The 112,256-nt window shown below is 38.2% G+C and overlaps 11 protein-coding genes and 3 pseudogenes across 20 annotated transcripts; 11 read left to right on the forward strand and 3 right to left on the reverse strand.

Moving 5' to 3' along the window:
• Nucleotides 1-7,320: 7,320 nt before the first annotated feature.
• LOC126603380 (leucine-rich repeat extensin-like protein 4) lies at nucleotides 7,321-10,635 on the forward strand. 2 transcript variants are annotated; one of them, XM_050270204.1, is made up of 2 exons: nucleotides 7,321-9,154; nucleotides 9,221-10,635. In XM_050270204.1, the coding sequence occupies exons 1-2, from the start codon at nucleotides 7,714-7,716 to the stop codon at nucleotides 10,033-10,035; spliced, it is 2,256 nt and encodes a 751-aa protein (XP_050126161.1). In that variant the 5' UTR covers nucleotides 7,321-7,713; the 3' UTR covers nucleotides 10,036-10,635. The 2 variants fall into 2 exon arrangements, with proteins under 2 accessions (XP_050126161.1, XP_050126160.1); XM_050270203.1 differs by having other exon boundaries at nucleotides 7,321-10,635.
• An 8,319-nt stretch (nucleotides 10,636-18,954) lies between these two features.
• Nucleotides 18,955-24,607, forward strand: LOC126603345 (uncharacterized). Of its 3 annotated transcripts, none has more exons than XM_050270155.1 (13): nucleotides 18,958-19,240; nucleotides 21,585-21,878; nucleotides 22,024-22,097; nucleotides 22,376-22,535; nucleotides 22,651-22,675; nucleotides 22,781-22,867; nucleotides 22,995-23,166; nucleotides 23,249-23,322; nucleotides 23,490-23,559; nucleotides 23,642-23,713; nucleotides 23,789-23,922; nucleotides 24,001-24,074; nucleotides 24,183-24,607. In XM_050270155.1, exons 2-13 carry the CDS (start codon nucleotides 21,683-21,685, stop codon nucleotides 24,239-24,241), a joined length of 1,197 nt encoding a protein of 398 aa, XP_050126112.1. In that variant the 5' UTR covers nucleotides 18,958-19,240; nucleotides 21,585-21,682; the 3' UTR covers nucleotides 24,242-24,607. The 3 variants fall into 3 exon arrangements, 2 of the variants coding, with proteins under 2 accessions (XP_050126112.1, XP_050126113.1); XM_050270156.1 differs by lacking the exon at nucleotides 18,958-19,240 and adding an exon at nucleotides 20,818-21,261; XR_007616247.1 differs by lacking the exon at nucleotides 24,183-24,607 and having other exon boundaries at nucleotides 18,955-19,240; nucleotides 23,794-23,922.
• Nucleotides 24,608-25,261: 654 nt separating this feature from the next.
• On the reverse strand, nucleotides 25,262-31,936 carry LOC126603344 (probable ADP-ribosylation factor GTPase-activating protein AGD14). Of its 2 annotated transcripts, XR_007616246.1 has the most exons (14): nucleotides 31,656-31,936; nucleotides 31,157-31,263; nucleotides 30,656-30,717; nucleotides 30,345-30,432; nucleotides 30,174-30,235; nucleotides 30,003-30,099; nucleotides 29,387-29,842; nucleotides 28,114-28,737; nucleotides 27,542-27,643; nucleotides 27,353-27,433; nucleotides 26,467-26,737; nucleotides 26,179-26,224; nucleotides 25,543-25,891; nucleotides 25,262-25,512 (listed from the first exon to the last, which is right to left on the reverse strand). XR_007616246.1 is itself a non-coding variant. In XM_050270154.1 (13 exons), exons 2-13 carry the CDS (start codon nucleotides 31,250-31,252, stop codon nucleotides 25,753-25,755), a joined length of 2,124 nt encoding a protein of 707 aa, XP_050126111.1. In that variant the 5' UTR covers nucleotides 31,253-31,263; nucleotides 31,656-31,936; the 3' UTR covers nucleotides 25,262-25,752. The 2 variants fall into 2 exon arrangements, 1 of the variants encoding a protein (XP_050126111.1); XM_050270154.1 differs by having other exon boundaries at nucleotides 25,262-25,891.
• Nucleotides 31,937-38,133: 6,197 nt separating this feature from the next.
• LOC126602703 (uncharacterized) lies at nucleotides 38,134-39,110 on the reverse strand (annotated as a pseudogene).
• A 4,480-nt stretch (nucleotides 39,111-43,590) lies between these two features.
• On the forward strand, nucleotides 43,591-45,429 carry LOC126604856 (protein SODIUM POTASSIUM ROOT DEFECTIVE 2-like). The gene is made up of 3 exons (XM_050272170.1): nucleotides 43,591-44,600; nucleotides 44,740-44,815; nucleotides 45,042-45,429. The coding sequence occupies exons 1-3, from the start codon at nucleotides 44,397-44,399 to the stop codon at nucleotides 45,167-45,169; spliced, it is 408 nt and encodes a 135-aa protein (XP_050128127.1). The 5' UTR covers nucleotides 43,591-44,396; the 3' UTR covers nucleotides 45,170-45,429.
• A 7,887-nt stretch (nucleotides 45,430-53,316) lies between these two features.
• Nucleotides 53,317-55,668, forward strand: LOC126605324 (uncharacterized). Its single transcript, XM_050272691.1, has 2 exons — nucleotides 53,317-53,780; nucleotides 55,409-55,668. The coding sequence occupies exons 1-2, from the start codon at nucleotides 53,425-53,427 to the stop codon at nucleotides 55,476-55,478; spliced, it is 426 nt and encodes a 141-aa protein (XP_050128648.1). The 5' UTR covers nucleotides 53,317-53,424; the 3' UTR covers nucleotides 55,479-55,668.
• A 2,954-nt stretch (nucleotides 55,669-58,622) lies between these two features.
• Nucleotides 58,623-63,362, forward strand: LOC126603563 (VIN3-like protein 1). Of its 4 annotated transcripts, none has more exons than XM_050270453.1 (5): nucleotides 58,623-58,827; nucleotides 59,420-59,477; nucleotides 60,380-61,013; nucleotides 61,353-61,663; nucleotides 61,768-63,362. In XM_050270453.1, exons 2-5 carry the CDS (start codon nucleotides 59,447-59,449, stop codon nucleotides 62,958-62,960), a joined length of 2,169 nt encoding a protein of 722 aa, XP_050126410.1. In that variant the 5' UTR covers nucleotides 58,623-58,827; nucleotides 59,420-59,446; the 3' UTR covers nucleotides 62,961-63,362. The 4 variants fall into 4 exon arrangements, with proteins under 4 accessions (XP_050126410.1, XP_050126409.1, XP_050126411.1 ...); XM_050270452.1 differs by having other exon boundaries at nucleotides 58,624-58,827; nucleotides 59,289-59,477; XM_050270454.1 differs by lacking the exon at nucleotides 59,420-59,477 and having other exon boundaries at nucleotides 58,626-58,827.
• An 817-nt stretch (nucleotides 63,363-64,179) lies between these two features.
• On the forward strand, nucleotides 64,180-69,100 carry LOC126603564 (fe-S cluster assembly factor HCF101, chloroplastic). Its single transcript, XM_050270456.1, has 16 exons — nucleotides 64,180-64,346; nucleotides 64,485-64,631; nucleotides 65,106-65,254; nucleotides 65,344-65,394; nucleotides 65,640-65,795; nucleotides 66,210-66,353; nucleotides 66,434-66,576; nucleotides 66,667-66,736; nucleotides 66,868-66,963; nucleotides 67,115-67,204; nucleotides 67,334-67,387; nucleotides 67,469-67,592; nucleotides 67,747-67,871; nucleotides 68,280-68,402; nucleotides 68,776-68,844; nucleotides 68,933-69,100. The coding sequence occupies exons 1-16, from the start codon at nucleotides 64,277-64,279 to the stop codon at nucleotides 68,936-68,938; spliced, it is 1,617 nt and encodes a 538-aa protein (XP_050126413.1). The 5' UTR covers nucleotides 64,180-64,276; the 3' UTR covers nucleotides 68,939-69,100.
• A 3,796-nt stretch (nucleotides 69,101-72,896) lies between these two features.
• LOC126606110 (small nucleolar RNA Z107/R87) lies at nucleotides 72,897-72,991 on the reverse strand (annotated as a pseudogene).
• Nucleotides 72,992-76,820: 3,829 nt separating this feature from the next.
• On the forward strand, nucleotides 76,821-78,679 carry LOC126601135 (strigolactone esterase D14-like). Its single transcript, XM_050267796.1, has 2 exons — nucleotides 76,821-77,313; nucleotides 77,965-78,679. Exons 1-2 carry the CDS (start codon nucleotides 76,916-76,918, stop codon nucleotides 78,422-78,424), a joined length of 858 nt encoding a protein of 285 aa, XP_050123753.1. The 5' UTR covers nucleotides 76,821-76,915; the 3' UTR covers nucleotides 78,425-78,679.
• Nucleotides 78,680-80,032: 1,353 nt separating this feature from the next.
• On the forward strand, nucleotides 80,033-83,963 carry LOC126604749 (3-hydroxyisobutyryl-CoA hydrolase-like protein 3, mitochondrial). 2 transcript variants are annotated; one of them, XM_050272053.1, is made up of 10 exons: nucleotides 80,033-80,443; nucleotides 80,681-80,782; nucleotides 80,960-81,024; nucleotides 81,874-82,008; nucleotides 82,083-82,179; nucleotides 82,438-82,567; nucleotides 82,708-82,886; nucleotides 83,051-83,178; nucleotides 83,259-83,405; nucleotides 83,673-83,963. In XM_050272053.1, exons 1-10 carry the CDS (start codon nucleotides 80,206-80,208, stop codon nucleotides 83,772-83,774), a joined length of 1,323 nt encoding a protein of 440 aa, XP_050128010.1. In that variant the 5' UTR covers nucleotides 80,033-80,205; the 3' UTR covers nucleotides 83,775-83,963. The 2 variants fall into 2 exon arrangements, with proteins under 2 accessions (XP_050128010.1, XP_050128011.1); XM_050272054.1 differs by having other exon boundaries at nucleotides 80,036-80,443; nucleotides 83,304-83,405.
• A 429-nt stretch (nucleotides 83,964-84,392) lies between these two features.
• Nucleotides 84,393-87,348, forward strand: LOC126604750 (nudix hydrolase 20, chloroplastic-like). 2 transcript variants are annotated; one of them, XM_050272056.1, is made up of 9 exons: nucleotides 84,393-84,815; nucleotides 84,928-84,992; nucleotides 85,069-85,258; nucleotides 85,385-85,465; nucleotides 85,902-86,027; nucleotides 86,353-86,432; nucleotides 86,511-86,626; nucleotides 86,815-86,935; nucleotides 87,104-87,348. In XM_050272056.1, exons 1-9 carry the CDS (start codon nucleotides 84,528-84,530, stop codon nucleotides 87,156-87,158), a joined length of 1,122 nt encoding a protein of 373 aa, XP_050128013.1. In that variant the 5' UTR covers nucleotides 84,393-84,527; the 3' UTR covers nucleotides 87,159-87,348. The 2 variants fall into 2 exon arrangements, with proteins under 2 accessions (XP_050128013.1, XP_050128012.1); XM_050272055.1 differs by having other exon boundaries at nucleotides 84,395-84,815; nucleotides 87,109-87,348.
• A 299-nt stretch (nucleotides 87,349-87,647) lies between these two features.
• LOC126602704 (3-hydroxyisobutyryl-CoA hydrolase-like protein 3, mitochondrial) lies at nucleotides 87,648-88,969 on the forward strand (annotated as a pseudogene).
• Nucleotides 88,970-98,872: 9,903 nt separating this feature from the next.
• On the forward strand, nucleotides 98,873-99,506 carry LOC126604756 (small polypeptide DEVIL 10-like). Its single transcript, XM_050272063.1, has one exon. It carries the CDS (start codon nucleotides 98,955-98,957, stop codon nucleotides 99,135-99,137), a length of 183 nt encoding a protein of 60 aa, XP_050128020.1. The 5' UTR covers nucleotides 98,873-98,954; the 3' UTR covers nucleotides 99,138-99,506.
• Nucleotides 99,507-112,256: the final 12,750 nt, after the last annotated feature.

Raw genomic sequence — 112,256 nt, forward strand, 5'->3', positions numbered from 1 at the left:
TATTATTGAATCACTATCTGCACGCTCAAATAGATATCGTTTAGATATTCGTACTACCACCATAGATTTGTGGTTTGATATACGCACCATATATACAAGCACGTTCAAATTATAATACATATGAACACCGTCACATGATATTATTATTTTATTCAAATTATAATATATAAATTTTATTTATTAATGTATTGTAAAAAATAAAGCATATCAATATTATCGCATATTACAACGTAAAATGGTACAAAAAGTGACTAGTGTTCCATACACATTCAAATTCAAAACTCAAACCTTATTAACGGTGGGTCATATCATATTATATGAGAATTGTTGGCCAAATATAATTAAATAAAATAAAATGCTTGTTTTTTGTTGAGAGAAAAATATAACATGCTTTACATTCACACCAATTGATTAATTTGGCCCCATGCAGAAATACATATTAACAGGCTTTCATTCATACGCATTATTACATGTTGGCATCATATTTGCTTAGGAATTCATGTGAATACTTGTTTAATCTTGACCACTCATTTGGGACGACAGGTTGTTTGATTGGAGGCAGCTTCAAACTGACTGCTTAATTGGTTGACAATTATGCAAAATCATTTAATTTAAGTGGATGAATAACAATTTGTTAGTAATTAATTAAGCCAAACGAAGATTATGGTGTTTAGGTTATTAAAAAAAATATGAGGACGACGAAGATGACAACGATGACGGTGAAGAATTAACGTTTTCGCTAGAGTGTGTGAACATTTTTAGGGTTGAATATTAAACTTGTGTCGTTCATATAATATTATTAGCGAAAACTTTAGACTTTGTTAAGTTAAAATGGTTGACAAAATGCTTCAAACCCTAAAGAATGAAACAAAAAACAAAGTATGATCGGGTTGACGATGCAAACAAATGTGCAATCCCATCACATGAAATCTAAAACAAAGAGATGAAAAGAAAAGGTCTAATTTTGAATCGTTCTCGTTTAAATTAATTAATTAATTAGTTTGTTTAAATCTTAGATTAATACGAGTAAGCTAAAATGAGTTAGTAAATTAATCCACCTAATATCGCCTGGACTGGATCGGTGTTGCTGCCGCTACAATTTAATCTTAGAACCTTTTTTTTTTTTTGGAGTGAAATCTTAGAACAAATTAAATTATATGATATGCACAACATTTTGAGACAAAGTGGAACCCTACCTACTCCAAAAACCAATCATCAAATACCCATCACAGGTCTCATGTTCACACATTATTTCACAACCGCAACTGAAATTACTCAACCTTAAGAATAAGTAACAAAAAGTTCAATTTTTTTCTCGGCAAATAAAAAAAACTTCCATTATGTTTTGGTACCAGATTAACAAAATAAATTAGAAGCATGGCCACTTGATATGAAACGTTGAATGTGCGGCCAGTTAGAATTAAAGAAAAGAGTAAATCTCAATTTACTACCCTCAAGTTTTGTGGTTTTTAACATTTAGTACATGAAATTTTTTTTGTCTCAGAGTCATACATAAAATGTTAATTTTGGGACAGACTCATATATTTGTTAGTCTGGTTGTTAAGTTTCCGGTTAACTGATGACGTGGCACCCATGTGAACAATGATTGGGCGCCACGTGGAAATTAAAAATTCAAAAAAAATTTCTTGCCCAAATTTAAAATATTAAAATAATTAATTAAAAAAAAAACCTAGAACTTCCTTCGTCTTCCCCACCCGACACCCCTCCATTCCCTCCACCCCCTCCACGGCTCCACCCCTCCACCCCTCACCCACCGACACCCTTCCCTTTTCCTGATACCCACCCCTACCACCTAGCATTTTCCTTCAGGTTTTGGGGGAAGGGAAGGGGCTGGGTTTTTGGGAAATGAGAAAATGCTTGGTGGTAGAGGTGGGTATCAGGGAAGGGGAAGGGTGTCCGTAGGTGAAGATGAATGGGGTGCAGGGTGGGGAAGAGGAAGGTGGTTCTGGGTTTTTTTTTTTTTTAATTTTTTAATTTTGTTTTAAATACTTTTTTTTAATTAAGTATTTTAATATTTGGGCGAGAATTTTGTTTTTTTTTTTAATTTTAAATTTTCACGTTGACCCCTTAATGACACATGGCATCTAGTTATTGTCCACATGAGCACCACATCATCATTTAACGGGAGACTTAACAGTCAGACTAACGGATGTATGAGACTGTTCCAAAATTAACATTTTAGGTATGACTCTGGGACGAAAAAAATTTCATATACTAAATATTGAAAACCACAAAACTTAAGGGTAGTAAAATCTCTTAACGTATGCACCGGTGTATGGTAAAAAATGGTTTTTAAAATCATGAACAAAAGCAATAAAAAATTTAAAAAAATAAATTAAAAAAAAAAACTACATAAAACGCTAAACACGGCGGTGCCAAAAATTAAATAAGCACCGGGTCCATTGGGCGGAGGGGAAAAAAACGCTAAAAAGGTGGTTGGGCCTTTTTGCTTGGGTTGCTTTATGGAAAAAATTAAATAAAAAAAAAAGTGTGAGGTGCAGTATGGTCTTTTCACCCAGTTCCGAACTGGAGCGCTTTTGCGGTGGGCGTAGACGCGTACCTGGACGCGGTGCACCACACGAACGTGGGACTCTTATCAACGCCGACGATCCAGCCGAGCAAGACGTGACGCGTGGCCCCCAGGAACACACAGTTGCCTTGGGCGTGGTGAATGTGTCGCTATCTGGAAATTTTTTGAATCCTCTTTGATAGGCCCCACCAACGTGCTGGAGAGGGCTAACCGGAAGAACATCACTGATGATTTTTCACCATCATTGGTGATCGTGCATCAGCATCAGCTGTGATAAGGACGCGTAGCATCGTGACATTCATGCATTGCATTTGCATGGCATGGGATTTATCTTTATTTCGTTAAATTTCAGATATACCCTTCGCCGTGATGCTAAACTAAAAGTAACGTATATTTTTAATTATTATTATTTTTTTTTTCGCTTGGAGTCATAACTCCTTTGTATTACATTAGTCTAAATATCTTATTTTCTGCTGGTCACTATTTTTTTTTTTTCCGTCAAACAATAGAATTGTTAGAATAAAAAGCTAATGAGATTTGAATTCACACTGTAAAATAAGAACAACACTTATCTATACCATTGTAGCAGAACGTCAATTGCCACCATTTATATTGCATCAATTTTTACCTAAATGAAACATAGCAAGTGTTGCATTAGAGTTGGAACTTAAACCACTAATGACACACCCCGACCGAGATCAAGGCATGCTGGCCGTCACGTAAGGGTGACGTAGCCATGTGCACAGTGCGGAAATGATAAAGATAAGAGTTAAACGAATAAACAAAAAACGAAAGCCACTAATGTGCACTAATAAACAGGAAGTGTTAAGAATGAGATACAAGTGTAAATACTCCTAATCAGAGCATAGAAAGTCTAGGTGCCATCCAGTAGGACGAATACTAATTATACAGTACCATAAAATGTCCAACAATTATTTATATATGTCAGAACTGTCAGAATCCTCGTACGCCACCAACATCAGTATACCTAAAACCTGGAGAGGCGCAAAACAAAAAACCTGAGTGGGCAAAAACAAATGTTTTACAAAACCATTTCATTTCTCAATAGTTCTAACCCATCTCCGTAAAACATATATAATTTTTCCCAGAAATAGAATATAAGCATATGCAAATATATATACACACACGTAAATATATCAATTCAATTCATGTTTCACATATTCATAATCATTAGTACGCCATGCCAAGATATAACAGAGTAAGTAATTCATGTGAGAATAACTTCATGGAAAATAACATATTAGTCGAAACCTCTGCATAAATCTATACAGCTGAATTCATAGCTCATTAGTCAATCTAGCCGGAGTTACTACTATGATCTATACGACACTACACTGCACATAAGTTAGAACCACTAAAAAGGGGTCTGTACGACAAGACTGGGTGTAATATAATTATACTTGATACTATTCTCTCATGATAGCTGGGCGATAAATCGCTAGTCACCTACGAGTCGGAACCACCTATGATGGTTTGTACGATAGGACTGTGCACCTAAATTGGATCCAATATGAGCATATGATGCGGGAGGTGACATTATAATAACAGGCATGTGTCATAATCTCTGGCTAATCATTAACATCCTAGGTGCATGTTTATGAGCTCAAAGCTTCTCAATTAATCATCACCTTAATCACATTCATAATTCATAACTCGCATGGGCTTACCTGAGCGTCCACAGCACCACAATAATATATATGCATGATATACTAATTCATATACGAAATATAAATTTAGATGCATGGCATTCAAAGCATACTTTCATTTAAACGCATTTTCTGGGAAAATATCAAGTATATAAATATATACTGAAAACCAAAAGCTCACTCACTAGTATGTCGAAGGGTCGTAGCCTCCGAGTCGCCCTTGACTGCACTAGTCCTCGGGATAAGCCTCCCCTATATGCGAAATAACTATAAAAATGTTATTTAAAGCACATAGATAAAACTAGCTAATAAATTCTCATACAATGCTCAAATAGGGTGTTTGAATATACCAACGTGATCTACACAACCTTACGAACATCCTCATATTTTTAGAAAAAATTTCCGACCACCCACATGCCGTCATGCGACGGCCAAGGCACTGCCAGACGTGCCGCCCACGCGCAGGCACGTGCCAGGCACACTGAAGGTAACCGTGACGCCGTTAGGAATATTATGTTAAAACTAACCAACACCGTTAGAAATATTCCGTCATCCCTAACCTCAGAACTCCGGCACCGGAAACTGGGAATTTCTTTAAACCTTGATATCTCACTCGTTTTTCAACCAAAATTCATGAAACCAGTACCAAATTGAACCTCTTAACTTGTAGAACATTTCCTTACCTGTTTAAAGCTCCAAAGATCACAGAATCTCGCTAGAGAAATTTGAGGAAAACCGACCAAACTTGAAACTGATGATCCCGACGTCCAAATCGCTTGGTTTTTCTTCTCTGAGCTTCGTAAGGGCCTTCTAAAGCTCCTTGTGAGCTTAAAATCCACTGAAACCTTCACATTTACGTGTGCATGAACAGTGCACCAAATCAGAGGTTAAAGTTATTGGGGTTTTTGAGGTTTTCAGGTCCTAAAAATGGTACGAATGGACTCAGGAGCTTGTAGGGAACAAGAACCTTACCTTTTTAACGTGGATCCATGCGTGAATGGTGAACTTGACGTTCGTCCTTACAAGGTTGACGGAAACAGGAGAAAATCGAGAGGGAGGAGAGAGAGAATGTACGGGAAGAAAAGAGAGAGAGAGAAGGGGAGTGAAAGTGTGTATTTGTGTTCCACGTGGGTCACCAACCAACCAAAGAAAATAACATCTAAGTCCCAAAGCATAACACACACACTACAATTTCAACGTCCAAGGATAAAACTGTCATTTTACATCGTCGATAGTAATAATTCGGGACGGGCTAGGACAACTAATAAACAATTTGTTGTCATAACTAGTTTGTTTTAATTATGTACTTTATTCGTAGACTTTTTTTCGCTATCTTCTATTTATTTTTGTTCATATTTAACATAGACATGTATTTATTTTCTTTTGCAGTTGAGGTCACGCGGAAAATACTCCTTCTTCATCAAACCAAAGACGAAAATATAATGCCACTATGACATTACAATATGAACTATGAAAAAAAACTAACAAAATGCAGTTGGTAGGAAGAAAAACTAACAAAATGAGATTGTTGTAAAAAATTAGTTATGATAGAAAAGCTAAAAAAAGAAAAGCAATGGTTAACCGCTATTTTCTACTTAACCAAGTGTAAAAACGTCAAATCAAGTTAAGTGTAAAAACGCCAAATCATTATCCATAAAACTAAAAAAGAAAAGCATTGGTTAAGTGTTATTTTCTACTTAACCAAGTTAAGTGCATAAAACAACAAAAAAGCATTGGTTAAGTGATATTGACTATTACATTCTGACCTAAAAGTATTAAGTACTGTTTTTGTAACGTTAATACTATCTGCACTTTTATAAGGAGAACAATAATTTAATGATTCACATAAAATTACGCAACAATTTAAAGAATTGCACTTCATTTAACTGAAATTTTTCCCTAAGAATATACACACAAAAAATGACAAATGAAAATTGTGAAAGTGATTTGTTGATTTTATAGCCAACTACAAACTTTTGTGGCCGCTTGATTAAGAGACAAGGATCCAGTGCGCTCCTCCAAATTTTCCAATGTCGTCCCGCTCCCGCTCCCGAACGGTCACCCCCAACCCCCCGTGATGAGGAGAAACTCGAAAATGAAAACGCTCACGCGGATAGTTACGTAATTTCACACACGTCACTGGAAGTTCATCTACTTTTCCAAGGGACTCGTCTGTTCGTCCGTTTTGACAAAAACAACCTCCACCCCCACCTTCACAATAAGTGGAGTCATTCAAATCCCTTCCCCCACCAATTGCTCCAAATTTTTAACATCTCGTGATATAGATGCCAAATTATGATTCTTGTCCCTCCAATTTTATGAAGTTTCATTTTAGTCCATGTAGTTTCACTTGTTTACCCCGCACGTGTATTGTTTACATGCTAATTTGGTTCATTAAATTGCAAATTGTAAGCTTATGCAAGGTTCTGTAGCATTCTAGCGTGGCATGACTCTCGTCACGATCTCACATGGTGGCATCCAACAAAACTTACGGATAGCACTAATCGAATGACGTGAAGCATATGCGAGCGTTATCATTCATATTGAAGTCTATATGTCGTTGTCGTTGCTATTATTAAAGAAGTTAAAATTTTCATTTCAAAGCAATCGATAATCCACAGTCATGCAACGTTACTAAACTATTCACAGTTTCAAGGGCAACAACTGGAATTATATTATAATAAGTAAAGTGAAACTTCCCTAAAAGTATAGGAATCAAAATCAAACTTTGGGTATGGCCATTACAAGCTACCAACTCCCCCCCCTAACAACTTCAATTTGTATAAGATTAGAATAATTATTGTCCACATTATTAATAAAGGAAAACTAATGAAAATGACTTGAAAATTTTAAGTTTTAACTATAAGGACAAAATAAAATAAATAGTACCATGCTTAACTTTTTAATGTAAAAATATAATTTTTTTATTAAAATAAACAATACCAAAAACTTTTCGTTAAAATTCTTTGCTAATAAACCAGCCAAATGAACATGTTTGCAATTATTTTGTAATGGGGTCTATGACTTTATTCCAAAACTTTAGCTTGCATAGAGAGTTGAATAATGGGAATGGGATTCTTGAAAAAAGAATAAAAAGGAGCCAAATTGATGGAGAGAGAGAGAGAGAGAGAGAGAGTTAGTGAGAGAAAGAAGGAGAGAGAGTTTCTGGTGGGCTTTGAGCTGTGATTTAGCTGTCTTTTTGATGTGTAATCTCTCATTCTCTCTATCTCACTGGCGGTAGAGAAACTATACAAACAAACAAACACACTTCTCAAAAACTCCCTAGAAATCTGCCCCCATTCCTCCCTTCCCCTCTCCCCTTTTCTTCCTCCTCTCTCAGATCTCAAGGTGCTCCAAAACCTCATTTGCAATCTCACCTGAGAAATTAAGATATATAATAATATATATATTTGCTAATTTCCTCTTTCTTTGGGTTCTTAATCTCTCAAAGAAAATTTTGAAGTGGCATTTGGAGATTCAGATGTCTGGTGTGAGATGAAGAAGAAGACCACCACCCTCTTCCACCTCTCACTCCTCACTGCCCTTTTCCTTGCCGCGTCATCACTCTTCTCTGGTGCTGCTGCTCAGGAGCACCACCACCAGCACCGCCGCAGCAGCCACATTGTCAGCCATGGACCTCTCTCCGACGAGGAAGCCCTCTACATCAAGCACCGCCAGCTCCTCTACTACCGCGATGAGTTCGGTGACCGCGGCGAGCATGTGACGGTCGACCCCTCGCTGGTCTTCGAGAACGACCGCCTCCGGAACGCTTACATAGCTCTGCAGGCGTTGAAGCAGGCCATTCTCTCCGACCCGTTCAACATCACGGGCAATTGGGTCGGATCTAATGTCTGCAAGTACACCGGAGTTTTCTGCACCAAGGCGCTTGACAACAGAACGATCCGGACTGTGGCGGGGATCGACCTCAACCACGGCGACATTGCCGGGTACTTGCCGGAGGAGCTTGGGCTGCTCACGGATCTCGCATTGTTCCACATCAACTCCAACAGGTTCTGTGGAACTGTTCCTCACAAGTTCAACCGCCTCAAGCTGCTGTTCGAGCTCGATTTGAGCAACAATCGGTTCGCCGGAAAGTTCCCTCGGGTGGTTCTCCAGCTGCCGAAGCTGAAATTCTTGGATCTGAGGTTCAACGAGTTCGAAGGGACGGTGCCGAAGGAGCTGTTCGACAAGGACTTGGACGCCATTTTCATCAACCACAACCGGTTCCGGTTCGATCTGCCCGATAACTTCGGGAACTCGCCGGTCTCCGTCATCGTCCTCGCCAACAACAAGTTCCACGGCTGCGTTCCGGCTAGTTTGGGGAACATGTCAAACCTCAACGAGATTATCCTGATGAACAATGGATTCCGGTCGTGTTTGCCGCCGGAGATTGGGATGCTGAAGAACTTGACGGTGTTTGACGTCAGCTTCAACCAGTTTCTGGGGTCGCTACCGGAGACGATTGGAGGGATGGTGAGCTTGGAGCAGCTCAATGTGGCCCACAACTTGCTGTCGGGGAAGATTCCGGCGAGTATTTGTTCGCTGCCGAGTCTGCAGAACTTCACTTACTCGTATAACTTCTTCACGGGTGAGCCGCCGGCGTGTCTGGGACTGGCGGGCTTTGACGACAAGAGGAATTGCTTGCCGAATAGGCCAGCGCAGCGAACGGCAGCGCAGTGTAAGTCGTTCTTGTCGAAGCCTGTGGATTGTAGTTCTTTTAGATGTAAGCCTTTTGTTCCGTCTTTGCCTACTCCTCCTCCGCCTTCGCCTCCACTTCCTATGCCTTCACCGCCGCCTATTGTAATTCCTTCGCCTCCCCCTCCGGTTGTTTTACCCCAATCTCCACCACCGGTTTACTCTCCACCTCCACCACCACCCCCGCCCCCACCACCACCTCCACCTCCACCTCCGCCTCCACCCCCACCATCACCATCACCTCCCCCTCCACCCCCACCATCACCATCGCCTCCCCCTCCACCTCCTCCCCCACCCCCACCATCACCTCCTCCCCCACCAGTCTATTCACCACCCCCTCCGGTTTACTCGCCACCCCCACCATCACCACCGCCGCCAACACCATCACCACCACCTCCAACTCCACCAACGGTGTCGCCACCCTATTGCGTGCGGCCCCCACCACCTCCGCCACCAAATTCACCCCCACCACCGGTTCCATTGAGCTCTCCACCTCCACCTTCTCCTTATATGTACTATTCACCCCCACCTCCACATTCGCCTCCACCTCCACATTCACCACCACCCCCACCGCATTCACCGCCACCACCAATATATGTCTATCCATCACCGCCACCTCCTGGACATTCCCCACCTCCCCCAGTCCTCTCACCACCGCCGCCACCACCACTTTGTATAGAACCACCCCCTCCACCTTCCCCGCCACCATGTATTGATTATTCACCTCCCCCTCCACCTCCTCCCATTGTTTATTTGCCGCCACCTTCACCCTCACCCCCACCACCACCTCCTATCTATTCTTCTCCACCTCCACCAGTGTACCAGTCCCCTCCCCCACCATCCCCTTCACCGCCTCCCCCTGTAGTCCAATACCAATCACCACCACCACCGCCAACGCCGGTTCATTATAGTTCTCCCCCACCACCACCATCCCCATCACCCCCAATTCCATGTGAAACCCCGCCACCTCATCCATCACCACCACCACCAGTTCACTACAATTCTCCACCACCGCCAATTGGTTATGAAAGCCCGCCGCCTCCCACTCCTGTATATGAGGGCCCATTGCCACCCATCTTTGGAGTTTCATACGCGTCTCCTCCGCCACCACCCTTCTATTGATTCTTTTGAGAATTTTCTCCTCCTCTAACCTTTCCCGGAGCACAATCACCAAAAACTCAGCAGTCCTTGTTCAGAGTCACGGCTCCTTTTCCCTCCCCCACACCAACATTTCTTTCTCTTACGAGCAATTCTCATCGCTCGTGTAATAAGCATAAAAATTTGCGATTGATGCAATTGTTGGAGTCAATCACCATATTGGCAACGGCAAACAAATGTCTGAAGAAACAGAGAAGAAGAGGTGAAAGCATAGAGATGTAATATCAGTATAGAGAGAGAGAGAGAGATAGAGAGAGGGGTAAGAGGAGAAAGAAAGTCTCTCCATATTTATTTGAAATTGTTATGGATATCCATTTGATGAGTTGTGGAAAATAAAATTGGCAGAGAAAGTAGGTTGCAGAGAATGTGTATGTATAGGTGATGCATTTCGGAGATCATAATTCAGGCTACAAACACAGCAGCACCACCTCCTTCCGCCGCTGCTGGGTTTGTGGTGGGTTTTATTGTTCCTGTCTCTATTTTTTTGTTTTTTTTTTCATATCATACTTTTGTTTCTTCTCAATTTCCAAATTTTATAGTATATTCCTGAACATTTTACTTGTATTATTTAAGTTTCAGAGTTCGCATCTTCCGGGTTCTCTTCCGATTTCTATTAGCTTATGTTTGTGTTATGAGATTGAAATCTGCATGCTATGTTATTTGTTCTTCACTTTCAGTCTCCATTTGCTTGATGGAATGCAAGTCAGAAAATGGCTCTGTACTTGGTTTTCGATGATCGTTCGATCATATATGCTCATACAGGGGCAGGATTCCGTTATGCAAGATCAGTTACGGCTGGCCGACCGATAAGGCGGTAAAACACCACCGGTCGACCAGCCGGCTGATCCAACAAAACGAGAATGTGAGATGATGAATTGCTGAATAGTGCCCCCGAAAGTCTTATTGATTTGGTGCTCCATTCAATTTCTCATCTCATCTTTTTTGTTAGATTAATATTTTGTTTGGGATTGTTATCATCATCTTTCACGTGCACTTCCCTAATATCGTATCAAATTTGAATTTTGAAATTTCGAATTTGAAACCTCCCTGATTGCTTCTCGCTCACACGTCCTCAATTCCTGCGTTGGAATTTGAAACATTTTATGCTTTTGATCATGAAAAAAGCCTTGAAATGGCCCAATGGGTTATCTTTTGGCTCCTGAAATCATTCGTCATCACGAATAGGTGTTTGTCGGTGTTGACTCTTGTCGCTAATACTTCACTCTTTTTCTCTTTCAAAATATTTGCCGAATCCTCTTTTTCCTTTCCTCTTGTAACTTGTAACTTCACCTTTCATAGGCCCTTTTTAATTTTCTGACCGGATTTCTGTTTCTTCGGGATGGGGGGGGGGGGGGGGGTGGTTGGGAGGGTCTCCGTCCCGACCTGCTCGGTTGTCGTCGATCAAAGATTCAATAGAGAAATATTTTGGTGGAGAGGCATGATGAGTGGCAGACCTTCAATAACATTTGTTATGTTTGAGTGGACAATGCCTACCACACACTCTGTCATGTGGTAGGGAAGTCCAACCAAGTTCTTCTCGACTGCATCTTGGGCGAAGAGATTATTAAGTAAGGCTGCCAAATTGACATCCCTCTCACATGAGTAAAACCAACATGTAACTGGGTGAGACGAACATACTGAAACTTCCACATTTTTACGAGATGGATCAAACCAACCACGTGATCAGGCGATCTAACCTAAAATTTTTCTGTCAGGGTGAAATATATAATAATCATTCAGTATATCCAACGTGACCAACAAAATTGCGCATTATTAACAGCATATCCTACTTTAACACTTTTTTACCATGGTCCATGTAAGTTACTATCCAAGTGGAATCATCTTTTAAAAAAGATGTGATGCGGATTCACCATGTATTTACCTCATATGCCCAATGCTGTAATGCCACCATCCACACGCAGCATCTCTCTCTCGCTCACATCTTTAAGAGGAGGAACTTGATTGCGATGACCAAATGGCCAACTTTTCATGTGCTGCCCTCTAAACTTTAACTACATGCACTACCCAAATCGAGTGAGGAAGAAAAGAAAAAGAAGAGGGAGGAAGTGTAATTTTTTTTGCCACGTGGCAGACATTTGGCAGCCACGTGGCACAAATGTGGCAGCCACGTCAGCATTTAACAGATTAATGGATGTAAAATCTAATAGATGTATTATATTGAAATAAAATAGTACTTGAGATATGAAAGTGAAATATTTTAAAGTTGTTATATAAAGTTTTAATAGATCTCAAAACCTGAGGGGCTACTGTATAATTTACCCTTAGTTTTATTTGATTTATTCTATCTGATGATCATAAATTTAAGCAACTGGCATTCAACTTACTGCGTCTCGATTCCAAACCTAATAGATGTATATAGACTGCTTCGTTCCCCATGTCGTTTTCTCGTCGCCTGTGGAAAACAAGATGCAAAGATATCCAATCAAGGGATGGCGATGTGTCGTAGAAATGTGGCCTCATTCGATAAACGCCCACATGGGATGTTAGCACTTTTTCGCTATCATTTTTCTCATGAAAATTTTGATTAATTTAACAAGTTAGTTGACTTGCTATGGTTACCTGAGATAGGACATAACTGCCATTTAATGTTGGGCCTCTTTCGACAGCCTGTGATTAGGTCAAACATATAAATGGCGTCGGGTCATATAAAATTAAAATACAAAAAATTAAAGTCCGAAATTTACATTTGCAATTCAAAACAATCATCGTGTACTTGTTCATCTCCCGTTAGCTAAGAGTGTTGACTAAATGTTATTGAGCTAGTGTTATTTCTCTTCACTTAGTTAGAAGAGATTTGAAATTCAACTCGCATAAACAACGTTAAAAATCCATATTTACGACGAGTTTGATACATAATTACGATTAAGCCTCATATAACGGTGTTCTACTTTTTCTTTAAGCTTTTATCATTTTGTATTAATAATAAATCCATTAGTTTGATGATGCAAGAGCAACATCACATATGCATACAAACTAAAAGGATTTACAAATAAAAAGTAAAAGAGGAACATGGATGCCATTACCATATGAACATTATATTAGGTACACACACACACACACACTTATATATATAGTTTATTTTTTCTTCTTACTAATAAAAAAATCCAATGCTTTTAGGGTCTTTGGCAAACTATATGCATATTGAAGATGGCCGGCAAATTCTAAGCAGTTCGTGATGCGCATCATCTACTTAATTTAATGGATATTTTGATTAGTTTGGAACCACTTCTATAAAAAAGTCTCGCATTTTTAAAGAATTCTTTTTGTTCATCATCATTAAATGATGGTGATACTCACCATTTTATTTATCATTATTTGATAAGTTTAAATTTCAAATATGTAGTAGACTAACGCAAATCTCAAAATTTAAATTTATCAAATAGTAATAAATAGGGTGATAATCACTTAAAATGATGAACAAAAATACTCCCCTTAGACCATCTCCAACCCTGGGCTAAAAGCCAAATTACCCCCCAAATTACCCCCCCAGACACTCTCCAACCCATGCTAAAATTTTAGGCTAAATGTCAAATGCTATTTCTGGGCCAAATACCCCCCCCAGCTTTCCCCCCGGGCTAAATGCGAAATGTTTATCGGAATTTAAATTTTTTTAGATTAAAATGCTCATAAAATTAATTTACAATAATCTACATATTTATTTATTTTTTTTAAAATTGATTTAAGAAAAAAATTTAGGCTAATTCAATTCTTTAATAATTCTGGGCTAAAATTTTAGGGTAGAAGGGTTGGAGCAGAAAATATGTTTCTGAGCTAAAAGCTAAATTTTTCGGGCTAAAAAATTTGGCTTTTAGCGCAAGGGTTGGAGATGGTCTTAAGAAACTCAACGAATTATTTTTTATTAAAATTAGTTTTAGGAAGTTGGCTTATTAATGCAGCTTCGTACAAATATAACTGACTCAATAATTGAATGGTGCAGCCTATCATGTACCTCTTTTCACAAACAGTATGTAATAGCCTTGAGACATAGTACACCGTACACATCACATGACGTGACAGAAAATAATAATACTTATACATTTTGGTATAGATTCGATTTCCAACGATTTTTCACCTCTCTAACAACTAACTATTTAAACTATTGACACTATGATGCTACTAAGAATAATAATTTAAATTACACATTAATAGAACTCTTTGTCAATCAAAATAGGATGAAAAGACAATTTAATCTTCGATCACAATAAAAAAAGTAAGGTCATTAACATAATTTTACAAAACCAAACTTAGGGCTGGTTTGGTATTACTGTGCTTTGAAAAAAAACTGTTTCTGCTGTGCTGTGAAAATAAGCAGCTGTAAAATAAAGCAGTAGAGTGTTTGGTAAACTTTTTTATAAAAGTGCTTTTGAAAAGAAAAAAAAAGCAATATTATAGTGCTTGATAAACTTTTATGTAAAACAGACGTGAAAAAAGCCGGTTTTTCAAAGCTGGGTTTTGCAGCTTTATGTTTTTGGCTTTTTTTTCACCAAAAACTGTGAAAAAAAGCTGAAGCTGAATGTTTATCAAACACAAAAAAGCTCCAAGTTTTTTGTATACCCACTTTTTGTTCAGAATCACCTCAGTACCAAATCAGACCTTACCTGTTTTGGTTTAAGCCTCACCTATAGATGATTTTAACATCTCTAATTTAAAAAAATAAAAAATACACTTTTTTCCCTCTCTCTCCACTCCCACGTTCTCACTTCCTCTCTTCCTCTCTCCAATTTTACAAACAAGAACAAAAAAATTCTTACACAGTGTGTGGTCATATACAAGTATAAAAAATAAAAATCTGAAGTTGGCTTTTGCTTTGAGTTACGAAAACGGGCCTAAGTGATCCAATGGGCTGGGAACTTATCATAAAACCATGAAGCAATGGATGTGGGCCTAAAACAATTGTGATGGGAAAGCTTTGGGCTTCTTCGCACCGGCCTTCAAAATGTTTGAACTTCTTGATAAGGTTTAGCCAGAATATGGGCCTTAAATCGAAGCCCATCCAATTTCCACTAAAACCAGTTTAGCTTCTTCCCAACAATCTTTAGGCCGATTGCACAATTGAAGAAAAACGTTAAATCATGTCTCCTTTGATAACTACTTTCGTTTTTAGATTTCACTTGATAGGTTACAAGCATATAAAAAGTCTACGAGCGAAACATAAGCTAATAAATGTCGGAGAGAAGAAAGCAAAAGAAAAAATAAAAATTAAACTGAAAACGAAACAGTGATCAAATTAGTCGTAGTTATTTTCTTTTTGTTTTCTTACGTTAATTTTCGTGGCTTTTGGCAGTGTCCATCTCATCCTCTGGTCATTTCTGAGTCACATATCAGATGTGAAATGACCCATTCACTCCCTAAATTTCGATGTGCTGGTGAACATTTGACAACTTAAAGCCCAAAAGATACAATAAAAAACGAAAGTTAGAGAGAGCTGAATAGTTTAATGACGAATTAAACCATGCCTAATGACTATTCATGCGTAATCATGACCAGTGACTCATGTGAGTTGATAGCCATAAAATAAATTAAGTAAAGTGTAAACTTCATCTTGATTTAATACAAGAGGCTCCTTGATTGACGCTGATGGCCCATGTAACATCAATCTTTCAAATTTACCCATTTTAAGTGAAAAGAAAAAGTGAAAGTGACATGATTTATATTTATTTTATTTTTTTAACAAACTATATTATCAAATAAGCTAAGCCTCACAATAGGTTAGCAATAATATGGTTCAAATTCACTTTTGGCTAAAATCGAATCTAAGACCGCTCACTTACAAGTGAATAGGAATATTACTAGACCGTAATACTAACTGACAAAAGTAAAATTATATTGAGGTATATTCATTTGTATATGTTGAATGGGGGAGATTACCCACTAAGTCGATTTTTCTGGTTCTATCTTCTTGATTCCGTTTCTAATTATGCAAAATCAGACTATGGTAGAATTATTCGCTTTAGTTAAATTTTTAAAATTGACCTAGCACAAAATCAACTAAACAAAAAACCGTTAGCTGTTGGATTACCGAAAATGAAAATTTTGTGTTCAACTAAATAACATAGTTCATCTCTTTATTTTAAAACCTATAGATTACCATCACTTGCCGATTGTTTGCGAGTCGAACTCGCTCTCTTGTCACGCCTTTCACTCACTCGCTTGCAAGTAGATTCAATCTTTAAAAGACTTCAATTTTGAATTATTGTGCAACATTACAAGAAGAATTAGAAAGTAGGAATAGAATATTACTAGAACTTGAACTCCTCATACGCTCCTACTAGGAGAATGTATGGGTGGTCATATTTTATATCATATTTTGTAAAATTACATGATGTGAACGGTTGATGCTTTGATGGTTTGACTTTTTTTAATGATTTTCAAAAATAATCTAACTATCACTAGCCGCATCATAAAATCTATGAAATATGATTTTTAAAATGATGTATTTTTGTTCACCATCTTATATATCTCCATTGGATGAGATTAAATGTTAAAATTTATGTTTATTCTCTACACAGATCTTAACAGTTAAACTATTTAATAATGATAAATACTATCACCAAGTGTGGTGAGCAAAAAAAATTTCCTAAAAAATTATTTAAGTAGCATCATCCTTCGTAATGGACATATGTGATGGGGAGAAGGATTATTTCCCCTCCTAATCTCTCTTCATTTTCTTCCCTTCTATTTAAACTGTTAAGATTGAGTTACATTAACATCTTGTATTAATTTTATTAGAAAGAAATACAAAAAAAAAAAAAAAAAAAAACTGTGAGATGAGGAAATGAAAGGTAATAAAAATAAGAGCAGAGAGAATCTTACTATGTGCCTGAAGTTACAAGCACGTGCATGCACGGATCCATACGTAAACGTTGCGGGCAGAAAACTGCATGAAAGAATCCTTCTTTAATTTGTAACTTCCCCATTTCTTTCTCTTCATTCTTAAAAATCATTTTTGTTTTATTTATAATTTATATGGAGCTCCGCCGAATTGAAAAGTGAATTTTATAATATTTATCTATCATGAGCAAAATAAAGAATTTTTCCAATTTTATTAGATATTATCGACCTTCTGATTTGCAATTTTGATGTGTACATATTTGTTTACTAGATGTTCAATTTGACGATTGATGTCTTAATTTAGATTATTAGGAATAATTATGGTATTGGTGATCATCAAACCCTTGTATTGTGAGCTTACCTATTGATCTTAGAGAACATTTCTCAATTATACTCTGATCACCCACTAAACTCAAGCAGTCAACCTTAGTTTAATGAGAATTTTAACGAAAAACTTCTGATATTGTTCACTTTAATGAAAAACCACATTTTTACACTAAAAAGTCAATCATGATACTATTCACCTTACCCTTTATTTTGTCATTATCATTAAAACTCAAAGTTTTCAAGCAATTTTCATTAATTTTCCGTAATTTAATATAATCTTTTTAAGTTTAATATATTATATTCTTGAAGTTTTGGCCTTCAAAAGATTCTACACATCAATTTATCAATTATTTTTTGTGAAGTTAAACTTGTGACTAAATTAAGTGACGTCAAAATGACCTAAAAATACTTCTGACTTCAAATATGGGGGGTTGTGCATTGATTTTTTAAGTATATGAATATGCTTGAATTATCTGTAAATTGGCATGATAGATAATTTTTTTTTTCTCTTCAACTCATTTTGTTTCTGGTTTAAACCCTCTATCTCTCATTGTGTAGTTTAAAATAATAATATCATTTGTAATTTAAAAAAGAGGCATGTGATTTGTGTGACTAATATAATCAACAATATCACTGAATTTAATTAAATTACTGTCTGTTTTGTAGTGATTTTAAAGAAGAAGATTTATGAGATGGATTTCTATGCAATATATATACGCATAAACGAAAATAACATAGGGTTTCTTGTTGAATGCAAAGCTGGTATCATAATAGATCATAATTAACTTAAAAACATGATTATGTCAAGCATGTCTCGAATACTAATGTTGCCGTGAGGTTGTTGGGTTGTTTTGTCCACCATTAGTTTCCCAAAGTTTATCACGACTAATAATTTTCGAGGACGGAATCATGCTGTTAATTGGAGTTGTTTTCCCAATTTGATTAGGTAGTCGGGCCGAAAGCGTTCTATTAGGGATTTGGTTCCATCCCAATTACTTTTGAATCGGGAAATGTACGTTGCAAGAGCAGTACGATGACCAAGTTCTGATATTTATTATGATCTGCCTAATTCTCAGAGTTCGTTTTCTCTCTTTTAGCTGTAATCCTCTTATATCAATACAATACCGTTCCTTGTTAAAAAAGAAGAACTCATGTACTCTTAATCAAATTCCAATTGATACACAAGGATTGTTGTTGCGCTCTTACGTGTATCAACGAGCTAAAAAAGAAGTTAATTACTATGTTTAAGGAGCTAGGATAAAAGTAAAGTACTCTGAAAAGTAAGATGTGCCTTAAAATATGTAAACTTTTCGATTGATAAAATCTGTTTTACCCGCCGTCGACATAGTGGAGATCTATTATTGCTGCTCTGTGGACAAAACACATGGTCGAACCACGTTAGTTGTTGTATGTTTCTTTGTCTCTTTGTCAACCTTGCTTGTATTATTTTGTTGGGTTGTTTGTTTTCCGCATTATTAACCGGCTTCACATATTCAACAGTTAATCACTAAGAATGAGAGCATTCACCAAACGCTAATCACCAATCATTATAATTTGTGTCGTTTAGTTTAAATTTGGCAATTTGTTCTCTCTTTAATTTTGGTTTAATGAATATTTGGTTGATTAGGTTGAAACCGTAAAATAGTAAAATAAAACCTTGAAAGATACGACGAGAAGCGGAGACAGTAAGCTTACGGCGGGAAAAAGAAAGAATAAAGCAAGCCACCCAAAGCAAAGCAAAACCTCCTCAAAGCTCTCTCTCTCACTCTCTCTCTCTAAAACAAAATAAAACAGAGCTGCCTCTCTCTCTGTTTTGTCGTAATCTGAGACATAGAGAGAGAGAGTCTCAGACTCCCAGAGGTTTAGAGAGAGAGTCTCAGATTGTCAGAGGTTTAGAGAGAGAGAGAGAGAGAGAGAAGCTCTCGAAGCTCCCAACTCACTACTTGATTCCTCCATTTGTGCATTGCCCATTTGCCACTTCATCTCTCAGGTACTCTATCTTTCACTCACTAATCTTTAATTTCTACAATTTTTCTCGACATTTATTTATTATTATTTTAGATGGTAAAGATTCGATCTTTCTGTGTGTTGGAGTTGATATTAATCTGGGTTCTGTTGTTTCTTCTCAAAATCCAAAATTTTGATTCATATAATTGCAATAGAACTGAGAAGTGAGAACCCCTTTCAAGTTTTAAAACTGTTCCGAGGATCACAAGGCTCAAATGCTGGAATTTCTGTTTGGTTGGTGAGAAACCGAAGGAAAACAAAATCGAAGCATATACATATAATCATATAAATATTCACATTATCACGAATTTTTTGTCTTGTTTAATATTTTTCTCAAAGAGTAAAGTCAGTTTTTTTTTTTTTTTTTTTTAATATTTTTTTCTGGCACCTTTTTTCTACTTTGCCTTCTTGGGTTGTCTTCCTTTTGTGCTCTTTGGAGACAGGGTAAAGCAAAAAATATGCAGATTTATATTATATTAGTGATAAAGAGTCAAATTACAAGTTGACCCATCTAATTATCAAAACATAAATCTCCATAAGTAGCTATTTCTTTAGCATAAACTTGCCAAAAAACAAAAGAGTAAAGAATTTGAGGGTATAATCGTCCTAAGAGCAAAATTGCAGAATTCAGTGGGAAGATGTTCAGGCACGGAGCACCCTTGCAGACTTGCAGTTGAAGAAATGCTCTCCTACTTAATAATACTAGCATATTGGCACACATAAAGTGTGAATTTTTTATTTTTTTGAGATAGAAGGAGAGAGGAAGAGAGTGATAGAGAATGTAGGAGTTAGAATTTTTTTTTTAATTTTTTAATTTTAGAGATATGTTAGGATTATACGTAGGTGAGGCTTTGAAAAAAAAAACAGCAAAATTTGATTGTATGAAATTACATTTTTGCCCCATATTTCTTATTCATGTTCTGTTTTAATTAGAGGATTAATATGTTAGGATTATACGTAATTGAGGCTTTGAAAAAAAACAGCAAAATTTGATTGTATGAAATTACATTTTTACCCTATATTTCTTATTCATATTCTTTCTTAATTAGATGGTTAAACTGGTAATTTCATAAAGTTTTAATTGAAAATGAGTGTTTTATTAATTAGTAGAGATAAAAACAATAAATTAATAAAAATAAAAATAAAAATCTGAGAGCTTGGAGCTGTGGACTACCACGTTATCCTCCCCACGAAGTGGAGCAGATCAATCGAATTAGGATTCTTCTACTTTTTTCTTGCTTCATCAAATATGTGGACTTGTGGGTCCTACCATTGTGCTCTAAATCTAAGCCGTGTAAAATATTCACCGCCTACATTCCATAACTCTCAAGTAGATCCATTTGGCCTGCCTGCTTAATGCTTATTCTGCTGCATTTGATTCTAATCAAGCTCCATCGGTTAGGAGAGAATATGAAACCATTTTTCGGAACCATCGTTACACTGTCATGTAGAGTTATTAATTCATTCATTTTATAACATATATAAAGTCTTTGATAAATTAATTATGTCAGTTACTGTAACACTCAGATTATAACACTACGTGACAGTGTGACCGTTAGAATAAGAATTGTGGAAGAATATTCTTTAGCTCTCTATCATCAACTATGGTATTGGTGTTGTCGTGCAACGCCCGTCTCTGTCGTTGTAGCCCACTCAACCAAACTTCTGACCAAAAAAAAAACCCACTCAACCAAAAAGCATCCCAGTTATTGTGGTGATCTTGAGAATGTTTTGTTTCCAAGTGCAAGCCAAGTTAACCACCACCTCAAGGATAATGCTCTCTATCCCACTTTTCTCTGTTTTTTCTTTTGTTAACAAAATCGACACCTTTTCCATGAACTTTGACACTTTTGAGTGTTTTATTTACATAATTTGTGCCCAAAGTTCCTTCTTTTGGGCAGAAATTTGTGACAAACACAAGTATGGCATGGTAGTCTTTGCTTATTCTGGTACACCTTTCAGCGAAATATAGAAGATGGGTTTTGTCCAAAATTCCATTTTTAGGTAAAAGATTGCATTTTTTGGGAAAAAAAAGATTTTATTTTGGTGCACGTCTAGTCATGTGTAGAAACGGGTTTCGTTTAAATCACATTTTTTTATGAAAAGATTGCATTTTATTTGGGCTATGAGACATGAGAAGAACTTGCATGAAACGAGTTCATCACCAATAAAAGTTGCTCTCCTCGAACAGAATCTATCACCAACCCATGTTGTTAAATACCAAACCAGATTTGAGCCCATTATTTTAATTTGTTAGTCTTGACTATTTGGTACCTGTACGTATAGATCTCCTATGAAATGCATGTGATTTTCTCCCAACTATGCAGGGAAGAGAGTGAGAGAATCCGACAATTAGAGAGAGAAACCCCACTGATTTAAATCTGTTTGATGAAGAAAGCTTGAAGAAGTGTTGAATGGAGTAGAAATGGAGGAGGGTGGATCAGCTGGAAACTATCAGTGGAGTGGACTCAAAGTCAAGGTTGATTCATGGTTCAGCCAATTTCGCAATGGCTCGAATCCATGGATGGCCAGATATGTCTATGGATTCATGTTTTTGATAGCAAATCTTATGGCATGGGCTGTCCGGGATTACGGAAGCAGTTTGTTGACGGAGATGGAGAGTAAGATTTGCCTTCTCTCCTCTACTCTACTTGCTTATGAACACATTGCTATAGATTCGATAAACATGATTAGTATCTTAAACATGTGGGTTAATCAAAACATTATTAGTGCAGAATGTTTAAAACCCTTTGGCTGTGAGTGCAGGATTAAAAGGATGTCATGGTGTGAAGGATTGTTTGGGTGCAGAAGGAGTCCTACGTGTGAGCTTGGGTTGCTTTGTATCCTTTTTTTCTGTTTTGTTTTGCGTGGCTCGGTCTGAACTGGACTATTTCAATTGGTGAGACGAGGTTTATCATGTAGTACACAAAATTTTGTGAAGATTTTAAAGAAAAATGGCAACACCATTCACTATTGTTTATGCATCTGAATTCGAAGAAGTAAACGCTTTTTCAAATTCCTTGTAAACACATCAATTCTTCTACATCATTCTTTCATATGATTTTTCTAGTTGTCTACGTGTGGATCAAAGTAAAGTAAAACCTTAATACTTCATCAGTTGTTCTATTTCACAATGTTCCTTTCGACTGTTGGCACATCGAAGTTGAACGAGCCCAGAGATTTGTGGCAATCCGGATGGTGGTCTGCCAAGATTGTCATGTGGGTTTCCTTCATCATCATTCCCTTTGTGCTTCCTGCTAAAATCATTCAGCTATATGGTTAGTGTAATGTCAGCCCAATAAACCAAAACTGTTTTTTGCTATTCATCTTTTAAATTGCATTTTCATTTCGAAACTACCCAATTTCGTGCACCTGATACATATCTTTTTGCAGGAGAGATTGCGCATTTTGGTGCCGGGTATGATTCGATGTTGTTACATTTATTCCCTATGCACTTTCTTTTCACCTTTCGAAATGTGTTTCTTGGGTATTCTTTTAACAAGTTCTGGTATTGTTCTATCAGGGTTTTTCTCTTGATTCAGCTAATAAGCATAATCTGTTTCATTAAGTGGCTGAACGAATGGTGTCAGTCTACCAAATCAGAAAGATGGTAAGACTTTGTTTAAACTAAATCGGATCTCCATTTTTCGCAGACATTGGAAACAAATTCAATGTAGCTACTAGCCATATCGTTACTCGGAATTTTGGGCTAATTTAAATTTAGGTTTTCACTGCAGCCGGATTTATGTGATGTTACTTGCAACTACTGCACATGTTGTATGCTTAGTGGGGATCATATTGATGTACATATGGTATGCACCAGAACCAACTTGCCTCCTCAACATTTTCTTCATTACCTGGACATTAGTGCTACTGCAACTCATGACCAGTGTCTCTCTCCACCCGAATGTAAGTTCCGCTAATCACCCTGCCTTCGGGTTTTCAACCTTGTTTTAATGTGGTTTTGCTGGCTAATTTCCACCCGGAACAGGTGAATGCCGGCATCTTGACTCCGGGTCTCATGGGGCTCTATATAGTATTCATCTGCTGGTTTGCTATTAGAAGGTACGGTTTTAAGTTTTGCTAGTGGAATTTGAGATTTCACAGATGCTATATGGCATTGCTGCATAATCTTTCAATATCTACAATCATGCATATAGTTGATCACCACCGTGTGACTCTGGTTATATTTGTGAATTCCGTTGATACATAATTGTTGCCTTCGAGTGCAGTGAACCAGCGGGGACAACTTGCAACAAGAAGGCAGAGGATTCAACCAAAACAGATTGGCTCACCATCATAGTAATACTCTGCTCTTAATATTGCTCACAGATGGTTTCTTTTCTCCTACACAAACTTGTGACAATGACTTATTTGTTGACAGAGCTTCGTTATAGCCGTGCTTGCAATGGTTATCGCGACATTCTCAACCGGCATAGATTCCAAATGCTTTCAGGTTTGCTCCACCGTCTGAATAACTTTTAATCGATCACCTATATTTCATTTAGAATGCGCCTGACAACATCTGCAGTTCAGGAAGGACGAGCCTGTATCCGAGGATGATGTTCCATATGGTTATGGATTCTTCCATTTCGTTTTTGCCACGGGAGCAATGTACTTTGCAATGCTGCTGATTGGTTGGAATACTCATCAGTCCATGAAAAAGTATTTTTCGCCACCTTTGTGAATTAAAATTGAGCCCCTTTCTTTCTTGCTTGCTCAACAAGTTTCTTCCTTCTGCAGGTTTACACTTGATGTGGGATGGGCCAGCACTTGGGTGAGGATTGTGAACGAGTGGATCGCCGTCTGCGTGTATTGTGAGTACAGAATGCAAAACGAAATCGATTGATTTACAAATTGATGACAAGATTCTGCATTTGAGTTTTTCTGGATTTCAATTGAGACGAAACTTTTACGTTTTGCAGTATGGATACTGGTGGCTCCAATCATATGGAAGAGCAGACAAACGGCGGAATCCGCTTAAGTTGAGCAAGTTTATTTCTACATCTTGCCCCAGTCATCGGTTGTACATATGGGAGTGTCCAAGCATCGGCCTCGAGGATCAAAATTCGGCGCGTACTCTAGAAGAGCCTCCTCAGGCCACCATGGGCAGCAGCGCCGCCAGCACTTTACACCGATGAACAGACTGCAACTTCCAATTCCTACTGTGTGAAGATTAAGGAGGGAAAGAAAAATATGTACAAGTTACCCAATACTTAGAAGCATTTTAAGTCCTCCTACCCAAAATACCATATAGTGTTGTGAATTAACAACACTTTCTTCTCCATATGTAGCATGTTATTATTTGTTATAATATTGAAAAAGAAAATATAATTTGGGTCCTCGGAAAGTTTCTTTATCTTTTTGAGGTCCGTGATTGGTTGTTGAAATGTTTGACGCATATTCTAACGGTTTACAGTTACAGAGAGGAAATTCGAATTAGAGTGCAAAAAGATGCGCAATGTGTAAAGCAATTTGGCTACACCTGAGCTCACGATGTCTATGAAGATCGTATGTCCAACAAGAAGGGATCTGTACGCATCGGAGTAGGCTATATTTGCTCTTCACGAATTGACCCCAAGAGGTCGTTTGTTATGTTCAATACCATACCAAATTGCCAATTGGTTCTCTTGCAGTTGAGGACTGATTTAGCTACTCTGACTTCTGGCTCTGGGCACGGGTACACCACCAGCATAACATTCCGTGTCAATAATAAAATTTTGAATTCCTCTCCACGTGTACATTGATACAAAACATCACGGAAGTAAAAATGTTTTTTTAGTTTTTATACAAAGGTTAGCATGTTAATTAAGCAGTGATAATTACCGAGTAATTAACAGAAAAACCAAATAATATTGTCCGCCTAAATTTGACGTTAAGTAACTTGGAAGCTAAGAAACCAAAAGAAAAACCCGAAGCTGCAACGTTACTGAAAACAGAGAACCAAAGGCAAAACCGGAAAATAACGTATCGGAAAATAATCCCACCACTTGATCGACGATCGTATTAACGTACAAACTGCATTCACTGTAAAATCATTGATACTGTTCCACCAACTTCCTTAGACTCGATGAGCTCACAGCAGAATAATGAGATGCAACATCATACAACAAAGTAGGCGAAGAAAATTAAAAAGGAAAAAAGTAACACCTTGGCTAGAAAAAAGAAGATACCTAGGGTCCCTATTGAAGCAAACTCTACAACTTAATCCCCCTCTTAACTATACTCTCTCTCTCTCTCTCTCTCTCTCTCTCTCTCTCTCTCTCTCTCTCTCTTACAAACAACAAACAAATTGTACATGACGGGAAGTCGACCTTTTGACTTGTGACCCCCGGTGATGATCCAACAGAACAATCTCGCATTAGGCTGCATCGGATAACTTAAAAACTACAGAGATAGAAACCAAAACTTTCCATCCAGCAATTTGATGGGCAGCGGGAGCAGCAAGACGATGCTTACCCTACATGGGATTGGAGACATCTTGTGTTTTTTCATCTACCCAAATGGATTTCCCCCCATTGAAGAGAAAGGATTTGGGGTAGCGGGCGCTGAGAATCTACCTGCCAGCTGTTGATCCATATTTAATGAACCAAAAGAAGCCCCATCGGTGCCAAAGCCTCCTGCCCATTGATACCTACAAGAAGGAAAAATAGGTTAGGGAAATCACAATTAACAAATAATCTCATCAAAATATATAAATCACTCAAAAAATTTCACACGCGTATTTATTTTTTTGGGGACTTGACATATGCAGAATTTATATTCAGAAAAGCAAGAAAGTCTTATGTTCCAATTGGGGATATAACACTCCGCATTTGTGAAACTATGAGGACAGCTAGTAAAGTAGAAGAACCAGAGAATCTTAGAGCAACTACTAACTTTAGATAGTAAATAAAAAAAAAAACTCAAACTTATGGTTACCCGGAAGGTGGGATGCTACTCGGAACTTGTTGCACCATGTAGGCCCCTGAGATTATCAAACCACAATTAGGCACTCATTTCTAATAAAGAAAAGGGTGTGCTATCCACACTCATTTTTACTTCTCACACACCGTTCTAATTTTCGGCTGTCGGATTGGATGAATTGAAGAAGACCAAAGGACGGAAAATAACAAGATGTGTGATAGAAGTAAAAAGGGGTGTGCTATCCACACACCTTTCACTATTTACTTGATGAAAAAAAAAGGGGAAAAAGCAGCAATATTTTACTTGGTGGCATCTGTGATGCAAATTGTGGTGGCTGTGGAGGCACTTGTGATGCAAATTGTGGTCGCTGTGGAGGCACTTGTGATGCATACTGTGGTGCTTGGAGAGGCACTTGTGATGCATATTGTGGTGCTTGGGGAGGCACCGCTGATGAATATGGTGATGATTGGAGGGGTATCCATGCTGACGAGGGAGCACCAAGGTTGGACATGCGCATTAAACCCGACGGGGATAAAGGCTGGGCATTTGGTAGGGGAGCTTGCAAGGAAGGAAACTGCATCAACAGAAAACACATCAAAGAAGCTCAAATAGATGCATCAATTGATGAGATATCAAGAACATATACAGCTAAAAACAAATGCTTAAGTCCTGATTTCAACTAATAAAGTATGTTTTCTGGTGAGTCATTGATTTGAGCAAACTAAAAGTCAATCTATCTAAACAACCACGGGACGTAAAACTTGTTCTGTTACGGATAAGAATAAGGAATGAGGATTCAAGATTTCAAACTCTTCCAGTATTATATATAGACAACCACAAGATTTATGTTGTTAAAGAATTGGCCAATAATGTACATCAAACTAACACAAGCAAGCGATTCCAGCCACCTTTAAGTTTGCTAAATTTATTGAAATAAAGTATTTCCTCACTCTTGAATTTAATAGTGATACAACCTTCCTGTTATAGTTCTACTTCTTACTCAAACTTCCCTTTCCAAGTCTACTCAATCTTCTAACGGATTGATAAACCATACGAAATTCACAAGTTCAGCAAACATGCATGTCATCATATATTCTTTTACAGATTTGTCAAATAACAATATAAAATACCACCAAAAAAGTAGAGGTGCATTAATTAGGATAACTTAAGATGAATTGAAATCACATACCGCTGAGGCTTGTATTTGAGGTTCACGGTTTACATCAAATGGGTTTGCTGACTTTGAAGACTGCTGATAATTGGGCATGGGCTATAAACAGAGATTCAAATACAACAAGTTTAAGAAATGGTTTATACCAGTCATTTTGTGAAGATGACCAACTCATTATCTTTAAAATGTCAAATTGAGAGACAATACCACTGCAGTGTTATATGGCATAGGAAACCCCATACCACGAGGACCAGTTTGCCATCCAGGAACTGGTGCAGGAAAGGATGAATAGTTCATTGCAAAAATATCCTGCAATCAATTCAGATTTAATCAAATACATGCGTACATACATATATAATCGATATTTCACTTTTGGTCCCTAAAGTTTAGGTCACTGCACTTTGGTCCCTGTAGTGTAACCTCAACAAATTTACCCTTATAGTTTGCAACATTTTCAATGCGACCAAATTTTCACTTTTGTCACATGGTTGATGGAAAATTGAAAAGTTTCTATACGTAAAGTTCACATTTCAGAGAGTCTCAATTCCACATTTGTTGCATTGGTCACACTGATATTGGATTTTGGAGAAATTAGTGCAAAAATTCACATTTTCTCTGTGTGACAAAATGTAAAACAAAAATGCTAGCAACTACAGAGTAAACTAGTTTAAATTAGAACAAGGGTTAAAGAGGAATTGGGCTTAAACTACAGGACCAAAAAGTACATCTAGCTTATATATTATGATGATACCAGCAAAGCCAATAAAAAGTACAATTACCGCAGGAAGTTCTCTTCTTCCAGTAGATTTTGCATCCCCAGCTGACGATTGTGATGCAATAGTCGAAGTTCCATCGACGGAAGGCATGTATTGTTGTGCAGCAGGTTGAATACCAGCAACAGGGTATAATGAAGGTTGATGTTGCTGCATGGTAGGCCATTGGCCAGAAGCAGCATCTTTAACATGGAAATTACCACCATTTACTGGGAATGCTTGAGATCCGGGGGCAGGAACCGGAGCACCAACAGGGGGAAATGTTGACAAGCTGCTTACTGGTGCAACTGTGGGAGCACCAATATTACCAGCAGTCCCAGAAGTATAACTAGGGACAGGTGCTGAAACTGATAATTGTGATAGTAGAGATTCTAATGAATTCACATTCGCAGGAGCTTGAGGTACTGTCACTGCTGGAGCAACATCAAAAGAGGCCCAATTGTTGTCATTGGTTGAATTTGCTGGCTGTGGGAAGGATTGAGCTACAGTAGGTTGTTGCGCTTGAGGAACTGCAGCAGCTGGAGTAGGTTCAATATCAGCATCAAAATCAATTAAACTTCCAGAAGTCTCCGGCTTCACTTCCACTGGGTTCCCATTAGAGGAGGCCAAGCTGCTGGACGACACATTTCTCTGAAATTATTTAAAAAAAAGTATAAAAGCAACTTTACTATATTATTTTGGGAATGATAATGAAAAGACAAAATTACCAAACAAATACACTATGCGATCATCTTCTATGTAACATAACTAACACAGATATCACTACGGGAAAGTGTGGAGCATTACGGTAAGCTGACATGAAGACATGCTAAATCAAGCAAGCAAAAAATGCAAACATAAAAAATAGTAGAAATAGAGCATCTATACTTGTTTAGACAAACTTATGAGAATAATGAGCAGCAATTAAACTCAAAGTAACCAAACATAATGCAAACCAGCAATGTATTAGTTCAAGCCAATTTAATCATAAAGTGAACTGAATAATCAGACAAGAAAATACTCCTGCAGATTTTTTACCACTAAAGTTCGGAAATACAGATTAAAATTGCAGATGCAGGGGATCACAATCACGTGGATTGTGACTAAATATGTATCCACAGGCACTAGCAGCTCTTTTACATATAATGGCTGAAACATTATATTGGTCTCACATGTAAATGAAAACAGTGTAATAGAGGAATATGCATTAAAAAACCATCAAATGTTTCAATCACAAAATGAATACTTTGGGAAGACCATATTTTAACACCAAGATGATTCAGATGAGAAGCATCATCACCTGTGTATGCACAAAGCTATCAGTAGCTCTAGCACTGTTAGCTTTTGGAGGTTCAATTATACGGAGAGGTATTGTGTTCTCCCCCAAAATCTCTCTAACAGGCCGTACAATAGGGGGACTGGACGAATTTAGATCTCTTGGTCGTTCAGGTGATTTTCCTTCCACTTTAGAATCTCCATCAGATATTCTACGATCATCACTTCGACTCCCATTTCCAAATCTATCTTCTCGACGCCAATCATTCACAATTTCTGGTCGACCAGGACTTCTCCTATAATCACCAGACTGCCGACTTTCTTGATCATATCCCGGACTTCTTTGCCCATCATAACTTCTTCCACCAGGACTAGACCTATCACTGAAACGACGGTCATATTTATCATCATATGGCGGGCTTCGAGAGCCACCCTGATATGAATCCACTCTTCTGTTGTCATAGGAATCTTCTTTCTCACCCTGTATGACATGTAATTAACAAATTAAACCCAGAAACACTTACAACAATTTCATTGTGATAGAAGAATAAACTGAATCAGTATGTTGACTTTTTTTTTTGGAAGTCATCAGTATGTTGACTTTAGGTATATGGTAGCACTTGGTATAAAGGATAGCTCACCATTTTCCCCTTTGGAGGCTTGTCCAAGTTTCTCTCACCAGTATATCTTCTATCCACGTATACATGCTTAATAAAGGCTCGAAGTCTCTCAACATTACTGGAATCAAAGATTTGAATCAGCACCAAAGTCATTACTGGCACTAACATAATACTGAATAAAAGAGTACTAACCTGCTGTCAGGAAAGGAATTACGTTGCGGGTCCAATTCTTTATGATAAATTTCCTTTGCACGCTGTAATGGGGAAGCAGAGAGGAGCCCAAGATAAACTGAGAAGATAAGCAACAGAGAGAAAGAACATCTCACGTATCTCGAAGAACTGAGAAGAGAGATGCATGAATACCTGATTTCCCCCTTCTTGAAGGGCATTAACTTCTTGTGAAGTAAATTTGGCCATCGATACTGATTTTACACGGTGTGTGAACTCACGGCTGGAAACATTTCATGCAATTAACACAATGTAAGCAAATCAATAAGTGGTGTGCTCAAAACATGAAAGGAGAATATTTAAAATATATATATAAATAAAAATAAAAATAAAAAAACCACTGCATCCCCCTCCGCCTCTACTGAATCTACAGTTTTACACAAACATACAGAGAAAAGGAATATATATCTTTAAGAAATAATGCAGCAGAGCACATCATGACTTACTGTATTCCACTGCAGTTCGTGCAAACAAATGTCCAGAAATTTGTGCAAACATACTGTGGCCCCTGCTTGGCAGAAAATGAAATTTAAAGACGAATGTAAGTTGTAACAACAAAATCAAACTTTTTACGAATAAATTTACCCACGTGCACTCTTTGAACTCAAAACCATAGTATTAGTCTCATGACAAATCTTTTGGACAGAAAAATTGCTCCTAAGGTTCATATAAAATATGGTCTGTGTGATACTTCATCTGACTTGCTCAAGTTACATTCTCCAATAATTCAATCGCATCTATCATATAGTTTCTTACTCACTAATGTAAAATATAAGTTAATTTGACTTTACATAATTTCAGTAAACATAGTTTGGACCGAATTCCATCTAGTTCCATTAAACCATAATGAGATACAAATAATACAATTATCAAATGTACAAGTGACGTGTGAAACAACGAAAGCAACAATGAATGAACTTTGAACAAGAAAGCAATGAATTGTGTACCAGACTGTTGCAGTTGATGCATCTGCGATTCTCCGGAAGTTTAAGAAGGCCGCGAATAATTCGTTCATTTTTCTCTTCCTCCTTTCGACTCGCCATTCTCACACTCCCTGTTTCATCTTAAACCATAATTACTACCAAAAACACATAAATTCGGACAAGACGCGGAGTTGAATCATAACTTGGCCACTAGAATTCCAACAAATTGAGCTGAAATCATTACGCGATTTTTAAAGTTTTGCATCGATTTCATTTCCAGAAACCAATGAACTGAAACTAAATTAAACCAAACCAATCAGTCGACAAACACAATCGAAATCTTCTACAAAATTCAAAGTCCTATCCTAAACAATTAACTCCAAATATTCTTTTCTCAGCCAACATTTTCTAAGCAACCAAACAGACCGCAACCTGTTCAGTACAGAAACCACCATACTGCGGCGGATCTGAAAAATCAGAGCCGCCAACGAGCATTTAAACAGCAGAAACGAATAGTACTGACCTCAATTCGCTGCGGATGGAGGAAGAAGAAGCAGTTCTGCTTCTTCAGAACTCTAGCCAAACGACGTCGTTGCAGAGATCCACCCGCTGCCGCGCTTCGTGTGTGTCAAATGGAAGGCAACAGGTCTTTGGAGGGCGTGTAGCTATGGCTGTTGTACAGCTCAGAGCTTAACCATACTCTGCTTTTGATTCCTACAGAATGCTAAGAGAGAGAGAGGATGAAATTGGGATATTATACGGTGTTCACGGACACAGGGGATTACCCTGTCCCTACGGTCGAGGTGTTCGTTCGCTATGGGGGCGTTGCTATCGCTATTGCTTGAAACAAGTCCGTGGTGCTTCCAAAAATAAAAAAATAAATAAAATAAAGAAACAAGTCCGTGGTCACACAAGGCGACTTGACTGATTAATGGTCAATTTACCATCGCAATTTCCACTAATCATCATTTGGGTTGGGATGTTTATCCAGGAAGCACTTTTTCACCGGGTTTTACTCGGTTAAAGTTTTAAAGGTCGTTTTCTTTCACATGCTCGTTAATGTACTGGTTTTGAGTGATGTTTGAGGGAAATTCATTATTACTTTTGGAAAGAAAAAAAATTATATAAGTATTCCAATTGCGTCTATTCTTGAAGAATCACTTAACAAGTGTAACTTTCTTGATAAATTATCAACGGTGAAGCATTAAAAACGTGTTAGTAGATCACATAAGCATTTATAACTTGTTTGTCAAACTGTTGACCCTAGAAACTACCAAGCCTACGTGGCGCGCATGCCGAGTAATCTATAAGCTAACTACGTCCTTCGGTGAATGCGGGGCGTGCCAACTCGTCGGCCGAGCTCGGCCGAGGAGTAAAATTTGTTGATGTTGCGTTGGGTGCGCGGCTGACTTCTGCGTCTTGCGATTGCGGCCGAGAAAGGAACACGTCTCGGCCTCTTGGGCTCTCGAACCTGAAGACAAGGTTGCTATTCTTACGAAGTTCACGAGTCGTCGTCGGATTCAGTCACAGTGATGTTATTCATCAAAGTAAACTCACGCCGAATCGACACCAGAGTGTAAGGGCACAAATACTCAAAACAAATATAAGTTTTAATGGTGAACGTGGTTCGGCCGTCCGAATGCCGAACTCTAAATCCCACTTGGGAATATCCAATCATAAAATAACTCGGCGAGCAAAGCGCCGAGCTCGATATACCGTAACACCTCACTTCGCCGAGAAGGCTAATGAGATGACCTCAATCAATAAGGATCCGAAAATCCTCCTCGACCGAGACTTGGATAGGTAATCAACCGTTCTCGCCGCAGTGCTGTTGATGCCAACGGAAGATACTGCAAGACCGACTGATTCTACGGTGACAGAGTTATTTATGCCTACTTAAGATATCACCGGTTGCTTCCACAGTGCTGTTGATGCCAACGGAAGATGTGTCAGCGAAAAAAAAAGAAAAAATCTCAAGTTGTTGAGAGTTTGCGCATGGTAGTTTTGTATTGATTTGCAGGGGGCTTGAATGATGCACAACCTCTTCTATTTATAGCAACGGCTCCCCCCAAGGTCGAGTTAAAACCCTACTCGGACTAGGTCTTCTTCTCCTGATCAGCACCAACTCGGCCAGTCCTATTTTCACTAGGATTGTGAACCTAGTCCTTAACCAAGCCAGATTCCCTTCCGGGTTATTAATCCTACTGAGACTCCCTATTGCACTAGGTATTGATGAGAAGCTTACATGATCCACTCCCCTGGACGATGTGAAATGTTTTACTAAAATAAAATTAGGAACGGGTTGTCATACTTTAGAATAACAAAAACTCTCACATAATTGAGATACTTTTCAATTGGAGTTTTTCTTTTAAACACGGTAAATATATTAGTTTTGAAATGTTAATATTTACAGTCCGAAATTATTTTAATTTTATTTCTTCTCATACTTTGTACTGTTCTGGATTTGTTGATATGTGATTTTGTTGTTAACCTTAAATTTCACGAGAGTTTGTGGTGCTACGTGTCTCTATGGCATGCATATAATTCCAAACCTTAGCTGGCAATAATGCCATACTATCATGCCACTTTGCTGTTAAGGTTGGCCTATTATGTCACACCGGCATTTAGTTATCATTATTAAAATGCAAGCATTTGTAATTGTCATACTTTTAATATAACATTCAATTAATCTTAATCACATATTATAAAAGATACATTCTTATCTTATCCATGCGAAGTGTTTACTTTAATTTATGCTAAGAACCCATTTAATATTACAGTTTAATAATATTACTCTTTATTTGTAAGTGAGAGGTCTTATGTCTGATTTTCGTCACAGGCAAATTGAACTACTGTGAGGCTTAGCCCACTCCTTCATCCCCTCAGTATAGATTCTGGTTTATTTAAAAAAAAATACGCTAAGAAAATGGTGAAAAGTTTAAACTCAGGACTATTAAAACTATGTACGATATCCGCAATTTGCACCCTCTATAACAAGAGAATTGTGAGAGGGCAATGACCTTGTACAAAGTCAATATTTGGTTGAGAATTGAGATTATAGTTGCAAAATGGATAAGATGAATCCAACGTATTCATCTATTTGGCCTCACATCACAATCATTCGACCATGTTTAATTGAATAATCAAATATGCCGGCTTTTGTATCTTTATTAATCAAAAGTATTTTTGAAACATGTGACCTAAGTCTATGTTTTTTGTTTTTTATAATATAATTATATTATAAATTTGTTGAGCTTAAGTAAATAAAATAATTCTTGTCTTAGTTTTCTGCTTTTCTATAAGACTGAAGTGGCTACTCATTTACAATGTTATTACGTGTTATGTAAAACAATCAACATCTACGATCAACCTTATATCAATCGAGAGAGTGAGTAAAATATGGTGCTTACAAATTAAAATCAAAACAACTGCATCGTTTTGTATAACTTTGTGAAATATATGATACATATTGCGTGAAAAACGAAAACAATTACGTGATTTGTACCTTCGTGCTTATGTAGTCCAAAGTACACCTACGATACATGTATCGCTAAGTTGTATAACGTCTAATCTAGTTTTCTTTTTTTCTCAATTTTTAAGATGAAGTTAGTTATTTTGTCAGTAAAATATTAAAGTTTAGAATTCTTGTAAAATCTTAAAAAACGTAGGCTTGATCTCAATGGGCCAGGTTATCGGCCCATTCAATATTTGGGTTTGGCGTTGCTTATTTGTTTGATATGGGCTCGAGTGTTCACCTTTTATTTCTCTACCGCAGCTTCCAATTTGGCGCCCTCGTCAATTCTTCTGCTGTGGGAGTTGGGAAGAGGAAAAAGAAGTAGAAGAAGCAAAGCACAAGAGCGATCCGCAGAACGCAGCGTTGCGATTCGTGTGAGACGTGACGGTGATCGATGCGGAGAGTCGGAGCTCGAGAGGCAGATCAGGTACTCAATATTTGATTTGTCGTGCAACTGTCGACTGAGATTATGGTTTTGTGCGGACAAGAAGCGAAAGAAACGGAGGATGAAAAGCCTAATGACTAATCATGTGTTATCATTAGTTTATTAATTTGATGTCGGTGTAGAATCTGCTGTCTAAAATTCCTTTTACTCTGGACATGAATGATGCCCCGCATTGCTGCATTGGCGTGCCAATTCACCGCCCTGGCACACTGGGCAGTTTAACCACTCCTAGTATATCTAATGTGTGTGTATGTATATATAACAGAAATGGAGTTGTAGTTCAAGTGATTAATTGTGTTTATCGTGTTCCAGCCGAGGTAATGCGTTTGAATTTATCCTTCCCTAGTATTGCTAGTTTCAACTTTCAAGTTTATCCTCCCCTACCATTGCTAGTTATAATGGATCTCCACTGTATTATATATCGTATTTTCTTTAATGTCGGACAAATCTTGTAGAATAATTGCGAGATATGAGAGTTTGATATCTGTACGTAAATGATGTGCATTATCATAAAAATCACCGACCTTATTTTGGAACATAACTTGGGCACATGGGATTTGGTTGTTATGTGACTTAAGTCAAACGAAAAGTGGACAATTTCATTGTATATCATATATATATCTATATCTACTATTGCTTGCACTATATGATTCCATGAATTGGTCCCAAAGGAAGAATGCGCTTTTGTTATATATTATGATCAGCATGCATGTCTACGGTAACTAGGCTGAGGCTTGTATTTAATTAAACCCTCGTGCTTTTGATTAATTAAACCTAAATTATATACAAATATTATACCAGCCATTCATGTCATACCATGTGAAAATTAGATGCTTTGCAGTAGCTAATATTGTTTTATATTATCTCTAAACAATGCCGTTTATGAACTAACCTCTTTTATATAGAGTCAGTAGAGTCAGATCTGCACTTCCATTTGCCAGGTATGGAATTCTCTTATTGCTATTACCATTTGCTAATTAATGAATTGTAATATTCAAACATGTGGAATATAGATTCCCAACAAATTCTTCAATTTCTTCTAAAAGAAGATGTAGTACAAGTGTACAACGGAGAGTTGAATGTTGCGTTCGAGAATGATGAATGTATATAACCTTGGATATCTTCACATTGCTATTTTTTGTCTTTTCAGAGCAATTCCACCCATAAGGACTTTGCGCCAGCACCCAGCGCATTTATCCACTCAAATGAACAGTAACAGACTCTAATGAACAGTAATAGGCCAAGGCATCTCCACCCCTAAAAAAATGCACTGGCACCTAGTGAAAAAATGCGCTGGCACAAACGATCTCCATCCCTACAAAATGCGCTGGCACCCAGCCCATTTAAAATATTTTTAAATTTTGTCAAAAGAATAAAAAAATAAAATAGTTTTAATTTCGGATAGGATTTTTAACCAATCTCGTCACACCACATGTCATTATCTGAACGTACTATTTTGTGAATAGATTTCCGCTAAGATTTTCAACCAATCCCGACATGCCACGTGTCACTTCCGTTTTACAATAATTTAGCCAAGATTTCGATAAGATTCTCAACCAATCACGTCATGCCACGTGTCATTATCTGAACGTACTATTTTGTGGATAGATTTCCGATAATATTTTCGACCAATCCCGACACGCCACATGTCACTTCCGGTTTACAATAATTTAGCCAAGATTTCGATAAGATTTTTTCTCTTAAAGTGTAGAAAATATTGAAATGTAGATAGTATAGAAAGTGTAGAAAATATTGAAATGTGGTGTAAAGGTAGAAGATGAGGGTTAGGTATTTATAGGAAAAAAATTAACATTTTTCAAAAATTTCTGTATTTTTTTAAAAATTTTATGTATTTTTTAATAATTTTTAATGAATTTTAATATAGTTAATTAATCTGGACCGTTGGATTTGAAAAATATTCAAATCCAAGAGCTAGGGACGTGCCACGTGGCCAACGGTCATATTTATGACCATTGGGCTGTTTTTTTTATTTTATTTATTTACTTTTTGTGAAAAAAACGTGGACCGTTGATCTATGATCGGACGGTCCATTTTAAAAGTCAAATTTAAATTTTTTTTACCGTTGGAAATCCAACGGCACTGAGGAGGGCCACGTAGCCCTATTCCGGGTTAACATAAGTGGGCTGACAAGCGGGCCCCCCCGCCTGCAACCCGGTCTGCTACTCGCGCACAGTGCTGCACGCGCCTGCTAAACAGGCCGGCCTCTGGGTCTGTCCGAAATGGGCTGGCCTGTTGCCCAGCTTGGGCTGTGTGCCAGGCTCTTTTGCGGGCTGGAGCAAATTGACAAGGGGCTGGGCAGTTTTTTGGACTAGGTGCTGGGCAATATCCACTGGGGTGGAATTGCTCTCAAGGAAAATGTAGTGGAACAACAATATAAGCTAAATGAATTGAGATTTCCGAAATTTAGACTTAGAGTGACATGTCATGTGATGAGATAAATTGATAAAAAGAATGTAAGGTGAGTTTTTTTTTTTCCGCACATTAGATTTCTGTTTATACCATATTTAGGGCCTCGTATTTAGACCTCGTATAAATACTTGGGGGACTTAAATGTAATTATGTAATAAAGGAAGGGGCAAATATGTAATTAGGGGAGGAGCCCTTATTCTATAAAAGGGCCTCCTCACCCTCACAAAAGGGGGAGGCCAACTCTTAGGCCATATTCTCACCCTCTCAAAGCTCTCACAGAGTTATCTCTCCCTCAGATAAATACATAATCAGTGTGGACGTAGCCCAAACCTTGGGGTGAACCACGATACATCTTGTGTCATTTACATTACTTGCAGATTCACGGTCGGATTTACGTTGTTCCAAGACCTCCGGTTTTGTGCATCAACATTTGGTGCCGTCTGTGGGAAACGACACGAAAAGCTATGTTGGTTCTTTCTCAATTTTTCACCTCCGCTGTGAATCTGCAAAATCACAGAATCTGCAAAACCACAAAAAACCCAAAAACAGAAAAGATCCAAATCTGAAACACTCCTCAATTCCCTCCATTTCTCTCGTTTTGCACTTCTTTATTCAATTCGGCACGCCGTCAACCACCGCCTCCAGATTCTTCCTCGCCTCGAATATTAGATTGTCCATCGGGTCGCAGATCGCGACACCCACCACGAACTTGACATCCCTAACCATCTCCTCGCTCATCAAACCCTTGCAATACAGCCTCAAATTCTAAGTCTCCACCGCCACCGCAGGTTTTGATTAAGACGCGCCGTCCGTACAGTATGGACGCTCGTAATACTCGCTGTGCTGGGCCCAGTAGTCCTCGGGCATGGCACGGGGTTCGACAGTGAACTTCTGATCGTGAATCCGACGGCTGAGATCGTCTTTCGCCTTCATAATTTCCAATACCGTGTGTTCGTGGTCCTGAAGCTCCTGAGCGAATCGCTCGACGTCCTCGAGCATCAGAACGGCGGCTATGTCCAAGACAGCGTCGTTTGAGCATTCGTGAGGCAGCGACGGCGGTGGAGAGTTGTGCGAGCTCGAAGAGGGTACGAAGCCGAGAGAAGCGGTCATGGCTTCCTGCATTTGGAGCTTGAAGGCCATTCCGAGGTCGGAGTCTAGAGTTTGGGACGCCATGAGCTTTCTGCGCTGCTCGGAGAGAATGGTGGCAGAGTGGTTGTCTCTCCCCCTCCGCCGCCAACATTGCCCATCTTCTCCTTGCCCAACACCTCCGTAACGCCGTCCCACGGCCGCCGAATCAGAATGGCTCCTTAACAACTACAATCAGGCGAGAGTGGGAAAAGACGAGAAAGTGGAAATTTGGGTGTTTGAGGAAGAGGAGTTTGTTGGTTGGCGAGAGTGGGAAAAGACGAGAAAGTGGCAATTTTAAGAAAGAGAGAGATGAGCAGCAGCGAGAGCAACAAGAAAGTGCTTCAGGCCGCTTATCGTATGGTTCCCGTTATCCAGCGCCCGGTGTGTAACAAGTCTTAAACTTCACCACTCTCGCTCAGCGCCATAGTCGTCGTCACGCACTCGCACTCCTCCCTCACCATCGCAATCTCCTTCTCTCTCCCTCTAAGCTCCAGCCATGGGCAAACCATTCGTCGCATACCCACCACCATGTAACGTAATCCAGGTCCAGAATCCAGAATTTAGCCAGAGCCAGGATCAGGAGCAGATCCTGCCTCCATCGAATGAAGACGAGCTGGCGATTCCGGGTAGACTTCATTGACACTGGTTCGACGAAGAAGAATAGCGGCTAATGGATGGCGAAGATCCGTCCTGGGTGTCTTACGTCCTCGAGGATAGCTATGAAGCCCAAATGGCTGCTAGAGAGAAGACGAGAAAATAATGACGCAAAGATTGGCACGAACATCTCCTGAAGATAAAGAAAACTGGGATTATTTTCCTCTACCTCGCCGGCAACAACTTCTCTGAAAAAATTTCGTCCGAGATACCCTCCCTCCGACGACTCCGTTGTTTCGATCCTCTCCGGAAAGACCGTCGACAAGGCAGACAACCATACTAGTGACTGTCAGATCTCCACATCGCTGCTGCCACACTCTCTCTCCATCCTTTGAGCTGTTCTTTCTCTCTGATTAGACACCCTCCTGGAAAAGGTTAATCTTTGTTAGGTTGGTTCTGCACTACCTCAATTATCTATTATTTTCCCGGAAAATGAGGGAAAGTAGTGGGAAACAAAGTGAAAGAAAAAAGCAAAAGGAAAATATGCTTTTACAAACGGTATCTTCTTGCTTTTACAAACAGGAGCTGTCTACTTTCCAAAGTGGAAAGGAACAGCGTCACCAAGTGGAAGCCAGATCTCTGGCAACGCAAAGACAGAAACAGAGAGAATGCTGTAGAAAAACACAAGCAAAAGCAAGGACCCCTACTGCAAAAGCAAGGAATAAACATCCCACCAGAGTGATGTGGTTTACTTTCCTTATTTTTAAATGATGTAATCTATTTTTCGTATCTTTCGGAAACATCTGTATAAACCCCATCAAAGGGTAATATGTATAAACCCTATCAGAGGGTAAAAAAAAAAAAAAAAAAAAAACAGGCAAAGCCCAAAATAAATGGACTGGAATGTTGCATGGAGGGCAAAGGCCAATAAGCCCACAATAGCACCAACCCGGTGACTAAAATTACATCCAGTCCTACAAAAATTATTCGGCACCCTGCCGCTACTACCACCAACTAGGTGATCAAAAGTACACCCAGTACTCCAAAAATTATTCGGCAACCCGCCGCTATTACCACCAACTAGGTGATGAAATGTACAACCCGTACTCTAATATCATTTGGCAACTAGTCATTCATGCCACCAACTAGGTGATGAAATGTACAACCCGTACTCTAATATCATTTGGCAACTAGCCATTCATGCCACCAACCAGGTGATGAAATGTATAACCCATACTCTCATTCATGCCACCAACCAGGTGATCAAAAGTACGCCTAGTACTCCAAATTATACATGAGCACTACTCATGTCATTCATACATAGAGATTCATGAGCATCACTCATGACAATCATGCATAAACATTCATGACCATCATTCATGTCAACATTCATGAGCATTACTCATGTTAACATTCATGAGCATCACTCATGACAACATCCATGAGCATCACTCATGACAACATCCATGAGCATCACTCATGTCAATCAACATAAACATTCATGAGCATCACTCATATCAATCAGTTTCAAAAGTTTCATTTACAAAAGCTCTAGCTTCAAAGCTTCACTTGCAAAGCTGCACCTACAAAGCTTCAGTGCAGGGTATACAAATACCGCCTCCGAACAACCGCCACTTCGGCCCATACATGGATTCAATTTGAAGTCTCCAGCCAACAGACTCTATTGACCGAAGACTTGGGGGACTACATTATGTACTATATATTGGGCCTCAACTGGGCCTCATGAAAAATACTTGGGGGACTCTAGCCCATTATTTATGTATTAAGGAGCGAGCCCTTATTTTATAAAAGGGACTCCCTCACCTTCATTAGAGAGCAACTCCACCAGCTGAGCAACCATCTCGCCGCGAGCATCAACTCTAACACATTATTCATGTATTGAGGAGCGAGCCCTTATTCTATAAAAGGGACCCCCTCACCATCATTAGAAGAGTATCGCCGCCAGCTGAGTAACCGCCTCACCACGAGCATCAACTTTTAGCCCATCACTTATGTATTGAGGAGCGAGCCCTTATTCTATAAAAGGGACTCCCTCACCTTCAACGCCACAAGCCGAGCCAACCAAGGCAACACAAGCCACGAGCCGAGCAACCTTACAGCATATGCTACTTCTAGTTGAGCATCATTTCAGATTGAGCACCGCCTCATATCGAGCATCAGTTCAAGACAACATCTAGTTACTTCGGCCCACACATGGACTGAATTTCAAGTCTCCAGCCAAAAGACTCTCTTGACTGAAGACTTGGGGGACTACTGTTTATACCATATTTAGGGCCTCGTATTTAGACCTCGTATAAATACTTGGGGGACTTAAATGTAATTATGTAATAAAGGAATGGGTAAATATGTAATTAGGGGTCCTTATTCTATAAAAGGGCCTCCTCACCCTCACAAAAGGGGGAGGCCAACTCTTAGGCCATATTCTCACCCTCTCAAAGCTCTCACAGAGTTATCTCTCCCTCAGATAAATACATAATCAGTGTGGACGTAGCCCAAACCTTGGGGTGAACCACGATACATCTTGTGTCATTTACATTACTTGCAGATTCACGGTCGGATTTACGTTGTTCCAAGACCTCCGGTTTTGTGCATCAACAATTTCAATTAAAGGTTATGTCCTTCACTTCATGTGGTTGTTATTGGTTATTGGTTTCTTTAGTGTTGATAACGTATTTAATCAGTTTAAGAGCAACACCTTCAAAAATCTAGGTTCATGCATTGCACAATGCACATATTTGAAAATACTTACAAACATGTGTATCCACTATACATCGAGCTCTAGTAAGTGTGGTTTGCCATTGATGTGGGTGCACTAGCAGAAGAATTCTAATATATAACGTCTCAATGCGACACCTCTTACGTAAAAAAATGAATTCACTTACACGTGGGTTTCATCTGGACTCACTTTTGTGTGAGAGGTGCCGCAGCGCAGACCTACGTCCATCATGCTAGAATTTGGCATGTTAGTGGGACAACCTAATAAATCCCACATCATTGCTGTCAAGTCCATCAGCAGAAAATGAAGCTTCGTGTGTATGTATATCTTGTCATATCATTTGCAGTGCGCTCCATCACTCCACGACCAACTCCATGACCAAAAGGTGCACTCCAGTTGGCCACCCAACAAAACCAGGCCATATAAGTGGTGCTGCTCCCCTCTAGTGATCCATAATGCAACATATCACCACATTTTTACTGTTTGCATTTAGCAACAATCATGTGCCCCTCACGTGCCTAACATGTCTTCACTACCATCTTTTTCAAATTTGGTTTCATTTGATCCGTTTTAAAAAACCATTTCACATGGACCAACCTGTGAAGAATAGAATAGAAACCATTCATTTTTTTAAAGAAATTTTTTGAAATTATTCTATTCGTATAATTATTAATGTGAGCTCATGGGGCTCCAATAATGGATGCCCGTCTGTCCCATTTTTCATTGATATTCAAGGCCATGACAAAACTGTCAACATATCTCAATTCTTGTAGTGTTTTTTTTATAAATTATATTATCCATCGTCACAAGCACTTTCGGGTTACTTGAAGGGTTCATCAATCCATGCGGATTTGGTGGTCAATCACACTTCACTTTATCTTAATATTTTGTTAAATGATCAACATACACTTATCTAGATGCAATATACATAGTCACGTTGTTTGTTAGATGCAAAATTGTTCGATAATTCGTTCTGATGCTCCCTAAATATAACTGCTTTTTCTTACTTCAATTGAGCTTTTGCACCTAAATGTTTTTCGTGTTCAAACATGACGAGCAAAGGTGCTGGGAAATGATTTATGTGAAGAAAGTTGAGGTTCCACTATAAAATCAATTGATAATATAGAGAGTAGCTCAACTTCTTATAAGCCCATGCAAAGTCCCATATCCCATCAATGTATGACTCATTCTCAACACGCCCCTCACGTATGGTGAATTTTCAAGCCTAACACATAAACAACACAACAGGGTGACGTAGAACATATGTGGTCGTTTGGCTTCACACGTGGAACAACTTGGCTCTGATATCATGAAGAAAGTTGGGGTTCTATCATAAAACAAATTAGCAATATGAGGAGTAACTCAACCTCTTATAAGCCTATGTGGGACTCATTCTCAACATTATGCACACTCATTTTATTTCTCTAACCAATTGAATTGAACAAATCAAAGCAGAGTAAAGAACCGAAATTAAAGCGGTTTGCAGAAGGTGAAAAATAGTGTGCAGAACTCAATTCCCGTGATGCCTTTCCAAATTAATTCAACTATGTAATATATATGAACATATTCTCTTCCTCTAACTTGGATGTGTACCTATAGTCATCACATGTCATAAAGCGTGGTATGTTTCCAAATTAATTCAACTATGTAATATATATAAACATATTCTCTGCCTCTAACTTGGATGTGTACCTATAGTCATCACATGTCATAAAGCGTGTTATGTTGCTACTTCCTCCATTGGTCACTGTAAAGCTTTTCTTTTGGAGCTTCCCTCTCTCCACCTCTCGATCATATGAAATATTAGGCACATCCTCACCAGCTTTTATTGCATATTGGGTTTCTATCTTTTGAAGGATTGTCACATGAGAGAGAGAGAGAGAGGAATCACTTGCAGCTTCATCTCAAATGAACTTTTGAACTTTCTCATTCATCAGTTGTATTTTGAAGAATTTAGGAGTCTCTGATCACATGACAAAATCTAGTTGGGGTTTTGTTCTTTGGTCTAAGAATTGGTTTACAGTTTAAAAAGTTGCTGCTTTTTTTTTATTTCTTTCTGGGTTTTCGGATCCCCTTCTACATTTTTTTGACCAGCTGAGTTTTATAAATTATAAACTATTGGGGTCTTGTTCCCTTTCCTCCTTCATGGCTTCATTGGTTCTGCTCAACTTTTGCCTTCCCCAATGAATATTTGACCTTTAGCGCTTCTCACTCTCCCTCCCTCTCTCTCTCTCTCTATCCCCCACACTATTATAATGTTCACACTAGTCTGCACTGGCTTACAACACTGAGGCAGTTTGGTTAGTTAACTGGACTGGGAGGGACGGATCGGCTGTAGAGATTTCTTGTGTTTGGAAATTCTGTTTGGCTTTAGATTTGTGTCCGTTTGGCTACGAAGTTTGTTCTGGTTGTTGCAATGGGGAAGCTAAGTATGGGCAGGGTGCTGGACAGGTTTTGTATTTCTTCAACTGGCTCTGGTTCTTGTTTCTGCATGAACTGGTCGGAAAATCTTGACGAGTTCGAAAGCAGTCCGTTGGTAACCGGCGAAAAGGATCAGTTTCTAAAACTGAAGGATGTTGTCGCCGGAAAACAGACGTTGGCCTTTCAGTTGAAGCCCAAGGTATTATTCTCTCGTTTCATTTCTCTCTGTTGGCCTCGTTTGGCGGCTAATATTAGAATGGATTGGATAACTCTCAGTAGATTCAATGTTTGTTCGAAGATGAATGATTGATTTCCTGTTGGCGAAAAACCTTATGCAGATGGTAATGCTAAGGGTTTCCATGCACTGCAATGGCTGTGCCAAAAAAGTTGAGAAACATATCTCAAAGATAGAAGGTATGTCGAACTTTTAAATACGAATTGAAGACAAGTCAGAATTTGATACACACATATATACACTTACGTATATTTTTTCTGGGCTGGTGTGTGAATTTTTGTATTTTTTACAAGATCTTGCATGTTTGTATTTAAAAAATAATAATTATCATCTTCCTCACGATGCTTTGTTTTTGTCAAACCTCACAATGATTCTGTAATTGTTTTTGCGTCACGAATAAAACAGGCGTGACGTCGTACAAAGTAGATTTGGAGAGCAAGATGGTGGTTGTGATCGGAGACGTTCTTCCTTTCGAAGTGCTAGAGAGCATTTCCAAGGTTAAAAATGCAGAGATCTGGAACTCCACATGCTGAGATGATGAAATATATATATATATATATGTGTGTGTGTGTGTGTGTGTGTCCATTGTCATAATGTACACTATGATACACAATTTTAATTTCGGTGTATGTGCCCTATATATGCAATTGCAATCTCTTGTCGAACCATCGGTTGATATTTTAATTGTAAGATCACACTGTATATTATATGTGCTCTATATTATTTGCGTCAGAGTAATTTGGGTTTGAGAATGTTATGTCGGAAATGAAAGTCTTGTATTAGGTATTTAGAAGATGTTGGTCTTTTTATTTATTGTCAATTAATTTTAGGTTAACATGATATTACATACCAAACGACGGCATATATACTCTCACATCATTTGATTTGACTAATAATATAAATTTGGGCCTCTCTACCTATTGTGAATTGGTTTTCGGTTTTCAATGTTGGGCCTTTACTGAACGTAACCCAAAGGAAAAAGTTCTCTTTGAGGTCTTAGTACAAAAGCCCAATTAATTCTAACCCCATCCTAACTTGATATAACAAAAGGCAAAAAGGATGTCGTTTTTCTCTAAAGCCCTTACTATTGAAAGGAGAAGTAATGCTAGAGCGACTACATATTTATACTACATAGATGTATCATCTCATGTGACGAGTAATGAATACAATTAACATTTAATGAAATAAATACATTAATTGGCGTGACATTTATATATTATTATCACATTAGATAATATACAAGTGTAATACAAAAAAAATGGTACATAAATTAATATAAATTCATAATTCTTTCAAAAGTTGTTGCCAAAATTTAATTGCATTAAATTCAGGGGACCTTAAGTATGTTTCATGCTTATGATTATTCCTACAATACTTGGGATTGAGTCTTCTGCAAGGTATTTTATGATATATACATTTATCCATGCCTAGTGTGTTAAATTTTGAAGTTTTTGATAGTTTATGTTTAGAAAACTTTAACGAAAAACTTCTAATTCTGTTCACTTTAATGAAAAATCACATTTTTATTCTAAAAAATCAATCATAATACTATTCACTTTGATATAATATGCTTATGTCTTTTTTATTTCTACCAGAGTGGCTGATGATGCCATAAACCATTTTTCACTAATATGGGTTAGTGAGGGCGCGCCAACCATTTTTCACTATTTGATAGTTTGTCCTTCTACCTTACGAATGCAGAAGTTCTCCAAGAACGGGGCTGGTATAGTGCATAATCCCTCCAACAACAAATCTTTGTGCTGCAGCTGGAATACTGATGCGACCAAAACCTCCTTGAACGTTAGCAGCTACTATTTACTAAGAGTAGCTCCAGCGGGAGCTTCTGCTTGAGGGACAGGCTGCGGAACAGGACCGAATAGGCCGGGGGATGAGGTTCAGCCTATGCGAGCCCGAGGGACAGGCCCGGCAGCGATTGCCAGCGATTCCCGAAGCCGGCGTCGTGACTTCCTCGAAGATGGTTGTCGGAGAAGATGCAGAAGATGCATAATTGAAGAAGAAGTTTTCCGATAAACAAACAAAGAAGAAAGAAGGAAGTGAGAAGAAGATGAATAATTGAAGAAGAAGCAGAACCAGATCTGCAGAGAAGAAGGAAATCTGTAGAGAAAAGGAAGGAGGAATATATAATATTAATATAATTAATAATATAATATTAATTTATACAAAGTAAATAATATAATATTAATTATAAATAAAATAATAATTATATTTTATTAACAATTGCCAGAACTATTCAATGCAAGGATGGATATGTAAAAGACAATTGTCACGGCAATTACTGTTCATTAAGGGCAGTTGCTGTTCATTTAGTGGATTAAATAGTGAATAGTTTGGGGGAAGGGCTTCTACGCTGGAGTTGCTCTAATAGGATGCCAACTAGGCATAGCACCATAATACGCGACGTAGCAATCTTACAACCACATATCAGTTTGATTGGATGATAAGGGTTTGATACATGGTCTCTACAATTTGTAAACTAAATTGACTTGTTATAGCAAGCAAATTGTGTATTATGATACATGTTCTCTGCAATTTGTGCTTGTTTCTTCTTCCTGATCTTTTCCTGCCTCTTTCCCTTTCCCCTTTACTCTCGGACTCAGTCGTTTCTCAAGTTTAGCCGCCAAAATAAAATCTTTACTAGATTAATTACGTTTTGGGTTAATTACACTAATATCTCCTGAAGTTTATCATATTTTCACAAAATTTTCTCACGTTTAAGAAATTACACTAACACCCCTTGACGTTTTGGTTTACTTTCACATCACCCCTTAAATGACAAATTTAACCTTTTAATTAATTACTAAAAATAAAAAATCTTTGTGAATAAAGAAATAAAGTCAAACTAAAAAAATAACATTAAACATTATAATAAAACAAAACAAATCCTATACAGCATCATAAAATTTAATTAAAAAAACAGATGAGAAAATCCTGTACGAACTGAACTCTCATATCTAGCATATTGAAAAGCTATTGGAAATTTGGAACACGACCTATTTTTTAATCAGGAGAAACTAGTTTTTATAGAGATGCAGTTTTGCAGGCTGGTACAATTTTGGGAGGGTTCCAAGGTACAATAATACACGATGTTCTGTTTCTAATATTATTTTTTTGGGTGTTTTATTCTATTTTTATGAGATCTTTTTTTTTTGGATACTAATCTCAATTTTTTTTGGTTTTGTGTAACAGTCGCTTCAGAAATTGAAAATCATTAATCTCAGTTATTCCTATAGCCTAAGATAATCTCTTCAAATGCTCCGAATCTTGAAGAATTGATATTGAAATACTGTTTTAATTTGTCCAAGATTCACCCCTCCATTGATCATCTTAAAAGACTTTATTTGGTGAACGTTGAGGGATGTCTCTCAAGCAAGCTTCTCTTCCAATGGATTTCTATAAGTCCAAATCTGTTGAGATTCTTATACTTTCCCTCTGTTCATCATTCAGTGAACTGCATGAGGATTTAGGGAAGATGGTATCATTGAGAATTCTTGAAGCAAATTGTACAGCCATTAATAAATCATTTCACATATATGAATCATATGATGCCCATTACATTTGGCAGTAGTGGGGGAGCCACATGGAGACCAAGATGGGCACGGGCCTATCCTGAAATATTAGTTTATATACTTTATCTGTTGGTTTGGTAACTAAAGAATATGCGGCTTGGTAGTTGAAGGGGTATTTTTATTCTTGCACGTCAGGGGTTCGAAACTTGCTGGTGAATTTCCTCCAAGTTCTTTATTAGCAATTTTTTTTTGGTTAGTTGATATGGAAGAAGGTTAATTTATGTTGAAGAAAAATCTCATAATAATAGTATTGAGCCATGATTTTAAAATTTGGTTTGAAATTAATGTTAACTTTGTTGTTGTTGTATTTAAAGGACCTTCCTAGTCTAAATTCCTGGCTCCGCCACTGTTTGGCAGGGACAACTATCAAACGATAAGCTCAATTTGCAAAGCGGGAATAAAGTAGATGTAATTGTTGAAGTGTCAGAAGACATAATGGCTCGTTTGTATGTGATTTTAAAATCACTTAAAGCGCTTTTGGTGAAAATGCTTTTGAAACCAATCTTTAGTAAAAATCCAAATGTATCATGAAAAAGCACTTTAAGTGCTTCCTGCAATAAACACATATCTGGTGCTTCTTTCAGAAAGCACTTAAAGTGTTTTTGGAACTCAAAATCAATTTCACCAAAATCACTTTCAGTCATTTTAAAAACACATCCAAACGAGCCCTAAATTGTCCCATGACAATGAGAATCAGGAGAATATGGGTTAATCTAAGGGATTTTCTAACTTTAATCCTTGAAGAAGATTGAAATTTAAAATAAACCTGGTGTTAGATTACATATTGATTATAGTCCCTTAATGTGTCCTTAATTCAAAATAATTAATGTGTATTTTATTCAGCGTCTCCCTTTAAATATTTAAAGTTATTAATATACACATTTTAATATATTTTTTTACCAAACCAAAGTTTTTTTTTTTAATTTATTAAGTTTATTTAACATTCTTCAAACTTGAAAAAATCAATTAATGTACCAAAATGTATGTACCGAAATGTATTATATTGAATTAATGTATTTAAATGTTAGTACCGAAATGTATTATATTAAACTAATGTACCTAAATGTGTGTACTGAAATGTATGTACCCAAATGTATGTACTAAAATGTATTATATTAAACTAATGTACCGAAATGTATTATAATGTACCTAAATGTTTGTATCGAAATTTATGTACTGAAATGTGTGTACCTAAATGTATACACCGAAATGTATTATAATGAATTTAATGGACCTAAATGAAGAAGACAAAATATATCGAAATATATTGTAAAATAAAAATTTGTTTATCTAAATGTTTACAACAAAATATATTACGATGAATTAAATGAAAATTACAATTATAATGAAATAAAATTAATACATTAAAATTAAGAAGAAAAAGAGAAATAATTAAAACATAAAAAATATAATTAATAAATGAGGTGATTAATGTATCAAGGGACTAAAATTAGATTTTGATCTAAAAATCATTTTTGCCAAGGATAAAAATGAAGTTTTTCACTTTCCTAGTTCAATTATGAAAACAAGTCTATATTTCATATTTTTTTTCTTCAGATTTTATGATTTTTTTCAATAAGTTGTTTTGAATTTTGAAGATATATTGCTTCTAGAAACATTTTCAACATCAATCTATATAAGACATTCACCTGAATATTTGAGAAATGCTACACGAATTCGCATAAATACTTGCAGTGCTTTTCACCACATATTCCAGGAACTAAATTTTAAGGTTAGAAAATCAATGATAGCCTCAAAGGATGCCTGGCATTAATCTGAGCACTGTTTCTATGTACATATATGTATGATATTAAGTATTAATCTGATCCAGTTTACCTCCTTAATAGAGTTCAAATTATGCTTTATCGTTCACCATTCCTCTGCACATTATATCTCTCTCAACATTGCACACACGAGAAAGTATAAGAGTCTCAACATATTTCGACTCGTAGAAATCCCTTGGAAGAGAAGTAAGCAAGTTCCATTGAATTTCGGACAAACTCTCACAGCTTTCCAATATCAATTCTACAAGATTTGGGAGTTGTGAAAGGTCTGGTGATTTTTTTTAGAAAAAAAAGAAAACTGAGATCAATGATTTTCAACTTCTGAAAGTACTGATACACAAACTGAAAGAAAATGGAAATTAATATCCAAAAGGAAGATATCATAAAAAGCAAAAATAAAAAGAAACCCAAATATAATATTAGAAGCATAACACCATGGGTTGTTCTAACTTGGAACCCTTGCAAACTTGTACCAGATTGCTTGACTGCGTATCTATAGCAACTAGTTTATTTCTGGTTTAAAAAGACATCTGGTATGAACTTTAAAGGGCATGCATGCCAGCACAACCGTATTAACTTTCTAGGAATTAGATGTTTGTATTTTTCATTGAGTTGTACGGTTTAGTAGTTCCTTTTCACTTGTAAGGATTGCATTTCTTGCATTACGGCATTCCTTATTTTCTTATTCTCAAGAATGACCATATTTTCTATTCGTCTCCTTCCTAAGTAACCCATGACTCCGCCTCGTTCTAATCCTTGGCTCCCAAGAAAACTTATAATAATAATGAACTAATTATCCAACACAATTATCACATGGCACGTCTTGAATTCGATTCCTAGTGCTAGTGAATCATACGATGGGGACCAAGAAAAACTGAAATGCTTTTGTGAATTTTCCTGGCCTTCGAAATGATCGATTAGCGTGGCAAGCCACCAGCTGGTCCCTTTTAAAAAAAAATAAATTATGAAATGACAAGCCCAATTTGCAAGGAAAATATGCATGAATTGGAATTTTGGATTGTGTCGTGCTGGTTATGAAAAGAGGCAAATTCAATGAGAGCAGAAAACCGTAATGAACAATGAGAGGAGGTATTTAAATTAATTAGCAGCCTAACAATTAACTAATATGTTCCCAGGTGCCTAACACCACTCGTCTTCTTAGCAGGTTTGGGGCATTTAGATTTGAGGCCTAAATAAGATCTCTTTACAGTTGTAAATGTCAAATTATTCTTTACAATTGAAACCATTTTGGCTAGAACCAATTAGAAATTTGGAGTTTTGAATTAGTGAGCATTTAGGAGGAGTGCCAGGTGGCCAGACATGTAAGGTCGTCTAATAAAAAGTTATCACATTGTCAAGAGTGAAGCCACCTGACTACAAAGTGGGACGCATACATGATGGTGACCATATTAACCAGAGTGGTTGCGCTATATCTTGAATTAATGTATATTCAATAAGAGCGGCATATAGTTAGACTTGTAGAGTTGTTTAATAAAAACATGTCAAGTTATCAAGAGTGAGGTCGAATTAACCAACAAAAACAAGTATTAGTGGGTGAGAGTGGAGCTAGAGGTGGGGCCCTCTTCCCTACCGAAGTTTTTCCCTTTTACAAGAGATTCGTGTCACCATTAAATAAGAGATTGTCAACTTTTCTAAGCTTGTCAATTATGTTTCTATTATTTATGATTATGATTTCCTTTGAGTACTAAAATTAAAATATTTATCAATATTAGACTCATATTAAAGATCTTATTAAAATAAATTCAATGATATAATTTCTATGCATAGTAAGCAATAAAAATATGAGCACCACACAATTAAAAATATGCACAATCTAATTTTGTAAAAAGTATGACTCTTAATGTTATTGAACCCACACTAGTGTAGATTTAGTCTAATATCAAACTTAGATTGTTTGATTCTTATATGTAGGTATCACACTCACGCAAACTAATGTTGAAGATCGCTTTGTTATGATTATTATAATATTTATATTTTTACAAAGGGATTAGTCTAAATTAAATTTATCAAAATTAAGAAAAAGATTCGGTTTTTTGTGTATCTGAATATGAGGAGTAAATTCGATTTTTTGTCTTCATCAGAGAATATGATTTTCTTTTAACTTAATAACATGTCCTTATTTCTTCCTCAGCATTATCACATTTCTTTTCCCGCACATTTCTTTTTGAGTAACGGAGACTGAGGACCGAGTAAGAGAGAAGAAGGAATGTCTAATTGGCAGAAATTATTTTTTTCACACATTTCTTTTGCATGAGTGAACGGTCCAGATTTAACTAATTTATTTTCTTGTCAAACGATATATTTTGTTAGATTAGTCACCAACAGGGTTCGAATCCCCAAAGGGAAATGTCCTTCCCTTTTTGGCCGGTTGTGGGCAAGGAGGGATTCAAACCCCTGACACCGTGGTTCGTAGCCACGTGCTCTAATCATCTGAGCTCTTTTCGGTTTACACAATTGAGTTTTTTTTGTACATGCGTTTGTAATTCTTCGATTCTTCGAGTCCTGTCTTCTATTAATAACTTGGGGAATCCCACACCGTCATTTAAAAGCTCACCACCTTACTATAGTAAAAGGTTACTTGCCCAAATTTAACTAATTGAGTTTTGGTTAAATCTCACCGTTCACACAAAAAAAAAAAAAAAAAAATACCGTGGGCAAAAGTCATATAATATGATTCTAGGATTGGACTTGGCCCCGCTTAGGCCTATTATGATTATATTAGAAACGAATTCGGCCCAATTTTAATTAAAAAGGCAGCGCAACGAGTGGGATATCAGTGCGGTGGACCTCAATATGGTATTGTGTTTGCCGTGTCAAATTCATTTAAAAAATATATTTTATTTCAATAAATAATTGAATAAACAACATCATATTAAATTACGTCATTAAATTGGTATCTACATATCTTAATCCTAAATCCTACAAATCTAAAGGACCATATAACTATCGTTTAGGTTAACGGGTTGTAATGGGTTACTAACTTACAAACATGTTGTTAATACGTACTACGATTTGCTGATATTCCTCTTTACTTAAAAAGTTAAAGGTGATAGGTTTTATGTTCGAATCTTGTGAATGGTGAATTCGATACCAAATTAGGTTGCTCATTTTGTGACTTAACTGAACCCCTCCTCTTCGTTGTGTAAAAATATCAATGAATTAAAAAAAAATCTGTTAACAAGTGATCCGATTAATTAATACGTTAATTCAAAATTTATTATTTTTTTATCATTTCGTGTCGAGTCGTTAAAAATTGCTTGGTCTCGGTATCATAGCCAACAGATACAAAAGAGAGCGAATATTCGCAGCTCTTTCTTCTCACTTCTGAAAAATATCTACAAAATTATTAACCGAAAAACCAGAAAAAAAGAAAAAGCAAAAAATTGAAAAACCGCCATGGCAAAATCTCTCTTCGTCTGCATCTCTCTCCTCCTCCTCCTCCGCCTCACCTCCCAAACCACTGACCCGAGCACCCCGAACCGAAACTCAATTTCAAGCCCATCTCCGGCCCACACCGAGCTCACCAACTACGGCTTCCCAATTGGCCTCCTCCCCACCGCCGTCAAGAACTACACCATCAACCGCACCACCGGCGACTTCATCGTCGACCTCGGCGGCGCGTGCAAGGTAACCCTCCCTCCTGACAACTACCTGGCCACCTACTCGAAGAAAATCACCGGAAAGATCGTCGAGGGCAAAATCGCTGAGATCAACGGCATCAGCGTCCGGGCCGCCACTCCTCTTCTTAGCAGGTTTTAATTTAATTTAATTCATTTTTTTTTTCAGATTTTTAACTGGTTAATTTGGGAGCAGGGGTTTTGAATTTGTGATTTGTATATGCATGGATTGCGATTGGGGTATGTAGCTATCAGCTGGAATGCTTTTTGAATGTGTGGTTGTTGAATTGAAAGCTATTTGTTCAGATTTTGATGACTGGCCCATGAATTTTGAGTTCTGCTTTAATCTCTATAAACTAAAGGAATCGAATTTATGCTAATATTTACGGACGCGCTGTGAATGTGATATTCTCTTTAGCTTGAATAGTTGCTGAACCAATCCCAAAACTCGATTGTTCTTAAGAATTCTGAAAGGGGAATACTTGTTAAATGTATCTCTTTCGTGACAACGTGTTGACGTTTTAACCACTGAATCTTTAAAGAATGTCCCAACATTTTGCATTGAGGTGACCCAAAATTCTCAAATTCTAAAGCTAATTCGCAACGTTGCTCGATTGTTAATAGTTTTAAGTTGTAGTGTACCATAAGATTAATCTGAGGGCTCATATGAAAAAGGGCCTCACACGTCCTCAAAATGAGGACCTTAGGAGAGCAGTTCTGAATATGAGCTGGGCTCTTATCTAGTTCTGGTGGTTTTGGAATTGTAAAATAATCAAATCATTTGTTATCAGTCTTGTATCTGAATAATGAAATTATGCCAATTATGCATAGGAGAAAATTCCATTTTGTGGGATTTTTAGAATTCGAGCACTATATTGTATGAGTTTCTTAGTGTGCCGTTGAAATAATTTGATATCAAGTCATTAGCTCTCAGTATTTGTCATTTGGGTTTATCTGGCCATTACTTTTTGGTATTTTTGGAAAATGCCATGGGATGGCATATATGGTAAATGGAAATATACCTTGGTTTAAGCCTTATGGACCTTACAGTCAAGATGCTTGCGGATTTCATTTCCAACAATGACGATGAATGTAGAAAAATATGTGGCTGCATACTAGATTACTAGGGAATCAGGTTACCTTTTAATGAAAATACATTAGCAACAACGATGGCTCACAAGATATATCATTTTCGTTGTGCAAACATGAATGCCAAGTTGTTACTTGTTGGTGCTCTGGTTGGTTACACTTTCGGTGCGGACCAAATCCTTTATACAAAACCTTTGAAGGGTTGTGTGTTTTTGTCATAGCTGTAGGCCCAAGATTCTTGTTGGTATGGAGCTGATTGCGAACTGCGAATTTGCATCTAGGCATGCTAGACTAATTGTTGTTGGAGAACATTTGAACTTTAGAATCTTGGCTTTGTTTGGTTTGGCCTTGTGAATGCAAGTCCGTGTCCGGTTAAGATGCTAATTCTTGAAGACCTTTTGATTGGTGCATATATGAAATACATGCATCAGATCTGTTTAGTTTGCTTTTCCTGAAAGCCATCTTTGTGATGACAGAGATTTTAGGTATCCTTTTGATTCTTTGCTTTTTACCTATTGAGCAGTTAATCACCAATATCTTGGCTCAAATCTTTAAAGTAGTTGACCTCAGAAATGGTGGAACTTTTGCAAATACCGCACTTTTTAACAGTTTCACATTTGTTGTTCGTAAATTGATGTCAAACTTTCTTTTTGTTCGTTATTCCCACTTTGCAGGGTCTCTAGTTGCGATGCCTCTCATATGCGACGACGCCCAGTTGCCGACTCGAAGACCGATGCTACTTAAGCAAATCAAATTAGGTATTAAGACATTTGTTTGATCCGAACAATGAAAGGGGCAATAAGTGATCCTTCTGTCTTGTATGTATACAAGTACTATTATAATATATGCCACGGCCTGCAGTGTTGTTACTTTCTTTCGGTTTGACTAAGAATTGTAAGATGGTTAGAAATATTAATATATTTATCTTTTAACATTGGTTTGACTGTCTAATTATTTGTTTATTGCCTTATGGCTTTGAGGAATAAGCATGATTAGTATTTTAATAAGATTCTTAGTGCTTGCACATAATCTAATCATCCACCTTGAAAATGATTTAACTGCTGTGATTGCACTTGGGGGTCACAAGTACGAATATTTTCATGTCGTTCCAACGATGGAGACTTAAGGTACCGTTTGATTCGCAGACGGGACGGAACAGGACGGAGCAGATGATGTAATTATTGAAAAAGATAGGGAGAAATTTTGTCATAAAATGTTATAAATTTTTGTTCCACGGATGTGGAACGGGACGTTCTAGGGGGAAGAGGTGGAACGAAAAATCAGTCAAGTTTCGCTCCATAGGACAACTCGTTCCACAGTTTTTAGGTGCACCAAACATGGGACGGAACGGCTCGTTCCGTTCCGTCCCGTCCCGTCCCGTCTTACGTACCAAACGGTACCTAAGTGTACTGAATACACACTGGTATCGTGACGTCTGAATAATACAATGTCACATGGGGAGATACTTGCAAAGCATTGTAACCTTCTCTTGAACCTTCTAATTTTACCTTCTCGGCTTCTCTTACTCATCCTGTAATGCTGTTTGATGATTGGAACTTTTTACTTTATAGATAATGATTTAAAAATTAATTCTGTGAAAACATCAATCAAATTAGAAATCACCTCAAATTGTTAAGGGCTTGTTTGGTATCTTATTTGAATATTTTTATAATTTCTTAAGAATTTTTCTTGAAAACAATTTTCTTTAAGACTAAAAAATTTGTTTGGTATGCGATTTAAAATTTTTAAATCTTACAAATAAAACTTAACAAAAAGATCTATAAAAAGGGGGTCGAGAGAGAGAGGAGAGAGGAGGAAATAAAGTAAGAGATGATTGGAGGAAAGAGAAGAAATGAGAAGATCGGAGGAGATAGAGAAGAAGATGAGTGAGAGAAAGAACCGAGAGAATGAAGAGAGCGGATTGAAGGAGAGACGAAAAAGGTAAAAAAAACAAGAGAAGGGGGAGAGAGAAAGAATAAAAGAGAGATAGATTTGGAGTGAGAGGGGAGGAGGGAGAGAAAAGAAATGAGTGAGTTTAAGTTTAAAAACTCTAAAAACTCATTTTTTGTGTTTTTAGATAATAGACTATATTTTTTAGTTAGTCTTGAGTTTAGTTTTTGAAAATAATCTTACCAAACAAGTTTTTAAGGCCTAAAATTTAAAAATTGTTTTTGAGTTTAAAAAGTTAAATTCAAGTAGAGTACCAAACACGCTTTAAAATTTTACTGTTTTCAAGTAAGAAACATGATTTTTAAATGGCCATTTTGTACGATTGACCAAGAACGCTAGAGTTGCGATTTACTTGTTACATGTAAAGTGAGTTGGGGAAAATTACAAGCAACTTTATCAAAGTTTTGGTGGGTGAAATCCTTAAATAGCTTTCTACTTTGGGTGAGGTTTAATATGCGTAAATGCCATCCATACTCTTCACTTAAAGGCAATCGTCCTTGTTTTCTGAGAATGCCTTGTGATTACTGTCGTTATGTAAGCCCTCAATCACTTTGCAGCCGTTCCCAGCAGCACAAGCAAAGCAACTAATTGTTTTCGGAATCATCATTCCAAAGGCCACAAGACATGACTTCTGGCCGGCCATTCAATTTTGGTCCTACTGCAAATAATTACTCTTGGTCATGCTAGGTAGAATCCATGCGACCGGAAAAATTTACATCGTACTTTCTACAACGTTACATGTTGGATAAAATTAGGAATGTGACCCGTCGTTTATTGAATATTCTCACAAAATCATGAGAGCCTTTTGTATTTTTTTATTTAACTCAACACTTATTCTATCTGTGTGATGACTACTCTATACCAGTCTTATTGAAGTTTATCTCGACCAAAATATTGTTTGAATTTCCATGTAACTGACGAATAAAACACATCAATTTGTCATTGGGTACCTTTATTTGACAATTCAATACCCCTTTCCTTTTCTGTTCCCACAATTTTCTCAGAAACCAAACAATAGGTAGCAACAAAAAGGTCACTGTTTGGTCTGAAATTTCATAACTTGTAAAGATGGGTACGTACATGTAACACTGTAACATGCCATGAACAATAACAAAAAGAGATAGACAAAGAAAGATGGAAGCATCTGATGGAATTCTGAGTCCATTTTCTCCCATTTTTTACCCTCCCCATCTCACCCTGACAAAAAAATAAATAAAAAGACTGTAATCTCCAACTACTTGAATCACCCACCAAATTTATCTACTCACGAGAATGACTTGTATGACACGAGTATACTGTCATAGTTCACGATGACATGCTGTACTAATCAAATAAAGACGTATGTATGCTTTTATCTACATATCTATATTTCGTCAACACAAATATTTCGTGATTATATACTCGTGGTCTATCTTCGTACAAATTTTGAGTCGTCTTGTCCAAAATTGCTAGCCCTAATCGAAATTGGATTCCCTCCTGAGCAAATGGTGGGGATCCTCATGATCCATTAACATAGGCCGTTGGATTTTGATTCAACAGCTACAATTATTATAATTTTTAAAGGAATTTCATATTTGTAACCATTGAATCAAAATTCAACAGTCCGTGTTAATAGCTCGATCCCTACCATTCGCTCAGGAGGGGATCCAATTCCGCCCTAATCATCATGGAACAAATTACCAGAGTCTAAACTACCGAATGATAAGGATTTTTTTTTTATATGATGAATGACATGGACGTAAATACAATATATATATTTTTTTTCCAGCAATCTCTGATGACCAAAATAATAAAAAAGTAAATATGGATAATGCACTTCACGCGCCTTTAAAGTATATAATGCCGCACCGACCAATCACATCGCCTGGAAGTGCTCCTTGTACTTTTTCTGCGGGGCAGAACCAACCCCTCTCCAGCGTTCCCGACGCGATTCCTCTGCGCGTGATTTTTCCCCTCAACACCCGTTCTCCAAAACGTGAACAACTCGTACAAGCTGCTTCCCTCACAAAACCAACTAACAACCGAGTCTCTCTCTCTCCTCGCTTTCTCTCTCTCTCTCTCTCTGATTCTCTGCTCCGCGAAGGCAAATTCTTCAGCCGGCAAGCGCCAAAAACCCTAGGGTTCCGCTCCCATTCTCCGTCAGGTCCGTCTCTCAATCCGCCGTGGTTTCGTTTCTGTATTTTCCTTTAAATTTTTCCGATTTCTTACCTCTTTCCGAGCGCAGATCCATTTGTCCGCTTTCGTTTTCTGCGTTTTCTTGTTAGCCACTTTTCGTTTTCTTAAAAATTTCGAATCTTTATTATTTTATTGTCCATTTAAATCGAAGTATTCCCTTCTTTTTTTTAAATAAAAAGCTTTGATTTAATTGCTGTAAATTCACACAATGTGCATGCCAAAGATTTATTTGGTTATCTTGTTATATAAATTCAATACATGCATTTTATATTTTATAATTTTGTATAAATATTACAATTTGTATGAATAAGTATATTTTTTATTTGCATGGGTGGTAGCTAGCTTGTTTGCAAAGCACATTTAGTTCTCTTTCAGCAGTTAATTAATTAATTAATTAATTATTTTTTATTTAATTTTTGTTGCTTCTAGTTTTAGCTTCAAGCGTTGTGTAGTGCGGTTTTCGGGTTGTTTCAATCGACTAGCTACATTATGGAAACTGACGAACTAGTAGCCCCCTTCAATTGTTCTGTCCATGTTTTTATACCAATTAATCGTTGCAGGGAGGTCGGGTATAACTATTGCGTAATATGGAATTAGAAGATAAATTTGTTAGTAAAGGTACGATCTTTGTCTTTCGCGTGCATTCCTTTCGTAAAGTCTGAAGCTTTTATCCATGGTGGTTTCGCGATGAATGTTTGGTAGTATTGGTTACATAACTTTAGTAGAAAATAGAAGAGGGAGAAGCTTCGTGGAAGAGTTCCTGGGACCCTGTCCATTGTAGCCTGGTGATATGTTGGATATAGCAAACGGTGTTGAACACGCTCTTCGGTACTTCATGTGTGACTTTCTATTGCCAGACACTTGGGTTGTTTTGAAGTTATTTTGAATTGCATTTGAAGTGTTGAACTTTTTCTATTCAAAAATAAAGTTTGTGCAGATGTAGATGTAGTGATGTACATCCGACACCCTATAAAACCTACCAGCTGAATTTTTGATTTCTTGCTTAAGGGTCCCCAGGGAAGGACAGATTTCTTGGACAAATGCATAGAGCTATTGTAAGTGGGACTAGATGTTCATTTCCTACAATATGTGAGATGATATTTTGACTTACATTATCGTCGATGGAGGGATTGTTAATAGTTGTTGAGTTAAGAGATTAGGAAGGTGCGCTAAGGAATGAGGTCTGAGAGGAGATGTTGTGTTTTGGATATTGTTGGCTAAATAAACAGAAATAAGCACAAACCGACTGAGATGTTGGAATGTACAGAATCTACTTCCCACAAAAAGGATTATTTTGTAAATGAAATTTTTTATGCGCTGAAGGGAAATGAGAAGGATAAAACAGAATTTCACCACTTGATCTTGAGAGCTTTTTCTATCGCTTGTGCATTCTATCACAGTTTTTCCTTTTTCTCTTATCCCTCCCTTATTATTGAGTTGTAGACTTGAAGTTCGTTGTTGCTTTGATATATGTGCCTAAATTTCATTTTCTTTTCGTTATTTTATTTTCCACAATCCAGTTTCTGGTGTTCAAAGCCTCTCTTCCAGTGTGCAAAGCACTCCCGAGAAGAATGGGCATTCAGATGATGCTTCACAAAGTCCAGAGCTTCTTCAAGAGTTTCTGAAATCAGGTCCCAAGAAGGAACTGCTTAGAACTTGCTTTGAAAAGGACAAGAAAAACTTGAATTCATCAAAAAATAAAATGACTGAACCTTTGAAGACTACTAACAAGACGAGTAAGAAGCAGGATGCAAAGAAAGCTTCTTCTAGTCCAAATATTCTTCCTAAAAAACAAGGCAGAAAGGGGGAAAATCCTATGCGGCTCTCACCAGCTTCTGATCAGTCTCCAGAATTTGGATCTTCAAGCTCATGGATCTGTAAAAACTCTGCTTGTAGAGCTGTTCTATCCATAGATGACGCATTTTGCAGGAGGTGCTCTTGCTGTATATGTCATTTGTTTGATGACAACAAGGACCCTAGCCTTTGGTTAGTGTGCACATCTGAATCTGGTGGCGGAGATTCCTGTGGGTTGTCTTGTCACATTGAGTGCGCCCTTCAACGTGCAAAGGTGGGAGTTGTTGATCTCGGGCAATTGATGCAGCTAGATGGTAGTTATTGTTGCGCTTCCTGTGGTAAAGTTTCGGGGATACTGGGGTAAGTAATTTTCTTGCTTATTTGAAAACTCCAAATTTATGTTTTTGAGTTTGAGAGTTCCTAAACAAGAAACTTTTTTGTATCCCATTTAATAATCTGTTTTCAGGTTTGTTCCTTATGTTTGCTATTCTGTACAAATTATCTTTGCCAAGCACTTTGGGCGAAAGAAATAAAAGAAAAATCCGGACACCACCCCGCACCAAACCACCACCACCACCAACAATCTAAATCAAAAAAAAAATTTAGGGAGGAGTTATTGCATGTACACGTCTGTAATTTGCCTAATAGGTTTCTAGCCTCGAGCTGATGTTACTGCTGTCATTTGATTAATGCTAGCAGAAATTGGAAGAAGCAGCTCATTGTGGCAAAGGATGCTCGCCGTGTTGATGTACTTTGTTATAGGATATACTTGAGTTACAGACTCATGCATGGGACTTCAAAATTTAATGAACTACATGAAATTGTGAAAGAAGCAAAGTCTAAACTAGAGACAGAAGTTGGCCCAGTGAATGGCGTTTCTGCAAAGATGGCACGAGGAATAGTCAGCAGACTATCAATTGCTGGTGACGTGCTGAAACTCTGCTCCCTTGCAATTCAGAAAGCAGATGAATGGCTGGCCAGTGTTTCTAATGCGGATCCAAATTCCCGAGGTAGGAAACTGTACCACTTGGTCCTCTTTTCGCCTTTTACAGGCCATTGTTTATGCATGGACAACTGGAATGATTACATATTTTTTTCTGTCCCTCATTTGCAGAGGGTTCACTTCCTGCAGCTTGCAAGTTTATTTTTCAAGAAGTGGCATCATCCTCTGTTGTGATTATATTGATTGAATTGTCTAATGCATCGTCTGACGATATTAAGGGCTACAAGCTCTGGTATTACAAGAGTCGAGAAGAATCACACACAAAAGAGCCTAGTTGTATCTTTCCAAGATCTCAGAGAAGGATTTTGATATCCAATCTGCAGCCTTGCACAGAGTATACGTTTAGGATAATATCTTATACAGAGGCTGGTGACTTGGGTCACTCTGAGGCAAAGTGTTTCACCAAGAGTGTTGAGATAATTCACAGAAGCTCCATTTCACCAGTTTCCAGGAATCATACGAAAGAGAATCCGATCATCGAAGCAGATTCTAGTGCCAAGAGAGAGTCTGAAACTACAACAGCAGTTGGTCCTTCTTCTGAGTTTAAAGTTCGAGATCTTGGAAAGGTACTTCGTCTGGCTTGGGCTCAAGAGCAAGGCAACTCTGAGGGGTTTTGTAGTGCTGATAAAGAAACGTGGTGTGGAGTAAGCAGCACAATAAAAACTGAAACTCCACAAGAACCATTGCCTTCAGTTTCGCACAGGCTTGACTTAAATGTTGCTTCAATGCCCGATCTGAACGAAGAGCTAACCCCGCCATTTGAATCCTCCAGAGATGAAGACAATGGATACACTTTGCAGCATGCTGTTGAAGCAGATGATGATGCTGCCTCTCATGACCTAGTGAAGAATGGTTTAGCAAGATCACATGGTAGTGGTGATTCGCAGACCTGGACTCACGGGCCTAATGGAGATGTCCCAGCTGTTGATTCCCGGGCAGAAGTTGGCAGGAAGAGGGCAGCAAACACAAATGAAGAGATATATGATTGTGATAGCACACTAATAAACGGGCCACCGGCACATATTTCTAATGGTTCTTATTGCTTGGACGAGAACTTTGAGTACTGTGTGAAAATAATCCGGTGGCTGGAATGTGAGGGTCACATTACGCAGGAATTCAGGTTGAAATTGCTAACATGGTTTAGTTTGAGATCGACTGAGCAGGAGCGTAGGGTGGTCAATACCTTTATTCATACTATGATCGAGGATCCAAGTAGCTTGGCAGGACAGTTAGTTGACTCATTTTCAGATATCGTGTCCAACAAGAGGCCACGAAATGGATTCTGTAGTAAGCTGTGGCATTAAATAAGGGCGGGCGGAGGCAAGGCCAGGCATTCTGATAAGAAGTACTATCCGCTTCATATTGAATTACTCTTTCTCCTGAGATAAGTAGCCTCTGATTAATTTTGCCAGTCTTTGTACAGGCATTTTTTCCTTAGTCATTGTCACAAGTGATTTAATTTGTACCGCGGACAAGATTTGTCCGGCTAAAAGATTTCGGTCATTGATCTGGAAGAGACTCATTTTTCTTGGGAAGGAGATGCTCAGATGCAAGGTTTCTGGCTGTAGGTCGCATTTCATTCCCGAAGTTGTCGTAGTTACATTTGAAGCTGTAGAATTAATCATTGAAGATATAGTTATAAGCACTGCTGTCATTGTCTTCATAAAACTTACAGAAGGGTACATGAATTTAGCTTTATTTTCTGCTATTTTCTTACATTTTCATTCTTTTATTCTATCTTCACCTTTTTATTCCATGATCTGGTATTTGGCAAATTAATGTGGTTGGTGATTCTTGCCTTGTAAGTAAGGTAAGATGGAAAGAAATGGGTACCATTGGAAATATTTTTGCTTTTATTATTTTTTCTTCTTTAAGAAATTGATGCTTTAATTTTTAAAACAAAATTTAAATTTAGATCGGCGGAGTACATGAACTTAGAGCGTATAAGAGCATGTACCTCTATAAGGAAATATGTTTTATTTTCAGTTGTATACGATCGTATGTGAAATGTTTCTCTCATCTTGTGTAAACAATGTGTGAGATTGGTTATAAATGATCATGAGTCTATTTCTCACCACGTGAAAAATCTCTCTTGCTTCAAGGTATTTTTCGACTCTCTCCTCAAATATCACTTGTATAGGAGAAAATAAGGGACTTGGTAGAGAATTATGGATAATCAGAAGTTTAATTGACAGTTAACTTGGAACAACATGTCATCCATAGTTCTAAGAACCATATTGGTGCCAAGTCAGCAAAAAAGGTAAACACGTCGTCGTGGATAACAAAATTAAATTCTGAATAAGATTACGAGATTGCATTTACAGATAGACACGCAGATGACTCAAATTTTGGAAACATGAGGTTCACTTTTTAATATTTATTATTATTATTATTTATTTAATTATTTATTTTTTTTATCCCCACCCCACCCCACCCACACCAGGCCTCGAACCTGGGACCTAATCTTCCCCAATCCCTTACCCACACCCTCATCAGCAGGCTATTCCTGGTGGCTTGAAACATGAGGTTCACACTTCACGCAGCCCACTCATCATCACTTCCTCTTTCTCTCTCATCATCTCCACACATTTCTTAATCTCTTTCTCTCTCTAACAAAAACATGCAACTTCTTCATGTTCCTTCTTCGCTGTATCTCTCATTCCAAAACGTGAAATCACATGAAGATGCCGGTGAGTTGAAGACATCGATATGGAACTTGTGTGCGGGCGGACACACTGACTTGACTAACTAGCTTAACTCAAATTTGCCACGCTCGTTTTGATTGAGTTGAAGCACTTACTATGCTATGGTTTGGTGATTTGTTGCAGGATTACTATCTTCATATGAGAAGCCTCTTCAGTCTTCAACGGCTGTATTTTGTTCGCTTCAGCAACAAAGACCTGAAAGGTCCAAATGGGTTTCGCGCAGAGACTCTGTATTGAGCTCCTTCACTACTAAAGCTGCTTCTTTGGAAGGTAAAAGCACCTTCTCTCTCTCTCTCTCTACCTTCTTTTTCAGCAACCCAGCAAGCAGCTTAAATTATAAGTGCTTATTCTAGACTAAACCCATTTTCCTAGATTGCACAACTCACTTTATTAGTGTGGCAATGGCATGTGCTAGTATTCATTTTGGGGCCGTTGGGCTACTCCCCATTACTAACTAGTTTTATTGTGGAATCTCGACTTCGAGATTTAGTGAAAGACAGAAAATTTAAGAAAAACACTCTACAAGAATTTATCTTTTGAAATATTTAGCAGTTGAATTAGTAGCCCAAGTCCGGATAGCGTTCCTATTCAATTAGGAAAACTGCAATGAAGGTGACAACAACAATCCAAAGTTATTATTTTTCTATGATTATGAATAAAATTGGGAATTTTTCAAAGAACATCTATATTCATCTGATGATATTGTTTTCTATTTATTTATGTTTTCCTATTCCTTTTGTTCAGATGTAGTTGGTGCTGATGAAATTTTAAAGGTGGAAGCTGAGAAAGATGTACTCAAAGCGTTGTCTCAGATCATCGATCCAGACTTTGGGACGGACATTGTCTCGTGTGGATTTGTGAAAGATCTGGACATCAATGATGCTTCGGGAGAGGTCATTTAGAGCTTGCATGGGAAAATTTTCAGTGACAGACGTATAGAGCTTAATGTCCTTACCAAAATATATTGACCTTTTTGTCTCAGGTTTCATTTCGGTTAGAGCTCACTACACCGGCATGTCCAATAAAGGACATGGTAATTGAGACAATCACCGTTTTTTTATCATGAACTTGCATATGTTTGATATTGTAGATATGATTCATATTCCACTTGATATTCCCTACTAATGGAGTTATGTGATGCTTGGCATGGCAAGATGCAATTGCCATCAGTTTCATGATTTCGATCTTCTATGATTAATGGCAAAAATAAATTTGTTATCCTTTTTATAATAACATTTTAGGACCTAGCAAACATAACAAGCTTCGTTTGCGTTACAGTTTGAACAACAGGCAAATGAGGTGGTGAACGCACTTCCTTGGGTTAAGAGTGTCAGTGTGACTATGTCAGCGCAGCCAGCGAAACCAATTTATGCTGGCCAACTTCCGGCAGGGTTACAGACTATTTCAAATATTATAGCAGTTTCTAGTTGTAAGGTAGAATCTGTACTTTGTTTTCGGTTCTTTTCTGTTGAATGTGACTTGCGCTCTACATGGTTCGGTTCAATTCTTAGGATTTGATTATTGTTTGTAACATTTTAAATTCAGGGAGCCATATCTTTTAGCTTGAATTTCCGTCTCTTCTAGTTAGGAGAATTGCTCTTTCTGACTGAACTAGTAATAACTATGGAATCTCCATGGATATCGACTAGCGGAGTAAAGAAATACATAAAATTACCATTGTCCTCATGCTTCACTTGCAAAGAATTTGTGATTCTCAAGGTTTTTCTTCTTGAAAGGAAAAGCTAAGAAAAGTGTATATAAGCAATTTACATTTGGTGGAAAGTTTCTACCATCAGTGTAGACTGCTAATTCTGTACCCTTTTTCTGCTGTTTGTGAAATGTGTGCAGGGAGGTGTGGGAAAATCAACCGTAGCGGTAAACTTGGCATACACTTTGGCTGGCATGGGTGCTAGGGTTGGTATATTTGATGCTGATGTCTATGGTCCAAGTTTACCGACAATGGTCTCCCCTGAGAACCGAATACTAGTGATGGTAATATCAGAAAATTTAGCAGAATTTTTCTCGTATTTAGTAAGGTGCTGCAGTTCTGACAGTTTCAAAACATCCTCTAGAACGCAGAGACGAAAACGATAATTCCTACAGAATACTTGGGAGTGAAATTGGTGTCTTTTGGATTTGCCGGGCAAGGGCGTGCCATAATGCGAGGCCCTATGGTTTCTGGTGTCATCAACCAACTTCTAACTACAACTGAGTGGTATGATATGCTTCTGTACACGAAACTCCGCCATTATCGTTAAGTATGATTCTCATGTCATCTTCTAATCCCGAATATTTCATTATGTAGGGGAGAGCTGGATTACCTTGTTATTGACATGCCTCCTGGAACTGGTGATATTCAGCTTACGTTGTGCCAGGTCCTGCTTTTTTGTCTCGGTTATTGTCGCTCTGTATTTAGTTTATGAAGTATGTCTATGTGGATGCTCTGCACGAATATTTTTTACTTCAAGGTTTCTACGTTTTAATACAGACAAAGTTGGTTTTGCAGGTTGTTCCATTAACTGCTGCTGTTATCGTTACCACCCCTCAAAAGCTAGCTTTTATTGATGTTGCAAAAGGAGTTCGCATGTTTTCAAAGCTTAAGGTGTGTATTTCCACCACACAATCAACCGTTACTGCGAAGTACTTTTCAATACCATGTAACCAATAATTTGTTCTAAGTTAACATTGTTCCAAAAGGACGAAGGTGTGATTATTTCTTTCTCGACGTTCTTACTTTCGTTTTCACCATTCAGGTACCGTGTGTTGCTGTAGTCGAGAATATGAGCCATTTTGAAGCTGATGGGAAACGCTATTACCCATTTGGTAAAGGATCAGGCTCTCAGGCAAGCTCACTATTGAAGAATTCACTTCCTTTCTCAACATCTGGATAATCTTAGTGCAGGCAATTTGTGCACTACCAGTAAAATTTCATGTCCATTGTATTTGAAATAGAATAGTTTGATCCGCTGCAGGTTGTGCAGCAGTTTGGTATCCCGAATCTGTTTGATCTTCCCATTAGACCAACTGTAAGTCCTCTGTCTTCCGTCAATGTTTGATATGTCCTGCGCAGGAACGTATTTTAAATTTTGATAACATTTATCTGGCAGCTATCTGCTTCCGGAGATAGTGGAACGCCCGAAGTGGTAGCTGATCCCCTAGGTGAAGTTTCGAAGACATTTCAGGATCTCGGGATATGTGTCGTGCAACAGTGTGCTAAGATTCGCCAACAAGGTACTATATTGAAATTTTTATACAAGGTTATTCTACTTTCAAAATTTTGAAATCAAAATGTTGTGGTGATGGTTTTGTGTTCCGCAAAAGTTTAGAGGCTTGCAATTTACTCGCTGTTCGAACATATGTTGAGTTTGTTAATTTTCTTTTACAGTGTCAACAGCTGTGATGTACGATAAATCTATCAAGGCAATAAGAGTGAAGGTACCGGATTCAGATGAAGAATTTCTTCTCCATCCTGCAACTGTGAGGCGGAATGACCGCTCTGCACAAAGTGTGGTACGTGGTGGTTTATTTTCGAAGCATCTTTGTTGTCAAAGTATTGCTGCTACATAATATGCAGATTATGTGCATATATGACATTTCACCCATCAGTATCATTCTTCCATCTTTCCACATCAGTAATAACTACGTTCTAAATCACGGGGAAGTAGTAATCCGGCTATCAAATTCTCACATAAATTTAGTAGATCCGATGGATTAATCAGATTGACAAAGACTATGAAGAGGCTAATTGATGGGGTAAGATGGTAGAAGTTACTAGACTCTTTGTAGGACCTTTGGTAGAAAAGAAAGGCTTCGACAAATCTTCCTTTAGTGTTGAGTTTTGATTATTGATGTCATAATTTCCAAATAATCTACATGCCTGACTTAATATTTCGCCCTTCGAATTTTGTGCAAAATCAGGATGAGTGGACGGGGGAGCAAAAGTTGCAGTTTGATGATGTTCCAGAAGACATCGAACCTGAAGAGATTCGGCCTATGGGGAATTATGCCGTTTCAATAACGTGGCCAGACGGATTTAGTCAGGTAAAAAAGGTGGTATTGTGAATGATTTTATTGCTGGCTTACTTTGCAAAGTTTTTGACATGGACCGGCATGATGCAAAAGGTAAGTGTCAACTTCATGAAAATCATGACAACCTAACTCCTTTTGACTGAAATGCAAAAGCATGCCAAATTTCTACAAGTAATGTGAATTGAAATTGCGAAAATGTTACGAAAATAGGATTTCTCCAACGATTGAACATCAAAAACCATTAACTGGTGCCGTAGCAGTAAAATAATGAATTGAGTGCATGCACAGTAGGTACATCCATAATTGCACCTCACAAGATATGATCATTGGTCTTCTATTGCAATTTGTTATGATCAATGTATGAATTTTCTACGTTACGGCACAGATTGCGCCCTACGATCAGTTGCAGACAATCGAGCGGCTAGTTGATGTTCCTCGGCTAGTTCCGTCCCAGGCAAGTTACCATTCTTACCATAATTTTTCACTGCATCAGCCTTAAATGGTAATAATATTAATGCTGTTTTTTACCTTCCCTAATACAGGTTTGATTGCTTCAAGTGATTATTAATGGATTATACGGTTTCACGGATCCTTTACACAGTTACTAGTTTTTACTGTAAAATTAGGCTGGAGTTGTGAAGTTCCTGGATTCAGGGCATGTACGTATGAGACCATTCCAATAATAATATTCACTTTCTCATCCTCTTCAATTCCCTTGACTCTTGAGTGCACGTCCGGTCCGCCATGCATGTATGTCATACATTGTTGAACATGAGAATTTTATATTGATGATTCTTAGCAAATTGTATCATTCATACCGCATTTTCATATCTAGCTTTCCAACCAGATAATTTTTCAACATATATATGACTTGCAGCTGCAAAAATCTTTGTTTTTTTTATCCTTTTTTCAACTGCTACAAGAAAACTGGGACAGCCCAAAGCCATTCACAAACCAAAATGGACGCGCCTATACCTGTTACGTGAAACAAGTGTCTCATATATAAGCTCATGTGCCACTAACGTGATATATTGAATTTTTCGCCTGTACCCCATTACGTGAAACAAGCGTCTCACATATAGGCTCATGTGCCACTCACTTGATAAATTGAAAATAAGGATTTTGAAACTCCCATGAATAGCGCATGAGCTTATACTTGACACACCTGTTTCACATCTCACCTACACATGAGATATTACGATAGCAGTATTCCAAACGAATCATGCCCCTACCATGTGTTTTAACTCTTCTACAAGACAACGCACAATACTGCATGATGAAATATCGTCATTTGTGGCATCTTCTACCAGCCGCAAAGTTAATGCAAAGCAAAGGACAACTGACCAGACATCATAGCAGTGAGAACTCAATTCAAAAACATTAAGCAGCCGTGAAACAATTCTCAAACGGTCTGCTGGTTATTGCATATTAGGAGCCGTCCAATTAATGAGCATATCTGCACAGAAAAGATATTTTCCCAGAAAGTGTTTTAATTTCACAAGGAACTATAACACTGCATTTAGATAAACAAATTTAAAATTATTAAGGAATTCTAAAATAATAAAATTTGAAATGATAATTTTATTTTGTAGAATTCATGAATTTTATTGTTTGGTTAAGTTAAAAGAATAAAATCTAATACGGAATTTAATGTGTGTACAAAGTTACTAAAATATAAATGAGAGATATTAGTTAAGAAATGTACTAGTAATAGTGGTGAAGACAATGGTGATGATGGTGGGTGGTGATGGCGACGGTGATGACGATAGATAGTGACGACAATAGCGACGGAAGAGACAGCGGTATGTGATGGTGACGGCAGCCGTGATAGTGATATGATAGGTGGTGGTGGTCGTGTAAATGTCTTTGCTCAACTTTTTTGTATTGGGACCTAATTGCCTCCAGTCTCCCACTTAGCTTTTAATTTTCACACTAACCTTTTGTCATTTTGTAACAGTCAATGTTCTTCCTTTGAATGTGTTTTGAATTTAATGGCAACTGCAATAAAAAGGAGTTTGCTCTTGCAGGATGTAAACCATTGCTTAAACTTGATCATGTATACCTTTTGAAACTTTTTTCATGACAAGTTGTATCTTAATGCAGTTGTAGCCGTTAGATTGTTAAGTTCACCTTTTATTATTAGGGCTTGGTCTGTCTAGGACGATTCAAACAACGGGATCGTGTTTAATGCAAAATCATACTGTACATGAACCCATGAGTATATTCTTGCCCTTTTACATAAACATTATCGCATGCGACTTTTTTTTTTCGCAATAACTAGTTAAATGAAAGCAAAGCATCCGTGAGAGGGTTTAATTTGTATTCTCATGTCTCAAAGCCACGTCTTAAACATGTCACATGGTTACAATTTTTCATTATTTAAAAAAAAAAAAAAAGGAAACGTATCAACCATTTGAGTCGATGCTATTGAAAATTTAATTGGACAGTGAACTTTTCACCTACTTATTATTTGAAAAGATTGCAGTAATTTGATATATCCTGATCAGAACAATTCCAAGATTCAGTCCAAACAGTTCAAACCTATTTGCTGCAGATTGGTCAACAAACTGTTGTTAATTTGCAGAGGAATTATTATTTTTCCTAATGGCTTTGTGGCCACGACTCACGAGAAATCTTGTGAAACATGTTTTGTCGGATGTATGCATTTTGGCAAACGAGGCCTTCCTTCACGTAACTGGGGCCTCCATGCAGCATGCATTTACACAGTAACCTTAACCAGATTCTTATGCAAGTTGTCAAATTTAAAACTAAAAGTGACTGAAGCACTACTTGTCGGTTTAATAAAACGGATCTTTCACATTAGCTATATCGTATGAGTGACGTATGAGATAATATGTGAGAAAGCATTCATGAAACGGGAATTTTTCTGTTCTAAAAGTTGATTTTTCTAATCCTATAAAATATTCCCAGGAATCCAGGATTTTCTTCAACCATATTCTAGCCATTTGATTCAGACATCTCCACCTGGAACGACAAGGTTTGAGTGGTCTAGCTCTCACCTTGAGCTTGTGAAAGAAAAATGCAGTACATTTATGCTTTATAAGAAAAGCTGGAATCAGTTGCCTACGTGAACATCAGTTGATTCCGTCTGTTCCTGCTTTGTGAGTCCGAACATGAGTGGCCAAGATCATCCCATACACGCATAACAGTTGATCTTAACATTTTTGTTATATACATACATGATACATGACCATCCATGCCAATAACTATTCCAACAAGTTTACTTTCCAAGCCAAAAACATTAGGATGATGCTATCCACACATTTCTTTTTATCTTCTACACACCTCTTTCAATTTCCGGTCATCATATATAATGAGTTGAAGAAAGTCAAATAACAAAAATTAATAAGAGATATGTAGAAAATAAAAATAAGTGTGTGGATAGTACCACCCAAACAATGATAGTGGTTTTAGTTAATCATTTTATCATCTTAAGATAACATGCAGAAAATAGAAGTCTAATTTGGGTGTGATGCCTTGTTGCAGCCAGCAGCTGTCTCACGTGATACATTACATTTCCCCTTTTTGCTCTCTGTTTTGTCCTCTCTTTTTGTACTTTTATAAATTTTTTCCATTTTACTATTTAGTTTGACAAAAGAATAATCCAAATCTGTGGAAAATTATTACAAAATCCATTGCTAGGATCTGTCCATAATATATAAAAAGTTCAGTGGCCTTCCCACTATTTAGGGGTCTTAGCATCTCCAAGAGTTACTTTAAAATTTGCTAGTCTAGTTAGTGAGTAGTGTCACAAGTTAATTTAGTTAGCTAATTTAAGTTACCACCTCTAGCAACGGGTAAGAATCCTCTTCAGATCAATCCACTATGAATTTTCCAGATCCTTGAGTAAGGATCCTTTCTGCTCGCAATCAGAGCGGACCTAGTAATTCTGGACCTTGCAACGAGGAGGCCCGTCTTCCTCTCGTCGCCAATGGCAATGACGGTGGGCAAGCATTGGATCGCCCATCGCTAATAGTTTTGTTAAATTTTTGCTTGTTCAGCGAGTGAATAGTGTCAAATAATTACTTTAAATAGTCTCTTTAACTTTTCATCTCCAATATCACTTTTATTTTAACAAACTTTGAATATTTTATTATTAATCAATTGAAAAAAAAAAAAGAAAAACTCATGAACTCAATCATTTTCTTCTAAATTCACACTCCCTCTTCCCTTTCTTCTTGGCTCATGGTCCACCGTTGAGTTTTATTACATTTTTAATATTTAGCATATGAACAATGACTATAAATTTAAAAGGGCTTATTCTATTAATACTCCACATATTGTTGATTAAACCCTACATACTTAATACATCCTACATTTGCTTTTTCAATTAAAAATTATCTTAATACACCTCATATACTTTCTCATAATACCCTTACACCCACATTCTCATACACCTAATATTTTTCGCATACACCCCACATTTTCTATACACTCCACATTCTTTAAATCTTATAATACTCATTTTCAATTTTTATAAATTAAATTGACTTAGGATTAAAAACCCTAACATTCTCTAAAAAGAGAAGTCTACAATCCAGTCGGTTGAGCTTGAATTTCATTGGGTCATCACAGCCAATCTCCTTTTCTTTGTCTCTTAAGCCTTTTGCTAACAAAAAAGAGTATTTTGGCTAAAAAATGGCAACTGGGAGGAACCTAACAGAGTAAAGTAAACCCCAAAAGATGAATAAGAATGAAAAAGGCGTTGCTGGGTTGGCCTCTTATGAAATTGGGTAGTATGGAAAGCAAAAGCAGACTTAAATAATTACCGATGTCGTTGAATTAAAACAATAACAAATATGAAATTTTACGTCATGTGAAGTTTCCGAAATATTGATATCGTGTTCCATTTGTTAAATTTTTTCTCAATCAACGTGTTTATAGTTTCAATAGTTAGAATTTTATTCAACAATGGAGTGGAGGGTGAGAGATGTTTTGATAGTTGAAGAAAATAAATAATATGTTAAAAGTAACTTTGGGTGTATTTAGAAATTTCTTATTTTCTTTAAACCTCATAATGTCGAAATTGTCATTGCATAGTATGTTATATAAGCCACATAATATTAAATTTTAATGTAAAGTGCATTCAATATTATGTGGGATGCTAATAAAAAAAATCATTTAAAAAACAGCTATTCACTTGCTATTACATATAATCATTTCTAGAGTCGCTTGGAAATAAATTCTTTACATTTGACTCTTTAAAATAAAATTTTAATAATTTTCATCGACAATAAAATTACGACATCACAAATAAATTGATTAACTTGAAAAAAAAACAAATATACATTGTCTTCGCATTTGAACATATATACGATACGACCTCCTCCAACCAACTGAAGACAGTTATTACTATATTCGCATTATAAATATCATCTCGGTTGTCAAATAAGTAGATAAAAACATAACATCGATGAATATAACAGTTATCGTCTCGATGATCAGTATGCAATCATACCTGCATCGTCGGCATATGTGGTTTAAACTTGTGATAAGGGATAGGAAGAACGTGGTGGTGGGGTACGCCAGCTTTAATGGCAGAAAAAGGTTGGCCTTGGACTTATCACCAACTCCAAACCCTCTCTCTTATGTCACTACACGATCACCATAAAAAGACAAACGGGTCCTTTTGGGGTCTGAAACCACGTTTCCCAGTACCATACATACTACTACTAGATTCTAGTCTCCTACCAGTAAAGTTAATTTCCATCTTATTTGGTAGGAATATTGACCTAACTCCATCTCAATTAGTAAGTAAGAGGAGCCAAAAGTCAAGGCCATGCACTAAATGACCCCAACAGCTGCCATAGATTCCTCAAATCTTGTTCTTTTTGTGCTCTAATCAGCCTGCTAAGTGATTAAACCAGTAATAGCTTATATATTAGGGTGGTTGAGATTGATTATCTCATCACGCATATTTGATATATACACGCACACACTTTTGTAGAGTGCTTTAATGAGTGAGTTTTGTTGAACAAAATTCTTGAAACACGCCTATTTAATTTACTTAGAGATTCTAACATACAATTGAATATATATTGTCTTATATTTACAAACGACATAACATGAAAATTGTTATGTGCCCGATTACATAGTATAATCTCTCTTATGCAATAGTGATGTATAAAGTTCCGTATAGGGTTTAGGAAAATCCTGAATTTCTCTTGCTGCCGGAACAAATTTGCAGCTCTCGTCGTTGAACTCTTCATCTGCTGAATAATGATCAGTTGTCCTCTTCTTTTCCCTCTTATGTTTCCATTTTCTTTTTCGTAACCTACAACGGCTTAACGACGATTTATTGACTGAAATAACAGAGAGAAAACTGAAGGGCTCCTGAATTATTTGCTGGCCACTTTGTATGATTAAACGCCTTCATTGATTTTTTCTCCATCTGGCTACGCCTCCCTTTGCTGCCTTCTTCAGCTAGCTGCACAGTTTGCACTGAAATTGCATCTCCAAATGAAATCAACCATTAATTAGAATGAACAAAACTCCACACCAGTCGAACAAATTGAGCAGCCATATATCCAAATTTATGACATTTTCGAAGACCCACGAATTGGTAGCTGATTTCAGTAGGTGACTCCCCATCTTTCTTCTAATTTCGTGCGGCTAACTCTTGGAAACGGGAGAGAGAATTAAGCCTTTTTTCTTATGTCGGTACAATTAAGAGGATAAGGGCAACCTTGTTGTAGAAGCGGTCATGTGCTTTGCTTTGTCACCTGCATAACATTTAAATGAAAATAGAAGCGTATTCGGAAAGGAAATTGTTATGGCTTATTAGATTAACACCCCACAAATTGTTGAATAAACCATACATACTTAATACACTCCATATTTACTTTTTCAATTAAAAGTTATCTTTATACACCCCACATACCTCTCCATAATACCCTCATGCCCCACATTCTCAAAACACACATTATATTTCTATATACATCCCAATTTCTTCAAATTTTATAATTCTCATTTTTAATTTTGATGGATTGAATCTAGATACTCTGCTGTTCCCAGGCTAATTACTTATGTGATTGACTTGTTTTTCGTTTCCAGCTTGAGAGCAAATTATCATTAACCGATTTGGACGCTAACACTTATCTTAAATTTTTTTTTTTTTTTATCTTTGTGCAGATTGGAAAATCTTATGTCACTTTCAAACTCAAGAATTATCCAAACTCAAGATCTTATGTAACTTTTCTATAACAAAAGAAATAAAAAATAAAAAAAATTATCAAAAGTTTCAAGCTATTGGCATTGCAATTCACAGAGCTGGTTCAAAGGTATAAACTTTGAAGTTTTTCGACATAGTAAATGCCGGGATGTGATAAAATGTGTGGTTGGAGAGAAAATAATTTCTTGCCACAGTGATTAATAGCATTGCATATTCATAGACATTTTGTTAGGTTTTTCTCAATCTATGTGTTTGTAGTTTCATTAGTTAGGATTTTGTTCAACAATGGAGGGTGGAATGGTTTTGATAATTGAAGAAGATAAATAATACGTTAAAAGTGATGTGGGGTGTATTTGGAAATTTCCTTTTTTTTTTTAACTTTATAAGGTCGAAATTGTCATTGCATAGTAGAATAAATAAGTAATTTAATATTGAATTTTTTGTGGGGGTGCATTCAACAATATGTGGGGTGCTAATAAAAAAGGCCAACTGTTCTGAGCACTCCAAAAATCTTATTCTACAATTCAAACTTTCTATATTAGGAAAGAAAAATACACTTGTGAGGAATGTATAATGAGATTTTTGAAGTGCCAATAATACTTCCCTTCTAAAAACCCAAAACAAAAATATGTGATCTTAAATATGCCTAAAGCACATATGGTCAATTTATTTAAACAAAATATTGAGAAAGAATTATACTTGACCCATTTAATTCAACAAAAACTAGTCACATCTAATTTATGTTCATCTTGTCAATCTAGTTCGAGAACACAAAACCATGTAAGCCTATACATTTAAGTCTAAAACGTTACAAGAATATATAGTTTTTGGCATAATAAAAAGTAGTATAATTTGCACTCATCAACCATCAAGGTTCTTTCCAGCTACAAAACTATATGCAATAACTTCACACGTTTTAAAATCAATATTTGGTAAAATAAAAATACTATTTATTCACCAAGCAATACACATCTGAATTATTAACCACACTAATTAAGTATTCTTATTTGTCACTTAGTACTACGGTCTAGTGATATTTTTCTTTACTTGTAAGTGAAAGGTGTTAGATTCGATTATCGCAAAAAACGAATTTGAACCACTGTGAGGCTAAGCCTATTTCCTCCCTTTAGTATAGATAATATCAATTGTTTAGAAAGAAAAAAAAATTCCTATTCATCCCCATTTGCCCAAAATTAATCCATTCTTGTTCCTATAAAATGGAGACTAGAGCAAAACACAGTTTGTTCTAGCCATCCCCCTTCCATCTCTCTCTCTCTCTCTCTCTCTCTCTCTCTCTCTCTCTCGGTTAATACTTCATAAAAAAACCACAAAAATGGTGCTAGAAAAAAACCTTTCGACCGCCATGAACGCAAGAATCGTGGGCTCGGGTGTTGAAGCGGTGGTTCTGGCACATGGTTACGGAGGAGACCAGTCTGTGTGGGACAAAATCGTGCCCTACTTGGCTCAGCTTTACCGTGTTCTTGTTTTCGACTGGCCTTTCTCCGGCGCTGTGAATAATAAGGAAGGTGATGACCTGAAACTGTTTGATCCAGCTGGGAAATATTCCTCCTATGACGCATTTGCCCTTGACCTAATTGCTCTCTTAGACGAGTTCAACCTAAAATCTACTGTCTTTGTTGGTCATTCCATGTCTGGTATGATTGGATGTATTGCTTCAGTTAAAAGACCTGACCTCTTTAAGTCCCTCATCCTCATTGGAGCTTCTCCTAGGTACTTTCTCACTCTTATATACAACTTTCTCTCTCTATTTCTCTAATTTTTTATTGAATATTCAAGCATATACAGAGGTTTTTATTTTGTTCCAGGTTTTTTTGCATCAATTAATCCATTTATAATTTCCTTAGTGAAAATTTCTCCATCATTTTGTTTTAGTCCTTGTCTAACTTTGTGTTAGACACTTCAAACATCCAGTTATTTATATAAAATTATGTTACGTTAATGCTCGAATTTTGTGCGGATGTGCCCAAAATATGAACAGTAAATCCTAATTTTGAGCAAAACTCTTGCGTTGATCAACTGAAAATGGCAAAAATTATATTGCCAATCGACCGAAAAGAACAATCTAACCACCGCTGCAGGCATCCACACGAAAGACATGACGTAAAGGTCCATAAAGAGAAACGTTGTATATACATACGTACACACATACATACATACATACATACATACATACATACATACATACACACATACATACATGCATGCATGCATATATGTTTATATTTGTGGTCACAAATGAATTAATATCAGTAATATATGAGAGTGCCTTTACTCTGTCTTGTCTCTATATAAAATATAATCACATTTTTGGGTCCACATTTATATGAACAAAGAAATCATATTAATTCAATACATTTGTAGGTATATAAATATAGACGACTATGAAGGTGGGTTTGAGATGTCAGATATCACACAGATCATCTCAGCCATAGAATCCAACTATCACAACTGGGCTGCCAGCTTCGCCACACTTGCTGTGGGCACAAATGACCCTCTCTCGGTCGAAAAATTCGTCAAGTGCCTGCGCAGAATGAGGCCTGAAATTGCCCTCGCCTTGGCGAAAACCGTCTTTTACAGCGACCATAGAGACATTATAGACAAGGTCTCGACTCCATGCACCATCATCAGCACCAGCAGCGACATTGTTGCTCCAAAATCGGTTGCGTTCTACATGCAGAAGAAGATGAAGGAAAACCCTAATGTCAAGATTATAAATACAGACGGGCATTTCCCGCAGTTGACTGCACACCTTGAGCTTCTTGATGTGCTAGGACAAGTCTTGGGGCTTAAATTTGATCAAGATCCTTATATCATTGGCTAAAAATTATACAAGCGGACTATATTAATTAGTTAATTTCTCTAGGTAAGTAGTAGCTAGGTAGCTAGAATAATTTGTCTGGTGAAAGACGTCCGCTGCAAAGGGTTAATAGCTGAAGTAATTAAGAATATTCACTTATACACTCGAAATTATATGTTTAAGTTGTCAATCGTCAAAATAGTTTGTATCAAAAGACTAGAATGGAGAATGTTTAGCATGTAAAATATTATGTATGGTTAATGTGTACTTTTAGTTTCAGAGTTATTTGCTAATAGATAATGTTTAGCTCGTTCCCTTGGAGAGATTTTTCAGTGTGACCGTCATACGAGATGGTACACCACGTGTTATTATATAAATGGTGAAATATGTGTGTTAAAAAGTTAATTACTTAAAAAATAAAATTTCTCATCACTCACATAAAAACACTTGGTATACCATTCGTGTTCCCGTCACAACTAAAAATTTCTCGTTCCCTTGTAAGTAATGATTTTACTCTTACCTACCAGTCACGGTTTGATGTACACGTGTGAAGAAACTTTTAGTTTGTGTTATGAATTATTTTTATATACGTGTCAAACTGAAATTTTCCGTGCTTTTTGTTACTTTGTTTATGACCAAAAGATACATTTTCGTTTCTTTTTCATTTTGGTAAATGAGCAGGCAACCCCTAAAGAACATGAACATCAAATGGCATAAGAGCACTTCCAGCGTCGGAGCCCTCCTCCCAGGCTATTCATTATTTAATCCACCCAATGAACAGTAATTGCCCTTAATGAACAGTAATCGCCTTTTGCATCTCCACCATTGCACTTGAATAGCCTTGGCAATTGACAATAAAATATTAGTATTTTATTTATAAAATAATACAAAATAATTTTATTTGTAATCCAATCCCAATTGGCAGCTCCTCTCTCATCCCTCCCTCCCTCTATCTCATTCATTCTCCCAAATCCAATCCCAATTCGTTTTCTCAAGAATACAAAGAGGAGATTTTCTTTGCAAATTTGTGTGAGCTTTAAGAGGATGAAGGCTATGGAGGAAGTTGCGGAGGAAAACGAAGTTAAGCCTTTGATCGCCGAGCAATTGGAGCTGTACGAGTCGCAGTCCAAGTCCGAGTCCGAATCCGATGACAGCGTAGACGAAGAGGAGGAGGACGCCGACGAGGACGATGACGATGTTTTGGAGGTCGTACAGTCGTCTGGTGGCCCTCCGATTCACTTGGTAGGCATCTGACATTAGCCCACATCAGACAACCTTCGGGCGCTCGGGCATGCACGAATCAACGGGCCTGGAGCTCGGACCTACTCGGGCTCGCTTGCCAGCCAACGCTGGACTTCCTTCCTCGGGCAATTAGACCCTGTTCCGCAACCTGTCCCTCGAGCAGTTGCTCCTGCTGGAGCTGCTCTAAAGGCCCTACACAACCAAGATTTAGGAAAGTTCTCATTTCTCTGATGAAAAAACGGATTCACGTTTTGGGCTACCTGTCATTTCTTAAATTGGGCTTCACTTTTAGATTTAGCTGGCCCAATAACGTGCCTCATGTTGTGGTCACAAAAAACCGTAATACCGTTAACACCCTCCGGCCACACAGCACAACCCATTCGCTAGTTGCTACCCGCCCGCCACCGCGCACTATCACAACTTTCACTTCGTCACCACGACGGTTCTTTTCCCGGTAATTTAACCGAAACATCAAGGGTAATCTGGTCCAGAAACACCAAATCTCTCTCTCTCTCTCTCTCTACACCCTGAATCACTGACACAGTCACTCTCGAACAGAAGTAATGCGAATCTTATTCGGACGAGCGACCCAAATTCTGAGCAAATCGTCTTCCGCTTTCTTCTTCTTCCTCAATCCAAATTCCAAACTCTCTCTGTGCAAACTCTCCGAATCCCCTCTCCTTCTCCGAACCTTCGCGATCATGGCCTCCGCCGACGAGTTCGTCAAGGGCAGTGTCCACCCGAACGGCGTCGCAGTCATCACCCTCGATCGCCCCCGAGCTCTCAACGCCATGAACCTAGGTACCCACACGCAGACATATATATATATATATATATATATATATATTATATCTGTAATTGCTTTTGCATTTGGAGCTGAAATTTTAAGCTTGAACTGTATTGCATCGTATTGATTACAGTTCTGTGTTATTGCATTTGTGATATGATGACGAAATTTTGGATTAAAATTTTGAATAAGTTAGCTTTTTATGAAGAAATTTGTGTTTCTGTTTGAGTGGGAATTGTTTGGAAACGCAGATATGGATGTGAAATACAAAAGCTATCTGGATGAATGGGAATCAGACCCGAGTGTGAAGTGTGTTCTTGTCGATAGCAGCTCGGCCCGTGCCTTTTGTGCTGGTAAACACGGAGAATCCGTATTTGAATACTTTCTTTCTCGGCAATTTTACACTTCCATTTTAGCATGTAGCTAAATAAGTTTTCCAATAGATGTATGTTTAGCTCTTTCGGTGGTTATCTTTGTTTTTTGGGTCTCATAGGTTAGGTTTTGAGAGTGACCTATCATGGTTAATGCAGGAATGGATATTAAAGGGGTTGTTGCCGAAATTCAAAAGGACAAAAACACACCTCTTGTGCCGAAGGTTTCTACATTACGCTTTGTTTTGAACTAGAATTGTTTCTTGTTTAGGTGCTTACGTGATAGATTGTTGGTCTTTGATGTGCGTGCTGTTTCATGTCATGATGTTTATTGTTTCACCTCATTGTTGCTTTTTGTGCTGCATTTTTCCCATGTAGAGATAGACGGTGTCCGTTAAGTTGGCATGTTGATTCATTGATAATTGATAACCCAGATTTTAGTTTACCTGCAGGCGGTGATGTGAAGCAGATCACGGCCAAAAACCAACTACCGGATATGGTTGTGGTCTAATTGTGTCCTTTTAAGTATATTTAATAACAGACTTATAACCTTATACAGTTTGCTAAAGTCCAGATAATATAAGGCGACTTCCTTCACTACCATATTAGATGTAATTTTGGTAATTTTCATAGTGAATAGAATTTACAACTAGCAATACGGTTTACCCTTGCAAAATCATTGATGATTAAGCCTTAATAGAAACAAACCAAGCCCGTTTTCACAAAATTCATGCATTAGAATCGTAATGACTTATTTGTTGATAGGCCTAAAATTTCGAAGGGAAAATGTCGTATAAATGTCATAAATTGCAGCTAAGATTGTGCTTTCAGCATGTATTTATTTGTTAGTCAATGTTGAATACATACGGCCATTTTTTTCTTTTCTAATTTCGTGTTTGACATTCTCGGGCAACCTACAAGTTACAACATATGATCATTTGTTTAGTTTTGATTTTGCTTGAACTTGGGTGATATGATTTGTATTGGTTGGATATTATTCATTTCTTTTCTGAGCTACCATTTGTCGTATTTTTAAGACTACCAACATGATATTTGGGTTGCACGTTTTTTAGGTATTCACTGCTGAGTATTCTCTAATATGTAAAATATCTGAGTACAAGAAGCCCTATATAAGCTTCATGGATGGCATAACAATGGGCTTTGGTATTGGCCTATCAGGTCATGGTCGCTACCGGATCATTACAGAGGTATTATTACCTTGTCAGACTACATTGCGGATTTTTGAATTTTGTGTGTCTAACTTTGTACGGATACATTTCAGAGAACTGTTCTTGCTATGCCAGAGAATGGAATTGGTTTGTTTCCAGATGTTGGGTTTTCACATATTGCGGCAAAGAGTCCAGGAGGAGGATCTGTAGGTATGCTTTTTCCATACTCAGACGCAACTTCTTTCCTATGACTGGAGCAAGCTGTTTTTCAAGCGTTGACATACTATAGTAGGCACTACAATCAGAATGTATATAAATCCAGATATTTTTACTAAAGTACTTCTTTGCTAAGGAGAAACTGTTTAGATTATAAGTATATAAAGAGAATGGCCTATACAATTTTTCTGTTAGCTTCATGCATCGATTCTTAGTCCTGTAGTTTGTTTTAACAGTGTTATGTCTTTCTAGGTGCTTATCTTGGACTGACTGGTAAAAGGATTTCAACACCATCGGATGCACTATATGTGGGTCTTGGGACACATTTTGTCCCATCTCAAAACTTAGGTTCTCTAAAGGAGGCCCTTTTGTCAACCAACTTGTATGTTTCTCTTCATTCTGTCTTCGTTCTTTTTTTCTTTCCTTCATATATCTGATGCACTAGTGGGGATTAATTTAGTTGGCATCATCCCATTGTCCAATACCTTTGTTGAGATAAAAGCAACGCCATTGTTGATGCAGTTCTCAGGATCCACATCAGGACATCGAAACAAATTTGACGAAATTCAGCAGCAACCCAGATTCTGAACCCCAACTTAAGTCGCTGCTGCCTCCAATAACTTCCACATTTGGTGCAAATAAGTCAGTTGTCGAGACAATTGATGAACTTAAAAAGCAGCAGCAGAGTTCAGATGCTACTGGTAACTTTGTCAATGCCATTTGTTTATTGATGATGAAATGAAATCTCTCATACTCTTCTATTGAAAGTTTGTATGTTGCTGGCGAGTAATTTTCTCTCAAATTGTGGTTTTCCTCTTTGTATTATTATTTTGTAGTTCTTGCCGATTCATTGTTTTGATTGCAGTGGTGGAGTGGGCTAATGAAGCTCTTCAAGGTCTTGGAAAGGGTGCTCCTTTTTCACTTTACCTGACACAAAATTATTTCTCCAAGGTTGCATCTGCGCTTGGGAAAAATGAGAATCAATTATCCACAGTGAGTCTGCAGTTTCTACCTTTTCGTTTCTTTCATCATGTGGCGGTTACATCCTTTTGATAGTTGTTGTGTCCTAGTAGCTCACAAATCGGAAAGTAACATGTGCCGAACTTGGCCAACACCAGTTAACAGGTGTGATGAAAACTGAATATCGCGTTGCAATAAGATCGTCTTTGCGGAGTGATTTTGCTGAAGGTGTGCGCGCAGTTTTGGTGGACAAGGATCAGGTTTGTTCATTATGCTCAAGATTCATTACTATAAAAAGGCAGTAGAATGCAGCTTGAAGTTAATATTATGCTTTAAAATGTAGATGTTAGTTTACTTTAATTATCCGAATTATACAGTTTCCTTCTGAAAAGCACTCTCAATAGACGGAGTGCTGCAAGATAAACGGTTACTCTCTCTAATAAGACCATTTTGGTGAAATAATCATCTTATTTTCCGTTATATCAGAACAAATCCTTATCATTTGCTTTTGTTTATTACCAATGCAGAATCCAAAGTGGAACCCGTCAAAGTTAGAAGAGGTTAATCAAAGCGAAGTTGAAGCTCTATTCGAGCCATTGAGCCCGAACGTTGAGGAGTTGAGCGTGTGATGGATTGGCATGTGAAAACGGAACTGTTGAAATATATTTACCGTTGTGGAAACTAAGTTTAATGAAAGTACTTGAGAAGAAAGCACTTTCACTTGGACGCTTTTAGTGCTTTTGTACTGCGTTGTACGTGGCCAGTTATGAACTAAAATTGTGATAGTGATTATATGCATAGACTTGTTCGAATATGAATTATGCTTCTCGTTTCTGAACGTTTTTTTTTTTTTTTTTTTTTACAAACGATATTATCTACAATAAAGGAACGAGGTTGATTTAGCCTCACAATAGGTTTAGCTTCACAATGAACTATCAATAATGTCTATGTGAGTCTTACCGGCCTCCGCAAGAATGGACTGGTGTGACGAACTCATCAATTGATCTTTTTTTTTCTTTAATTTTTTAAAGTCCGACCATGTGACGCTTCTATTCAAATATTCACATCTGATGTAGCGCGTTTGCTAGCTAAAGATTGACTGACCAAAATGTCGTAATTGGATGTAAAGAGTAGTTTTACCTTTTTTTTTTTTTGGGGAAAAACTGGACATTGAATTCCAGAATAGTTTTACCTTTTGTAAAGATTAATTGACCCAAATGTCTTAATTGGATGTAAAAGATAGTTTCCCATTGGACAACGTCGGTTTTTTTCTTTAAAAAGGAAACGAGTTGGTAGCTTCGCCCACTGGCCACGGTGGTGGTTGGATAACGTCGTTAAGTCCGTTGGTAATACTGTAAAATCAAGGAGTCGTACCCGCTCTCATGGCCTCCATCAGCGGCGGCAGTCTTCTCGTCGACTCTTTGGTCTCACGTTTCACTGCCAAAGCTTTTCGCGCGTTCCCCAACTCCCTCACGACGTCGCGTCCACTTCGATCCGCCCCCAAAGCTATTCACGAAATCCTCACTTCTCGCAGCGTATCTGTCTCTGCAGCCTCAGATGTCTTCACTTGGGACGACGTCCTCCGGATCTCCAAACCGGATGCCCTTCAGGACGACCCTTCAGATCTCAAAGGCTACTCTGACAAGATCAAAATCTGCAATCGCGGACTGGTAAGTTGCCCATTGCATTTTCTTAGCTGCCAAACAAACCTGATTGGTCGTTTTCATATCCAACCTCCCCCCGAAAAAAAAAAGATATAAATTTTATTGAAATATCTTGCAGGAATCTCAATCGGAGTTCATGCCGTTTGTGATTGAGGACCAAATTATTGGTTACATTCACAATGGGTAAGCTTAAATTCTGTGAATTCAAATACCCAATTCGATCAGATGCGTTGCTGAATAATTTTCCGAAATTATGCAGTTTTGCTGAGAAGTTACATAGTTTCAAGGACGTGTTTGTTTTCCCGCCAGAAAATTCAAATTCTGATGATGGTGGCGGCTCAATGACCTTGCATTCTTCACTGCGCACGGCGGAGGATAGGACGCGAGCGGTGGGAGATGTAATCAAAAGCTTAGGGGAAGAAGAACTGATTCCAGGTATAAGAAATGAGGTAATGATTTTGGTTGTACTGGCTGAAATGTGCTTATAATTTTAGAAAATTAGAAAAAACACCCCGACAACTATACGTTTTTACAGTTGAGTTTAACTTTGGAATCGTTTTTATCTGGATGATCAGCTATACCCGGTGGCATCATCCTTTGGGGCACCCATATGTTTCTCTCTAGAACGTGCTGCTGCGCCTTATTTCGGAATAAAGGTTTGTTTTTGCTCTTTGCGTAGCCTTTTTACCTTGGTCTAGGTTCTAAATTAGGATCTTTTTTTTATGAATGGCTAGCAAGCCATTTTGGCCATACTGATCTGTATATGAATGGAACTTGTTCATTGGATTTATTGGTGCTATGCACCTAGCTGCGCCTATGGTTTGTTAATAGATTGGCATGGATATTCTGTAAAAAGATTTTGATGAGGTTTGGAAGGTGACCAGTTGTGTGGTATTGTATTTGTGGTTCGAGGAGAGGAATATAAAAGCTTTTGAAGGGTTAAAGTTTTGGTGTTGGTGTTGAAGGATTAAGTAATCTGGTCGATTTTAAATGGTCACATAGAAGCCAGCTGACTGTTTTGTTGTTGTTACATTTGGTTTACGTGCTATTTTCATTTTATTTTGAACTTATTTATCTATACTTTTGGAATAGGCTTATGGAGTGCAAATGAATGGCTATGTTGAAAAGGATGGCCAGAAGTTTCTATGGATAGGGAAGAGAAGCCAACAGAAATCCACTTATCCAGGGATGCTTGATCAGCTCGTTGCTGGGGGACTGGTTTGTAATGAGATTTCATCTTGATACGAGGAATTTAGTTTCTGTTCTTTCACTATTTAGGCTGTGAAAGGGAGGTTGCTTTTGGCAACTAGAATAACTTTCATTACATGACATGTTCTTGAAATTAGACCGCTCTGGTGCACTTTGATGTGAAATGTAGTTGGTGAAACTACAAGATTGAAAAGTTAAACTTGACCTGAGAACTTGCCGGATTTTATTGTTGTAATCTGAAGCAAAGTGTTCCTTTACAAAAATGATAAAGCTTGCATAATCCTTTCATCACTAAACCTAATATCTAGTTCGCACCAATTTTTGATAATTGCAGCCTCACGGGGTTGCATGTGGGGAAAATGTTGTAAAGGAATGTGAAGAGGAAGCCGGAATACCCAGACCCATTTCCAGTGTGTAAGTTCTCTCTCTCGCTCTCTCTCTGTCTCGTACACTGATGGTGACGTTGATTTGAAAATGATCTCATGCATGCAGAGCTGTACCAGTTGGAGCTGTTTCTTATATGGACATTGATGGGTATAGATACAAAAGGGATGTTTTGTTTTGCTATGATTTAAAGCTTCCTGAGAGTTTCATGCCAAAGAATCAAGGTGAGACCTTTAGAGCTTAGCTTTTACAAATAGTAGTTGTAAACCATGCCTCGAGGTTTGCCCTTTTTCTCATCGTTTGATTTTGGATGATGAATTTTCGCCTGCCTTCATTCAAAACCATCCGCAATTTCCCCACTGATTGAGACAACTTGAACAATGCTGCATACTAAACATTTGAGATTTGACAGATGGAGAGGTGGAGAGCTTCAAGTTGATTCCAGTGACTCATGTTGCAAACATCATACGGAGGACGCAATTTTTCAAGCCAAATTGCTCTCTCGTCATCATTGACTTCCTTTTTCGACACGGGTATTTCACTTTCACAGCTGACATTCTTACAATAAGTGATCCTTTCCAAGAGAAACTCACACCTAGTGGATGCCACTATGGTGGTATCTCAAACCATTCATGCACGGCCAGGTATTTTAACTACTATGTGATGCCCTCATACGAATCTGATCACTGTTTTTTTATCAGTGCAGGTACATTAGGCCCGAGTCCTTCGGATACCTGGATCTGCTACAAAGTTTGAGGAGCGGCGATTGTTCTTAATTGTACATTTTTCTTCTTTGGTACTGCCTAAGTGTGTTTTTTTTTACTCTTCCCCAAAATTATCAAGAGCTAATGTTACAAACTAGGCAAATAAAGCAGCTATCTCCAAATGCAGCTGTTTCTTCTTCTCTGTGTCGCTCTTTAATTAAAATGAAATAATTGGCTTAAAATTTGCCTCGTGTTTTTTCTTCTTCTTCTCCGTCTCTTTTTTTTTCCTTTCCCTTTTGTCAACCGACTTGCATGCTTCTTCTTTGCTACATTCGTTCTTGTCCTTCAGAATTTCTTGAGGTGCCTGCAAAGACCGAAGACGGTTGCAATGACACGCCCTGATCCCGGTGTCATTTGGACACCAGGATGGACATGTGTTGGCCGACACCCGAGGGTGATGAAAGCGATCCTAACATGCCTATGCTAAGGACATGTAAATGCATGCAATTACATTGCGGATTTTTGAATTTTGTGTGTCTAACCTTGTAAAGATACATTTCGGAGAACTGCTCTTGCTATGCCAGAGAATGGAATTGGGTTTTCCCATATAGCGGCAAAGAGTCCAGGGGGAGGATCTGTAGGTATGCTTTTTCTATCCTCAGACGCAATTTCTTTCCTTTGACTGGAGCATGCTGTTTTTCAAGCGTTGACATACTATAGTACGCACTACAATCAGAAGGTATATAAATCTAGATATTTTTACTCTAGTATTTCATTACTAAGGAGAAACCGTTTAGATTATAATTATATAAGGAGAATGGCCTATACAATTTCTCTGTTAGCTTCATGCATCAATTCTTAGTTCTGTAGTTTGTTTTAACAGTGTTATGTCTTTCTAGGTGCTTATCTTGGACTGACTGGTAAAAGGATTTCAACAACATCGGATGCACTATATGCACATTTTGTCCCATCTCAAACCTTAGGTTCTCTAAAGGAGGCCCTTTTGTCAACCAACTTGTATGTTTCTCTTCATTCTGTCTTCGTTCTTTTTTTCTTTCCTTCATATATCTGATGCACTAGTGGGGATTAATTTAGTTGGCATCATCCCATTGTCCAATACCTTTGTTGAGATAAAAGCAACGCCATTGTTGATGCAGTTCTCAGGATCCACATCAGGACATCGAAACAAATTTGACGAAATTCAGCAGCAACCCAGATTCTGAACCCCAACTTAAGTCGCTGCTGCCTCCAATAACTTCCACATTTGGTGCAAATAAGTCAGTTGTCGAGACAATTGATGAACTTAAAAAGCAGCAGCAGAGTTCAGATGCTACTGGTAACTTTGTCAATGCCATTTGTTTATTGATAATGAAATGAAATCTCATGTACTCTTCTATTGAAAGTTTGTATGTCACTGTCGAGTATTTTTCTCTCAAATTGTGGTTTTCCTTTTTGTATTATTATTTTGTTGTTCTAGCCGATTCCTTGTTTTTATTGCAGTGGTGGAGTGGGCTAATGAAACTCTTCAAGGTCTTGGAAAGGTTGCTTCTTTTTCACTTTACTTGACACAAAATTATTTCTCCAAGTTGCATCTGCGCTTGGGAAAAATGAGAATCAATTATCCGCAGTGAGTGTGCAGTTTCTACCTTTTCGTTTCTTTCACCATGTGGCGGTCACATCCTTTTGATAGGTGTTGTGTTCTAGTAGCTCACAAATCTGAAACTAACATGTGCTGTACTTGGTCAATACCAGTTAACTGGTGTGATGAAAATTGAATATCGCGTTGCAATAAGATCGTCTTTGCAGAGTGATTTTGCTGAAGGTGTGCGGGCAGTTTTGGTGGACTAGGATCGGGTTTGTTAATTATGCTCAAGGTTCCTTGCTATATAAAGGCAGTAGAATGCAGCTTGAAAATAAGGATTATGCTCGAAAGTATAGATGTGTTGTAAAAAGTGGGTATGTTTGCCCACATGTGTATAGTAAAGTATCACATGTGTATAGTATAGACTCACAAGCTAAATAGTAATCATTTTGTAATTTTCCATTGAAGTGGCTCTATAAATAGAGCACTTCAATTGTTCAAAGTTAGAGGAGAACATCAAGAAGAGAAAAGGAAGAAATATAATACTCTCAGTATCCCTCATTTTCTAATATTGGCAATATTTTTGTCAGTGTGATATTTTGCACCACTTCGTTCTCGTTCTTACTAAAGGTTATTTATCTACTTTTGCCTATTTATAACACGTTATCAGTACGACTCTGTAATAATTTCTCATTTCCCTTCATCGAAAGAAAAAAAAAAAGTTTCCTCTAAGGTTTTTACTGTTCTTCTTCTTCCTCTGCCTCAATTGCTGGATATATCCTTGCGAAGAACTATTTGGACCATGTTTACTTCTAGTTTTCAATCTAACAGTTACTTATATCTTTGATTTTTTGTTTGGTGTAACTCTTGACTATTAACTAAATGTTTATTTATGCAATTTAAGATGGTGCGATATCATCGCCTATCTTGGACTGCAGATCTAATTTTACTGCAAAGTTTAAGTAGAGTGGTATAATCGCCCACTCTATCCTGCATATTTAAATTTACCTGCTATTTAATTTTATCGCAATTTTAGGCGGTGTGGAATAATCACCTACTCTGCTCTGCATATTTAAATTTTATCGCAATTTTAGGCGGTGTGGAATAATCACCCACTCTGCTCTGCATATTTAAATTTTATCGCAATTTCAGATGGTGCGGTATAATCGTCCATCCTGCTTTGTATATTTAAATTTTATCGCAATTTCAGGTGGTGCGGTATAATCGTCCACCCTGCTTTGCATATTTAAATTTTATCGCAATTTTAGGTGGTGCAGTATAATCATCCACCTTACTCTACATATTTAAATTTTCCTGCTGTTTTAAAGTAGTGCGGAATAATCGCCCATCCTTTACTTGTTTCGATGAGAATGGTGCGGTACAATTGTCCTTCTCATTAATCATGTAAATCTCGAGCTTGAAGTTTCGAGTACTTAACATTTTGGCCTGAAGATCAAAAATTTGTAAGAACCAGAAGTTCTAACAGTGTACTCCTCCAGAACACATATTATTGCAAGTTCTTACACATCTTATTTTTCTTTCAGAAAAGAAAATGGCAAACTTGGCAAAGCTTGATTTTGCTGCCCTGGACATTACTGGAAAGAATTACCTTACCTGGGTACTGGATAACAAGATCCATCTGGAAGCAGCGAATCTTGGAGATACCATCAGGGAAGAGAGCAGCTCATCATCTCAAGATCGGGCAAATGCCATGATTTTTATTCGTCGCCATCTTAATGAGGCACTAAAGAGCGAGTATTTAACGGTTGAAGATTCGTTAGCCTTCTGAAAGGCCTTGAGAAACAAATACAATCACCAGACAATTGTGATTCTTTTAAGAGCTCGCTATGACTGGACTCACCTAAGGATCCAGGATTTCAAGTCAGTGGCTGAGTACAATTCGTCGTTGTTCAGAATTACCTCTCAGATGAAGCTCTGTGGGGATACTATTACTGAGGAGATGTTATTGGAAAAGAATTTCAGTACATTTCATGCCTCTAACATGCTCCTACAACAGCAGTATAGAGCGCGATGCTTCATTGAATACAACCCGCTGATATGTGTGCTCCTGGTAGCTGAACAAAACAATAAGCTCCTGATGAAAAACCATAATTCCCGACCTACTGGATCAGCACCGTTCCCAGAAGTGAATGCTGCTTCCCTTGAAAGGAATACCATATCCTCCCGTGGCAATAATTACAAACGATGACGTGGCCACAAGCAAGGCTGGTGGAAAGGGAAAGGCAAGAACCATGGTGTCCGGTTTCACAACCAGTTTCACAACCAGGTTCCAAGGCATAATCTAGGCCCAAGCTTTAAAAATGCAAATCGCCAGAAATGAAAAGCTCATATGAACACTCCTAGAAATCCTAAAGGAGGTTGTCATAGGTGTGGTGGCAACGAACATTGGGCGCGTACTTGTCGCACCCCAAAGCATCTGGTGGAACTGTATCAAGCTTCTTTCAAGGAGAAGGGTGTCGATATCAATTTCTTCGACCAGGTTCAACCAATGGAAACACCTGATCCAGTGACCAATTTATCAGGACAGTTAAACACAACCCACCTGAATGCTACAGACTTTATTAATGAAAGAGGGAATGAAGTTTATGGGTCTAATTGAATTATTTATGTTTAATGTACTCTTGTTATTTGTGCTTGTGGTTTAATGCTCGCATTTTCAATTCAATAAAAGTAGTATTCCAGTATGAATAAACTGCTTTTTCTTTACTCAGAGAACATGGATAAAAATTATGGTTATTCTCAAAACAAGAGCAATGGCGGAGACTTTTGTCTTGCAGACAGCGTAACCCACCTGGATGCTACAGACTTTATTAATGAAAGAGGGAATGAAGTTTATGGGTCCGATTGAATTATTTATGTTTAATGTACTCTTGTTATTTGTCCTTGTGGTTTAATGCTCGCATTTTCAATTCAATAAAAGTAGTATTCCAGTATGAATAAACTGCTTTTTCTTTACTCAGAGAACATGGATAAAAATTATGGTTATTCTCAAAACAAGAGCAATGACGAAGACTTTTGTCTTGCAGACAGCGCAACCACGCATTCAATACTTTGAGATCGAATTTCTCGAATTTGGTACTTGCAAAAGTACAATATCAGGTCAATCAGATGTAATTAAAGGCTCAAGAAAAGCCCAGATTATGTTACCAAATGGAACAATATTATCCATAAAGAATGCATTATATGCTACTCGATTCATTCGAAATTTGTTGAGTTTAAAGACATACGTCTGAATGAATACCACATTGAAACGAAAAGTGTAGAAAATGTGGAATATTTATGCATTACCTCCAATGATACCCAGAAGTGTATATTGGAGAAGTTTCATGGTTTATAGAGTGGATTGTATTATACATACATAAAGACAGTTGAGGTATATACTGTCATGAACTAGAAGTTCATTGATTCAAAGGTTTATATGCTTTGACATGATCGTTTAGGTCATCCAGGATCTACCATGATGCGTAGAATCATTACCAACTCTAATGGACATCCATTATTGAGCAGACATATTGATGTCTTAAATGATAACCCTTGCAAGGCTTGTTCCTTAGGGAAGTTAGTAATTAGACTATCACAACTAAAGGTTGATGATGAATCCCCATCATTTTTGTAAAGAATTCAAGGGGATATTTGTGGTCCTATTCAACCACCTTGTGGACCATTTCGATATTTTATGATTTTGGTTGATGCATCTACCTGATGGTCACATGCTTGCCTATTGTCTACTCGAAATGTAGCTTTTGCGAGAGTTCTTGCTCAGATAATTAAGTTGCGAGCACAGTTCCCAGATCATCCCATTAAGTCCATTTGACTTGATAACGCTGGTGAATTTACGTCTCAAACCTTTGATGATTACTGCATGGCACTGGGTATTGATGTTGAACATCATGTTCCTTATGTCCATACCCAAAATGGTTTAGCAGATGCATTTATCAAGCGGCTTCAATTAATAGCCCGCACTCTGCTCATGAAAACGAAATTGCTGGTCTCTGCATAGGGACATGTCATCTTACATGCATTATCATTTGTTCGACTGAGACTTATAGCCAACCACCAATACTCATCAATACAACTCGTGTTTGGACATCAGTCAAATATTTCACATTTATGAGTTTTTGGTTGTGTTGTTTATGTGCCTATTGCACAGCCACAACGAACTAAAATGGGACCTCAGCGCAGACTGGGAATTTATGTGGGTTTTGATTCATCATCTATCATTAGATATTTGGAACCTTTGACTAGTGATATGTTTACAGCTCGTTTTGCTAATTGTCATTTTGATGAGATAGTTTTTCGGTCGTTAGGGGGAGAAAAGACCGTTCCAGAAGAACGGCAAAAGCTGACATGGGTTGTTCCCACCTTATCTTATTTTGATCCACGAAGCACTCAATGTGAAAATGAAGTGAAAATGATCGTTCATCTTCAAGGTATTGCTAATCAAATGTCAGATCCATTTAATGATGCTTCGAAAGTGACATAGTCACATATACCAGCTGCAAACGCACCAGTAAGGATTGATGTCCTTGTTGGACAAAATAAAGTGGCAGCGAATGATTCATCTAGTGCATGACTGAAGTGTGGTAGACCCCCAGGTTCAAAAGATTCAGCCCCTCGAAAGAGAAAGATGAGGGCACAGTTGAACCCAAATGATATCATTCAAGAAAAGAAATTGAATGATAAATCCACAATTTATGATTCTGTACTTCTAGAAAAAGAAAATGTCCTTGATGAAACACATGTCCCTGAAGAGACAGAAGTACATGAAAGCAAAGAAATATCCATAAATTATGCATGTACTAATGAATTGTGGGATCGAAATGAAATAATCATTGACGACATCTTTGCATTTGCAATAGCCATTGAAATTATATTAAGTGATGATTGAGCATCGCTCTGTTGATGAATGCAGACAAAGACAAGATTGGCCTAAGTGGAAAGATGCAATCTAGGCAGAATTAAATTTCTTGGAAAGACGAAGTGTTTTTGGACCAGTAGTCTAAACCCCGCCTGGTGTGAACCCCGTAGGTTACAAATGGGTATTCACAAGGAAACGCAACAAGAAAAACGAGATTGCAAGATATAAAGCACGACTCGTTGCACAAGGTTTTTTACAAAGACCTGGAATTGATTATGAAGAGACATACTCTCCTGTAATGGACGCAATTACGTTCCATTACTTAATAAGTTTGGTGATTTCAGAAAAACTTGACATGCGACTTATGGATGTCATCACTGCGTATTTATATGGAGAATTAGATACTGACATATATATGAAAGTCCCAGAAAGACTTAAGTTGCTTGGAGTAACTAACAAACCACGAGGTATGTTCTTAATCAAATTAAGGCGATCACTGTATGGGCTGAAACAATCTGGGCGAATGTGGTATAATCGTCTCAGTGAGTATTTGATTAAAGAAGGATATGTCAACAATGTCATCTGCCCTTGTGTGTTCATTAAGAAATCAAATAATGGATTTGCTATAGTGGCATTATACGTCGATGATATGAACCTAGTTGGAACCCCTGAAAAGCTCAACAAAATTGCTGACTATTTGAAAAGCGAATTTGAAATGAAAGACCTTGGAAAAACCAAATATTGTCTCGGCCTGCAGATCGAGCATTGTGTTAATGGAATTTTGGTCCATCAATCAGCTTATATTGAAAAAATACTGAAGCGATTTGGCATGGACAAGGCTTATTCACTTAGCACCCCAATGGTCGTTCGTTCTTTGGACATTAAGAAGGATCCATTCCGTTCAAAAGAAGATGATGAACTGGTCATTGGTCTAGAAGTACCATATTTGAGCGCAATAGGTGCTTTATTGTATTTAGCACAATGTACTAGACCAGATATAGTTTTTTCAGTTAACTTGTTAGCTAGGTACAGCTCTGCTCCAACAATTAGTCATTGGAAGGGAGTCAAAGATGTTCTACGATACCTTCGTAGGACAACATATATGGGTCTCTTCTACTCAAACAAGCTCATAAATGAATAGATCTTTGTTGGATACGCAGATGCTGGTTTTCTCTCCGATCCATATAAAGCCCGCTCACAAAATGGATATGTGTTCACTAATGGAGATACTGCAATTTCATGGCGATCAACGAAGCAAACGCTAGTTGCTACATCTTCCAATCACTCGGAAATAATTGCTTTACATGAAGCAAGTCGTGAATGTTCTTGGTTAAGATTAATGATCCATCACATTCGGAATTCATGTGGTCTACCTTCAAAGACAGACACTCCAACTGTCATCCATGAAGATAATGCAACTTATGTCGCCCAGATGAATGAATGATTCATCAAAGGTGATAAGACTAAACACATATCTCCAAGATTTTTCAGTGCACATGAACTTCAGAAGGGTAAAGTTATTGAAGTCAGACAAATTTGTTCCAATGAAAATTTAGCAGACTTGTTCACCAAATCTCTACCAAAGTGCACATTTCAGAAGTTAGTGTAAGGAATCGGATTACGTCGGCTTACAAATTTGAAGAATGCGGAATCAGGGGGAGATACAATTCAGAGGGAGCATCCATGATACATGCATGTTATACTTTTTTTCCTTCGATTAGGATTTTTCCCACTGGGTTTTTCCTATCAAGGTTTTAACGAGGCAACATAAGCATGCTCAACACCATCCAGATAAAGTTGTACTCTTTTTCCTTCGCTATGATTTTTTTCCCACTGGGTTTTTCCAAGCAAGGTTTTAATAAGGCAACTGATGTTGATATGTGGGCATCTAAGGGGGAGTGTTGTAAAAAGTGGGTATGTTTGCCCACATGTGTATAGTAAAGTATCACATGTATATAGCATAAACTCACAAGCTAAATAGTAATCATTTTGTAATTTTCCATTGAAGTGGCTCTATAAATAGAGCACTTCAATTGTTCAAAGTTAGAGGAGAACATCAAGAAGAGAAAATGAAGAAATATAATACTCTCAGTATCCCTCATTTTCTAATATCTGCAATACTTTTGTCAGTGTGATATTTTGCACCACTTCGTCCTCGTTCTTACCAAAGGTTATTTCTCTACTTTTGCCTATTTATAACAACATGTTAGTTTAATTTTACGTTTCGAGACATATTTTTCCGTTTCGTTTTTTGTGGCTTTCATTTGTGAGCCACTAAGGCCCACATTTGTCCCCTTGTTCCCCATATTACCCCTTCCCACTCTTCACTCTCGCCCTCCCGTGACTCCCTCTCCCTTAACTCTTTCTCTCTCCGAGCTCAACACGCACATGTTAATGTATATAATTCAACAACAAACACACAACAACAGCAGCAACTTTCCCACCACCATCTCTCATCCTCTCTCTGAACCCTACGAGCCATAATCAAGGGGAAATTGGTAGATTGTGTTTTGGAGTACGTCTGGTGTGATTTTGAGTAGTTTTGGTAACCTTTGGACGCAGAATACCTTGGGAAAACCTTCCCCAATTTTCCGGCAAAAAGATCTCACTTTACAAGCGTTTTTTCGGCCACCTGCAGTCACCATTTGGCATCCAAACAGGTATAATCTTGTTCTAATCTTCTCTAGCTTTGTTTTGATATGTTAGAGCATCTCCCAATGAGATGTCAAATTTTAAACATAAAATTTGAATTTGACAGCTTACGTGACACTTTGACATTTTTAAAGTTTTGCTCTTAAACTAGTATTTTATTACACTATTTTCTTTTCATAATTTCTATTATATTTTAAAATTTTCATCACCGGATTATATCTATCCGGATACTAGGGATGAACTAAAAACAAAGATAAAACATGAGTTATTTTGGTTGCGGTTCTTGGTCATCTCGATTGTTAGATTGAAACCTTATAGTTTTTAAATTTTTTATCAAAATCTTTTGACTTTGTACACCTCAACATTTTAGTATTTATTATAATTTCATGTCAATTTTTTGTATTTTAAATTAAAAATTGTTGATTGAGTCCAACATTTAAAACACCTCATTGTCTTCTTGTTTTTTTATTATTTGAAAATGACTCCAATTAACAACATTTAAGGGATTAAATCAAATAATTAATGTAACTCATATCTCACGGATTTAAAGGATTTAAATCCAATATCAAATCTAAAAAATTATGAAATTTAAAATTTCCAAAATTTATTGGATCATAGATCTACAAATCTTACATATTATGAGACTTAAAAAAAAATGTCTACAATAAAAAATAGTGCCCATATTTCTGCAAATTTTATCAAGTAGTATTAAGGGAAATAATGTACCCAATTAAATTTATTATGGGGACATATACAAAAACAATGACAAACCTTGACTGGAGTCGAGACGTGCTGATCGTCACGTGGGAGTGATGTAGCCAAGTGAGCAACAGTAGTGATACTAATAAAAGAAATGTGAATAAATAAAAACCAAAACTAAACTTATTTAACTAGAGATACTATGTAAGTGTGTGAAAGTGATCAAATATAAGATACACCTATATCAGAGCATAGGTAAAACGAAAGTGCAGTTGAACTAAGGTGCTAGGCCCCAACCCGCCGTCCGACTAGTGCCTAGCGTCTTTTAGAATCTTGACACAAATCAAAATGTTCAAGGCCTGCTTTCCTCTGCTCTGCTTCTTTCGTTTTTAATTCGGGTCTCGTGTTTGAGTTGATTCCACCAAACACTGCTCTTTCCTTTGGAGAGTATTCAGAGAAGCTCCTTGACAAATATTACCACCTGAAAACATAAATGATAAACCCCTGCGTATTTGGTAGATCTAATTACAATGTAGTACCTAAACTAAACCGATGGAAGTTTCTCCACTTGCACGATTCATTTCTTGTTGGCAGATTTGTTCTTCCATCACTTTCTTATTTAAATTGACTTATGAATTATCATGGTTGTTTGAGTACCAAACATTTGCATACCCTTCTTTCTTCTGCCACTAGTTTGAGTACCGAACATAGTATTGAAATCCAATCCCACTTCCTACCCGCCACCGGTGGAAATTCTCTTGAATCATCGGAGCATATGATGATTATAAAAACTTAATCTCCTCAATTGTAGATAAAATCTCTCGAACAGAAAATCATCTCCAACGGCGAACAAAATCCCATAATAGCCTTCAAACAATAAAAACCTATCTCGACTAAGAGGGTAAAAGAAAATATTTTTTTTAGTGACGGACCAAAATTACAATTAAAACTAAAATTAAAACACGAAATTATCATCAACCGATCATTTATCATATAAAGCTATAAAAAATTTATTAAAGCTCGAATTATATTTAGCCCTCCGTTGCTGGAGATGGCCCGAGAGACCCGCCTCGCTAACTAATCCAGTAGAGTCCCGGTGTTGTTAGGCGCCGTTGTTATTTGTTTACTAACAAATGGTGTAACGTCGACAACGAATCACCCCCATTGTCACATACGGTATGTCGTTTATCGAATGCGTGCGCTGGCCGACCTGCCGGTCGCTCTCACGCCCCCTAACACGGCCTCTCGCGTCTTGAAAGATTGAAAAAACGTGGATAATGTAGACACAGGAACGTCAGCACACAAAACAAATTAGTCTAATTGGATAAGGACAAAAGTGACACGAGGGGCAGTCGTAGGATGTTGCATGGTGGGGGCTGCACGTGGACGTTGGTCATTGGACACAGACGGCCCATCTGCATTTCCACACGGCTTCTCCTCGCTTTATCATCAGACAGTTGCGAATTGCAATGTTGTCCCTACAATCTTTTGACCAGAATCTTGTTCTTGTTTGCGTAATGACTAAAATGCCCTTTGTGCCACAAAAGCTACAATTGATTCACAATTATGGGTGTGCTACAAAAGCTACTATTGATCCACATTTATAGATTCGTTTGAAATTGTTTTTAAAATTATTAAAATTGATTCTGGGTTCGAGTACTTTAAGTGTTTTTCGAAAAAAAAACAGTAAATTGTAGGAGGCGCATAAAGTGTTTTTTAAAGGATCCATTTAGATGTTTGAGGGTTGGTTTCGAAATCATTTTCATCAAAAACGTTTTAAGTCATTTTAAAAGTATTTTTAAACTAATTATATATGGTAGAATTTGAATGAAATAAGGGAAGGGACAATAACGTAAAATTGAGCATGAATGACTTCAACAATCTGAATATGTGGGACCGGATATGTCTGCACTCATTTCTCTCTCGAGGATGATCCTATAAACTATATAAACCACCACCACACCATCCATATTCCTTCAGCACTAATCTATCTTGTTCTGTTACCCACCACCGATCTCCGCCGTCACCGACTCCCCATGACAACTTCTCACTTCCAACAACCGCAAACAGACCAAACTCGCCGCCGCAAGAGCCACCGGAAAATCGGGTTCGGAAAACGATGCTTGATGATGGCAAAGCAACAGAAGACACGGTTCTACATCCTCAGACGCTGCGTTTCCATGCTCCTCTGCTGGCACGACCACTCCATCTCAGATTAGATAGTTCCACAATCCCAAACTGATTGGTCCGTGTGATGCAGCGGAATTTACGACAGAAGGATCAAGTGGCAGAATCCTGTTCATTTTTCTGTTCTCCAAACTCCCCCAGGAGTCAAAACTGAAAGCTGAAGAAAAGCCGCGGTTGGTGGCAGAGCTTTAGGGTCGAAAGGACTCGATCAACGGCAATTGCTTTTGCAAGCCAAGAGAAAATATGATGCAGAAATGAAGCTAAAGTGTGCTTGTTTGTAATTGTGACTTTAGATTTTGCTTCTTTTGACTTATGTGACGTACACATACAATAATTCATGTACACATGTTGAGAAATTTGAAAGGAGATCAAAGATCAAATGGAAAACAATGATTCACATACTCCCTACTATTTTGTGTTGGTTAAATGAATATATGGGGGGAAGTAACTCATAAAACAGAAAACATAAACGCCTAGATTAGTGCACAAGTAAGACTAATCCTAACAATCCTCTCATTCATAAATCATATTAGATGATGCCCTGAGAAAGAACAATTAAAATGTTAAAATCAGTCATGCATATATAAATAGATGAGATGATTTGAGAAATCATGTTTTTGGAATTCACAAAGCAGGGACTTTAGCCTATGAGTGTGATTATTCTAAAACGCATCTCTTTCATAAATCATATTAGACAATTAGCAAGTTGTTTGGGATAAAATCTGAACTTTGGGCCAGAGAGAAAGTCGGCCCAAACCCAAGGCCCAGAGGAAAACTTAGGAGGCAGGAAAGAGGCTTTCGGCTGGGCACAAGTTACAAAGGCCACCTGCTTACCTGCTCAAAGACCACAGGGGGTAGGCTATTCAGTCACTACACAGCCCAATAAAGTACTTTATTGGTGGCATTCATGTAAAAAAGCTAGTGAGTCATCACCAAACCGCATTCGGGCACCGCTATTGCTACAGGAACCCAAGCTGAAGTCGTCTATAAAAGGAGGAAGAGAAGACAGAATTAAGGACACTCAAACAAACAAACAAAAGCCAAAACTCTGCTCAAGCCAGATTTGCCTTCAACGAAGCTGTAGTCAGCACAAGCCTTCATCCCATTCGGGATAAACCTTCCCAAACCCCTGTAATAGCTCTGCTACCTTGTTCATGGTGGTATCGATTCATTTTGTATCCTCTTCTCCCCCGTCAACCCCTCTAAAAGCTTTCAGACCTCTGACAGAGCCACAAAGATAGATTTTGTAAGAAGTTCAGCCTTGGCCAATAAGGTTCAAACTTACCCGACTATCTTTGCTCTGTCTTTGTCTTTTCTTTCTTTTAAAAGCACAATAACATGTTATATATTCCCAGTTATATACAAGTTATTTCTAGCAAAGTCATAATGAAAATGAGTCTTCAGCACTTGAATCCGATCTGAATCGCGTCAGAGTTCAAATCAGATCTAAGTCTTAAGCCCGGCGGGCATGTAATTTAAAGATCAGTTTAAAAGTCCTTGGCCTCAAGGCATAAAAAAGAACTCTATGTGGACTCAACCCATCCACGACAATCCTTGATAAGCGAGAAGTCCGAAGTTACTTGGGGCGCAAGTAATCAATCTATTTCTCCGTTTTGTTGCTATTATATCTTGATTCGTAGAAAAGGCTTAAGCATGGAGTGAATTCTGATAGAAAGCCTCAAGGCCTACACCTAAGGCCCCACGAAGGCATCTATTTAGCTTCATTTCATGTTGCGGTCTAGTTGGTCCGAGTATAAGGATTAACTCTGATGGGAAGCCTCAAGGCCTATACCTAAGGCCTTACAAAGGCACTCATTTGGGTTCGTCCTACCTCTTGGATTCAGATAATCAAAGGTATAATAGTGATAAGACTCTGGCAACCATAAAAGACCAAATATGATACATCCAAGCGCTGGTTTAGTTTGACAGGAAGCCTCAAGGCCTATACCTAAGGCCCCACAAAGGCACCTGTTATATCTAACTTGGTTTCTCGGGCGTATACATATTCAATCAAAGCTTAACACCCATTCAACATCTGCCATACTGAAGATGGCAGTGGCACGCCTGAGCACGACAAAGTTAATCTTGATTGTGAGCCTTAATGCCTACACCTAAGGCCCCACAAAGGCACCCTTTCAAATTAACTCTGTCCTTCTCTTTCAGAACTGCCCGACGAGCCTTGCCCGAAGTGTGTCTTGCCCGACCAAGATCTGCCCGACAAAGGCTTGCCCGAGCGAGCCCGAGAAGAAAGCAGAAGTACGACAGATACCCTCAACCGACGCCATTCTCCCAGGGGAGCTGTGTGCTCGTCCGCCAGGAGATTCCTGCGACGAACATAGTTTTGGCACGCCCGGTGGGATCCTCTGATCTGAAGATAAAGATAAACATGCCAGAAGATTTACAGAATACATTGTTTCAAATGCTACAGAGACTGAATGAAGCCTCCCTAGGCTCTAGAAATGAGACAGGTTTGGCTCCTCCCAAAGGAGAAAGACACAGGACTACCCAACCAGATGAGGTAGTCATAGTCAACCCTGTGTTGCCCTTTTCTGAAGCCCCGGTAAACATGCTCAACATGACCTGGGCAGAGAAAGGAAAAGGGAAAATTATAAGGGAAGAAGAAGAAGGGAAACTAGCCAAACGACCTACGGAAGGGATAGGCAAACCATCCGAGTACCCAAAGGCTGCCATAATCAAAGGGCTGGTTATGTGTAGTAAATGCCAGTGTGAATGTGAACTCGAGATTCCCCCAGCTGGAGTCCTTATTGATCACGAGTTAATTAAAAGAGAAGCCCGCGAAAGGCTTAAGCAGGCAACAAGAAAAAATACTTCCCGAAGCGTTTTTCAACGTTTAGGAGGTGATTCCCAACCCAAGGCGTTGTCAGAAGTATTTCGAAACTATGAAGTTTCTGACGAGTTTCGAAACTATGAAGTTTCTGACGAGGCAGAGGACATGGAAGCCAAACTCCAAAGAAGTACAGAGCAGCTTCAAAATGGCCAAAAGGGGAAGGAAGTCAGAAGAACTGATGGGATAGCTAATCCTGTTAAGAAAGCAACTCCTGCATATCGTGGGCGGAAATGGTATGTAGTTGGAAAAGATGGGCAGCCCACTAGACCAATGGGAGCATCCATGGTCAGAAGGGTTCAAAGGCAGCACAAAGCCTACATGAATTCCCTGATGACCCCCATCACCTCTGAAGCCTCAAAAAATCAAAAGCCAGAGAGGGCAACATCTGGAAGTAGTAGTCAGCTTCGTTGGCGAAGTAAGAAAGAAGTAGAAAGGGCCAACGGCAATACTGAGGGTATGGGGAATCATGTGCCACAAAGCCAACATCCTGGCAAGTATAGGATCTTAAGAAGGGCTCAGGAAGATCTGACTATGATGCCAACACCTGGTTGGAGGCCAGGGCCCACCCATGAGGAAACTGTTGCATCTGAGAGGAGACCAACCTTTTTGCCTTTGGATCCGTTTGGTGAAGTTCCAAAGCAAGCGCTGTACGGAGACATGAATCAACCACAACAGGAAGGGATACCAGAGCCCTTACTACCAGCCGATGCAATGGCCTGGTTAGACGAGTTCATGGATCACATTGGGAGCAAGAAGGAGGACTTGCTCGAACCCAGCAACTTCCACATCAACATGACGTATGTATTATCCGCCATGTTTGGCGCCAGGCCTGACCAGCCCGCTACCATGGAAGGTGATTATTTAACAACTGAGCCGATGATGGCTCACGTCAATGTGGAGGTAGTTACAGAGGAAGACTCAGGCAAGGTTGAATCCTCAAAAGTACCTAAAGGTGGTCCCCTACGGATTTACACAGATAAAATGGTGTTCAGCCGCCCAAGTATTTCGTTGGCCAACCACCTGAAGCCTATATACGTTTCAGCTCATCTGGAAGGTGTACCTTTCAAAAGAATTTTGATTGATGGAGGAGCGGCTGTTAACATATTGCCAGCCAAGCAGATGAAGAGGATGGGGAGAAGCACTGAAGATCTTATTCCCACAAACCTTACAGTCTCGAGCTTTTTAGGTGCCATCACCAGGACTCATGGGATATTACCTTTGGAGGTAGATCTGGGGTCCAAGAAAATAATGTTGGCGTTCTTTGTAGTAGACTGCACTTCCACTTACGGGGCCCTACTTGGAATAGATTGGATTCATCAAAGTTTAGCCATACCTTCTACTCTTCATCAACAAGTGGCTGTATACCACGAGGCAAGTACTGAAGGATCAAGCTTTTGGGAGTTGGTAGAGGCCGAATCACGGCCGTTCCTCCCCTCAGCTAATGTTGCAGAAGCAAATTTCTACAATCCCAACGTGGGAATTTTGAAATGTTTAGGAGCTGATGAGAACGGCCGCCCTACCAAGGTGACGGCCCGAAAGCTTCTAGAACAAGGGATGCTCCTTACCAAGGAGGAGTGGGAGAGACCCTGTCTTATACCAAACTCTCTATACCATCAATGATCGAACAAAAGAAGAAAGATCAGGTCATGGCAGTCAGATCCCTGATTAAAAGACTGTTGGTGTATGGAAAGGGAAGAAGACAGGAAGAAAAGCTCTTGGATAAAGAAGAGCAGGAGTGGCAGGGGAAAGTTTCTACTAGCCAGCAGGAAAATGAGGAAGAATCTTGCACAGAGGAGTTAGATAAGGCCATTCAAATGGCCGAATGCGTCTACGATATAGACGAGCCAGACGGTCTGCCCGAGAACCCGGAGTTAGTTGAATTTTTGTGTGCAGAACCTGATAAGCCACCTCCAGAAGTCCAGGATCCATTGGAAGTTATTGATCTAGGCACAGAAGAGGATCCGAGACCAATTCAAATCAGCGGTTTATTAAGGATTGAGGATCGGGCCAAGATTATCTCTCTTTTGCAAGAATTCAAAGATTGTTTTGCTTGGCATTACACCGAGATGCCAGGATTAGACCCAGCCTTAGTGGAACATAGAATGCCCATCAAGGAAGGATATAAACCTGTCAAGCAGGCACCACGAAGGATGTCAAAGGAGATAGAAGAAAAAGTCAAAGAAGAAATTGAAAGGCTGGTGAAAGCTGGCTTTATTAGACCAGCCAAATATGTAGAGTGGCTAGCCAACATTGTACCCGTTTTAAAAGCTATAACAAAAGCAGTACGGTGTTGTGTTGATTATAGGAATATTAATAGCGCCACACCAAAGGATGAATATCCCATGCCCATGGCTGACTTATCCATAGATGCTGTAGCAAAGCATAAAGTTTTATCGTTTATGGATGGAAATGCCGGTTACAATCAAATAAAGATGGCGCCAGAGGATATTCATAAGACAGCTTTTAGATGTCCTGGTCATGTGGGGGCATATGAATATCTGGTCATGCCATTCGGGCTCAAAAATGCAGGCGCCACGTATCAAAGGGCAATGAATGCCATTTTTCATGATTTAATTGGCCAAAGCATGGAGGTGTATATCGATGACATTGTGGTGAAATCTAAGATAGAAGAGCAGCATCTCGTGGACCTCAAGCAAGCATTGATGAGGATGCGGATCCACAAGTTGAAGATGAATCCAAAGAAATGCGCTTTTGGAGTAAGAGCGGGTAATTTTTTGGGATTCTTGGTGCATCAGAGAGGTGTGCAGGTGGACAAAAATAAGTCTCGAGCAATATTAGAGTCACTTCCACCTACCAACAAAGTACAGCTTCAGAGATTGCTAGGTAAAATCAACTTCTTAAGGAGATTCATTGCCAATTTGGCGGGCAAAATCCAGCCACTAACTCCGCTACTGAGATTGAAGGATAGGGAGAATTTTGAGTGGGGGCCAACCCACCAGCAGGCATTTGATAGCATCAAGGCTTACTTAACTTCCCCACCAGTGCTGGTGCCACCTCAAAGGGGAAAGCCATTGAAACTATATATTTCTGCATCGGAAAGATCAATTGGGAGTCTACTAGCCCAGAATAATGAAGGAGGAAAAGAGCAGGCTGTGTATTACCTCAGCAGAATTCTGACCGAGGTAGAAACAAGATATTCTCCGGTGGAAAAACTGTGTTTGGCTCTATATTTTACTGCCAGCAAGCTAAGGCATTACATGCTACCTTGTCATGTGCACATTATCGCCAAAACAGATGTGATAAAGTATATGTTGTCAAGACCTATGCTAGCAGGGAGGATTGGGAAGTGGATTCTAGCATTATCAGAATTCAGTTTTCAGTACATACCCCAGAGGGCAGTCAAAGGCCAGGCAATTGCTGACTTCCTGACCGAACATCAGGAGTCTCAAAGCGAGGAAATCAATATCCCGGGAAGTTTAGAAGTTGCTAATGTATGGATCCCACCAAGAAGTGATGTTTCGGGCAAAGAAGATTGGATCCAGCAAGAGATAAGGAGAGTAGCAGGTCTTTGGATTACACCTTGGAAGCTATATTTCGATGGATCCTACACTCAGAAGGCAGCAGGAGCTGGAATTGTGATTATAAACCCTCAAGGGGTTTATCATTACTATTCCTTCCTACTTGATTATCAAGAAAATACCAATAATCGGGCGGAGTATGAGGCATTGATTATCGGCCTGGAAATCCTGATGGACTTGGGGGCAACTGAAGTAGAGATCTTTGGTGATTCAGAGTTAGTGATAAATCAACTAAATGGCGAGTTCAAATGCAGACATATCACTATGGCAGGGTACTATATGGCAGCAACACAACTGCTGAGTTTGTGGGAGTCTGAGATATCAGTCAATCACATTCCTAGGGGATCTAACTTGGCAGCCAATGAAATGGCGCAACTAGCTTCAGGAGTGCCAATGCAAGAAAGGAAGTATGGTGTTGATGTTGAGATCCAAACAAGAAACCTTCCCTCTATCTTAGATTGGAGGTTCAGTCTGGATGTAATGGTTCTAGTGACCGAGGTGGAAGATTGGAGGACACCTATTACTCAGTATCTGAAAGATCCTTCTTCACCCACAAGTAAGAAGAACAGGCAGCAAGCAACCAAGTATGTCTTGTGGACAAAAAATCTGTTGAGAAAGACCCCAGATGGGTTGCTATTAAAATGCTTAGGCCTAGAGGAATCCATGAGAGTAATGGCCGAAGTACATGAGGGAATATGTGGAGCACATCAAGCGGGAACAAAGATGAGATGGCTACTCAGAAGGTATGGTTATTTCTGGCCCGACATGGAAAAAGATTGTAAGTCCTATGCCCGCAGATGTGAAGAATGTCAGAGACATGGACCTCTCCAGCACGTACCATCAGTACCTCTCAATCCAGTGGTCAAGCCTTGGCCGTTCCGAGGATGGGCAATGGACTTCATCGGGCAGATTTATCCGGCCTCTAGTAAGGGACATACTTTCATAATTGTGGCAACGGATTACTTCACCAAATGGGTAGAAGCATCGGCAGTAAAATCCATAACTTCAGCCGTGGTCAAGAATTTTATTGAGACCAAGATCCTGCACAGGTATGGGGTGCCTGAAACTATAGTAACGGATCGTGGGCCATCTTTTATTTCAAAGGAGGTTGAAGAGTTTGCAAGCAAGTACAAAATAAAGATGATCCAATCCAGTCCATACTACCCTCAGTCAAATGGGCAAGCAGAGGCTAGCAACAAGATCTTGGTCAACATTATTAAAAGGATGGTGATTGATAGTCCAGAAAGGTGGCATGAGATGCTAGGGAACACGTTGTGGGCATACCGGACTTCTAAAAGAGCGGGGACAGGCACGACTCCTTATGCCTTGACTTTCGGGCAAGATGCAGTGCTTCCTATGGAAATCAACGTCAGTTCCGTAAGAATTCAAAACCAATTTGGGTTGCATAGTGCAGAATATATCGAAGCCATGTGTCAAGGTATTGAAGATCTGGATGCAGCCCGAATTGAAGCCTTGAACCAGATTCAAGAAGGAAAGATTGCTGTTGCCCGAGCTTATAACAAAAGGGTGAAGTTAAAGTCTTTCAAGGAAGGAGATTTAGCGTGGAAAGCGGTCATCCCGCTAGGCGCTCAGCTGCGTGGCTTCGGGAAATGGAGCCCGACATGGGAAGGTCCTTTTATTATTAGTCGGGTTTTGAACAAATGAGGATATTATCTAGCAGACCTCGAAGGCAATGAGCAGAAACACCCTATTAATGCAAAATTCTTGAAGAAATATTGTCCTACATTATGGGATGTTAGGGATTGCTATATCGAAGAGGGAGCAGAGTGAGACGGACCTTAGAAATTCACATACGGTATTTTGTTCATCCAAACATTTAAAGAAGGCAGAGATGCAGAAATAGATAAAAATACTTATTTCATGTCGACAAATTGATGAGATTACAAGATACCAAATCTTATGTTTTACATTTGATCCTCTCTGAAAGTGTTGGTGTCTTCAACTGGTTTCCCGCTATCTTCTTGGTTGAAACCCAATCAGGTGATCGGGTTGTGCGGCCAACATGAGCTTGGTAGAGGACCCTCCCACAAGATCTTCACCATGTATGATGATGAAGCCCGACTTATCACCACAAGTTGTGGGAAGATCAGTCATCAAGAGGAGACCGCCTGACCAAGGGTGTTGGAGGTAGAGGGGTGATCGACCAAAGGTGTTGGAGGTAGCAATCATCAGGTGAAAACTTTCTTTTTTCTCACGAAAGGGGAGTTTCAGGAAACTCCACTCAAAACCTGAGGAACCCATTTCTCAGTGGGGAGACGGAAGGATTCAAGGTGGATGAAGGGTGAAGACCAAAATGAAGAAGAGGTGATGATTTGAAAAGGGTTTCCAAAGCCAGAATTTATAGAGAACCAGAAGGCAGTTTAAAGGTCGCAAGAAGCTCAAAGGGCACGCATGCTGTTATTCATTTAATGTTGGCGCTTGGGATCCCAACCTTAACATCAATTGAAGGGGGCACTGTTTGGGATAAAATCTGAACTTTGGGCCAGAGAGAAAGTCGGCCCAAACCCAAGGCCCAGAGGAAAACTTAGGAGGCAGGAAAGAGGCTTTCGGCTGGGCACAAGTTACAAAGGCCACCTGCTTACCTGCTCAAAGACCACAGGGGGTAGGCTATTCAGTCACTACACAGCCCAATAAAGTACTTTATTGGTGGCATTCATGTAAAAAAGCTAGTGAGTCATCACCAAACCGCATTCGGGCACCGCTATTGCTACAGGAACCCAAGCTGAAGTCGTCTATAAAAGGAGGAAGAGAAGACAGAATTAAGGACACTCAAACAAACAAACAAAAGCCAAAACTCTGCTCAAGCCAGATTTGCCTTCAACGAAGCTGTAGTCAGCACAAGCCTTCATCCCATTCGGGATAAACCTTCCCAAACCCCTGTAATAGCTCTGCTACCTTGTTCATGGTGGTATCGATTCATTTTGTATCCTCTTCTCCCCCGTCAACCCCTCTAAAAGCTTTTAGACCTCTGACAGAGCCACAAAGATAGATTTTGTAAGAAGTTCAGCCTTGGCCAATAAGGTTCAAACTTACCCGACTATCTTTGCTCTGTCTTTGTCTTTTCTTTCTTTTAAAAGCACAATAACATGTTATATATTCCCAGTTATATACAAGTTATTTCTAGCAAAGTCATAATGAAAATGAGTCTTCAGCACTTGAATCCGATCTGAATCGCGTCAGAGTTCAAATCAGATCTAAGTCTTAAGCCCGGCGGGCATGTAATTTAAAGATCAGTTTAAAAGTCCTTGGCCTCAAGGCATAAAAAGAACTCTATGTGGACTCAACCCATCCACGACAATCCTTGATAAGCGAGAAGTCCGAAGTTACTTGGGGCGCAAGTAATCAATCTATTTCTCCGTTTTGTTGCTATTATATCTTGATTCGTAGAAAATGCTTAAGCATGGAGTGAATTCTGATAGAAAGCCTCAAGGCCTACACCTAAGGCCCCACGAAGGCATCTATTTAGCTTCATTTCATGTTGCGGTCTAGTTGGTCCGAGTATAAGGATTAACTCTGATGGGAAGCCTCAAGGCCTATACCTAAGGCCCTACAAAGGCACTCATTTGGGTTCGTCCTACCTCTTGGATTCAGATAATCAAAGGTATAATAGTGATAAGACTCTGGCAACCATAAAAGACCAAATATGATACATCCAAGCGCTGGTTTAGTTTGACAGGAAGCCTCAAGGCCTATACCTAAGGCCCCACAAAGGCACCTGTTATATCTAACTTGGTTTCTCGGGCGTATACATATTCAATCAAAGCTTAACACCCATTCAACATCTGCCATACTGAAGATGGCAGTGGCACGCCTGAGCACGACAAAGTTAATCTTGATTGTGAGCCTTAATGCCTACACCTAAGGCCCCACAAAGGCACCCTTTCAAATTAACTCTGTCCTTCTCTTTCAGAACTGCCCGACGAGCCTTGCCCGAAGTGTGTCTTGCCCGACCAAGATCTGCCCGACAAAGGCTTGCCCGAGCGAGCCCGAGAAGAAAGCAGAAGTACGACATATACCCTCAACCGACGCCATTCTCCCAGGGGAGCTGTGTGCTCGTCCGCCAGGAGATTCCTGCGACGAACACAAGTTCCATGAGGAAGAGAAACTAAATTATGAGAGAGAGAGAGAATGCGACATATATATATAGAGAGAGAGAGAATGTGACATACAACATGAGATACATAAGGTTTTTTTTTCTTTAAAAAAAGGGAACAATTGGTGGCAAGTTACAGTTATTCACTTCTTTCGGGGGTCGGAAAGACTCACAGAGGCATTTCAGCCTCCCCCTAGCTACAAATCTAGCTTCCACACCAGCAGCGGATTTCAAACCTGAGACCTAGTGTTTATAGCCCCAATGGAATGAGGAAAAAAAAATCTATAGTCTTATTTAATTCATTGAAGTTGCTGCAAAATGTCAATTTGTGAATGAAATGGTAGATCGACTTGTTGAGCTATTTTAATCCGTCAAGTAGAGCAGCAAGATATAATATACAATATACAAAAAAAGTCAGAAATAAGAGTTGTATATGTGCATAAACATTAGATTTTTTTTAAAATTTATTAGTGTTACTATTATATATTTGGTACGTATCCAAATTTCCAAATTGTTTACATGTTTCAAGTTCTAAATTTAGACGTTCAAGTGTAAAATGAATGTTTTTAATTTATTTACAAGTTCTTGAAATGTGCAGGGTAATTTCTTTAAAATGCCAATAACATCTCTCAAAAAACAAGAAAAAACTAAGGAGAAAGAAAGGTTGATAATCCCCAATAGTTTGGTGCAAACAGAAATCGAGTTTTCAATTAGTTAAGTTTTGAGAAAGAAATATGAACATGCATTTCAATGATTTCATACAAGCTAGGTCAATTGATCAGCTTCTTCTTCTTTGATTTGTGACGTTCAACCCTGCTCTTGTCGCTACACATCACACGCACCTAATACGATTTATATATATAAGCATCGTGGGCAATAATTCAACACATTAACTTAATCATATATATTGTAAGTTGTTATTTTAAAGCATCAACATGAAATTAGGGTTACATGCGATTCACACAGACAAATGAATATACATGAACTTACATCAATCAATATTCTACAAAAGACTTGCTTGTAGATGTCGCGGTGAAGGAAGAATGTGAAGTAGTCTTCTACTCTCATCACACTAAATTATTTTCTGCTATATGAATAGGGTTTTGCATGTTAGAATTGTGTAGTGCGAGAGCATGGACTGCATCTTTATATGCATTTAGGTTTCTCTCGATCCCACCTATTATTGGAAAGCGATATTTACCCTAATCACAGCCAAATCATATTAAGTTTCATCATGACTCCATGATTCTTACTTCATTAAGACTACCTATAAATTAGTTGCATAGTCAAGACTCCATGATTCTTACTTCATTAAGACTACCAGATCGCTCAAGTAACAAGTAACTTGGTATACAAGTTACTTGAGACTCAAGTAATTCAAACGGTAGTTCATTGTCATTCATATAGGTACCGTTTAGTATGTGGGATGGGACGAAACGCAATGCGACGGAACACTCTTGTCCCACGTTTGGTGCTCCAAAGACAGTGGGACGTGCTGTCCCACGAAACGAAATTTGGTTAAATTTCCGTTCCACCTCCCCCCTGGAACAACTCGTTCCACCCTGTGGAACACAAAATTATAAAATTTTAGAACAAAAATACCCCTTATCTTTTTCAATATTTACACCATCTAAATCATAAAACAAACCCTAAAATTCTATCATCTTCTTTCCATCTTCACCCACCAAGCTTCACCCATAAAAGCTTCACCAACAAAAACTTCACCCACAAAAGCTTCCCCCACAAAAGTTTCTCCCACCATAAAAGCTTCACCCACAAAAGCTTCCCCCACCACAAAAGCTTCCCCCACCACAAAAGCTTCACCAACAAAAGCTTCACCCACCACAAAAACTTCACCTATAAAAGCTTCACCTACAAAAGCTTCACACTATCTTGATCAAGATAGTGTCACCCACAAAAGCTTCCCCCACCACAAAAGCTTCACCCACAAAAGCTTCCCCACCACAAAAGTTTCACCCACAAAAACTTCACCCACCACAAAAGCTTCCCCCACCACAAAAACTTTACCCACAAAAGCTTCACCTACAAAAGCTTCAACACAAAAGCTTCACCTACAAAAGCTTCACACTATCTTGATCAAGATAGTGTGAAGCAAAATTAATTCATGGTACCCAACAAAGTTTCAACCTCAAAGCTTCACCTATAAAGCTTAAAATATATATATATATATATATATATATACACACATATTCGGAAATTCGAAAATTCAAAAATTCGGAAATTCGAAAAATAAAAAATTCTAAAATTTGAAAATTTGAAAATTCAAAAAAAATCAAAAATCAAAAAATAAAAATCAAAAAATTGCCTAGGTCTCCTCTTCTTTGGGCCTAACAACTTTCTTAACAAATATATATGAATGAGGAGTTTTGGGCTACCACTTAGAAAGGAAAATGGTGAAGTTTTGTTACTTTGGAAACTTAGCTACTAGCAAGACACCTCATTCGTCAACTCCTTCGACCGGAGACTTGGGGGACTCCTACCATATGCTACTGTACCTTGATACTCGGAAGTCTCACGACCACTCAGTGACTTGGATTTTTTCAAGTCTCCAACCGAGAAATTTTCCTCACTCGGAAAATTAAGGGAGCACTACCTCAACCTACATGCTTCACTCACAAAGCTTCAACAT

This window comes from Malus sylvestris, chromosome 15 (genome assembly GCF_916048215.2).
Source record: "Malus sylvestris chromosome 15, drMalSylv7.2, whole genome shotgun sequence".
Classification (NCBI taxonomy): domain Eukaryota; kingdom Viridiplantae; phylum Streptophyta; class Magnoliopsida; order Rosales; family Rosaceae; genus Malus; species Malus sylvestris.

Excerpts from the sequence above, each read along its gene's own strand:
- LOC126604749 (XM_050272053.1), top strand. The coding sequence starts at position 80,206 with ATGCGAATCTTATTCGGACGAGCGACCCAAATTCTGAGCAAATCGTCT. Across the intron at positions 80,783-80,959 it reads GGCCCGTGCCTTTTGTGCTG|GAATGGATATTAAAGGGGTT; the intron begins GTAAACACGGAG and ends TGGTTAATGCAG. Across the intron at positions 82,568-82,707 it reads GCCCTTTTGTCAACCAACTT|TTCTCAGGATCCACATCAGG; the intron begins GTATGTTTCTCT and ends TTGTTGATGCAG.
- LOC126603380 (XM_050270203.1), top strand. The coding sequence starts at position 7,714 with ATGAAGAAGAAGACCACCACCCTCTTCCACCTCTCACTCCTCACTGCC.
- LOC126601135 (XM_050267796.1), top strand. The coding sequence starts at position 76,916 with ATGGTGCTAGAAAAAAACCTTTCGACCGCCATGAACGCAAGAATCGTG. Across the intron at positions 77,314-77,964 it reads CTCATTGGAGCTTCTCCTAG|GTATATAAATATAGACGACT; the intron begins GTACTTTCTCAC and ends ATACATTTGTAG.
- LOC126603564 (XM_050270456.1), top strand. The coding sequence starts at position 64,277 with ATGCAACTTCTTCATGTTCCTTCTTCGCTGTATCTCTCATTCCAAAAC. Across the intron at positions 66,577-66,666 it reads CTTCTAACTACAACTGAGTG|GGGAGAGCTGGATTACCTTG; the intron begins GTATGATATGCT and ends TTCATTATGTAG. Across the intron at positions 68,403-68,775 it reads GGCCAGACGGATTTAGTCAG|ATTGCGCCCTACGATCAGTT; the intron begins GTAAAAAAGGTG and ends GTTACGGCACAG.
- LOC126604756 (XM_050272063.1), top strand. The coding sequence starts at position 98,955 with ATGACAACTTCTCACTTCCAACAACCGCAAACAGACCAAACTCGCCGC.
- LOC126603563 (XM_050270453.1), top strand. The coding sequence starts at position 59,447 with ATGGAATTAGAAGATAAATTTGTTAGTAAAG. Across the intron at positions 59,478-60,379 it reads AGATAAATTTGTTAGTAAAG|TTTCTGGTGTTCAAAGCCTC; the intron begins GTACGATCTTTG and ends TCCACAATCCAG. Across the intron at positions 61,664-61,767 it reads TGCGGATCCAAATTCCCGAG|AGGGTTCACTTCCTGCAGCT; the intron begins GTAGGAAACTGT and ends CCTCATTTGCAG.
- LOC126604856 (XM_050272170.1), top strand. The coding sequence starts at position 44,397 with ATGGGGAAGCTAAGTATGGGCAGGGTGCTGGACAGGTTTTGTATTTCT. Across the intron at positions 44,601-44,739 it reads CCTTTCAGTTGAAGCCCAAG|ATGGTAATGCTAAGGGTTTC; the intron begins GTATTATTCTCT and ends AACCTTATGCAG. Across the intron at positions 44,816-45,041 it reads ACATATCTCAAAGATAGAAG|GCGTGACGTCGTACAAAGTA; the intron begins GTATGTCGAACT and ends CGAATAAAACAG.
- LOC126603345 (XM_050270155.1), top strand. The coding sequence starts at position 21,683 with ATGGAGGAGGGTGGATCAGCTGGAAACTATCAGTGGAGTGGACTCAAA. Across the intron at positions 22,098-22,375 it reads GTGTGAGCTTGGGTTGCTTT|TTGTTCTATTTCACAATGTT; the intron begins GTATCCTTTTTT and ends ATACTTCATCAG. Across the intron at positions 23,714-23,788 it reads TAGATTCCAAATGCTTTCAG|TTCAGGAAGGACGAGCCTGT; the intron begins GTTTGCTCCACC and ends CAACATCTGCAG.
- LOC126605324 (XM_050272691.1), top strand. The coding sequence starts at position 53,425 with ATGGCAAAATCTCTCTTCGTCTGCATCTCTCTCCTCCTCCTCCTCCGC. Across the intron at positions 53,781-55,408 it reads GCCACTCCTCTTCTTAGCAG|GGTCTCTAGTTGCGATGCCT; the intron begins GTTTTAATTTAA and ends CCCACTTTGCAG.
- LOC126604750 (XM_050272055.1), top strand. The coding sequence starts at position 84,528 with ATGGCCTCCATCAGCGGCGGCAGTCTTCTCGTCGACTCTTTGGTCTCA. Across the intron at positions 85,466-85,901 it reads CGCCTTATTTCGGAATAAAG|GCTTATGGAGTGCAAATGAA; the intron begins GTTTGTTTTTGC and ends CTTTTGGAATAG. Across the intron at positions 86,028-86,352 it reads AGCTCGTTGCTGGGGGACTG|CCTCACGGGGTTGCATGTGG; the intron begins GTTTGTAATGAG and ends TGATAATTGCAG.
- LOC126603344 (XM_050270154.1), bottom strand. The coding sequence starts at position 31,252 with ATGGCGAGTCGAAAGGAGGAAGAGAAAAATGAACGAATTATTCGCGGC. Across the intron at positions 30,433-30,655 it reads ACGAACTGCAGTGGAATACA|CCGTGAGTTCACACACCGTG; the intron begins GTAAGTCATGAT and ends AAATGTTTCCAG. Across the intron at positions 28,738-29,386 it reads ATAGCTTTGTGCATACACAG|AGAAATGTGTCGTCCAGCAG; the intron begins GTGATGATGCTT and ends AAATAATTTCAG.